The 144,179-nt window shown below is 42.1% G+C and overlaps 1 protein-coding gene and 1 long non-coding RNA gene across 2 annotated transcripts; one reads left to right on the top strand and one right to left on the bottom strand.

Moving 5' to 3' along the window:
• Nucleotides 1-34,922: 34,922 nt before the first annotated feature.
• SOX17 (SRY-box transcription factor 17) lies at nt 34,923-37,352 on the bottom strand. Its single transcript, XM_006742151.3, has 2 exons — nt 36,836-37,352; nt 34,923-36,210 (listed from the first exon to the last, which is right to left on the bottom strand). The coding sequence occupies exons 1-2, from the start codon at nt 37,140-37,142 to the stop codon at nt 35,297-35,299; spliced, it is 1,221 nt and encodes a 406-aa protein (XP_006742214.1). The 5' UTR covers nt 37,143-37,352; the 3' UTR covers nt 34,923-35,296.
• A 2,839-nt stretch (nt 37,353-40,191) lies between these two features.
• Nucleotides 40,192-110,298, top strand: LOC145720901 (uncharacterized). The gene is made up of 2 exons (XR_014144172.1): nt 40,192-40,825; nt 109,358-110,298. It is a non-coding gene; the product is annotated as an uncharacterized LOC145720901 (long non-coding RNA).
• Nucleotides 110,299-144,179: the final 33,881 nt, after the last annotated feature.

Here is a 144,179-nt window from a genome sequence, read left to right as displayed (position 1 = left end):
TCCCGCATCGGGCTCCCTGCTCAGCAGGGAGTCTTCTTCTCCCTCTGACCCTCCCCCCTCTCATGCTCTCTCTCTCTCATTCTCTCTCTCAAATAAATAAATAAAATCTTTAAAAAAAGAGAGAGAGAGAGAGAAGGGGTCAGTCAGAGCAACCCTCAGACCCAGTGTGGGAAGGTCCACTCCCAGGGTGTCATCTGATGCCTTCTATTTTTCGCTGTTATTTTATCTGGAATCCATAGCAACTACCAATTACCGCTGTCAAATTCCCAGAGAACTGGTACTTGACACCAAAACTTTTGCTTAGTTTTTTATCATTTTGGGGCCAAATGCCCCTCTGAAAACCTAAGAAATATTTAAATCTTCTCCCCCAGAAAATCTCACATACACAAAAATTTGGCATACAACTTATGAGATTCCATTTGCTCTCAGAAAGCCATACCTGGTTAAAAATTCCAGGGCTAAAAGCACCTCGATATCCAGTAATTCTGAGATTATATAAATCCCCAAATCCAAGCTCTCTCAGTCTATCCCTGAGGTTACAAAAGGAGACTATAAAATGCTTTTAGATAAAAGAATAAAAGCATGCTGCAGGAGAAGAAAAGGAAAGAAGATACAAGCTAAAGTTATGTGAGCACCTATAACTTCACTCAGTTCCCCGAAAGCATCTCCGTTTCTATGCCTTCCTAACAAAAGGCTTAGTTGGTAGGTATTTGAATGAGACTGCTGAGGGAGTCCCAAGATCATGGGAAATGATGAGGGCCAGGCTCTCCTCATTCTATTCTACCACACAGAAACAGAGCATAAGGCTTCTAATAAATTGGGCTTACTCCAGCACTCTCTCCAACTTAGAATTTTTTATGAAGCAACAACCTTAAATACTGACCTCTCTTAATCTTAGCCTGGTTAGAAGAAAGCAAGGCAGATAAACATATTCATAATTCATCTAGTGCAATAAATCTTAAGAAATTATTTAAATTGGGTTCATTAAATAGGAGAAAGCTAGCTTAGCATCTTTCCAAAATGATTTTTTTCCACATCAGTGCTTATTATCAGCCAACTCATTTCTAAAGAGTCCCCACATATGTAGCTTTGACTTTACAAAGAAAACATCTTCTCTTTCACATGAAAATAATTAAAATTTTTCAGCTCAGTGTCCCCCCTTGTCTAGCTCCACTGATATCAAAATGTTTGCAACAATAAAGTCTTTTAAAAACCAGGCCACTATACTGCTGTCATTTTATATCTTGTTGATCCCTCCCCAACCATCTATTCCCCCAAATATACTGGACTGATACTAGGCTGGTTACAATAAAATCAACTGGGAGCCAATCACCCAACCCAGAGATTCCAGTTCAGGAAACCATGCACAAGGCTCAAGAATCTATATTTTTGCTAAGCACCCCAAGGTGATTTATGCAGGATTCAGAACCGCTTCTCTAGTGCATTTGTGCATTTATACATCATTTCAGAGCAATCTTCTTTTTTTTTAATGTAGTGTTCCATGATTCATTGTTTGCGTATAACACCCAGTGCTCCATTCAATACGTGCCCTCTTTAATACCCATCACCAGGCTAACCCATTCCCTCAAGCCCCTCCCCTCTAGAACCCTCAGTTTGTTTCTCAGAGTCCATAGTCTCTCATGGTTCTTCTCCCCCTCCATTTCCCCCCCTTCATTTTTCCCTTCCTAATATCTTCTTCTTTTTTTTAACATACAATGTATTATTTGTTTCAGAGGTACAGGTCTGTGATTCATCATTCTTACACAGTTCACAGGGCTCACCATAGCACATACCCTCCCCAATGTCTATCACCCAGCCACCCCATCCCTCCCACACTCCACCACTCCAGCAACCCTCAGTTTGTTTCCTGAGATTAAGAATTCCTCATATCAGTGAGATCATATGATACATGTATTTCTCTGATTGACTTATTTCACTCAGCATAATACCCTCCAGTTCCAACCACATCATTGCAAATGGTAAGATTTCATTCCTTTTGATGGCTGCATGATATTCCATTGTATATGTATACCACATCTTCTTTATCCATTCATCTGTCGATGGACATCTTGGCTCTTTCCATAGTTTGGCTATTGTGGACATTGTTGCTATAAACATTGGGGTGCACGTACCCCTTCAGATCCCTACATTTGTATTTGGGGTAAATACCCAGTAGTGCAATTGCTGGGTCATATGGTAGCTCAGAGCAATCTTCTTAAACCCACATATTTTTCACATACTACCTTTATTCTCAACAGAAGCGTCCTTCCTACTTCATATGCATAACAGACACCAATAAGATTGAGCTCAAGTACCCCCATTGTCATCCCAACATATCACATCCTGGACATACCTCTCACTACCTTCTTTTCCTCCTAATCTACTCTGAGATATCAGGAAAAAATGTACATTTTCTCCCTTCTACTCACCAATGGCAGCACCTAAACTCTACTAGTTATATCCTCCTTATGAAAAAGTTCATTCTTGGGGCACCTGGGAGGCTCAGTCGTTAAGTGTCTGCCTTCAGCTCAGGTCATGATCCCAAGGGTCCTGGGATCGAGCCCCGCATCGGGCTCCCTGCTCAGCAGGAAGCCTGCTTCTCCCTCTCCCACTCCCCCTGCTTGTGTTACCTCTTTCGCTGTCTCTCTCTCTGTCAAATAAATAAATAAAATATTTTTTTAAAAAAAAGAAAAAGTTCATTCTATAATGACAGTTATATCATTTCTTTACATTTGACTTCAGAATACAAGAGCTGTTAGATGTAAGAGCACTAGAATAAAATCTAGATCAATTAAACAAAGATGCATCCTTCCCCAATCTTTTAGCCCCATTTTCCAGTGTTCATTCTTTCCACCATCTAGCAGGTACCTCTGAGTCAGTGAAGGGTCAAGTTCTTGGCTTCTCAGTTTCTAAATGTACTCTTTCAAATTTGTAACACAGGCAAAAGTCTTGAAAGCCAGACATTACAAGAGATTTAAGGGAGAAAATGTTTTATAACTGCTATTGTTGTTGCTTGCTGTGTGTTTGTATTAGAATTCCAGACTTCTGGCTGTAACTAGCAAGAACAAAGCCTAGGCAACTCAAGCACAGAATGTGCTTTTTTTTTCAAGTTTTATTAAATTCCAGTTAGTTAGCATACAGTGTAATATTAGTCTCAGGTGTAGAGTTTTGTGCTTCATCACTTACATAAAACACCCAGTGCTTATCAAAAGTGCTCTCCTTAATACCCATCACCTGTTTAACTCATCCCCCCACTCACCACCTATCCAGTAACCATCAGTTTGTTCTGTATAGTTAAGAGTCTGTTTCTTGGTTTACCTCTCTTTTTACCCCCGATGTTCATCTTTTTTTTTCTTAAATTCCACATATGAGTGAAATCATATGGCAATTGTCTTTCTCTGACTTATTTCACTTAGCATAATACTCTTTAGCTCCATTCACATTGTTGCAAATGGCAATATTACATCCTTTTTTATGGCTGAGAAATATTCCAGTGTGTGTGAGTGTGTGTGTGTGTGCATGCGTGTGTGTAGTACATCTTTATGCATTCATCAGTTGGTGGGCATTTGGGTTCTTTCCATAAATTTGACTATTGTTGATAATGCTGCTATAAACATCAAGGTGCATGTATCCCTTCAAATCAGTATTTTGGTATTCTTTGGGTAAATACTTAATTGTGTAATTGCTGGACCATAGGGTAGTTCTATTTTTAACTTTTTGAGGAATCTTCATACTGTTGTCCAGATTGGCTGTACCAGTTTGCGTTCCCACTAACAATGTAAGAGGGTTCCCCTTTCTCCACATCCTTGCCAACACCTGTTGTTTCCTGTGTTGTTAATTTTAGCCAGAGAAGGTGCTTTAGAGTTTGAAAGGATGCAGGGAGAAATGCAGCTTTTTTCCAAGTGAAAGGTGATTTTTAAAAATCTGACCAATGACAGAAATTTTTTAAAAGCTATGACTACAGTTTACTTCTTACTGCCCAACCACAACCTCATCAAAATTCTTATGAGGAAAAATTTTAAATACCAAAATAGGGCTGTGGATATATAAGTAAAAAAGACTTGACATCCAATTCACATTTGAATCATTAGGCTAGAAATGACAGTGAATTAATTTAGGAGAGTTAAAAAAAAAAAAAAGCTTCAGACAGGCCACAGAGGTTATAGCAGAGTGAATAAATATTCTTTTGCTATAGAGAAGGAATGGAAGTTACCTGATTGAGGGCTAGGGGATATGATAGACACCTGGGAGTTGGGACAGAAGGAACACAGACATCCTCTGGAGAGCAGAAAGGGAGGCCAGTGTTCCAACAGAAAGTTCACGAGGGATAGAAGGCCAGGAAGACACCAGCAGAGAATCTACCCCTTCCATGATGGAACATGACTTCCAGATCTCCCAGAGGAAGGGGAAGGAGGAAATCTCCAGCTGACAGTATTTACCCAACGGAGACTGGATTTTACACAAGAAGCCACTAAGTTAAGATGCCATCAGTGGAAGTGGGGACTGTGAGAGTTAGGTTCAGTCACAGAGAAATAAACACTACATTTCTACATACCTGAATATGAGCTGTATGAGCTGTGAAATAGTTTATCTGCTCCATAGACATAAAGAATCGTTGTAAGACTTAAAATGTTAACCAGTGTAATGACCATGAATTTATAGAAGAATTAAAGGGCTATTGAACATCAAACCAGTATTTCCAACCCTGAAAATTCATTTACCAAGAAGTTTGAAAGTTGATACTGGTATTTGATTTGGTAACCATAGGAGTGAAAAGAATTACTGAGGATGACCAAAGAGTCTGTTATATTCTACAACATTGTATCAAGCCATGTAAATATCATTTTCTAAGATTCAGAGAAATTTTAGGAAGAATCCATATTGAGATAAAATTGCTAAGTCTCTATATTTATCAAACTCAATGTATTGAGTTTGTCAAGAAGATTTAGACAATTTTTTTTTAAGATTTTATTTATTTATTTGAGACAGAGAGAATGAGAGACAGAGAGCATGAGAAGGAGGAAGGTCAGAGGGAGAAGCAGACTCCCTGCTGAGCAGGGAGCCCGATGCGGGACTCGATCCAGGGACTCCAGGATCATGACCTGAGCTGAAGGCAGTCGCTTAACCAACTGAGCCACCCAGGCGCCCGATTTAGACAATTTTTTAGAAGATTTTATTTATTTATTTGTGTGAGAGAGAGCATGGGCGGGGGCGGGCAGATGGAGAAACAGACTCATTGCTGAGCAAGGAGCCTGATGCAGGACTCGATCCCAAGACCCTGAGATCATGACCTGAGCCAAAGGTAGACGCTTAACTGACTGAACCACCCAGGCACCCAAGAAGATTTAGACAATTTTAACCAACAATAAGTATAAAAATCTTTCATTGGAGTGACCTCTATATCTTTGCAGTTACAAGTTCCTGCAGATACACAATAATGGCATAAGAATGATAAATTGAATAAAGGGAATTTTTGTAGTCGAACAGGGTTGGATTCTGATCTTTTTTTTTTTTAAGATTTTATTTATTTATTTGACAGAGAGAGACACAGAGAGAGAGGGAACACAAGCAGGGGGAGTGGAAGAGAGAGAAGCAGGCTTCCCGCCGAGCAGGGAGCCTGATGTGGGGCTCAATGCCAGGACCCTGGGACCATGACCTGAGCCGAAGGCAGATGCTTAACAAGTGAGCCACCAAGGCGCCCCTGGATTCTGATCTTGAATCCACTATTTATTACTTGAGCATAGCTTTCTTCACCTTTATAACTCATATAATAATATCTATCTCAAGTAATACAGTATTAATACATAAGATTTTTACATTCCAGATACCAAGCTATTTTACTTTTATTATCACATTTAAATCTCCTATCAATGCTGAGGCAGATATCATTATCCCCATTTATACAGATGAGGACATTGAAAAATGATAAAATATTGAGTACCTATAAGTGCCAAACACTGTATTAGATACTTTACATATACTTTTTCTATTCTTTATCAGTCTTCAGGGAAGGCAGCATAGTGTAGTTTTTAAATACATCAGATCTGGAATAGAACAGATTTCAAGTCCCAGCTTGACCACTTACTATGTGAGTTTTAAACTATACTATTAAAACTTCAGTATTAAAATATCACTATTTAAGCTTCACTATTAAAACTTAATCTCTCTTATTGGAATTATGCTTTTCAAGTAAATGTTTTGCTTTTGCTTATTTGCTTTGTTTTGTTTTGCCACTTGTCTTTGTCCCCTCAGGCTGTTATAACAAACTGCTATAGACCAGTGGCTTATAAACAACATAAATTTATTTCTCAGGGCACCTGGGTGGCTCAGTCAGGTGGCCATCTGCCTTCAGCTCAGGTCATGATCCCAGGGTCCTGGGATCGAACCCTGCCTCGGGCTCCCTGCTCAGCAGGGAGTCTGCTTCTCCCTCTCCCTCTGCCTGCTGCTCCCCCTGCTTGTGCTCTCTCTCTGTCAAATAAGTAAATAAAATATTTTTTAAAAATTCATTTCTCATATTTCTAGAGGTGGGTAAGTCCAAGAAAAAAGGCAGTAGTTTGGTTTCTGGTGAGAATCTGCTTCCTGGTTCATGGACTGACAGCCATCTTCTCATTGTGTCCTCACATGGTGGAAAGGGCAAGGGGCAAGGGAACTCTCTAGGGTCTTATTTATTTAGTTAGTTACTTTAAGGAGGCTCCACACCCAGCATGGAGCCCAACACGGGGCTCAAACCCACGACCCTGAGATCAAGACCCAAGCTGAGATCAAGGGTCAGACACTCAACCAAATAAGCCACCCAGGTGCCCTACTGGAATCTCTTTTATAAAGGCACTAATCTCATGCATGAAGGCTGTACCTTCATGACCTAGTCATCTCTTAAAAGCCCAACTTCCAAATACATTGGGGATTAGGTTCCAACATATGAATTTTGGGACAACACACTCAGTCTGCAGTACCACCTAACATCCATTCACTCTTCTTCTGGAGATCGTATCTGATTTCTCTCAGGAAGACCATCTTCTCCCCAATTATCAGTCCATGTCCTTCTACATGAGACTCAGACCTGACTAGAGAAACCATTTTCCAGCTCAGTGTTTGGTGTAGTGACCAGTATGTGTCCCAAACAAAGTCCATAAAATACATTAAAATTTTTCCTGGGGCCTCCAAGAGAGAAGCAAGTAGTCATTTCCCTGATCTTTAATCAGGTCATGTAGGTTTTGGAGCTTCTTTAGTGATTTGGACTCCATGTGAAATCTAAAAATGGATCCACCTCCAAGGATATGGACACTCTCCTCCAGAAAAGAAAGAAAAGAAAGAAAGAAAGAGAGAGAGAGAGAGAAAGAGAGAAAGAGAGAAAGAGAGAAAGAGAGAAAGAAAGAAAGAAAGAAAGAAAGAAAGAAAGAAAGAAAGAAAGAAAGAAAGAAAGAAAGAAAGAAAGAAAAGAAAAGAAAGGAAAGGAGAGAAAGAATTTGGTCCTGAAAACATTGAGCTCCTAGATCCAGCCATGCCTGAAACTCCTAAATATTGTAGACTCCATCTACAGAGTGAACATATATGAATATGTGTCTTTCAGAAGCCATAAACTAGAAAACCTGACTCTTGTTCTACAAGCATTCTTAGAAACTGTAAAGGTGTGGGCCAAATGCCCAGGGCCCTATCAAAGAAAGAAAGGCATGCACAGTTCTGTAACCCTCTTGTCTTGGTCTTCTCATGACATCATGGTAACATGTACAAAACTCATGAGGGGTCCCTTGAGTATATAGTGTATATACATTTTTCAGGAAGAGATAAATCTGCTGCAAGTTGGCAAAAGAAAAAAATTGGGACCCACGAGGGTCCCAGTTGCACCTGAGCTGCTCACCAAAGCAGACACTGGTTTTACCTGCTGATGTCTCTATGTCAGACAGGGAGGGGTGTGTTCCTCATATGCTCCTGCAGCCTGAGGAATGTACTGGTGTCTTCTGAAGGAAAACAATATCTAAATGTCTAAGTAGTGTCATGATGTTATACATAAATACTTGTACATGCAGCACTTCTAAAGAAGAAGAAAGAAATAGTGAAGGAAGAGGGTGAGGAAGAGGAGGAAAAGAAATGGATTTTCCTTCATTTTATATTCTTGAGAACTTACTGTCACCCTCATTAAATTATTCAAGACATAATCAAATTATATTTTCAAATGTATATTTGATTTGTGCCCCCTTCTGCCATAAACCTGATTATTAAAAGCACCATGTTCCATTTTTCTCTACTATCAAGGTGAACTAATGCTAGGAAATGCATATTCTTGCATTTTTTATCTGTGTATAACAGAGGAGAAAATTCTGTCTTAAACAGGATGTGTGCAGGATAAATTTTGTTTCTAAATTGCAATAACAAGAAGCTTTAAAGTAAATCAGACACTGTAAAGTAATTTTACAATGCCTTGGAAAGAGCCCAAGACTGTGGGTTCTTAAGTAGGTTCTCCCTGGTAAATGGTGCTGCCACCCCCTACATGCACAATAAGTCTATTCCCTTGATAATTCCAAGAAATAGCCACTGAAGTGCATTTTAGTCTGATAAGAAAAAGAGTGGAAATATGTTCAGGTCTTTGAATTGTTTTAACTTATTGTGGGGAAGTTCTTTTTTTTTTTTTTAAGATTTATTTATTTGAGAGAGAGCGGGAGGTTGTGGGGGGTGGTGAGGAGGGGGAGCCGAAGGAGAGGGAGGGAGACTCCATGCTGAGTGTGGAGCCCAACTCGGGGCTTGATTGCATGGTCTTTCTCCTCTAAGCTCACTTGTCCCAGAGACATGTTTAGGATCTACCCACTAGGGACCCATAATCACTGGGGTCCATTCCAGGATGAACGGTTACCACAATTATTGAGTCACCCTGCTCTTCAGCTCCCAAACCACCAAAATTCATTCTTCTCTCTTCTCAAAATCAGATTGCCTCTAAAGGTGGTGTGTAATGGAGGCAGATCGTAGAAACACAAAATGTCCATTTGTCCCCTTGGGGGGTGATGTGCCAATAAGTCATGTCACAAGAGAAAGAAGAAAGACTCTTAGGTGCTTCTCCTTTTCAACATTGTACAGAAAGTCCTAGCCAGTGTAGTAAGGCAAAGAAAAAGAAACGTAAGTCATACAAATTTGAAAAGAAGAAATAAAACTTTATTCACAGAGTACAGAGTTGTCTATGAACAAAATCTCAAATAGTCAACAACAACAACAAAAACTACTGGAACGAATTGTGCATTATCAAAATCACAAGACCCGTAGCTTAATTTTTTTAAAAGCAAATGTATTTCTGTAACTATCAACAAGCAATTGGAAATTGAAATTTAAAATATAATAATATTTTATTTATTCAGAAAACAAAATATTTAGGGATAAATCTAACAAATATGTGCAATATTGTGCTGAAAAATACAAAATACTGTTGAGAGAAATCAAAGACCTAAATAAATGGAGAGATATGTTCATGGATTGGAAAGGCTTAATATTGGTAGACTGTCAATTCTCCCCAAATTGATTACAGATTTAACTCAAGTTCAGTGAAATTGACAAACTGGATGCTACAATTTATATGGGAAAAAGCAAAAGACCTAGAGCAGCCAATACAATTTTTGATAAAATAGATCAAGTTGCAGGACTCATACTACCTAATTTCAACACTTACTATAATTCTACAGTATTTAATACAGTGTAGCATTGGTTCATTATAGATCATTTGAACATTATAGAAAGTCCAAAAATAGACCAACACATGTATAGTCAATTGATTTTTTTGACAAAGGTGCCAATATAATTAGATGGAGAAAAGATAGTTCTTTTTTTAAAAAAAAGATTTGTTTTATTCATTTGAGACAGAGCACAAGCAGGGGGAGCAGCAGAGGGAGAGGGAGAAGCAGGCTCCCCACCAAGCAGGGAGCCCAACTCAGGGCTCAATCCCAGGACCCTAGGATCAGAGCTGAAGGCAGACTCTAAACCAATTGAGCCACCCAGGTGCCCCAAAATGTATGTTCTTTAAAAGCCACCATTAAGAAATAAAAAGGCAATGGAGGCACCTGGCTGGATCAGTTGATCTCAGGGTCATGAGTTCAATTCACACATCGGGTGTGGAGCCTACAAGAAAGAAAGACAAAGAAAGAAAGAAAAGAAAGAAAAAGGAAGGAAGAAAGAAAAAGGAAGGAAGGAAGAGAGAAAGAAAGAAAAAGGCAAGGCATATACTAGGAGAAAATATGTACAATATAAATACCTAACAAAATACTTGTACCTAGAATATACAAAAATTACTCTCAACTCAATAATAAGAAAACAAACAACCCAACAAAAAGGATATAGAGATGTGAACGGATGCATAAAAAAGGATAATACTTGGATGGCAAATAAACATAGGAAAAATGTGCAACATTATTAGGCATCAGAGTACAAATTATATCAATAAAGATACCACTACATACCCATTAGAAAGGCTAAAATTTAAAACCATCATAATAACTGTTGACAAGGACTTAAACCAACTGGAACTGTTATTCATTAGTGGTAGGGAAGTACAATGGCACAAACATATTAGAAAATAGTTTCGCAGTTTCTTAAAATGTTAAACATATGTACTTTTAATATAATCCATATAATTCCACTCAGTATTAATCCAAAGAGACAAAAGCATATATTCACATAATTTGATCATGAATTAATGAATATGAGGTCTCTTCATAATAGTCAAATCTGCAAACAACCCCTGTGAATATCAACTGATAAATGGATAAACAAACTGTGGTACATCTGTAAAATGGAATACTAACTATTAAGCAATAAAATGAGAACAACTGACACATACAACACAGACGAATCTCAAAACCATTATGTTGAGCAAAGATGCCAACTTTAAAAAGTAAATTTAACATGATTCTGCATATATAAAACTCCAGAAAAAAATGAACTTAATCTACTTGACATAAAGCCGTATCAGTGGTTGCCTGGGCCCAAGGTTGGGAGGTAATTGCTGTGGAAGGGGCACCAGGAATCTTTTGGGGTAATAGAAACATTGATAGGTGATGGGAATGTGGATATATATGCTTGTCAAAACTCATCAAACTGTAAACTTAAAGTGGATGCACTTGTGGTATGTAAATTTATATCTTAATAAAGCTGAAAACAATTTAACCTCCACAAGTCTTGCTTGGAATTGGACAAAGCAATCATGAAACTCATATGGAATGTGAAGGGGACAAAAATAGCCAATATGATTTTGGAAAAGAACAAGATGGAGGAAACCGTCCACCAGAAATCAAGAGTTACTGTAAAGGAAGGCTAATTAAAACTGTAAGATAGTGGTACAAAAATAGATTAATGGAAAAAATAGAAACTGAAAAGGATCTACTAACAAGAAAATTTACATATTAAAAGTGCTGCCTTATAAATTAAAATGAGAAAGTGTAGACTATCCAAATAAATAATACCAGAGCAATTAGTTTTTGATACAGAGAAAATTAAACATCTATGTTGAGATATCAGATAAGCAGCTTGCTACGTAAGTTTGGATCTCAGACAAGAAGCCCAGATTAAGTATATATTTAATCCCATGCCTACATATTATATGCAAAACCATGGGATTTGAGTACCTGGGAGTAGTAGAAATTGCTCCCGGGAAGTCTTAGGTACAACTGAAGAAATAAGCAACAGAGTTCAACTTTCTCTGATGGAAATTCATGCTTCAAGCTTCACGCTGAGCTGGGAAATGATGTGAAGGCTGAAGTTCCTTTCCATAGGAGGAGGAAAGCCCTGAGACTAGTTGCAGTAAACCCAACATAGGGACAAACCACATTACAGTTCAGCTGAGCTCTCTTTTTCTCTCTGTATATTTGGAGCCCCTCAAACTCCATAAATAAAGATGAACATGAAATATTCATCTGCCACACAGTTGCTTACAGGGAAGAGAGACAGGTTTTAGAAATGTTGGAAAGGAAATTATGGGAGAAAAAAGAATTCACAATATATCAAAATAAATAATATGACTGGAAAGAGTTATCTAAACCCGAACAAGACAAAAAGAAGCATCATGGAAATGATGCAAACATATTGGAGTAGGAAGATAAAGGAGAAAATGGGGCATGAGATGTGATGAACGCAGGGAGAAAAAGGAATCAAAGGGATGGAATAATATTCCCTACAACAATGTCACAACTAATCCACTCAACAAATATCTACAGAGCACTTGATACATTCAGGCACTATTCTAGGTGCTAAGGTTTCAACAGCGAACAAAAAACAAAGCATGAATTCCAGAGCCAAACTGCCTGGGTTTGAATCCCAGCTCTGCTGTTTAGGCTATGAGATCATGAGTGAGCTCTGTTAACTGCTCTCTTCCTCCATGTGTGCATCTATAATATAGGAGCTCTCCAATGGAGTTGATGTTGGGACTACTCGCATATAGAAAGAAATGTAGTAGTGTTACTTATTATTTTTATTACTACCATTACTGTGTAAGTTAGATCATTGAAAATAAGCAGGCACCAAAAGATGATCACATGACAAACTGGATAAAATAAATTTAGACCAGTGATTTCCACTTGCAGGAAGCTGGAGTGGACAGGGGCATCTGGCGGGTTCAGTCAGTGGAGCATGCGACTCTTGATCTCAGGGTCATGGGTTCAAGCTCACATTGGGCTTAGAACTTACTTAAAAATTTTTAAAAATGAATTAAAATTAAGAGGAAGGAAGGAAGTTAGTTGGAGTGGACAAACTTCCATCCCTACTTAGTAGTAACAAAGCACCCCTCTCCTACTGGAGTGGTGTCAGAGGAGTCCTACTGGATAGTCGGGACTTTCACAATTGCCCAGTGGAAATAAGGCAATTTCCTCCACTACAATATCAGTGGGGTCCACATAGAGAGCCAGAACTCTCACCCCCAATCAGCAGCAATGGGTCTCCTCAACAGAAGCCCAATGGAAAACTTGGACCTATTTCTCCACTAAGCACTAATGAGAGGGCTTCTCTTTTTTCCTCCTGGAGCGGTACCAAAGAAGCCTAGCTAAAACAGAAGTTTTAAATAAAAACCAATCTCATACTATAATATGTAATATCCAGGTTTCAACTGAAAATCATTCATCATACCAAGAACTAGGAAGATCTTAAACTGAATGTTGGTACAAAAGCTAGTCCCTTCATACCGAGGGCAAGGAGAGAATGAAGAACAAACCACTCCAGGTACATAGCAGGGAACTTACATATAAGACTTATTTGGGGCAGGGGGTGGCGGTCTGCAAAAAGAGTAGATCTAGTACCTGCCCACCAGAATCTTAAAATGTTATATAGAGGCCTTTAATGGGTTCAGTCACATATTCAGTCCAGAAGGTCTCAACAACTCATTGCTCTCTCTCAAGGCTGCGTCCTTGCAAAAAGCTCCTACTGTGGGAATGTGAGCAGGGTGTAAGTTCCAAGGACAGGGGATGGGTGGGGGGGCCTCAGATTGCCCTGGTCCAGCTCAAGGGTGAACTGGCAGTCACATCCTATCAATTACCTCCTCCAAAACAGAATAAAGACAATCAATAGATGCCAACACCAAGATGACAGAGATACTAGAATTCTCTGACCAAGATTTTAAAACAATCATGATATAATACTTCAATGAGTAATTACATACATGCTTGAAACAAATGAAAAGGTGTAAAGCCTCAGAAAATAAGTAAAAAGCTGCATTAAAGAAATAAGAAGATATAAAGAAGGACCAAAAGGAAATTCTGAACTGAAAAATATAATAACAAAACAAATTCAGTGGATTTGGCTAAAAAATATAATAACAATACAAAACAAAAAAGGGTCAACGGCAGAATGGAAAGAATCCGTGACTGGAAAACAAAAAATAGAAATAGCCCAATCTGAATGAAAGAAAATAGACTAAAAAAATAAAATGAACAGAATCTCAGGGATCTGTGGGACTATAACTTAAGGTGAGCATTCACATAATCAGAGTCCCAGAAAGAGACAACAAGGCTAAAAAAGTACTTGAAGAAATAGCAACTGAAATTTCCCAAATTTGTCAAGAACATAAATCTATAGATTAAAGAAGCTGAGCAAATTCAAAACAGGATAAATTCAAAGATATTCAGGCTAAGACACACCAGAATTAAATGAAAAACTAAGACAAAGAAAAATTCTTGAAAGGAGAATTGAAACCAGAAAAAAAAATAATAATAACACTTTACTGACAGGGGAAAAAAGAAAACAAGAAATCAATGAAATTGAAACAGAAAAACAATAAAGAAAATCAATGAGCAAAAAGCAGGTTCTTTGCTAGATCAATAAAATTAAAAATATCTAGTGAGACTGATGAAGAAAGGCAGAAGACACAAATCACCAATATCAGAAATGGAATAGGAAGTATCACTACAGATCCTGTAGATATCAAAAGGATAATAAGGGAGGGGCACCTGGCTGGCTCAGTCAGTGGAGCAGGAGACTCTCCATCTCAGGGTTGTAAGTTCGAGCCCCATCCCATGTTGGGTGTAGAGATTACTTAAAAATTTAAAAAAAAAATTAAAGGATAACAAGGGAATACCATGAACAACTTCATACACATAAATTTGGTAACTTAAAATGGACCACTTCCTTGAAAAACACATACTACCACCCAATATGAAATACATGATTTGAATAGCCCTGAAATAGATGATTTGAATAGACCTATTTGAATACTAACTGTTGAAGAAACTGAATTTATAACTAAAAACTTCCCTCAAAAAAGAACTTGCCTGGGACGCCTGGGTGGCTCAGTCGGTTAAGCATCTGCCTTGGGCTCAGGTCATGATCAGGGTCCTAGGATCCAGTCCCACATTGAGCTCCTTGCTCAGCGGGGAGCCACCTTCTCCCTCTGCCTGCCCTCCCCCTGCTTGTGCTCTCTCTCTGTCTCTCTAACAAATGAATAAATAAAATCTTAAAAAAAAAAGAAGAAGAAGAAGAAGAAAAAGACCTTTCTTTGCACAGATGGTTTCACTAGAAAATTCTCTCAATCAATTAAAGAATTAACACCAATTCTATACAAGGTCTTCCAGGAAACAGAAGAGAAGGGAAGACTTTCCAATTCATTTTATGAAAGTTTTATTCATACCAAAATCAAAGACAGTACCAAAAAAATGTTTATTCAGATATTCAAATATAGCTCTCCAAATCTTTTGCCCATTTTGAAACTGGGTTGTCTGTTTATTGCTGAGTTGTAAGTATTCTGTATATATTCTAGACCCTAGACCCATATCAGATATACGATTTGCAAATATTTTGTCCCAGGTGGTTTGTTTCACTTTCTGGATGGTGTCTTTTGATGCACAAAAGTTTTTAATTTTGATAAAGTCCAATTTATCAATTTTTTCTTTGTTCCTTTGTACTTTTCATGTCATATCTAAGAAAACATTGCCTACTTTAAGGCCATACACATTTATACCTATACTTCCCTCAACGAGTTTTAGAGTTTTAGCCCTTACACTTCTATTCTATTGGTCTATAGGTCTATCTTTATGCCAGTACCAGATTATAGCCTTGTAGTGAGTTTTGAAAGTCAGGAAATGTAATTCCTCCAACTCTGTTATTCTTTTTCAGGAATGCTGGCATGTCCACATGAATTTTAGGATCAACTTGTTCACTTCTGCAAAAAAGACAGTTGGAATTCTGATAGTGATTGCACTAAATCTCTAGATCAATTTAGGCAATACTGGCTAGAAATGCATCATAAAAATACAAATTTTTCCAAAAGTGAGCTACAAATGCACTAGAATTCCAATTTGAATTCCAATTATTTTTAAACTGGAGAAAGGGATGTCCATGGTTACCCAATGCAGGCCTGAGAAGTACTCATGCAATGGGACCTGCTGTCTTGCTTTGTCTCTTATGAGTGGTGGTGAACAAGTATCTGTTATCTGATGTATACTATTATATTCTGTAATTTTGAATGTCTTACATATTAAATAATAAATCATTTTAAGTGAAATACATTGTAAAAAAATTTTTTTAAAAAACAGAGGTTAACAGGGATGCAATAAAGGAGCACTGAATTCTGGGCCCTGGTTTGACATCTGGCTTGGAATCAGCTCTGATGATTCCACCTAGACAGAGAGAAAGGGAATTCCAGGGGAAGTGGGAGGGCAGGGAGAGGGCAGCCAGGGCAGCCCAGGATACTCTCACCACCCCTATGGATGGATGAACTTCCCTGGGGCCAAGTGGACACCATGCAAAGTGGCCAGGTCTCCACCATCTTGCAGGTGTGTTGCAAAGAAAGCTGAGTTGAGGTACAGGCACTTGAGCCCAGAGCCTGTGTGATCACAGCCCAGGGCAAGGATTGAAAGGAAAAGCAGATATGGATGAGTCCAGCCACTGCTCATCCCCCATTCAAGGAAGGAGGCAGTGTGGAGGCTCTAAGGCACTTACATGTGGCCCATGAGAGAGCCAGACCCTGGCACATAGTGCCTTTGAAGGCAGTAAATGTTTTTCAGAGAAACACCGGAGAGATCAACAATGGCCAGGTAAATAAAGACATCTGTCTCTTTCCCTGTCCTTCCTCCACACCTCCACCACCACCAGCCCCCCCCACACACACACACAGCGGGAGCTGGCCTTAAAAAGGGAGGGGAGAGGGGCTATCTATAAGACAGGCAGTATCCCTCCTAGGGATAGTAGATAGGGTCTCTGCTTAAGCCTTCAGGGAGGAGAATGGAAGGCACAAGCTTTGAACTAAGATCGAGGCTTTACAGTGAATTGACTTTTTACATTCTTAGTTTTCAAAATAATTCAGATGAGTTACATTTTAACAACTAAAAGTAACTAGACAGTAATAAACTCTTCTCAAGAGTTCATTACAGGGCAAGATAGGGAGATTTAGGAGAGCATAGTTAAAGCCACACAAAACTGTTTTGTGTTTATGTCCCAATGAATTAAGACTGGCCAGTAAAGTGGTTACTCTCCAGGCTCAGGCTGCACTGTTAGGTACACACCTGGGTTGGTGGGGCAGAAGCTCTCCCCTTCGGGCCCACCCATGGAAAGACCAGGTCAAAGTAACTTAGATTTCTTCCTCATAGCATCATTCAGTTAGGTGCTGTAAAAATACTTCCAATCCTTGCAAAGAATCTGCAGGTAGCTATTATTACCCACATTTTGTAGATGAAGAAACAGACTTTCTGAGTGGCTGGCAAAGTCACAGGGCCAGTAAATGAGCTAATGGTCTCTCTGCAACACACAACCTTGTCTATCTGCCTGTGGGGCCCTTGGCCTGCCCACCACAGTATGCCAATTATGTTAGCCCTCCTGGGAGGCCCTCAGAAACCCTCTCCAAAACCCTGTGTCTGGTCTCTCCACTGTGTCCAGAGCACGAAGAACTTCGGTCTCCTTCACTACTTTCGGCGCTTCCCTATTGCCCACCTTCACAGATGGATTTTTCAAGTCCCACTTCTCCTGGAATGTTTCTTCCCACAGTTCACACTGATCTTCCTGCTTTCAAATCTCCAATAACCCAAGACCCTGAGTCCAGTACGTTTGATGTGATATTGCAACACTTCTCCAGGAACCCCTGAAGCTAAAAAACAGCCTCGAGCTCAGCCTGAGGGAGGAAGTGGGGCGGATCAGCTAGAAAGGATGTTGACCCCCACGGGTCAGACGAGAGGAGGGGCCCTCTGGTCAGAGGGAAGTGAGAACAGGGAGTGCCTGGAAGAGATTGTTCATGCTTTAAACCCGGGCCAAACTAAATGAGTAATGAGAGAGAGCCTGTGGAACCTCACTATATATAGCTAGGCCTAGAGACTCTCTCACTGGGAAAAGAGCCTGGCCCCCCTACATAGTCTTAGGGTCTACTGGTCCACAACAGGCCCAGTGGTACAGCCCAGGAGACTGCTGGGGGAAAGCCAGGAACTCAATCTTCTCCTTTTTTGATTCTTCCGAGTGGTGTCAGTGGAACAGGATGTAGGCCCCACTTGGGAAGAGGAAGGCCTCCCTTCCGTTGCAAACATGGACGTCTCAGCCGTTGGTAATGAACTCCTAAGTGAGAGCTGACTCCTGCCTCCACACAATCACCTGGTTGCAGGCGGTTATAGGTGCTCAGGCGTCCTTGGGTTGGTGGAACATGGCGTCTGTCTCTGAAGGTCTTTGGGAGGCTCTGTCTCCCTCCATAGGGGGTGCATCTCACAGTCTCCATAGCTGTATTTTTGGAGATAAACTTCTCTGGGAAAGGAGAGTTCTGGGAGGACTCCAGCACCCATGTCTTTATGTCCATACACAGCTTTCCTTCCCTCAAGGGAAATTCTGAGGAAGCCAGCCATCTTGTGGAGTTCTAGTTATACACCAGATACATTATACTATCTAGTACCCCTCTTGACAAATGGTGTTGTCCTGGTGACTGTTGGATAAGAAGTCTAGTCAGTATTGCTCAACATTAGGATAAAAGGAGCTCCCTAGGATCTGGGGGAAGGAAAGGTCAAGTGTGGGAAGTCAGGCACCCTTCCAGGCTGTGCAGAACCATAACTAATGCCGTGTAACTAGGGCTTTGCCTCAGGGTATCAATATTGAGGTGACTGAAGGGGGCAAAATTTTTTTTAAGAATGACTTTAGGGGCACCTGGGTGGCTCAGTCGTTAAGCGTCTGCCTTCAGCTCACGTCATGATCCAAGCATTCAGGGATGGAGCCCCACATCGGGCTCCCTGCTCAGCGGGGAGCCTGCTTCTCCCTCTCCAGCTCCCCCTGCTTGTGTTCCCTCTTTCGCTATCTCTCTCTGTCAAATAAATAAATAAAATCTTTAAAAATAAAATAAAATAAAAATAAATAAATAAATAAAATCTTTTAAAAAAAAAGATTTAAGTAGCGCCTGGTGATCAAGAGCAATTAATTCAAACTGGAAATTCTCAGAAGCCCAGTATTGCTAGTAACACTTATCTGTAAACTCTACCATTGATTACAAAGTTGACAAGAGTTGCCATCTTGCTTGGCCTTGAGCTGCTGTCACCACCAGTAAAATTTTTGAACTCCAGGTCTTTTACCCTAAACTGAAAACAATCTCCTGGTTTCCAGAAAGATGTACATAACTTCCTTCTATCACTAGGAATTTCTGCCACTTCTTCCTCTGTATTTTCCAGTCTGAGTGAGATTTTCCTGTTTCACTATTGCTCCATTTTGCATTTCAATGGCCTGACCTTTGCCTTCTGGTCTAACTCCCCCTCCTTTATATCCTGAATGACTTGATTAAATCCACTCACACTGGTGGGGTGTCTCATGAAATATGCACAGAGAAGATTCTAGTCTTCCTACCCTCCTCTCCTCCCACGGAGATGGGGGGGTGGTGTTCAATACCCACTGCTGAACACATCCCACTTCCCTGGCTGCACAACTCTAGTGATCTTCACCTTCGACCCCTTCAGCGGCCACACCTTGCACATTATCAGCCCCCTAACCCAAATCATCTCTGAAATCTCCCTCTGATGCATTCCCTGTTATTCTGGTTTCTCCCTCCCTTTTTTTCCAAACCTAACACAATCCAGAACTGATTTCCTCCATACCCATCTCCATTAAACTCCTGAGCCAAAATCTCACCAATGCTCCATGGCCCTGTTGTCTATCTTTCCACTGCTCTTAAAACTCCAGCTTTGAAAGAATTCTACAGTCCTATCTCTCTGTTTCTACATTGGAGCTGCTGACCATGCAACCCTGAAGATGGGAATCACTCTATGAAATCCACTCCCCCCCAACACCGGGCCTTTCAGACTGTACCAAGGGCCTTCCAGAGTGCACCAAGGGCCTTCCAGAGTGCATGGAGAACCTTCCACAGTGCCCCAAGGGCCTTCCAGAGTGCACTAAGAACCTTCTACAATGCACCAAAGACCTTCAGGCTGGAACTCCTCTTCTCAAGTCCCAGGCTCCACCTCTCCCACTCCCACCCCACCACCACCTTCTTGGGTTATCACTCACTCTAATTCTACAAAGAAAACAGAAGTAATCTCCTTTAGTTTCCTCATCTTCTCACCCCCACCTCCCTCAACCTTGACCCAGAAATACACCCCCATTGCCCAACCACCTTCCCCACTTGGCTCTCTCCTCCTTCAAGGCCTCAGGTAAGCATCAGCACTTCTCTGAGGACTTCTTGATCCATAGTTAGTGCTCAATAAATATTGGCCATTATTACTTTTATCCCATGTCTTTTCACAAAGAATCCATCACTCTGCTTTCTGCCAGAACATTTTTTGTACTGAACTTTATTACACTGATCACACATCAATGATTATTTATCTACATGCCTGTCCCTCATGTAAAACCACCAGCTGCTCAAGAACAGGGAAAATAATACAGTGTCTGGCATATAATAGACGTTCAATAAACATTTGATGAAATAAATACATAAGCAACTGACTTCTCAGATAGCTCTGTGATACCAATATGTTCCTCTATTTAATGGCTGCAATTAGAATCACTTCAAGAGATTTTCAGTTTTGAAATGCCCTGAGTACAGGCCAAACCAATGAAGTCAGAATCTCTTAGGAAGAGACCAGACCTTTGTTTTTAAAGACAGATTACAGGGATGCCTGGGTGGCTCAGTCGGGTAAGCGTCTGCCTTTGGCTCAGGTCATGATCCCAGGATCCTGGGATTGAGTCCCGCATAGGGATCCTTGCTCAGCGGGGAGCCTGCTTCTCCCACTGCCTGCCATTTCCCCTGCTTGTGCTCTCTCTTCTTTCTCTCTCTCTCTGACAAATAAATAAATTTTTAAAAATAAAAAATAAAGATTGATTGTAGTCCACAGCTTGCTTTGAGAATCACTGCTTTATGGGAGGTAGTGAGACTCAGAAGACCTAGCAGATATCTAATTCTATTCTGCTGTGTTACAGGACATGCCTGACTGTGATCTCGTAAGAGAGACAAGCAAACAAGAAATAAATTCATGGGACGCCTGGATGGCTCAGTTGGTTAAGCATCTGCCTTTGGCTCGGGTCATGATCCCAGTGTCCTGGGATCGAGTCCCGTATTGGGCTCCTTGCTCCTCAGGGAGCCTGCTTCTCCCTCTGCCTGCTGATCCCCCTGCTTGTGCTCGCTCGCTCTCTCTAACAAATAAATAATAAAATCTTTTAAAAAAAGAAATAAATTCATGAAACATTAAACAATTAGAAGTTGGGTGAGATCAGTGGAGGTACCCATTGGGTGGAGCAGTGGGCTTCTCCCAGCACCAACACAGGCTGTGCCAGCTCAAGTCCGTCAGATTTGGAGGGACACATACTCACTGTTCATCTCCCTGGTTCCTTCTCTCAACGAGCAGCATAATGTCCCAGTGCTATCACACCTGTGCTTCTAATTTGAACATTTACAGGACCTTGGAGAAAAGCAAGATAACCTCAGAGAGTTGGAAGGGCAGGCTGTGCGGGGATAAAGAGTTGGGCAGACATGGCCATCGGGCAAAAATGACCCAAAACTGTCCAGTCTAGTGGCCCTTTTGAAATAGCTTTATGGCGTTTGTTCCTGAACTTGGCATTTTTTTTGCTCAAGAACAGTCTCTAAGAAGTCAGTATGGATAAGGGATCTGGGGTCTGCCTTGTTCAGGAATTTGGTAGAAATATAGAATCTTGGCCCTACTCAATCAGAATTTGCATTTTAGCAAGATCCCCAGATGATTTGCATGCACATTCAAGTTTGAGAAACACTGTGCTAGACCAGAATCTGATGTAAAAGTGCCTGAAATTCGGCATTTCTAACAATCTCTCAGGCAATGTAAATGCTGCTGGTCCAAGCAAATACCCCACATTTGACATTTCCCTGTGACAACCAAAGGAATCAGCAATCACAGCCTGCTCTGTCCCTGGTTATCTGTTATGAATTCTTGTGTTTTGAGTGAGAAGAAAACCAACTCCAAGTGGTTTATTTTTTTTTAAGATTTTATTTATTTGACAAAGAGAGAGAGCAAACACAAGCAGGGGGAGCCAGAGAGGGAGAAGCAGACTCCCCGCTGAGCAAGGAGCCCAGGACCCTGGGATCATGACCTGAGCCGAAGGCAGACACTTAACTGACTGAGTCACCCAGGCGCCCCTCCAAGTGGTTTAAGCAGTAAATGACTTGCATTTGTTCACAAAATTGAAGAGTTCAGAGGTATGCACCCTCCCCCACCTCCAGGAGCCTTGATTTACAGGGACTTAGATACCATCACCTGGAATCCATGTTCTCTCCTGTCCCTCTCTGATCTACCTCGTCCCACAGTGGCATCATGCCTATTCTCCAGTCAGTGACCTCCAGGCTTTCTCCCCATCATGAGCAAAATTTCTGAGGCTGAGAATAACAGCAGCTAACATCCCTTCCTACCACCTTTTACCTGTCACACAAAAAGTATCATGATCAATTTTATTCAATCAAGTCTGAAGGGCTGTGGGGAACTCCCTTCTATGGAACCATTTATAGAAAAGCCTGGACTTTCTCTACCCCAGTAGATGGGCTCTCCACACCCCTCTCTGTGGCATCATCAACAGGCAGCCCTGTCCTCTAGTTTTGTGGTCAGCTTTGGCCAATGGAAGGCACTATCAGAAAGTCAGAAACAGGACAGGAACAGGATTTTTTTTTTCCCCAGGGACTATTTTCTGGTCACATTGACAGTGACTTCATTCCTCTTCCCAAGGCCACAGGCGTGGCTGGCAGGACCCTTAAAGCTACCATTATCCTGGGTTCCAGTGACTGCCTCTCCCCATTCCCAGTTATGACTGGACTGTGCTCTGAGCTACAACAAAATTTAGGATGCTTCCAGTCCCACTACAGATTCCCTTATACAGACTCTCTGTTCCTTGATCTTTCTTCATTCACCCATTTTAAGTACACCAGCTGTTTCCTGTGGGACCCTGACACAGACACATCTTATTTAATTTTGCAAAAGAATATAAAATCTCCATATACGCAGAATATTTTTAGAGCTTTATTTCCAAATTTACAAAGATGTTAATAGCCAAGAACTTTAGAAACAATGATTTGAAATGTAGAAGATATGCAATACATGTTAATTACATGTTTAGAACTAGCTGGAAGGAGATAACTTTAGAAGGAAAAAAGTGCTTTCTACTACTGCTCATTTTTTTCCCACTTTATAAAAAAATTTTTAGGGGTGCCTGGGTGGCTCAGTCGTTAAGCGTCTGCCTTGGGCAGGGGTCATGATCCCAGGGTCCTACTCAGCCGGGAGCCTGCTTTTCCCTCTCCCACTCCCCCTGTTTGTGTTCCCTCTCTAGCTGTCTCTCTCACTCTGTCAAATAAATAAAATATTTAAAAAAAATTTTTTTTAGGGGCGCCTGAGTGGCCCGGTAGTTAAGCATCTCCCTTGGCTCAGGTCGTGATCCCAGGGTCCTGAAATCGAGCCCCTCTGCTCAGCGGGGAACCTGCTTCTCGCTCTCCCTCTGCTGTGCTCTGCCTACTTGTGCGCTCTATCTCTCTCTCTGTCAAGTGAATAAATAAAATCTTTTAAAAATATATTATTTTATAAAACAAAAACTTAATTGTAAAAGCCTTATTGTTTCTTTAAATCAAACGTTAATGTGAAAATAAGTACATATATAGAAAATGGGAAAAGATGGATTTTATATATGTTTAAGCAGAGCACATTTTTGCGCATCCGTTGAGATGTTAACAATGTTAGGGGCGCCTGGGTGGCTCAGTCATTAAACGTCTGCCTTCGGCTCAGGTCATGATCCCGGAATCCTGGAATCGAGACCCCCAGGGGGCTCCCTGCTCAGCGGGAAGCCTGCTTCTCTCTCCCTCTGCTTGTGAGAGGGAGAAGCAGGCTTCCCGCTGAGTAAGGAGCCCGACGCAGGGCTTGATCCCAGGACCCCGGGATCATGACCTGAGCCGAAGGCAGACGCCTAACGACTGAGCCACCCAGGCGCCCCTAAATAAATAAAATCTTTAAAAAAAAAAAAATGTTAAACGTTGTTCTTACTAAAATGTTCATTCTGAGAAAGACAGGAAAGTTTCTATTTTGTGACAGTTGTAGCAATACACCATAAACTGGCAACGGAACTCAGAGGACAGAGGCGAGGATTCAGGCCCGGGCCCGCACCCGAGCTGTCCAGCAGGAGACAGTGGCGCGAATGGGAGGGCGGGTTCCGGTCGGAGGGCTGGCTCGGGTTTGCGCTCTCCCGTCAGGGCAGAGCCTGGGGAGGAGAGATGCCGGTGAGCGCATCACCCTGTAGTACGCTTGCAGGGCGCTGGGGGGCGCCCGGAGGCCCGACCCTGGCGGGCCCTGGGGTTCGGGGCCGAGCGGGGGTGCCTGTGGACTGCGAGTGGCTCCCAGGGCCCCGCGAAGTCGGAAGGGTGTAGGGGCCGCCGGACAGTCCTGGGGCAGCGGCACGGCAAAGAAGGCAGGATCCGGCTCCATGAGGTCCAGCGGGGACGTGTCCGGCGTGGGCAGCCGTCGGCTGGGGGCGCGCCCAGTCCCTGGTAGTCGCGCTAGTAGCCGCAGCGGCGGGCCCGCGGGGAAGCCCCGCTCCGGGAAGGACAAGCACATGGCCACGCGGCCGCCTGAGTTTAGGAGTCGGGGGTCGGGCGGGTGGGGAGAGCTAGTTCCGGTTACCGGGCTGGTCTTACAAAGGCCCAGAGCCGCGCCGCCTCCTCCAGGAAGGCCGCTCCTCCCGCCCAAGCCCTTGTCGAGGCGGATAGAGCTGCTTCCCAGCTCTCAGAGGGCGGACATCTCTCCAACCCGAGGGAAGCCCAAAAAGCGGCGCCCCACGGGCTTTTTCATCCAAACAACAAGAGTGTGATAGTGGAGGTTAATATCAACCATTATGCCAGAACATGAACACCAGGAAGTCCGTCAACCAACGATTACTGGGGCAGATTTCACCACTTCGACCAAATCAGCGTGCTGGGACGCAGTTTCAGTCTTGCGATGTTAGGGTCCTTGAAGGACAAAGCTTCCTGGAAGAGCCAACACCTGCCCCAATAAGGTAGGCAACTTAAGGACAGTTTCCAGAAATGAGTACCGCCAGCGGAATTTATGGACAATTTGGCTGAGATGGGACACGGAAAGAACTGCTCTTTTACGTAAAAGATGGCATTTGAGGCGTGCATTTTCTTCCCCTTTCCTTTTGAGTGAAACGTGCGCCCCCACTGAATCCCCTATATTTGAAGTGCAAGTATTCTCCGTTCACGTGCACACAGATTTTGCAAGTGTGAAATGGAGTCTGATGACTCTTAACTGTGCATGAAAGGATTAAGTCAACATACAAACTTACATTGGACTGGAGATAGGACAAGTGGGGCCGACCCCACTGAAGAGTGCAGAGAACCACCCACCAGGGAAATAGAGGTTTATCTTCTAGGAATACAGGAACGCCAAATATATACAGTTAACTGAAAAGGCAAGCTGCAGAATAGTAGGAAAAATGTGATCCCATTAGTGGGGGAGGGGGAAGGAGAAAAATCCTACATGTCTTTAGGATTGTAGATGCCGAGAAAACGTGCCCAAGGGAAATCAGGTTTTGTAAGCAGTCACTAGCTCTGAAGTTCGGACTGGGACAGGAATAATAGTTTTCCCTTGGTGTGGTACTTAAATTTTTATTTTAAAATGGGAGATTAAAATTTTTAATAAAAGCTATTTACGCAGAAGACAATTATTTTACATTGGTAAGATGATAATAAAGTCTGGCCATTTTATTCCTTCTGTTAAAAAAAACAAACAAACCCCTCCCTCAACTTCAAAAGACTGAAAGCGGAATGAGCTGGAACTCCTCACAACTAAAGGCCACCGTCCCGGCTTTTCTAACACAAATTTCAGCATCAAAGAAAAAAAAAAAAAAAAAGAGCTCAAGAGTGCAGTTTGCCTCGCTTGAAATTCTAAAGCTTTGCACATTTTTCTGAAAAGTGCTGTTGAATGCATTTCCAGCTCCAATTAATGACAAGCAGTTTTATCTGTATAAATCTCTCAATTTCTTACCTGAGAAATGAAGAAGGAAGGAATCGGCTCTCTTACAAGAGCATTCGAGTTTTCTTTTTTAGGGAGCCTTGCCTGATTAGATGATACCTTTAAAACCTTTCCCAAAAGCGCAAAATTTCGTGTTATCATTTACACCTGAAGACGGTAGAGTTTGCTCTTGACCCTCTGTTTAATTTCGTCTCCCGCCCCCAAGATAATTGTGCACCTGCCAGCCAATTGTTTCCCCAGACGTAAAACTACCTACACGAACAAAGGTAAAGCCACTGGCGCACCCACGCGGATTTTCCCGGAGCCCCCCCTGCAGAAGCCCACTCGTCCCACGTCCTTCTCGGTTATCCATGCCTGCGCCCCTGCTCTCCGTCTTCCCTGGCGTCCGGCGCAGCTCCTCCGCCTGCGGGGGTCCGGCCCAGCGCAAGCCCACGGCGCTCAGCCTTGGCCACACCTTGAAGACGCCGGAAGCGAGCCTGGCCCTAGGCTCGGCCCGCCGCCCCCGCCGGCGCCCCGCTGCTCACCGCCGCCTCACCCTTCGCCTTCCTGTCCCCGAGGGGGCTCAGCGACTCGGCCCAGGGACAGGTACCCAAACTGGCCATCACCGCGAACAGCGCGCTGCGGGTCTGGCTCTGGTCGCCACCGCTGCCCCCACAACCCTTAGCCTGACAAGCCGCCTCCCCCGACCGGAGGGAGGGGGTGGGAGCGAGGGTGGGAGAGGCCCCGCGGGCTGCTCCAGTCTGCTGGGCCCGCCGCCGTTCCTGGACAGTCCCAGCCCACCACGCAGCTAGCGTCCCTTGCCGGCCCAGTGACACTGCGGGCGCCCGGGGCCGCGGGCCCTCTCTGCACTGATGTGACACATAGAGAACCGCTGCTCCGGCCGCCCAGCTCCACACGTGCGGCGGCGAACTCAGGCGCGGAGCATCGCAACGCACAGCCACTCGCCGGGTAAAGCGCAGACCGCGGATATTGGGTTTAATTTTACACTAAGCAGAAAATAGCACGCCGAGACCCCAATCCCCTCCCCTAGTCAGAGGAAAGTCAGTCCCGGATGTCACGTCCAGATGACCTTCTGAAGTCTCCTCGCGGCAGGCAGGCTCCTGAACCAGTACAAAAGGGAAGCCCTTGTTCCAACCTTCGAATCGGATTTGTTTTAGGCCGAGTATACCCGCGCTGGGCGGGCACAAGGCCACAAAGCTAAGGGCTCAAAACGCCCCGAGGCAAAGCGCACGACGTCGCAGTCTTTCTGTCCTTGTTACCAGGGTGGCCTCGCTGGCGGTGCTCTCCTTGACCCACACTCCCGGCTTTTTTTTTTTTTTTAAAGCACCAAACCTGAGATCTTTTACCTTCTAAGTTAAAATCACTGCAGAGCCTTGCTAAAATGTTCCCCTGAATTAATGGCAGCCAGAGTGCCGATTCCTGGCGAGCGCAGCGCTGCCCCTGGGCTTCCAGTGCCTCTTCTGCTTGGAGACGCCCGCACAGGAGGGGAGCGCCGCAGCCTCCCCCGGACCCAGAAGGACAAGAGGCGGAGGGGTAGGGGTGGGGGTGGGGGTGGAAACCGACCTCGGAGTTAAGAGATGCCCCTCTATATGATTGTAGTTTTTGTTCGCGTAAAGCTTCAGGGACACTCTTCTCTTTCTCAGTGGATGTAAGAAGTGTGTGAATTTAAAATTACAACCAGGGTGGTAAGCAGTGCCTTTTGTCTGGATTCATTGAAATGCCATAAAAATGGATAGCTTTCCATATAACCCGTGCATCAGCATTCCATCTCTCTCCCCACCAAAAAAAGAAAAAGAGAAAAGAATCTTTACCAATGCCCACTTTTGCAGAAGAGAGGAGTATAGCTGGGAGGGAGCGTCAATATCCTCACCTTTCACAGTGGGGAGTAAAGAATTCCCCGCCTTTGTGAGAGTGTGTAATCCTAGTATTTAAAAGGCAATGGCAATCAATAGAAGAAATGGAAATAAGGGTATAATTACGATCGGTGGATAGAGGAAATGCTTAGCTATTAGAGTAGGAAGTTAGTGTCTAAAACTGATAAGCACCGAATGAGCTGAGCAGGCGTATTAATTGATTAACCTCCAGAGGAAGAGTTATTAACGTCTGTAGATAACGCTTAGTAGAACCTCCCTCCCCCAAAAGGATTGGCTGACTGTGGAACTGGGGCTAGGGAAGGATGGAATCTTTCTACAACTCTGTTTATGTTATTAGCCCATCTATAATGTTGCTCTTTTTGTAAGCAAGTGCATCATTAAAATTTTTAAATTATTTTTAAATGAATAAATAAAAACTACACTTTCTACACCCACAATCTCTTTACTGAAACTACAAACTTGTAGGTTTTTTTTCTTATTTCTCTCTCTTATAATCTCACTAAGCCTTTTTCAGTTTAATATTTTTGGTCTGTGTGTGTGCATCTGCAAGCCCTACTAATGTTTTCAAACGTCCAAATGGATTTATTAAAATAAACAGAAGAATCCACTACATAGGGAACAGCTACAAAATTGTTCATTCATGTCAAGGATGTCAGAATTTTCTTCTCTTCATCCCCTCTACCATAGCCCTGAGGAAAGAACTTCTGAGGACTGAGTGATTCACAAACCTGAGTATCAAGTTTCAGGGTTACTTGGAACTGCCGGAAGTGAGAATTTATTTCTCAATTTGCTGTCCTTCCCCATACCAGTCTGCTTATTCACCCTCAAGAATTCCAACTTTGTTCAGTCCTAAAAAAGAAAATACATGCAAAAATGATTCAGGACTTGACAAACTATGATTGGTTGGAAGAAGGCTGGCCTGAATGATGAATGTTAGCAGACTTGATATTGCATTCCGTGTGTCCCAATTACCCGTCCCTTGATAAAGACCTTGAGATTTTCATGTGAAATGGGAATTTATATGAATCAAGGTGACAATTATTCCTATTCTCATTTTATAATCAAATAGGCTGAGCTGTCCATAGTTCAGAGTAAAACATAGATGATCTGTGTTTCCAGCTAATATGGACAGTCTTAAAAGGCTGTAAAATTCTCAATCCACTAATCAAAGCACCAGGGGAGGCGAGTTCCTGTTGTCTTCTCTTTTCCAAAGGAATAATGAAATTAAATTCTTCAACTCTGCTGGGATAGATAGAGATACACAAAATCCAAAGTTAAAGAAGGGCAGAGAGAGGAGAGAGCATTTTCTGTGACACTAAAGCAATCCTTTTAGCACAATCTCATTTGGTCCCTACAATAATCCAGTGAGGAAAACCGGGCTATTATCATCATTCCTATTTTTTTTTCAGTTGAGCAGACTGGAGTGCAGAAAAAAATTAGTGACTTCTCCAAACTCACAAAGCTAAGTTACTGAAGCAGATGACCTTCTGACTCAAAAGGCAACGCCTTCTTTTAGAACACTGCCCTTCTCTACTCTTTGCTCCAATATCTTATTCTTTTGTGTTCTTAAATTTGATGTTCAAACACATTTTTCAGGAGAAAGGAGTTTAGCCACTGGTGACTATAGGAGAGAGGCAAAGCAGGAACTCCTAAATTCTTCATGAATCCCCAGTGGAAAATTAAGGTACAAACTAACAAACATGTACTCCGGCAATTTTCTGAGTACTTATGAGGTGCCTGGTCAGGTGATGCAAAGTGAAGACGGACAGTCTTTGCCCCAGGAGCTCTCCTGGTAGCCAGAAGAATCAGGCAGACCAGAAAACTGCTCAGCCTACTGCAAGCTTGCCACAATTCTTTTCCTTGCCTAACAAGAGATCAGGTTTAAGGGAGGGCACTGATTCCTGGCAAAGTGAGCATTGACCATGACCATGGAAAAGGCTGGGTCCACAACATATCTACTGATATTTGTGCTCATCTGCCTTTTTGAGCAACATCAGTTTGGGGACTATTTATTATGAGTTCAACTTTGGCAAAGTTTTTAAGACTTTGGTTAAAGTGGAAACAAGACTCTCCAAGCTAAAACATCTTTAGCAAGAATAAGATGTTTAAAAGTTGTTGGGGTTTTTTTTTATTATTATTAAGCCAAATTTTGTTTGGACCTGAGCTGTAGAGAAAGTTATATTAAAGAACATCATTGTTATCATAGCAACAACTTATTTAGCATTTGCTGTATATTAAGCAATTTTATACTGCGCTAAGAAATACTATTATACTATTTAAATACTGTTTTATACTGCCTTAAGAATTTTTAATATCCATAATCTTGAATAAAGCCAGTGGTCAGGTTTTTGTGTTTGTGCAAGGGGGACAGTGCAAATTGAACTGTTGAGTCACATAAAGGTGCCTAATAATTTAGAAGCAAGCACACAACTTTCTCATTAGAAGGAAGAGAGGGGTGAGTGTTACAGTGGAAAATTAAAGAGACACAGCTGGTTCCCAGGCCAGAGGCCCCGAAGAAATGCTTTGTCTGCCACAGGCTCATCATGTGGAGGAACAAGAATCAAACATCCCTCATCCTACTCCAGATGGGGATGGGTAGGGACATCAATACAACTTTTCTTCAGATGAGTATTCTGGACTCAGAAGGAAGCACCTTGTAAGCAGGAAGAATAAATTTATGCTGAAATAACGGGTGTAAAATCTCTCTCCCTGTCCAGTATTGTCAAAACAAATCAAAGGGGAATCGGGGGGAGGACGGGAATATTGAACATCTATTATATGACAGGCACAATTCTGAGTATTAAAAACAAAATGAAATGGGACATTTTAAAATGTTAGAGATCATACTCTGGTTTATCTTCAGATCGCATAAATCTTTCACCTTTTACTAAAATGTTAGAGATGATATATTTTGGTTCATAGCACCCCAGTCCATCTGTTCTGAATTCCTATTGCGTCTATGTGCTTTTCCTGATATCAGCCAGCTGGTAAAGAACAAGCCAATGTCTTTTGCGGTGTGATTCAAATGAAAGGTACAATAATCCTCAGAGATAAGAATAATAAGTGAAAGATATAGTTTCATTGTGATATCATCTATTAGCTGCTTGTATAAGTAACAAGTTTATTTGTAATTTATTACACCCACTGTGGTAGCTTTAATAGAGATGCAGTCAGTGTCTTTAAGAAAGAAAATATCCTCCTACTTTCTATCTGGGTCTCTCAAAGGTATGTAGACTCTTCTGTCATCAAGTCAGGATATCCCAGTCTATTCCTACCTCCTGACACACTTCTAAAGTACTCAGGGGCCAGGGTGGAGGGTGAGTGTTGGAGGCAAGCAATGTATCCTTTATGTATTTGCTTCCAAAATTAAGTAGTAAAAAGCGGAGACAAATTTTTCTTTACAAACCAGTTACTAGCTGGCACCTGTGGTCACTTCATTGAGTTGGCTGAGGAGAGAGGGCTGTATGCATTTGGGGATAACACAGAGTTGTCCAAGTTTTACATTCTGTCCTTCACTTTAAAACTATATTGGTGGGTGCCTCGGTGGCTCAGTTGGTTAAGCATCTGAATTCCGCTTAGGTAATGATCTCGCGGTCCTGGGATCCAGGATCAAGACCGGCTGTCATTGGGCTCCCTCCTCAGTGGGGAGTCTGCTTCTCCCTCTGCCCCTCCCCTTGGCTCATTCTCTCTCTCGTTCTCAAATAAATAAAAAATAAAATCTTTAAAAAAATAAATAAATCTATATTGGTGTCTCTGACAGGCCCCAGTGCTCTTTTCTTGGTTTTTCCACCAGTGCCCACATCCCTATAGTTAAAAATAAGAAAGGGTTATTTAAGGATAACATCTGTTTCAATAACCTGTTGCTGTGGTAACAAAGCTCCCCCAAAACTCAGTAGCTCATAAAAACCATTTTTTTAAATCTTTTAAAAAAATTCTAAATAAACAAAAATCTTTGCCACCTGTGCATTGGCTGAGCTCATATGGATATTTATTAATCTAGCCGCTCTTGATTTACAAGTGGATGGTGGCTGGGAGATGGAGTCAGCTGTCAGTAAGGGTGAGCTCTCTACCTTTGCAGGGAGTCACAGGGCCTCTCCTCTCCCTGCAGTCTCTCCAAAAGTGGTCTCATCACCCTGGTAATTGCTCAGTAGCTCAGAGCTCCCAGGAGTACAAGAAATAACCTGCTAGGCCATCTTAATGGTTTGTCCCCCAGCTGACACTGCATCACTTCTGGTCCATTCTCTTGGGTTACAGTAGCAAGTCCAACCCAGATAACACAAGGAATTTATACAAGGATATAAATACCCAAGATATGGTCCATGGGGGCCAACCCTGAGGACTCACTCCTGCCACCCCAACTGCACAAAGGCGAAAACCATACGTTCATCTTGACAGCGCATCAGGAGTTTCCTTTATACTTTGAGAAAGGGACGTACCACTCCCCATGTTCCTTGATTCACATGTCTCATGAAGGGAGAACTCAGTAAAATGAGAGAGTTCTTGACATGTCCCTTTGTGTTTTCCAATACAGGGAAACTGCTTGTTGCTTCGATGCTGCAGTGCCAAGCTTTCCAACAAAGCTTCACCATCACAGCTTCTAAATCTGAGGGTTTCAGATTCCCACACCCCTTGGATGGGTTGCCAGGGGTCATGAATTGCCTAAAATTATGTCTAAAATATTGTGTGTGTGTGTGTGCATGCACACGCGTGTGTGTGCGTGCACATGTGCACTCTTGGGGAGAGGCTTTCTGGCTTTCCTCAGACCATCATCTAAGGTGAATTCAAATTAGCAAGACCTCTAAGAGTGTTTATAATTTCAGGGGCGCAGCCTTGCATTTTTACCTCATGACTTACGTCTCCAGTAGGGGAAAAGCAATGTGTCTTTTATGTATTTGTTTCTACAGTAAAACAAAAAGCAGTCACTAGCTGCCACCTGAGACCACTTCATCGGAGTCTGCCTGAGGAAAGAGAAGGAATGGGCTGGATGCCTGTACCAAGAGGTACTGTGAGCACTAATTCTCCTTTGTTGGGGTTAAAGGCCCTGGAATTGCCTAAAATTTTTTAGCTCTTACTATTTTCCACCTGTACCTGGTGAATAGTTAAGAATGTAACTTAACAGGACTTTTGATTCTCTGCCCCCAACCCCACCTAGCACTCTACTTTTCCCCTTTCCTCTTTTCCCTATTTATCTTTTTATTTTGTAAGATGTAGCAGCCAAGGGTACAACTTAGTCTTCTTGAGCCACGTATGTGCCAAATGCCTAGTGTGATCTCAACCGGAGACATGGCCTTGAACCTGAGCAAGTGAGGCCCCTCTGCTCACTTTATCTGCTAGGAACTCGGGACATCCTGGGGAAAGAACTCAGACTGGAAGCAGAACCTGTCTAGGGACAGAGGAATAAAGAATGTGGAAAGGGTAGAGTAGTAGAGACAAGTAAACTGGATTAGGTGGTAGATATAAACCCAGGAGTGAACTTCAGAACTTCAAATTTTAAATGTAACCTCTGTTATGCCTAACAAAATAGACTTATCTTTCCTTACTGAAACTTTCTGTCCCAAACATTCCTAGCATCCAGGGACCCTCTCTGAAAAACACACCTTGCCATTTCCCCAGAGAATCCAGCCAAGCATTTCAGCTCAGATATCCCTCTTCAAGATAAATGCTTTAAGCTATTCTCCTACCCCTCCCTTTTCTCTATAGCATTTATCAATACAGAGAATTATAGTTTCTCACCACCAGCATGCCAGTTCTTCCAGTGCCCACAAATATACCCTGGCACGAAGGAAAACAGTGATTAAATGTTTTAAGAACTTGTAGGGGCGCCTGGCTGGCTCAGTCAGTGGAGCATGGAGCTCTTGATCTTGGGGTTGCAGGTTCAAGCCCCACATTGTGTGTAGAGATTACTTAAAAATCTTTTTTAATTTTTTTTTAAAGATTTTATTTATTTATTTGAGAGAATGAGAGACAGCCCGAGAGGGAAGAGGGTCAGAGGGAGAAGCAGACCCCCCGCTGAGCAGGGAGCCCGATGTGGGACTCGATCCCCCGACTCCAGGATCATGACCTGAGCCGAAGGCAGTCGCTTAACCAACTGAGCCACCCAGGCGCCCACTTAAAAATAAAATCTTTAAAAAAAAGTGTTAAGAACTTTTAACACCAAGCTTTCACCACGTATGTGGCAGGTGACGGCTCTGGTACCTCCTTTCCTCACTTGCAAAAGGGGGAAAAGCCCTCCTCAACTCACAGGCTTGATCAGGCTCAAACTTGGTACAGAATGACCTTGACCCAAACACCTGGCACTGGAAATGCCCGTTACAAGTCATCTGTATCCATTATGTCTCAATCTGCAAAATCTGATGGATAGGGCCACAGCACACAGCAGGGGTTAACCCCTCACTTTTACAGGCCTGTGACTCCCTTTCTTCCCTACAAGGGTAGAATATTCTGTGATACCCTAGGGCTGTAGCTTTAGTTGCACTTCTAAAGAACACTAGCTACAAATCGTCACTGGGACTCTCCAGAGCTTAAGAACTGCTCGTTTCAGAAAATGCAATGCACCAGGTATGCAGTCTATAGGAGAGCATCCTATTAAAATTACAGATGCTGAGTTTCATTCAAAGTTAAGGTCACAATGCACATTTTCTTTTGATTCATTCCTGTGACTCCTTCAAATGATTTTTAACCCTGCAACACTATTTCCCAAGGTGTAGACATGTGAGGACTGGCAAACTCAGTGTTGAGAGGGAGTGTACAGACTCTTGATGAAATGGAGACAAAGGAAAATCCAAACACCTCTTTAGACCGCTCTCAAGATTCAAACTAGAAAACCCAAATGCCTTGGATGTTCTCCTCCGGTGGGAGGGATATACTAAAATTGAAAATACTTAAGAGTGTTAAGATTAACCATTACTTTTTAGAAACTAAGATCACTGAAATGTACAACATAGGCTCATTCCACGAGGTTTTTGTACCTAGCAAAAAACAAAACCTTAGATATCCTAACGTCCATTTTTAGGTTTTATCCTTGAATTATTTAGTTCTACCAATATAAAAGAATGAGAAATCTGCAGCTATATATTAAATATCATTAAAATGATTCCAATGCTACCAATACTTAACATGCATCTTAAAAATTGGCTTTTGTAACAGAGGCACTAGTAGAGTGAAAAAGTAGGATTCCAGATTTTATTTTTTTAAAGATCGAGAAAACACACCCAGGACAGAATTGTTTTTGATCAATAAATTTTCAGAAAATGGAGTAAGTTATTCTGGGACACATTCAAAACTGGTAAGCTTGAACTGGGAAATGGGGTTTTGACAACACAACTGTGGGAAACAAGTATCTGAACAAATCTTAAAACACAACCTCACATTTTTCTCCCCCCAACTGTTCAAGTGGCAGACAAAATAAATTACCATAAATTATATGCCTAGGCAACTTAAAAACAAAACGAAACCACATGAGGCTGAGGATTTCCTTAGCCCCTCCGGGAAGTGTGTAACACTGTGCTTCTGGCCGGCAGGCTGGATCGGATCGGGGACCTGTCAAACGTCAGGATAGTTGCAGTAATATACCGCAGAGCTGGCGTCGGACACCACTGAGGAAATGGCCCCGTGGCTGTCTGGGAGATTCACACTAGAGTCATGTCCCTGGTAAGGGAGACCCATCTCGGGCTTGCACACAAAGTGTAGATACTGTTCAAATTCCGTGCGGTCCACCTCCCCGAGGAGCTCGGCGGGCTGGTTCGGGTCCGCGCCGTCCCGGCAGGGCAGGGCCTCGGGAGGGGGAGACGGCTGCCCCGGGCCGGGTGGGTGCTGCTGCGGCGGCATAGAGAAGCCGCGCCCGCCGCCCGCCGCCGGCGAGCTAATCGCGTTGTAGTACAGCTGCAGGGCGCTGGAGGGCGCCACGTGGCCCGGGATTGCAGGGCCCGCCTGCTCCAGGCTGAGCCGGGAGTGCATGGGGCCGACTGGCGGCTCCGGGGGCCCCGCGTAGTCCGAGGCCTGCGGATAGCTGTAGGGGCCGGCCGCCGGACAGTCCCCGGGCAGCGGCGCGGCGAAGAAGGCGGGATCCGGCTCCACGCCGTCCAGCGGGGACGTGTCCGGCGTGGGCAGCGGGTAGCCGTCGAGCGGGGGCGCGCCCAGGCCCTGGCAGTCGCGGTAGTGGCCGCCCATGTGCGGGGGCAGCAGCGGCGGGCCGGTCGGGAAGCCCTGCTCGGGGAAGGGCAGGCCCAGGCCGTCCATGGCCACGCGGCCGCCCTCGGGGCCCAGCGTGGCGGCCGGCGGCTCGGCGAGGCCGTGCAGGAAGCCGCCCTCCACCCGCTTCAGTCGCTTCACCTGCTTGCGCCTCCGCGGCCGGTACTTGTAGTTGGGGTGGTCCTGCATGTGCTGCACGCGCAGCCGCTCGGCCTCCTCCACGAAGGGCCGCTTCTCCGCCAGGGTCAGCGCTTTCCACGACTTGCCTGCATGGGCGTAGGAAGGTGGAGAGGGGCGCCGGGCTTACTTTCCGACCTCCCGCTCCCAGGCCCCAGGGCCCCCCCTGGCCCTACCTCTCCCCTCCGACTTTTAATTGAGCAACTAGAGGGAGGGAAGAGGTCAAGTCAAACAGTGAAAGGCTGCGACTCCAGAGGCCGAGCGGAGTCCAAACACTTGGGGAAGACAGGACATCTTGGGTCCTCTAAGGGCAACCCTCCCTTCTTTTAGCCTCCAAGAAGCGGCTTCCCAGCTCACCCATTCCCGGCCTTTCCGGAATTGAAAACGTCCCCTACTCGGGGAAGGAGTAGGGGAACGGGCAGGACCAAACCCGCCTGGCTCCCGGGATACCCTCGAGGTGGCCCAGACCGGCGGTGAAGCCGCCTCCCCAAAGCCGTTGTAGCCGCGGCCCCGGTCACCCGGGTTACCCGGGCACCGACGACCCAGACCATTTGGAGAGTCGGGAGAGGGCATGCGGAAGGGGAACCGAGGGCCACAGGGAAGGACCCTGGAGGCACCACACCACTGGCCTCGAGCGCAAGGCACGCACCCCTCTTAGGCTCAAGGAAGCGGCTCCGCGATTCGCACCGCCCTGGGTCGGGAGCTCGGACTCACCCAACATCTTGCTCAACTCGGCGTTGTGCAGGTCCGGGTTCTGCTGCGCCAGACGCTTGCGTTCGTCCTTAGCCCACACCATGAAGGCGTTCATCGGCCGCCGGATGCGAGACTCGCCCTTGGCTCGGCCCGCCGCCCCCGCCGGCGCCCCGCTGCTCGCCGCCGCCTCGCCCTTCACCTTCATGTCCCCGAGGGGGCTCAGCGACTCGGCCCAGGGGCAGGGGCCCAGCCCGGCCATCACCGCGGGCAGCGCGCTGCGGGTCTGGCTCTGGTCGTCACTGGCGTACCCCGCATCCGGGCTGCTCATGGCGCTCCAGCCCTGCCCCGCGCCCCACAACCCTCCGCCGACACACCGCCTCCCCCGACCCGGGGGAGGGGGTGGGAGCGAGGGACGGAGATGCCCCGTGGGCTGCCGAAGTCTCCCGGGCCTGACCCCGCTGCCGACGTTCCTGGCCAGTCCTAGCCCACCGCGCAACCAGCGTCCCCGCCGGCCCAGTGACACTGCGGGCGCCCCGGGCCGCGGGCCCTTTTCTGCACTGATGTGGCCAATGGAGTGGTGGGGGCGGGCCGGGCGAGCGTCTTTAGGCCCACGCCCAGCCAGCCGCCCGAGTCCCAAGTCTCACTTCAACCCCACGCCCGCCCTTTCCCCTCCCCCGGCCCCGCGCCCAAGGCTACACCTGCCCCCGGAAAAACTGGCTGAAGCCGGGCTCTGGCGGCACGTTCCCTCCGACCCGGCAAGGGGGACTCCTGAGAAACCTTCTGGAATGCTGACTGTACCGCTGGATAGAAGTACTTGGCCACGATAGTTCAGATGAACACACTAAGCATACTCTTTTTTTCCCCCTTAAATATGATACTTCTATAATTTGGGTTACTATGCAGCTATTTAAAAAGAATAAATCTATGTATCTATATACCGTATTCAGAAAGATTTTTATATTAAGTGGAAAGAGTCAGTTAACATTTGAGCATACACTTTATTATGGGAGCTAAGGATTTCAGTGTGGGGAGGCGACCTATCTTCAGGGAACCCCACGGGTGTCTTCTTGAAATGTGTTTTATTGAATGCAATAGATACTGTTGCTAATAAATTAAAAATGCATTCTCTCCCCAAGAACTCAACTTGCTTGTGGTACTACATTCAAAATGCTGTGTCCGAGGTAAATTCTAATTTCTAAAACAAGATTAAAAACGGAATGACATCCTGTAGCCAATATTCCGTCATCCTGAAGAATTTAAAACCTTTATTCATAACAATGAAGGAACCCTTGAAAATTTGTGCATGAAATGTATGATAAACATAAAAGGTTTCTCATACGTGTTCAGTAAAAGAGGCAAGACTTAGTTTTGATTTCTAAAATGTGGTAACACTAGCAGCAATATTTATCTTAAAGCCCATCTAATGGAGGAAAGAGCTATCCCGTTGCTCAGCAAAGTAACTGTAGCTCTTATGGGATTCTATACGTTTCTTTAGACTGAAATGAAAATCTGAGTGTATTCGACTTGTGTTTAAATCTGAAACCTTTTCAGTGGGATTTTTTAAACAAGCCCTCATATTGCACTTACATGGCACAGCCCTCAAATTTAGTAAGCTAGTTTATCCTTATAATTCTGTGAGGTAGACACTGTTACATATTACAGGATAGGAACCTGAGACACAGTGAGGTTAAGGAACTTTCCTGAGGTCACAGCACTGAGGAGTAGAATTCATCTCCAGTACTCTGCCCTGATTTTGAGCTCCTAATCACTAAACCAAGCTGTTGTACTTGTGTATTTGTATATTTGTGTTTTCTAAGGCAATTAACACAGCCATTTCTGCATAATTCCATAACTTTGCAAAGAAATTAATATATCACTGTCCAGAACAGATTTTCTTTGTTTACTGTGAAGGTGTGATGACAAGCTAAGGCTAACATCCGGGATCTGGGAGGTAAATTCTGCAGCATTTTTGTGAAATTAGAGTAACAAAGTATTCTATCAAGTCTGCTTATTGGTGGCATTCATAAAAACAAAGAAACACAACACCTTAGGAAACCTCTGGCCTACAGTTTCTCTGACATTGCTATTACCCCCCACCAAAAAAAAAAAAAACTCCTTCACACGGGTTTTAAGCCAAATTTACTTTGACTCTGTGAGAATCTGTGAAGCTTCGGCTGCCCTCCCTCACTGTTAGAAGCCAGTCTTCATACACAGGATAAATTAAGTGGTTCTAGTTCCTGGGTCTCTGAGGTTCAACCCAGAAAAAAATTTTAATCTGCTTAAGAAAATCATAGACAAGTGTTATTTTTAATGGGTGGTTTTGAAGGAGCTGATCTTAAACAAATTTAACTGTGTACCTTTCCTTTAAAGCTTTATTTTTTCTGAAATAAATATGGGCTTGAAAATTAAGCATAATTGCTTTGCAAATGGTTATATAAATAAGGAAACTATAGGAGAGAAAAAGTTCACCCCATAGCGCCTTGCTCCTTGTTTTCTTGGCGATCTTCTCTAATTTTTCTGGATAATAATCAATATCTTTGCAAAGATCTCGAAGCAGATTTTGTATTAGTGAAAAAGTTTTCATGAACAGGAGTTTCGTTAGACTAGAGATTGAAAACCAAACAAAAACACTGCCCGTTCCAGAATCCATTTTATCTGCCTATATTAATCTATTTGATTAGTTCTGTAAAAAAATAACATAGGGTACAGAAAATTCAATCCAAGTGTGAATCAAAAAAAAAATGTATATGCATGGGTTTACCCTTGTACACTTTCTTCGTCCTCGTTTTCTTCCTGGCCCACACCATTCCAGGGAGAGGTGCAGAGAGAACCTGATGGGGGAGACAACCTGGAGGACCGCCATTATTATTTGCACGTGTTCTTGGAGACAGACTACTAATTTTTGTTGGGTAAGATTACTGAGAACTCAGGTGAGAGCACAGCATCCACAGGATGGAGCGGGAGCTTCAGACTTTGCGTCCCTCCCCCCACTTCTTAGAACGCCTTCCCTGGCAGTTATAAAGGAGGAGTTTACTTATATTTGCCAGTTGGGAATTACGGTGCCTTCTTAAGACTAGTCCCTTTTACCTACCATTACCTAGATCTAATTTCTTCTGATCATTCACATGTCATGTATTTTGGGGGGAGGGTGTTGGGGGCTGCGGCGCCGCAGACCAGTCCGTGGTGTGTGTGGACCCTTCTATTTCGGTCTCTTTACTAAACGCGGTGTTGAAGTCGAGCTCTAGACGTTATCAGAGCCAGCCACAAATGCCACATGAAAAGCAGCAAACATCCGGAGTGGTTTCCTGCAAGCCTTGCTTTTCTCAACACGAGAGATTTACGCGGGGGATTCGGGCGGGGGTGGGGTGGGGGACGACAAACTAGTTTCGCGAGTCAGAGCCTCGTACACCCGCTCGGGTAGGCGGCCGGGTGCATTTGCACCGCACAGTCCAGGATCTCTGGGTTCCTGGCTACTAATTGCACTCACGGTCCCCAGGCCAGACTCGAGGCTCGAAAGGCTGGCGAGGAAGCGACTAGCGCAGCAAGAAGCTGTGCCCGCTGTCACTTGGGGCCTTTGGCCCGTGGGCGCAGAAATTAACCCGGGTAGGTGACGAGCTGTGGCTCAGACCCGGGGGAGTCGGAGACGCGCTTTTCCCGGGGCCCGAGTGAGCAGGCAAAGACTGGGTGATTTCCTGCAGGCTTTTGTGTTTTCGATGCTCGGGAAGCGGGAGCCGGACGAAGGACTTTCACGTTAGGGAAGGCCGTGGGCACCCAGACAGATCCGGGTTGGCTCTGGAGAGCAAGTCCTTGGGGGCGGGGAGGGGAGTGCGCGCCGCAAACCCAGGGAAAACGCCGAGGAGGCCCGCGGATGAATAGACAATGCTATCCTTGGAACAAAGCACAACAATAAGGCCTTTGCATTTATAAATCGCGCGCCGGCGGCGGCCTCCGGGAGCCCCGCGGGAGGCGGCGTACGGCGGCGGAGCGCGGGCGAGGCTCCGCACCTCCCAGGTAGGGCCGAGCAGCCGGACGCCGCCGATTCGCCTCGCTCGCCCCGGCGCCGACCGGGCGGCGGCGCCGCGCGTCTCGATACCTTGCGCGTCTCCTCCCTGTCCCTGGGCCAGTCCCCCGTGGGTCCGGGATGCGAGGTCGAAGGTCGCGGGTGGGATGGGAGAGGTGGGGAGGACGGAGTGGCCTGGAAGACTGGGCCACCCGCTCCGCCGCCCTTACCCGTCCCTCCCCAGAGTCGGAGCCCCACGGACCTGGCACCTTGCTCTCGGCCCTAACCCGTCGGCTGTGCGGGAGCCCAAAAAGAGCGACAGCGAGAGGGGCTTTGGGGCACCTGTTCTGCACGAGGATGGGAGGCGTGTGTTTTGCTTTCACGCCCTGTCGAACTCGGTCCGTCTGAATCTCTCCCCAATACGCGGACCCCTCGAGGCCGCCCGCGAACCGCGCCCTGGCAGCTGGCGACTCCTCGGTCGTAACCCTGTTCCCGCTTGGCTCCGCCTGGGGTTTGCACCGGCGAAGCAGGAAATGCGCTGTTCCCGGTCCACTTCCCTGCTCAGAAACTCGTCCGCGGGGGTGTTTCTTAGATCCCCCCCCACCCCCAGCCCCAGCTGTGGTCCTGGTAGAAGTGTGGGCTCCTTCCTTTTATTCTCTGGCAGAGAGAACCTCAGACTCCCGGGGGTTGGAGGGCAGGCGGCCTTTGGGGTGAAGGAGAAGGCAGCCCAGCTCCTTCTCCATTTTCCATGAGCACACTGTCCTGCTGTCCCCTTCATAGTTGCCTTGCGACTTGAAAGGGAATTTCAATAGCGGCATGGCTTCTATGCATCCGCTTCTGCTAACCTCCTGCTTCCACCCTCCTCACACCCTAGAAGAGGCCAGGGCTTTCCTTGTAAAGCTGTATCTTCAACTGACCTGTCTTATCAGCCCCAAGCCCACGGTGAGCAGAACACTTGGACTCCCACCCAAAGGCGAGCAGTCACGGCCCTTGCCTTGGAGGAATGCACAATGCAGTACCATTAGTCTTCCTCTCTGATTTATTCACTTCCAGCGGGGTGCTCTAGGCCTGTTCTCCTGTGATCATTTGTTCCTGGCTTGTAAAGGGGATGCCAACATCAGTAGGCCAAGTACTCTTGAGATTTTTTTTTTTTTTTCTAGTAGAGGTAAGAAGTTTCCTTTCCACCAGGAAAACTGACTTGCCAAGTTTCCCTAGTCAGCAGGGCTGGGTTTGGGCAGGTGGTTGGTGAGGGTGAGGTGTGTGTTCTGTGATCATGAGAGTGATCAAAGTTAATAGGTCATAGGACAGGGCACTCCTGACAGCACTCATTCTGTACTCTTCTGTGCAACCTCAGCCAGAAGCATATCCGATTTTGAAATAGGCACCTGAGTTGGCTTCCAAAGTTTCTAAGCAGGATAAAAAACATCAGGACTCCTTGCTGGTTTCCTTGGCAGTCAGTCTTTCGTAGACCTCTGTGGCCTGAATTTTCTTCTCCCATTTCTTTGACCTTTCCAAAAACATTGTCAGTACTTTTTAAGGCCTGGACTATTCTCTCTCACCCTCTCCTTCATCAGCTGGGTCTCCATCACAGAGCACCTGAAATCTCACTTCTTCTGAGGATGAACTCCAGTCCTGTTGCTTTTCTGAACCCATTCAGCATGGAAGTCCAGCCCAAGAATGTACATATTTGCATGTGGATATAAGGCATAAGCAAGTTTCTATCTTGGGGCATTTTGCATAGCCAAAACCTTGAGTATTTATTTCTTCATAATCGTAGAGAAAGCAGTTTCACATACATTCACTCACCTGATTCTCATGGCGGCCTTAGAGGTGTGAAGCCTTTGTTATAATCCCCATTTTTCAGACAAGGAGATTGAGATGGAACAATGATAGGGGACTTGCTCAAGGTCATATGACATGATGCTTGGACTGCCTGTTTGCCCTTGTTCTCAGTGGTGGGTCTTGGTCTGAATTTCCCATGTCATGTCTACAACCCATGAAGGGCCTGATGGTGTTTGTAGGGACTAACTAATGACAGTGGACAGGTAGAAATGGATTAGGATTCTTGCACAGAAGCTTCCGGTGCAGTCCCTAACCAGGTCGTGATCATTTCCTTAATATCAGGGATGCAGGGCTATAACAAGAAAGCATTTTCATTTGGAAGATCTACAGTTAGGTATTTTTATTAGATCACATAATCTAAGCCCTAGCGGACATCTCATTTATTTTGAATATTATTGAATGAGCAATATTTGAGTATTAAATTTGTGTGTTGTGAACACATTCTAATTCCACTGGAAAAATGAAAACAGCTCAAAGTTACATGGGAATAAAGTTCAAATACAAGGAAGTTGAGGTCTTCAAAGCTCTGCCCCTGTACATCCATTAGTTCAAACAGAAAGAGACTCAGTGAATAACATGAAACTCTTGGGGTCTTGTCACATGTTTAAGGTTTATGCTATTAGTCTCTAGACCTACTGCTGACCAAGTCTTTAAGGCATAACTACATATGCTCAGCAGCTAGGTAAAGTAAATTCTTTCCATTCTTATTGCTGTTTGGGAGAGCAATGGATGACAGATATCAATTCTATTTTATGAAGTGGAAAATTAAGGCACAGAGCCATTGGGTAATTTGCTTAATGTTTCCAAACCAGTCTAAAAGACAAGAGAATAATTTATTTCTTTAATCAACAAATAATTCTCTAGCACCCGTAAGTCTGAGGCTTAGTGCATCCTGGTACATTGGTTATGAGTACAAATTTGGGAGTTGAACTGCTTGGAATTGAATTCACATTCTACTGTTTATCAACTATGTATCCTTAGACATATTACTTATCCTGTAAGCCTCCTGTGTAAAGTGGAAGTTAATTATAGTAATAACCTCAGAGCTTTATGAGGATGAAATGAGTTAATTGTTCATAAACTGCTTAGAATAGGATCTAGCACATGGTAAGTGCTACACAGGTATTTAATAATAAAATAATAGTAATAAAACTGCCAGCATGTAAAGACACGTTGGATACATTTTAAAGAGCTACCATAGTACTGAAGGTAAATGCATTGTAACAACTAAAGAAATGTTTTCAAGAAAAAAATTAAGGGCATTTCATAATATTGTAGCATTATTATAACTAGTAATAACTAGCATTATCCTGTTTTCATCAAAATTGTCTGTTACATTGGCAGAAGCTTTTAGAGAGTTCTATAAACTATTGTGCATTTTCCAATTACATGTGAATATGAACATTTTAACTTTGGTGGTAAAAAATATCTTTGTTTTATGCATGTCAACTTTCTAAAATTGTGTTAAGACTGGCAAGGAAAAAAATACATAGAATCATAAGACATTCAGTATTCCATTAGAACATCTCTGAAATGCTAAGAGACACCTTGCAACCAGTACTTACCTGGGTAGGTCTAGATTCTTCTCCTAAAGTCACAGAGACAAAGTTCAATTTTGATAACTACGCCTGGTACACATATATTTAAAGGAAGTGTAACCCACCAACCTTGCCTGGATCTTTCAGTGTAGTATAATTAAAAGATCCTAAAGTCTAGTTGTGGTTGTTCAATAACTTGCCACTAGGTAAACTGTGAGTCTGTTAAATTCCTCATGCTCAGCTTTCTCAAAAAAAGAAGAGGATAATACCTCAAGTCTTCCCAGTTTTTCCAGATAAAGATAAGAACGAAAGTCACAAAGATTTTTACAAAGTAAAAGTGCTAAATGGAACTATGCTAGTGTGTGTGTGTGTGTGTGTGTCCATGAATGTCTGGGTATATATGCATTTAGAGAAGATTCTTTGTACATATATATATATATATATAGCAAATTGAGTATAATGGAACAAGGGATTGTGGAGAAGACTGACTACTTTGGGCTATAATGGAATACTGCTGTTTTTAGAGCAAAACGTTTTGTTTTGTCTTGTTTTTAAACTAATTACTATGCAGAAGGTCTCACCTTTGATCCAGGACAAAGCAGATGCTATTCTTATGAACTAAGACTATGGATTTACTGGATAGCCATTATTTTAGGAAAGCTAAGATTATTTCAGTAGTTAATTTAAAACTGGAATTTGGATGGGGCGCCTGGGTGGCTCAGTTGTTAAGCGTCTGCCTTCGGCTCAGGTCATGATCCCGGGGTCCTGGGATCGAGCCCCGCATCAGGCTCCCTGCTCCGCGGGAAGCCTGCTTCTCCCTCTCCCACTCCCACTGCTCGTGTTCCTGCTCTCGCTGTGTCTCTCTCTGTCAAATAAATAAAATCTTTAAAAAAAAAATAAAAATAAAACTGGAATTTGGAGACAAATAGACAACTCTTTCCTTTTGACATTTCCTTCTTACATAAAATTTCCCTGGAACTCACCTGACATTTACAGAATCCTAGGACAGAAAGGGACTGTATAACCTATACCTGCTTTTTTCCAAGTTCCATACAATTACCCTAGTGAGAATTTGGAAACATGGAAATGTTTTACACAGCAAATATCACATATTACACTAATATATGAAAGCATTTGTTACTTACACAGCTGTATACACACACACACATACACACACACACATATATACACTTATACAGCTATATAAACATGCAGGTATTTTTTAAAAATCATTTATTTTGAAACAACTTCAAACTTAGAAATTGCAAGAATATTATAAAGAACTGCGTCATCTTCACTGAGACACTTTGGTAATATTTTATCTCTTTTGCTCCATCTCTATCTAAATAAATAAAAACAATTCGCCACATTTACTTTATCTCACTCTCCCTCTCCAAAAAGGTGTCAATGTGTAGAACAGTATAAATATATAATACATATATTAGTTATCATTAACATATTAAAATTTACCATACATTATAGATACTGTATAAATATGTAATACATCAATGTATTATTTTAGATCTTATATATTAAAACATAGACATGTATGTGTGTATGTATGTCATTAGCCTTTTTCTGAACCAGTCGAGAGCAAGCTGTGACATGATTTCTCACTCATTCTAAATACTCCATGGGACATTTTCCCATATAACGACCAAATAACCAAACAAATCAGGAAATTAACATTACTACCATACATCTAACATTACTACACTCTAAGCCCCATGCCCAATTCAAATTTTGCAAACTGCTCCAACAAACTCTCTCTCTTTTTTCTGGTCCAACATTCAATCCAGGATCACACATCGCATTTAGTTATCATATCTCTTCAGACTTCCATCTGAAACAGTTCCTCAATTCCTAAGTCTTTCCTGTCTCTTATAACCTTTATAATTTTGAAGGAGGCCAGGCTTTCATTCAAAAGATGTTCCACAACTAAGTCTGTCTGATATGGGTTCATGCATTCTTGGCAAGAAAACTACCGAAATGGTAACATGCTCTTCTTGGGGCATGACAAAGGAGGCTAGATGTCAGCCCATATCATCACTGGTGAGTTAGCCTTGATCACCTGATGACACTGATATCTGCCCAGTTCCTCCACCTACACATCATCATTTTCCCCTATGCAACTGATAATTATTTTTTGTAGGGGGAATTCTGCCATTATACTAATATCCTACTCTTCATCAAACCTCCACCTACCTGCCTTAGCATCCATTTAGACGGATGACAAATGGTGGTTTTCTATCCCCATCGTTCCTTCTGTATTTATTCCTTCTAGTATATGGAAGTTTTTCCTTTTTTCCATTTATTTGTTTATTTATTTATATCAGGATGGACTCATGGATTCCTTCTTTATTCAATGGTTAGTCATCCTGAACTAATATTATTTGTTTGGGTGTTCAAGTTGTTGAAGATTTGGCCAGCAAAGATTTGGTGTCAAAGATCTGGGCACATTTCAAGCTGGCTCCTGTAGCCTTTTGTTATGTCCTTATCAATCTTTGACCATTTCCTTACTTTCTGGCATAACAGGATATTCCAAGATCATCTTGAACTTCTCCTGCCTCAGTCCTGATTTAGTCATTTCTCCAAGGAGTCAAGAGCATCTTTCAGTGGAGGATGGGATTTAGAAACCAGGATCTGGGTTCTCACTGATACTGGGATATCATTGCTTCTACATACATTCAGCAGACAGAGCTAGGAAACATGCATACATGTGTGCATGTACGCATGCGCATATATCTACAACTGTGTCTTTACCTACCTCTAAAATCTATTAAAACCATGAGTTAATTGAAGGTACCTCCAATTCCAATCCAACATCTCAGAGTTCTTGCTAGCCCACTCTTCTCATATTTGAAAATCCCTTTTCCTTGGTTCCCATTACCCTCGATATATCTGCATATTTGCTCACTGTAATCAGTCTTCCTACTGCTCCACCTGCCTGCTCTTGGCCCCTCTTTTCTTGGCTTCCAAGCACATAAATACCTCTGTGCACATCTCCACTAGAGCTCCACTTTTCCATGTTTAGAAGCAAGGGAAATAAATAATTACTTGTTTAAATTTATTTTAGGGGCGCCTGGGTGGCTCAGTCAGTTAAGCATCTGCCTTCAGCTCAGGTCATGATCCCGGGGTCCTGGGATAGATCCTGTGTCAGGATCCCTGCTCACTGGGGAGCCTGCTTCTCCTTCTCCTTCTGCCTCTCCTCCCACTTGTGCTCTCTCTCTCTCAAATAAATAAAATCTTTAAAAATTTTTTATTTTAAAATTATTCATAACAAGTATAAAATGTGACCATAAACTATAATATCAGTTTTCTTTACTATCTTTACTTGCTGGCAAATTCTTCAGGAATAAATTAAAAACAAAATTACAAGGCATTATTTTTGCTTGTTTTGAATGAGGTCACCCATAATTTTGGAACTACAGGATTGTACCTTTAAAACCAAAAAAATATGGGTGTCTGTCCGGCTCAGTCCAGAAAGCATGGGACTCTCGATCTTGGGATTCTAAATTCGAGCTCCACATTGAGTGTAGAGATTACTTAAAGATAAGATTTAAAATATATATATATTCCTTGGGCTTTCATTCAAAGCTAAAGCAAAACTACAGATTGGCTTCACCTAGTAGCATTTCTTTCACTAAAACTTATAAGGAAGTGGGGCGTCTGGGTGGCTCAGGCAGTTAGGCATCAAACTCTTGATTTTGGCCCAGGTCATGATCTCCGGGATCGTGGGATGAAGCCCCATGATGGGCTCTGCTCTCAGTAAGGAGTTGGCTTGAGATTCTCTCTTTCTCCCTTTCCCTGTGACCCTCCCCCTGCTCCCAGGCATGCACGAGCGCTTTCTCTCTCTCTCTCTAAAATAAGTAAATAAATCTTTTAAAAAAAAACCATAAGGAAGAAAGAGGAATAAGCATTAAATAATATTTTTCCAGAAGTGTTCATAGAATTTGTGGCTGCTTTGAGGAAATACTTCATAAATATATTGCCTCTCCCCTCTGTCAGCCACACCCACACAGACATTACTCTTTATGATCTTAAATGAAGAAAATAATGCATAACAGGGCAGATTTCATGACTTGCCCAAAGTGCAGAGGTTGACCAATCTCATTTACACGGCTTCTATGCATGATTGAATTCCCATGAGTCATTTCCATCTTCAGCATGAGAGAGGAAGTTCAGTGGAACTATATTAAAATGAAGACCAGCCACGGAGCCTCCAGATCAGTCTCAGCCTCTCCCTAACCTGCATCTTCCATGGCTGCTTTCTCTCACCATAGCTCAGGACTTGCCCTCCTGGCACTTTGCAACCCACAGTGAGCTGGTACAAGTTCAAATGCAACCGACAGCCCAGGGCACATAACACACTCTTCTCTGCTTGGCAAATCTTTTCTCCCTTTCCAAAACTAAAGGAGGAAAGTCTTGCTGGGCTATTTCTTCAGAAAACGTGATGATCAAACATCCCAGAGCTGGAAGGGGCAGCCTCTAGTTAAGCAAAGACCATGGGCATGAATGATTTGATATTAATCATATGTGTATGTATTAACTGGTTTGGTCATTGCATGTAGTGAGACTTCCAAAATATATCTAATATACCAATTGAGTTTTAGGACAGTTGTTCTAATTGAAGTTTCAATTCTTGAGCAGTTTAAGTCTTTAATAGTTGAAGGGCTTATGCTAATTTGATTTTGCTAATTATATTATATATAATTATATATGATTATATAATATTATAATAGCATATTTGTAAAGATGAGTAATGTAAATTCTTTTCAACACTCTTTGCTTGCATTTGATTTGGGTACATTTTAACAGTGAACATTTCCAGTGCTCAAGCATCACATATAATAACTAATTCCAGTTCAACCCTATGTAGGCATTCTACCCATTATGGTAGCCTATGTGGTCCCACCTAAACTAGCCCTTACCTATTTACTCCCACCTCTCACTACTCTCTGCCTCCATCGCTATACTCCAGCCAACCGGCCTCTCGATGTTCCTAAAATCAGCCACGTTTCTTCCTCCTCAGAGCCTACGTTCTCTTCCCTTTGCATGCAACCAAGGTCCCCAGTATTTTCCTATGGCAAGCTCCCTCATTTCATGACACCTGCTCTGAGACCATTCTACCTAAAATAGCCAATGTCCGCCACCTCCCCCTCAAACTTGTCACACTCTGTTCTCTCACCTGCTTTATAATTTTATTATTGGCAGTCATCATATTTTATATTTATTTGTCTACCATCTATCCCTTTCCCCATTAAAATGCTCGCTCCCTGAGATGTTATCTGTGTTGTGAATTGCTGGCTCCGCTGTGCCCAGGACAGTCGGTGATTGGCACATTATGGAAACTCAATAAGATTCGTTGAGTGAATGAAAGATTGCCTAAGACAGAATTCACTAGAGGATTTCCCTATGCCCTCAGTTGGACCAAAACTGGGGACACTTTGGACGGCTGGTTAGTCTCCTTACTATGCATTTTCACGTCTTGTCATTTCTTTAAAACACTCTTCCCCCTTAGAGCCTTTATTGCTTTTACTGAATCCTCCTTATGTCACTTTAAGAGGAATGTTCCCTATGGACATGTATTTCATTAACAGAGTATTATCTCACAAAGTAACTAAGAACTTTCAAAAGAAGGGTGATGGTTATAAGAGCCTCTAAATAATTTTGCCTGATTAGGTATCTTAATCCAGTTGCCAGTTAATTGTGTTTGTTTGTGATTAAGAATATGATTTTCACCTACCTCCGCCCCCCGCCCCAACCCAATCTCCCTGTGTTTGGAGAAAGCCAATCTTCCTGCCCACTTCATATCTACAGCTAACTCTTTGAAGGTGTTTGCTGAGGGGATGAGACCACAGCTATCACCTGGAGCCAGGAGCTGGGAAGAAGGAATCTCTACCAAGCCACCTGCAGGTTGACTAAGAAAGGCCCCTACGCCCATAGCAAACAACTGGGAGATCTGAGGACAGGAACCCCTTCCCCGCCCCCTCTCTCTATGCCCAGGCACTATTTCTAAGGAGAAAATGAGTCCTCCGTAGTTGAAATGCGGATCAAAATGAAATGTTCTTCCAGCCACCCCATCCCTCCCAACCCCCACCACTCCAGCAACCCTCAGTTTGTTTCCTGAGATTAAGCATTCCTCATATCAGTGAGATCATATGATACATGTCTTTCTCTGATTGACTTCGCTCTTGCACTCTCTCTCTCGAATAAATAAATAAAATCTTAAAAAAAAATGAAATGTTCTTTAAAGCACAGCTTCTCAAACCATCTGTGGGGAAGGATCAGGTTTTTCCTTTATTCCCAATCTGCCCCACACTGATCCTTTCAAAATACAATAAAATAAATCACTGGAAAAACAAAATAACAAAGACATGCAAGTTACACGCTTACATTTTTTGTCCTTTGTCCCTGTCTTCCAACTTCGGTAACTCTCAAACTGCTACCAAAGTTCCCGTCCTGCTTACTTGCAGATCTCTGCGGGCCCTTCAGGCCAGGTAGGAAAGGGTGCAGACCTCCTGAGAGCCTCTCCCGAAAGCCCGGGGCCTTAAAACAGCAACCCTTTTATTCTTTCTTGCAATTTTGTGTTCCTAGTCCTTCTTTAATTTTGTTTTTAAAGGAGCTATCAAACTGATTATAAAAGTGAAATTAGATAAAAACTTGTATCACTAATAAGCACCAAATCAACCACCCATTCCTGACACTGTTTACTATTGAACAACAAGGCTGTTTACACGTGAACGCGTTCAGCTTCTCTGATTTCTTGTAGGTGTAGGAGTGAAAGGCCTGGAAAGCAAACTCTAGCAAAGAGGAAAGGGGCAGTTGGGTCTTTTCAGTTAACCTAACCTTCTAATCGCCTGCTTCTGAGTCACAGACTTGAATTCTTTCTCCAGCTGCCAAATTTAAACCTGTGTTATTAACCATAGCTAGTCCTACACATCATCTATATAAATTATTATATATTTATATATGTAAGTATTTATATATACATGTATATATAAATATGTTATATTTATATTATATAAGTTTTTATATTTTAATATAAATTTTTATATTTATATAATTATATAAAATATATAAATTATTTTACAAATATAATAAATACACATATAATTTTTTTTCTGTTTTACCAATGAAGAAACTGATGTGAAGTTTTCTAATAGTCATTCTGGAGAATCTGGTACCAGAAGCCAAAACTAAAGGATGTAGTCCTTTACCTAAAGCATTTAGAGCTATAACCTCACAGGTCCCTAAGTGTGCCCCTCTTGTAGATGGCATGTAATAGCCCCATGACTTGTGAGGTGTCATGTGTCTTTCTAATAAGATCAGACTTAGGGTGTCTGGGGGGCTCAGTCAGTTAGGCATCCATCTCCTGATTTCAGCTCAGGTCTTAATCTCATGGGTTGTGGGATCGAGCCCCAAGTCGGGCTCCATGGTCAGTGGGGAGTCTGCTTCCCCCCCCGCCCCTCCCCCTATTTGTGCATTCTCTCTCTCTAAAATAAATAAGTAAATAAAAAAAATTTTAAAAAAGATCAGGCTTTTTGGGCAAACTCTCCACACCATCCCCCACTCATCCTAACTTCTAACTATGTAGTTCATTTGGAACTCTGGCTGCTGCAAAGCCCTCCATTTATAACATAGTTTGTTTGTTTGTTGTATCACTTCATATTATTACCATACTAAGGCCTTTGTTCAGAGGGTTTGAAATTGTTATTTGATGGAAAATTGCATTTGAACTATTTATCCAAAATTCTTTCCATCCTAAGTTGCAATTACCAGTAGTCCCAAAGATGCTTAAATTATCTAGTCATATTCCCTCCATTTTAAAATTCTTTATAAATAGCTTTCTTGAATTCAAATGATCTTATTAAAATAATCCTCAAACTATCTTATTTTACTATTTCATGTTTCGGTAGGTTTTCTCTAAGCCAGGCATCAGCAAATGTCTTCAAGACTTTTTAGAGCAAGACCTGTCTATAAGGAAAAGATCTAAAGTTGTGACACTATCAAAACTGCCACACCATAGAGTAATTCACAAAGGATAAAAATGATTTCTTTTGTAGATTTATTTTCAGATATAATGGACTTGCATAATACACTTAAAAATGGTATGTTGGTTCATTTTTTCATTTTTTTAAAGTTATATAACTCCAGTTAATTAACATATAGTGTAACATTAGTGTCCAGTGTATAATACAGTGATTCAGCAATTCCGTACAACACCTGGTGCTTATCACAAGTGCCCTCCTTAATCCGCATCACCTATTTCACCCATCCCCCACCCACCTCCGTTCTGGTATGTTGGTTCATTTTTTTTAAAGGGGGGTAATTGCTTTTAAAGCATATGAATGTGGAAAAGTGCTTTGTTGTTTTGCAAAATATAATAATATTTATACAGCACTTTGCAAAGTATTTTTATTTACATACTTCAAATTAATCTTCAAAATAACCCTACCCGTTAGATAGTCTAACTGCTTCCTTTTTTTTTTTTTTCCCCCACAAGAGGAAAATGAAGTTCAAAGAGATAAAATGACTCACCCAGAGTCACAAATCTAGGAAGGATTGGATCCTTTGATCCCACAGTTTAGGCTTTTTTACTGTTCCACACCCTTAACATGGCTTCCCATGTGTAAAGAGGCCAATTCTACCACCTTCTTGTTAGCCTGTGTGTTATTCTCCCAGAGCTGGAAGGACTTCAGCTGCCTTAGATTACTGTGAGCACTCCTGCCTGGTTTGAAGATTGAGGTCAACATGCTTTTCATTTAGTATTTTTGCAGTGATACTTTCTATCCATAGACTAATATGGTAACACAGTATCCTAAATTTAGCTTACCATCTTGGACTGCAAGGGTAGCATGCTCCAAACAGCGTCTCCCAGACTCCCGCCAGGGCTGGGGGAATCTGTGTTATAAACACCCCGTGGTCCTCTTCCTGAGGAGGAATGCTGCTTACATATTAAAAGTAATGAAGTGTTAATGATATGCAGTAGAATTGTTCCAACAAAGAGGAAAACCACAACACATGTTAGCTTAAATATATGGTACCTTGAGTACTATTATTCCTGAAAAACAAACAAGCAAAAAAGATACCTTAGGTTCTTAGGCCCTGATTATTTGTAAAATAATAAAACTTCAGAGGGGACAATCCTCTTCATCTGATCATTTTTTCCATAAAACAGATGTAGCCTGGCCATCTTTGAAGCCTTTTGCCAAATTATGACTCGAAGTTTTCTTCAGGGACATCCCCTTCTGTGATTCCCATAGAGTCTTCCTCCTAGAAAGAATTATTTATATCTTCCATAGCTATTTTTCAAAAATTTATTTATTTAAGTAATCTCTACACCCAACCTGGGGCTCAAACTCACAACTTCGAGATTAAAAGTCGCATGTTCTTCCAAGGAGCCCACCAGGCACCCTGCTATTCAAAATTATGCTGACAGAGTGCAGGCCACAGAATATTGCAGTTGGTTATTTTTGTTAAAACTGGCCAGCAGTCATATTCCTCTTTATGCCATTTTTACTTCCTTATACCACTTCGGGACACAAAGTAAGGTGCCTAATAAATACTAATTAATTATAATTGCAATTTGATAAGAATGGTGCAAAAGAAGTTGGTATCTTTTCAGCTTTCTTAAATCCTTTTTCTTGTGTGTTCAGTTCATTTCAGTTGCTAGAGGCTTAAGCTTTCATGTATTTCTGGGCACATGCAGAAAGAATCAATTGGCTTGTATCAAATACATATCTACCACTGAACTGAACTAACCCTGGAATTTCAAGTAATATTAAGAAGGTTCAAAATGGCAATCCAAATTATTTATAAGCAATCACAGAGCATTCATACATAGATGTGACACAATTTTTTTTAATGTATTCCTGCAGTAACAAGGACATTGAAACTCTTTAGACATTTGATTAACAAGAGATGAATCTAGATATGGGATAAATGGATTTCTGTACAAGCTCTATTTTAGTAACTCTTCTATGAGTTTGAAATTATTCCCAAATGAAAGAGTTTTCTTTTTGTAGTTAGACATTACACCTTGAAAACACGTTATACTGAGTGAAAGAAGCCAATCATAAAGGAGCACATATTGCATGACTCCATTTACATGAAATGTACAGAATAGGCAAATCCAGAGACAGAAAATAGATGATCAGTTGCTTAGGGCTGAGGGGTATGGAGGAACTGGGAGTATGGGGGTGATGTCTAGAAGGTATAGGGTTTCTTTGTGGGGTAATGGAAATGTTATAGACTTGATTGAGGTGATGACTGCACAGCTCTGAATTTACTAATAACCACAGACTGCTACCTGTTAAATGGGTGAATGATATAGTATGTCAATCATGCCACAATAAAGCTGTTATTTAAAAAATTAGAAATTAGAGACAATCTGGAAAAGACACAGATATTAAAAGTTTTGTTTGAAATTGAAAACTGGCTGGAAGATAATAATCACTTCAGGTAACACCAATCAGGATATTCCTTCTGTCTTCCCCCTCCCCCCAACAGGCACATTTCCACATTAGCAGTAAATGAATTATTTTCTCTCCCACAGTAGTTAATAGGAAAATGTTCTAGCACACAAACTGATTGATTTAGGATTAGTCATAGGATAATTTTAACACCTGACAGGTTTGATTTTAAACTTGGTTTATTATTTTGTCTTATTTTCAACTTGAATTCAGAGATACTTATGAAAGAGCTTTTGCTTACAGCATTATACAAATCTACCTCAGAATCTTAAATGAGGTGTTTTCTCTCTTTCCACCTTCCTACCAGGAATGGGTAAAATGAGTTTTCACCCTCTCTTTCTCAGATTAAATGGCAGTTAAATTATATGGCTAGAATATTGATGAACGTTAAAAAAAAAAAAAAAAGACAAGTTTACCTTAAGTTAATCAATTTAAAAATGGCACTTTAAAAAATTATTTAAAAATGACACTTGAGTAATAGTAAGATAGGAATTTTTTTTTAATTTGAGAGAGAGAGAGAGAGAACACGAGCAGGGGGAGGGGCAGAAGGAGAGGGAGAAGCAGACTCCTTGCTGATGAGCAGAGCCAGGCTCAGGGCTTGATCCTAGGACCCTGAGATCATTACCTGAGCCAAAGTCAGAGGCTTAACTGACTGAGTCACCCTTGTGCCCCAATGGGAAGAAAATTTTAACATACAACCCTTTTCCATTTCCCTAATATGTGTAAGTTGTGTATTTTTACCAGGTATTCTCTCACTTGTTCATTTGGGAGTTGATAAAAATATTCCAGAAAAAATTAGCTTAATGTTCAGTGGTATTAACTAAGGTTGGAGATTGCATGAACTTGAAAATATTTGTGTAGGAGAAAATTTTCATCCGTGATCAATATGTCATCTTCTTACATAAGAAGATAAATAATTTTACAAATGTATTTAAAAGGTACATGACCATGTTCTGTGCAAAAAATGCTTTTTTTAGTTTTCTGAGGACTCAAAATGACCAAATAGTTATTTCTCTCCAAACTGAGCTGTATACTAACCAGAGTGATTTCAAATTTAAGCATGAGTGGCAACATGCCTTGATGTGGAAATTGCTAGAGAGTTCTAGCCAGCAGCAAGACCACTGCCGTTTCGTTGCAAAGCATGGCATCACAGCTGTGGGTCAGGTCGGCCTCATCCTACCACCCTGAAGGTTAGCAAACGATTTTACCAGCTTCTGTTTAAACATCTTATTTGTCCTTCCAGCCTCAAAGAGAAATATTTTTCTAAAATTGATTGTAGTTAAGTTTTCTGTTTGGAAACATTTATTAGAACAGATAGTGAGCATTCTTCTAGTGTGCAATAAACCAAGGGCTTACTATTCAGTTTTGAAATCTCTTGGGGGGGTTTTCTGCCAAAACAAGTAGTGTATTGCAGTCAGAATGAAGAACTTTTACTCATTTTTGGTTCTCTTATCACCCCACACTTTGGGGGAATTTATTCATTTTTATTTTTGGCCAGGAAAAAAGGGAGGTTGCAGGCTTATAAAAGAATCAGACTTCCTGATAGCTAAATGGGTGATTTACCAGTACCCACTTTAACCAACTCATGATCTTCCTATAAAAATGGAATTCTCTACTGCTATAGAATAAGATAATTCCTAACCTAAACTGAAAAACATTTTGAATAAAATTTAAGATCCAAGGAAAAATATATTCCTTTTATGGTTCCCAAACAAAACAAACAAACCAACAAAAACATGAACAATGAAAAATTTGAGTTAGAAATTGTGTCTCTACCATCCTATATTATTCATATGTGCTCAGACACATGCAGTCTCTCCGTTTCCGATTCCACATAGTTAATTGGTGCAGGAGGGTTTAATAATTACTATTCTCTATACTGTTCTGATGACTTAGATTTTTTAACCTTATAGTTAATTTCAGAAGACATAACCTCTTAATAGTGTCAGATAACATTTAACTCAAATGAGGTGAACATCAGTAAAGCAAAATTCTGTTCTGTAATATCAACTACACTCAATAATTGTATGTTCTAGTTTATAGTCTCAATTTGAATTCTGACTCATCAGAGGCAGAGAAATTTTCTAGAAGGGCCAAGTCATTGAGTTTTACTTGTAGTCAGCTTTACTTGGGGACACGTATTCATTCCACAAATCGATCACAAAGTAGATCCACATTAGTAGAAGGTACCCCCCAAATAGCTAACAAAATGTCATCTTTTATCAAAAACCATTAATTCTATTTGAAATAAATGCATTTCTCTTAGGGAAAAGCTTGCAATTTTAGAATGTCACCATTTTGACCTACTTTTTACGCTGGAATTACTTTATTAAGTTAGATCAAACACGGACTCTTTGCCTCAACTAAATGGACACGCTAAACTGGCTCCAGAGTTGATTTGTGGAACTCATTATGGACTTCACAAAGTGTTCAAGGTTACTTTTCAATTTGTTTCAGCCAGAATCAATAAATCTCTTACCTGGTTTCTTTGCCGCACGTATTGTACTGGTTAATCATGTATATACTCGGCACAGCACGTTAGACCTGGAGAGAGCTTTCGGATGGAAGCCAGATTGTAACTACTGTGCTGTTGAAATGCGAAAACAAAGGAAAACGGCTCCTGTTTATTATTAAGGTGTGATGTGAACTAAGAGCCATAAATAATCTTGCTGGCCAGTTTCCAGGACCAGAGAAGGAAGGAGAAAGAGAGAGGAGAGGGAAAGACAGAGAGGGAGAGAGAGAAGAGGGAGGGAAGGAGAGGAAATTATCTTATGAAATGGCTTTGTTGAGGAACCTCAACATTTAGAAAATTCTTAATGGAGAGTCACAAGTGCCCAAGAAGAAAAGGAGAAATCGTTGTCTCTACAAATACAGAAGTAAGCTTTCTTATTTACATACACCTACACAGTATTTTAAGAGACAGCATGAAATGCTTTTCAGAGACTACATATTCAACTTTAAATTTATGTTGGTGAATCTAGAAGAACTCTGGCAGAGCTCATCTTTACTGTGGCCCCTTTCCTGTGCTATTCATTCTCTTCTCAGGATTACCTACTTATATGTAGAACTAAGATTCAGGATTCTAGCTAATCATGTATGGATGTGGTGTGTGTGCCAGAGAGGTGCCCAATCAACCTGGTTCTGCCCCAGCTGAGGTAGGACACAGTTCTGGGCATCGGAACACCCGAGCTCCATCTTGTCTTGGCTATGCCCCTAACTAGCTGTATGGCTTTGGGCTAATCATCTCGTTTCTTCCTCCATAAAATGAGAGGGTTACACAAGATGACTCTTGAGTGCCTCTCACTTTTCACATTCTAGGATTCTGTAATTCTCCATAGGGCAATGAGATTTCAAAACTCCTACCTCTCTGATGAAGTTGGGAAGTAAAATATTTCTAAACCTACACATTCTAGTATGCATAAAAATCACCCTGGGGTATGGTAGGTTTGAGGTAACTTCCAAGAATCTGCATTTTTGCCAAGCAGCAGAGGAAATTCTCATCTAGATGGTTCTTAAGACCTGGCTTGGTGAAGCCTTGCCTTAGGGAGTTCCTTAAGCTTTGAAGGAAGAAAAGCCTGTGAAAATCAAGACGTTTTAAATGAGTTTACCTAGGGGTCACTTTAACATTCTGAATGAAAATAACCTTGTGCACTTAGGAAATTAACATATATAAAAGACAATCTCAGGAAGAGGGGCTGTTGTCATAGCTGGGGGACAACTTCTAGATTTAAGCGCTGGTTCTTGTTATTTGTTGTAAAGAATGAATGGAGATAAAGAATTATAAGAACAATGTCTCTATTTTCGATTTTAGTGGAAATTACTGTAACAAACATTCAAGCTATAAAGCACTATAATAACCTCACATTTACTAAATACAAACTAATCATTTTGTATGCCTTAATACTATTAAGGGTGTTTGGCATTTCTCTTCCGAGCTTTACCCATTCCAAACTTTCATTTTAATCAGTCTCACAGATTAATAATGGTGAATCTCGTATTGACCAATCCATTCACTTTTTTTAAAAAAACAGCAGTTTTTGAAATGTTTTATATATCATATGATTCCTTACATACCTTTTAAAATGTACAATTCCACAGCTTTTAGTATCTTCACAGATCTCTGCAACCATAACCACAATCAATTTTAAAATGTTTTCGTCCCCCCAAAAAGAAACTTTTAGCAGTCTCCCCTCATTTTCCCTCAGACCTCTGTAGCCCTAGGAAATCACTAACCCAATTTCTGTCTCTATGGTTTTGCCTGCTTGGGATATTTCATATAAATGGAACCATATACTCTGTGGTCTTTTGTGGCTGGTTTCTCTTGCTTAGCAAGGTGTTTTTAAGGCCCATCCATGTTGGAGCATGTATCAATACTTCATTTATTTCTCTGGTCGATTAATATGACGTTGTATGGCTGTGCTACATTTTATTTACCCACTCATCAGTTGATAAACACATGGATTGTTTCTGCTTTGGGGCTATTATGAATAATGCTGCTATGAACATTTGTAAGCAAGTTTTTGTGCAGACTCATATTTTCAGTTCTCTCGGAATGGAATTGCTAGCCTATATAGTAACTTTATGTTTAACCATTTGAGGAACTGCCAAACTGTTTTCCAAAGTGGCTGCACCATTTTAAAATCTTACCAGCAATATATTAGAGTTCCAATTCCTCCAAATCCTCACCAATACATGTTATTAGCAGTCTTTTGTGATTAGGGCCATCTTAGTGAGTATGAACTAGTATCTTATTATGGTTTTGATTTGCATTTCTCTCATGACTGATGCTATTGAGGATCTTTTCCTGTGCTTACTGGTGATTTGCATATCTGCCTTGGAGAAATGTCTATTCCGACTCTTAAGCCCATTTTGAAATTGGGCTGTCTTTTTATTATGGAGTTGCAAGAATTCTTTTTATTGTCTAGCTACAAGTTCCTTATCAGATATATGATTTGCAAATGTTTCTCCCCGGTTGTCTTTTCACTCTCTTGATGGAGTCCTTGGAAGCACACAAGTTGTTAATTGTGATGTCTATTTTGTGTATTTTTTTGGTTGCTTGTGCTTTTGGTGTCACAAGTAAAAAATTTTGCGTAATCCAAGATCATGAAGATCTACGCCTATGTTTCCTTTTATGGATTTTATATGACTACCTCCTAAGTGAAGCTTATTTCACTTAGCATAATGCTCTCAAGGTTGATCCATGTTGTAACATGTGTCAGAATTACCTTCCTTTTTAAGGCTGAATACTATTGTATTGTATGTATGTACCACATTTTGTTTAGGTGTTTGATCCATTTCTTAGTTAATTATTGCTGTTCATGGTGTGAAGTAGAGTCCATCTTTATTCTTCTCATGTGGAAATCCAGTTGTCTTGGCACAATTTGTGGCCCATTTATTCTCAGCACAGATAAGTAATTGTATTTAAATAACTTTATTATTCAAACTCTTACGTGTCAGGGGGGAAAAATATCCAAAGACTGTTTTAAAAGATACAGGGCATAATCAGGGCACTTTGTATTGTGCGTGACGATAGCATTTCAGGACAGGTATAAAAAAACAAAATATGAAGATGTCACGTTATTGTTTCTTCCTCATACTCTAGATCTTTCTACTTTTTTCCTTTTACTATTGAAAATTTAACTGCACCACTACCGGTGCTGCTTTAAGGGAATTGTGAAACTGAATCATACAAACCATAAATTAAAAGAACTCACTTATTATTATCATCATCATCATAAATATTTAAATAGAACTGTTATCATAAAGTACGCATATCGACATTATAAATTAGGGAAAAAATCATCAAAATCATTTCTACTTCCGCTTGAGCGGGAATGTCAGTCACCAAGAATCAATGTATACTCGGCTACCAATAGGTGGCGCTAGACATTTAGTCAGGATTTCATTCCTTTTAACATTGACCATAATATACAGAACTATAAAGTCTCCCACTGGGAAAGAGACACTGTGTCTAGAGGTGACCTAAAATCTTTGGGAGAAAATGGACTTTTTTCCTCCTACTCACACTCAGATTGACAATAAGTGAAAGCAGCTTTCAATGAAACTGATACCAACAAGGACATGTTTACAGATTTGAGTCGCCCCAATATCCAATAAGTCCTTCTTACTGCTATTCAGATAGCACTTCAGGCCAAGGATGTAATCAAACCTTCTGGAATCTACCAGGAAAGAGTCAGGAAAACTTTGGAGGTGTTTGTCTTTATTTCTTGAAGACTTAAAAGAAAATTAATGTAGTAACAGCAGAGAGAGCTCTACATTTACATTTGACTCCAGGTTAGATAGTTACAGAACCAAACAAATGAGAGCAGGACAGAATTCAATCGTTTGTATGTTATTTCCTATATTATTACAACACTTATTAATTTGATCACTGGATTAAATGTTATACATATGTTTATGCCTATATAAACACACACATCCTATTGATTGTTGTTGCATTAATATTGAAAAACAGAAATAGTTTATTTTTTAAAGATTTTTTTATTTATTTGAGAGAGAGAGAGTGAGAGAAAGAGAGCACGAGAAGGGGGAGGGTCCGAGGGAGAAGCAGACTCCCTGCTGAGCAGGAGCCCAATGCGGGACTCGATCCTGGGACTCCGGGATCATGACGTGAGCCGAAGGCAGTCGCTTAACCGACTGAGCCACCCAGGCGCCCCAGAAATAGTTTAAAAACTGACTTTTTACATTAAAATGCTACACATTACAGCAATGTATATATTGGGCAGAGTGTTTTGGATCAACTGCATTTTTATTTGTGATGCCTTAGACCATTTAGGGCTTGTACTTTGTTTCAAACAAGTAAGCCCCATGCTGTCATTTAATCTAACCTACAGAACAGAAGTCTAATATGGAAGATAAAGCCACAAAGCAAACAACCCTGTACTCTACAACCCATCCCTACAGTATGTTCAACTCTTTTTGTAAAAGTCTTGGCTTTGGATAAACTTGCAATACTATGAGAATTGTCCCAGGGTCCTGAACTAAATGCTGAACATTTTTAGTTCTAGGACCTCGCCTTAGTTCTAGACCAGTCCAGCTTTTTTTTTTTTTTTTTAACCTTTTCCTGACTTTTCTGAAAGAGAGCAAGCTTTCTTTATCTACATCTCAGCATCCTTGATGAGGGTAAAGAATCCTGCATTTATTTTGTCTTTCCTGAAGTACAACTCACTACCAAGGTAGATGTCCTACCCCCCCAACACCCCACCCCACTCCCTACACACACCATTTGGAATATTCTCAGGCATAGCATCCTATAGTAGAAAATATCCATTATGTTGACTACCACTACATGGAAAATACATGGATAGAATCAGCAAAATATTTTCTAATAGTTCAGGTAATGCAATACATGAAGCTTCTTCACAATTTTTTTTCCTTCCAGTGATAAAAGCTAAACATTGAAAATTTCAAATGAATTAAATTCCAATCAAATACACTGAGATTTTCTTGGTTCACTTAAAATTGTATTGGCTCATTTTTAATCTACTTCCACTCATCTTTAGCAAGTTAGGTTTGTTCATTTATTTATCATTTATAAGAAACTATTGTCCTTCTGGGCAGGACTCCATTGGGCATCAAATATACTTACATTTTTATCATACCCCAGGAAACTACTTGAAGGTAGGAGAGCTTTTGGTACGCTGAATAAATTCACATGCTTATCTAGTGTTTTTCAAAGTAGGGTTCATAAGCCTTAGGAAACTTCAGGCATTCTTGGAGATCTATGGATTTTCTATGCACTATAATAGTTTCTGCTTTTGATTGGTTAAAATACATACGTGTGTGTGTGTGTGTATGTCTATATATCTGATATATATATATATATAATGAAGATAACCACCTTATAACCAATCACTGACACTCACTTTCAGTTTCAGTGCTCAGGCTGGATTTGTGTTTATATACAATGGCACCAAGCAATACTACTTTAAACATTAAGGATAAAAGAAACTGGGTGGGGCAGTGAGGTAGGGAGCCCTGTTAGTAATGCTTTTCTGCTGGTTCAAATCATATTCCCATAGGTCTTCAAATACAATTTACATGATGCTTTGTATTTTTTAAACATTTCCATTTTAAAATACGGCTGGTTTATAATACATTTTAAAAATAGTCCCATATTAAATAGTTGACATTTCTTTTTTTTTTTTTTAAAGATTTTATTTATTTATTTTAGAGAGAGAGAATGAGAGACAGAGAGCATGAGAGGGAGGAGGGTCACAGGGAGAAGCAGACTCCCTGCTGAGCAGGGAGCCCGATGCGGGACTCGATCCCGGGACTCCAGGATCATGACCTGAGCCGAAGGCAGTCGCTTAACCAACTGAGCCACCCAGGCGCCCAATAGTTGACATTTCTTAAAATTGCAATGTTTTTTGATGATCATTTCTATGCAAATTGTATTTCATGTACATAACAGGTGTGGTTAGCTAGCGTTTCTAGTACCTGAATCAGAAACTTCACTGTGGAAATGGCTAGGAGGGAGTATGTTACTAAAATCTGTGCCCAAAATGTATCCATTAATTAGAATAAAGTGTGCTACATAATTTTTTGTTGGTGAATGTTGTGGTGTTTAAGATAGGTAGTGATTAGGAGGATTACTTGGGCTTTTTGTTCTTCATGAAGAAATTACAGGATATTTTAATTCCTTTTTCAAAGTCTTGGAGCTTAGTAGAAAGAGGATATAATGCATATGCCATACAATAGTTAATAACCCAGAGAGGTCTGGGACAGCACCCTGCAAGCAAACACTAAAATTTCGGCACAAAATAATTTTGATTTTCAGTGGTTGGTTTGTGTATTTTGATTTTAGGATCTCAGATGAGGGACTGTGGGCCAGCAGAAGGATCCATCCTGCTCAGGTGGGCCTCACACCAGCATACAATTGCCCTTACCACAGCTATCATGCAGGTGTTCCTTGAACTGAGGACAGAGAGAGAGGGTTTCTCTGGGCATAAATTCCAAAGATGCAGGTTTTTTGGGTGCTAGCTACAGCAATCAAATCTGGCTAATTTAAGCAAAAAAGGGAATGGATTAGAGGAATATGGGTGACTAAAAAAGCCTGAAGGGTAAGCTGAACCTGAATCATCAGGAAGGACAAACAGTGAGAAGCAGAGGAAGCAGGGTTCATGTGGGAGAATTGGGTCTTATTACTCTAGTCAAGATGGAGAGTCTGGATGGAGGGTCAAGATAGAGAGTGCCAGCACCTGGATTGTAGGGGGCGATGGGGGCAATTTCCATTCCTGTCAATAATTCCTGTACCAAGACAGTATCCTGTAAGAAGCAACCCAGTTCCTGTGCTTTCCAGTCTCAACAAATAATGGATTATGAGCTCAGGGGGAAAGGGGCCAGTGAGAGAGCCGTAAGTATCATTTAGGTACCATAATGTTTAAAAGTCTAATTTCAGGGGTACCGAGGTGGCTCAGTTGGTTAAGCATCTGCATTCGGCTCAGGTCATTCATGATCCCAGGGTCCTTCTCCCTCTCTCTCTGCCACTCCCCTGCTTGTGCGCTCTCACTCTCTCTCAAGTAAATAAATCAAATCTCTTAAAAAAATAATAAAAAAATAAAAGTCTAATTTCAAATCTTGACCTGCGGTTTATTGTGTGCGACATCGGGCAAATTAGTCTTAGCCTCTTGTCTGTATTTATTTATTTTAAAGATTTACTTATCTATCTGAGAGAGAGCATGAGAGTAGGCACATGGTGGGAGGGGCAGAGGAGAGAATCTTTAAGCAGATTCCCTACTGGGTGCCGAGCCCAGCTCCGGGCTTGATTCCAAGGCCCTGAGATCATGACCTGAGCTGAAACCAAGAGCCAGATGCTCAACCAACCTAGCTACGCAGGCGCCCCTGAGCCTCTCATCTTGAAAACAGGTAACAGTGGTGCTCGCTCGATGTGGTTGTGGTGACATTCACTGTGATGATGGAGACAGAGCGCCTGGACCAAAGGCCCCTGCGGTGCTCACCAGCAGTGGTTTGTTTTTTTTTAAGATTTTATTTATTTGACAGAGAGAGACACGGCGAGAGAGGGAACACGAGCAGGGGGAGTGGGAGAGGGAGAAGCAGGCTCCCGGCCGAGCAGAGAGCCCGATGCGGGATTCGATCCCAGGACGCTGGGATCATGACCTGAGCCGAAGGCAGACGCTTAAGGCGCCCCAGTGATGGCACTTCTGTGCACCTGCACTGACCCTAATGTTCACCATGGCAGACTTCAAACTAAACTCTGACTAAAGAGAGTAAACCTTCCAGTCATTCTGTCGTATCCTTAGCTACCCTTTGGAGGGAGAGCAGTTCACAAAGGTAAACACAGCAACCTCTCGAATGAATAGCTCCACATCAAAGCCGCTCCCAGAGAGGTGGTCTGCAGCAGGCGCTGGTTAAAGTATCACTAAGAGGCTCTCTGAGGCCACAGTTTCATTCTTTCCTTCCTTCCTTCCTTTTTACCTTCCTTCCTTTCTTCCTTCTATTCCACTTCCAATGGCTTGGGTGGGCTCCCCATTGCTGGGAACGCTTGGGGCTTAGAAGTATGTTTCAGCTATGTTGCAAGATATTGCTAATTGATTCCCTTCCATTGAGTATTATTAGTTATTTCACTAAAATGAAATAACCTGGAAGAGGACATATATTTAAATACCTGCTCCTATATATTTTAAAAAAACAACTACACCGCAAGACAAAAAAAAGAAAAAGAAAAAACGCATGTTCTGAAAACATGCAAGTACATCAGGAGAGCAGTGATATAGGGAAATTCAATCCAGCCGTTTCTCAGCAGACTCTCTGCAGTCTTCCCTGATTTCTCAAGAGGCAATACAAGTCGGGAGTTGTAGAGGTCCAAATTTGATAAGTTTGGTGGATGAAAGAGTTTAGAGGAAGAAAGGAAGAAAAGGTGCTGAATCCTAAAGAACAGCCATTCGCTCTGCTTCCACATATCCCTATTGCCTGCCCCACATCAGAGGATGGACAGAAAATCCCGATTGCTTTCTCTCCTTGCCTGACTATGTCTGAATTTGCAGAGGTAAGAGTATGTTACGTTCTCAGTGCCGAGGGTAAAGTGGGGCAAGGGAGGAGGGCTTCCTGTCCCTGGAGGAGTGATAGCATGGAATGTGCCTGCTGGGCCTTGTCTGTGCATTAAAAACACGGAATGGAGATCCAAGGTGCAAATGTGCTAGAAAGTACCCCTGGAAGGGAGCAGGGTAGCACTTAAGGGACACTAGCAGCCTCTTTGTCATATTTACTGTGTTCAGTGGTAACGGCTATGGTTTTCATCCAAGAAGCCCTTAAGTGGAGGTGGCTATAGCGTCTGAGCATCTCAACTTCCTCCCCATAAGGAGAGGTTTTCTCTACTACTGCGGGATCTACTTTCTCTAAAATAAGCAATCAGATAATCCCCAGCCTACCCCAGCCAAATTGCGCTATTCAGCCCGCTGGATAAGAGATTAGTTAGAGCAGACCTCTCCTGAACAATCAAAGCCAATCTGAGGAATGTTTAAAGATTTAAGAGGTATAGACTGCCAGACTTTGGCATGGGTGGTGACAGGGCAGGTCACTAAAGGACTAAGTGAGGTCACTAAATCTAAGAGATGACAGGGCTCATTTCAAGCTGCTCTTGTGGTAGGTGCCGCGGGATGGGGGATGAGGGGAGGTGGGGCAGTGGATCGAGGCCACAGTCCTGATGTTTCTGGGGGAAAGGAGAGGAGCTGGCCTGTCCCACAGCAGAGACATGATTATGTTGGGTGCTAGTGAGGGCAGCCGAGCTGGGAACAGGGGAGTCTACAGAACCATGGCGGACATGCCCTGGCTTAGGAAGACCGGCTGGGTGGAGAGGGAGGCTGGTCACCAAGAGCACTGAGCACAGGGGCTGTTTAGCTCTCTGTTGATTTGTTCTAAGAGCAGCCCAGACAGGGACTGTCCTATACCAAGGTACTGATCACAGCCAGAAATGAATCAGAATCTGGAAATATGACCTGTCTCTTGCTGAAACTTGTCCAAGCCTCAAGAACATTTCTTTTTCTTCCAATGAGTCTACAGATTGCATCCCCTCTTAGCCCTGATAAATGCCTTTTGATTTAATTTTTGCACACTGTGTGTTATGGTCCCACCCAGCCTAGTTTTGTTCTCCATAATTCACACGTGTGTGGACTCACCTCAGGTTGCCTCAAATATCCTGGGAGAAAGGCCCGGGTTTGTTGTTGTTGTTCCCTCAGAACTCCCGGCCAGAATTGGTGAAATTCGACCTTTAGAAACATTCTTTGATGTTTATTATAATAGTGTCAGACTTTAATTGTATTTATGAAAGGAAAACCAATATGATTGTTATTGAGCAATTGCATAAAATAATTCCTGATGTGAAAAAGGGGAGTTTAGGGTTCTTTGCTTGCAAAAGGGATGGCCTCTTAGACTGTGAGAAAAATGCTTAAATCCCCCAAATCAATTTTGTATATATAGACCATTTTACCTTTTTTTTTTTTTTTTTAAGTATGCTCCACGTCCAGTGTGGAGCCCAACTCGGGACTTGAGCTCACGACCCTGAGCTGAGATCAAGAGTCCGACACTTAACTGACTGGGCCACCCAGATAACCCTACAGCATTTTACTTTTAACAACACACCAAGGGGTGCCTGTGTGGCTCAGTCGGTTAAGCGCCTGTCTTCTGCTCAGGTCATGATCCCAGGGTGCTGGGATGGAGCCCCCATGTCAGGCTCCCTGCTCAGTGGGGAGTCTGCTTTTCCCTCTCCCTCCGCCCCTCCCCACCTGCTCTCTCTCCCTTCATGCTCTCTCTCTCTCTTTCTCTCGAATAAATAGATAAAGTCTTAAAAAAAAAAAACCCACACACCAAAAATCCTTTCCTGCTTTGGAAAGATCTTTAATGACTTTGAGAAGGAAAATAATATAATCTACAACTTAAGAATTTAGAAAAATTAAGCTTCATCTAATGAAAAATGTTTTCTTATTTTTATTTATTTTTTAAAAGATTTTATTTATTTATTTGAGAGAGAGAGAGAGTGTATGAGACATGTGGGTGGGATCCCAGGACCCCGTGATCATGAATTGAGCCAAAGGCAGATGTTTAACTGACTGAGCCACCCAGGTGCCCCAAATAAGTTTTTAAATACGTAATTAAGCACATGAAGCAATTTCAGTGAACATGCAGGTCTTAATATACTTGAGTATTTTATTTATTTACTCTTCTGATGGATCTAGAACTTTCTTTCAATATGACTGGCTCATGGTAGAAATACATAAACTGGCTGACCTCCAACACGGCTTTCTAATGTAAACTATTTAAATATTTTGAACTATGTGTTTAAGCATAACAATATATAATCAAACTTCAAATTCTTAGTGGAACTCCTAACCAAAAATTTAGTAAGAAATCAAAGAGGAAAGGCTACCATGTACTATATCTACTTCCTTTCAAAAACAATTCCTAGATACTGCTAGAGACCAAAGTTTTGAATCAGAATGTTTCCATGTAGACACGGTGCACATCATACAATACACACTCTCTGAAACTCAGACCTGGAAGTTTGATGAATTGTATGGGCAAACTGATGGAGAGTTCCCTGGCAACAGGGCCCCAGGCATCTTCTAGCCAGTTGGTCCTATGAAAGAGATAAGCCATTTCAGCCAAACATATCTTTATCCAGCATTGGAATGCATCCAAAGGAAACATGAAAGACTTCTGACATCAGAAAACATCTGTTGACTTTGGAGCATCCATATCAATAACAGCAAAACACACAGCAGATGTGAGCCTGCTTTCTGGGGGTAGAAGGAATGTCAAGTATGAAAAAAAAAAATCAAGAGGAAATGGAGATAGAAAATTCCAAATTCTTCTACTTCTGCCATTAATTACGTTAATTTTTCTGTTTTAATGTGGCCTCAGAAACAATTCTAGGATGGTATTTTCAGTGTCCCATTCCCTTAAACCCAAATCTGGTTAGAGGTATTTTAAAAGATCAATAGTTACATGCCCTCAATCCCCAAATTTGGCCTGAAGCGGTCATAGTAGCCACTGATAATGCATGCTATTATGAGAAAGTAGTCAGTTTTCAAAATGTTTGGCAATACTTATCTAAATATATATTTTTAAGATATTTATTTATTTGAGAGAGAGAATGAGAGAGAGAGAGCATGAGAGGGGGGAGGGTCAGAGGGAGAAGCAGACTCCCTGCTGAGCAGGGAACCCAATGTGGAACTTGATCCTGGGACTCCAGGATCATGACCTGAGCTGAAGGCAGTTGCTTAACCAACTCAGCCACCCAGGGACCCCTATCTAAATATTTTTATGTATTAGTGGAAAAAGAAAGTGTTGAGATAAAGGTTCTTAAAAGGGCTCTTCATCTGAGTTCAATAGAGTCAGAAGAAATATAAGAAGATTTCTGGGGGAAAGAAGACCCATAAATTGTTATCCTTAATTGTTAGATGAACATAAAGTTAGTGTGCTACTTTTCAGAGTCCTCTTTCCCTGCCTGGTCGTGTTTCCTGAGGACGTGTCACAGTCTTCTCTTCCCTGCTCTATCTCATCTACTCCCATGAGTGCTGAGAACTCCCAACCCACCCAGACTCTTTCCTGAGCCCTGAATTGTTGTGTTCAACAGCATGCTAGACACTTCCATGTTCATTTTTCAAAAATGGAACCAATAGGGGCGCCTGGGTGGCTCAGTCGTTAAGCATCTGCCTTCGGCTCAGGTCATGATCCCAGCATCCTGGGATCGAGCCCCGCATCAGGCTCCCTGCTCCCCCCGCTTGTGTTCCCTCTCTCACTGGGTCTCTCTCTGTCAAATAAATAAATAAATAAATAAAATCTTAAAAAAAAAAAAATGGAACCAATGCACACAAAAAAAGGACTAGTGCTAATAAATGAGTTCAACAAGATCCCAGGATACAAGGTCAATTTTTAAAAACTCAGTTGTATTTCTATACAATAGTTATGAATAATCCTAAAGGGAAATTAAAAAAACTATTCCATTTCCAATATCATCAATGATAACAATACACTTAGGAATAAATTTAAAAAAAGAAGTGCAAGTACACTGAAAACTACAAAATATTATTGAGAGAAATCAATTAAATAGATATCTCATGTTCATTGGTGAAAGGTTTAATATTACTAAGATGGCAATACTCTCCAAATTGATCTACAAATTCAACACAATTCACTTCAAAATCCCAACTGATTCATTTGCACAAATTTACAAGTTGATTCTAAAATTCATATGGATAGGGATGCCTGGGTGGCTCAGCTGGTTAAGCGGCTGCCTTTGGTTCAGGTCATGATCCCAGGGTCCTGGGATCGAGTCCCACATCGGGCTCCTTGCTTGGTGGGGAGCCTGCTTGTCCTTCTGCTTGCCACTCCCCCTGCTTGTGGTCACTCTCTCTCTCCCTCTCTCTCTCTCTGATTTAAAAATAAATAAATAAATAAAATATTTAAAAAATAAAAAAAACATAAAGAAATAAAGTTCATATGGATATTCAAAGGATCCAGACAGCCAAAGCAATCTTGAAAAAAAGATAAACACAGTTGGAGGACTCAACACTTTCCAATTTCAAAACTTTCTAAAAAGCTACAGTAAATAAGACTGTGTGGTACAGACATGAAAATAGATGTATGGATAAATAGAATAAACTTGAGAATCCAGAAATGAACCCATATATTTATGGTTGGTTGATTTTGGACAAGATGCCAAGACAATTCCATAAAGGAAAGAATACTTTTTTCAACACATGATGCTGAATACCCACCTGCCAAAGAATGAAGTTGAACCTTTTCTTCACACCATATATAAAAACTAACTCAAAATGGATCAAAAATCTAAATGTAAGAGTTAAATCTATAAAATTTTTAGATAAAACATAGGCTTAAATCTTCATGATCTCGGATCATACGATGGTTTTTTAGATGTGGCACCAATATATGCCACAAAAGAAACATAGATGAATTGGACTACATGAAAATTAAAAACTTCTGTGCTTAAAAGGACACTATAAAGAAAGTAAAAAGGCAATCTACAGAATGGGAGAAAATATTTGCAAATCATATATCTGATAAGGGTCAGAATTCAGAATAAAGACCTCTTACAACTCAATAACAAAAAGACAACTCCATTTAAAATAGGCATATGTAGGTTTAAACGTGTTTGTATTCTGGGGCGCCTGGGTGGCTCAGTCAGTTAAGTGTCTGACTTCAGCTGGGGTCATAATCTCAGGGTCTTAAGATCCAAGCCTGCTACTGTGTCCGGGCTCCATGCTCAGCAGGGAGTGTTCTTGTCCCTCTCCCTCTCCTTCTGCCTCTCCCCCCACTCATGCTCTCTCTCTCTCTCTCGAATAAATAAAATCTTTAAGAAAATATGTTTGTATTCCCTGAGAATGTATTTATTTTATGTTAAAAGCAATTCATGTGTATTTCTAAATACTAGGCAGGAACCAACCTATGATTTTAAAATTTTCTTGGATAATTCATAGAGTGAATAATTCAAATACTGACAAATGAGGGTTGGCAGTATATTATGGCAACAATTTCATATATTTTAGAAAAAAAAATTAAAGCAAATTCCTGTTAACTTTTCCCTCCTTTTATTATAATTACCAGATCTTGGTATTCTGTTGTTACTGAAACCTATTTTTAGAATAAAATTTTGTTCTCTATCTAAAAAAAATAATAATAAAATGGGCATATGACCTGAATACACATTTCTCCAAAGAAGATATACAAATGCCAAAAAAGCACATGAAAATAAGCTCCATATCATTTGTTCTTAGTATGATACAAATCAAAACCACAATCAGATACCAGTTCACAACTACTAGAATGGTGATAATCAAAATGAAAGACAATACTAAGTGTTGGTGAGGATATGGAGAAGTTGGAGGCTTCATTTTACAGCAGCCACTTTGGAAAACAGTCTGGCAGTTCCTGAAAAAGTTAAACAGAGGGACGCCTGGGTGACTCAGTCGTTCAGCGTCTGCCTTCGGCTCCGGTCATCGTCCCAGGGTCCTGGGATCGAGCCCCACATCGGGCTCTCTGCTCAGCGGGGAACCTGCTTCTCTCCCTGCCTGCTTCTCCCTCTCCCACTCCCCCTGCTTGTGTTCCCTCTCTTGCTGTCTCTGTCTCTGTTAAATAAATAAAGTCTTTTAAAAAAAAAGTTAAACAGAGTTACCAGATAACCCAGCAAGTCTACTCTATGTAGGCATATACCCAAGAAAACTGAAAATATATATCTACACAAAAATTTGTATACCAATGTTCATAGTAGCTCTATTCACACTAGCCAAAAAAATGGAAACAACTCAGTGTCCATTAGCTAATGAATGATTAAGCAAACTGTGGTCTATCCACACCATGGAATATTATTCAGCCATAAAAAGTCATGAAGTACTGATAGATGCCACAATGTGGATGAACCTTGCAAACATGCTAGATGAAAGAAGTCAGACACAAAGACCATATATTATTTGCAATATCAAAAATAGACAAATCTATGGAGACAGAAAGTAGGTTAGTCATTGCCAGAGGCTGGGCATGGGACAACAGAGCGTGACCTGCTAATGGGATTGGGGTTTTTTGGATAGATGATAAAGTGTTCTGGAATTAGATCATGGTGATGGTTGGAAAACCTTGTGAATATACTAAAAGCCATGCATTGTATATTTTAAAAGGTTGAATATTACAGTATATAAATTATACCTCAGTTTTTAAAAAATCAAAAGAGAAGGAAAACTAACTTCCATAATTCCAAAACTCTTCCTTCCTGTATGTTTTTCTGTCTCAAGAAACTCTGAGTCATGTGGACATCTTTCTTCTCTTTAAACCACATTCCCTCCATCTTTATATCTTTCAAATATCTTGCATCTATCACTTCTTCTCCATCTCCACTCACACTATCATGACTCATAATGCCTTTGTTTCTCACCCAGTGACTGCAACTGGTCCCCATGCTTCCAATCCTGCCCTTGCCCAGTTCATTCCCTACGATTTAACCAAAGGGGATGATCTTTCTAATATACGTGATCACATTTTAAATTAAACCAAGATAATAATTTCTCTTTTATCTCCCTTTGAGGCTTTGATTTTCTATACATGTGAGTGTATATATATGATTCTGGAGACAAAACAATGAAAAGGCATGATCCCAGCTTAGGGAGCTTTAAAGAGGGGGTCTCCACAAAGTATGCAGGTGATGAAGATATAGCACGGTAGGAGCTGCAAAAGGCTCACGCTCAGGGAGCCTGGGGGAGTGAGCAGATGCCTCTCAGGATAGTGAAGTCTTAGCTGATTCTTGGAGAATGAATAGGAATTATTCAAGTAAAGAAAAAGAAAGGAAATTCCAGAAAAGGAGGTAACTCATGCAAGTCTGGAGGTAAGAAAAAGCATGGACTTTAGAGAATCCTCGAAAGACACGGAGAAGCCCATCACCAAGGATCTTATAAGGCCACCTCTGGTAGCCAAGTCTCTTGTGAAAATGAAAAATATCAACTCAGATGGATTTAAACAAAAAAGGGCCTGTGTAACTGAAAAGACTGGGGGTAAGTGGTTTGAGCAAGTGTGAATCCAAGCACTCCCACGTGTCCAAGGTCTGTGTGGCTCAGTGTGCTCTGTTGGTCCTTCTCTGTTGACGAGTCTACAGGCCAAGTGCAGATGGCCACCGGCAGCTCCAGGCTCAGATTCCCTGGGGTACTAACCCAGCAGAAGGAGCTCGCCCTGACCAGTAGCTCCAAAGATTTGATTTTTCACTGGGCTGATGGAGACAAACAGCCAAGCCTGAATCAATCACTGTGCCAGAGGGACCATATTCGCTTGTCTCTCAGCCCTGGAGCTAGTTTAATGAGAGGAGGTGGATCAAAGCAAAACTAGGGACAGTGTTGGGGGGGAGAGTTCCCCCAACTTAAGTCAGGCACAGTGAGCAGAGCTTGGAGGAATGGGTGACAGAGGGGATAAATAGCAGTGGCCCCTGAAACCATATGACAATACTCAGGTCCTTCCAGCGGGCAACGGGGCCACTGAACTGTGTGCGAGAGATGATCCCTAGTGGAGGTTTGGAGGAGAGCAGAGGACAAAGACACTGACTTGGAAGCAGTTGTGTTAATTCAGGTGACATTGTTGCTGAAATTAAGACTGTCTCTACAAGTAAGGAATACTTGATAGGGGCACCTGGGTGGCTCAGTCAGTTAAGCTGCCAACTCTTGGCTTCGCTCAGGTCATGATCTCAGGGTCATGAGATGGAGCCCCGTGTCCAGCTCCGCACTCACCGGGGAGTCTGCTAAAGATTCTTTCTCCATCCCCCCTCCCCTCTCACCCACTTTCTCTCTCTCTCTCTCTCAAATAAATAAATATTTAAAAAATAATACTTGAATGTGAACAATAAGGTGGCAGGACTTAGGAAAGTGGTTAAAAGTGGCAGCTGTGGGGTGGGGGGTCTCAGTGAGGAGGGGGGAGTTGAGCGTGACCCCGGGTGCAAAGCTTGGGCAACTAAAGAAATAGCGAGCACTGCCTAGGGGCCCAGGAGCAGAAACAGCTCTGGAGGAGGGGAGGGCACCTTCATTGCACATTGCGAGTGCAGTGGATATGTAGGTGCCTAGAGTCCCTGGTACGAAGCTCAGGGTGGGACCCAGGCTTGAGTGGCTCCAGCTGCACGTTCATTTGGGATGAGCCCTGCTAAGCAGACATGGAACGGTAAAGAAGACCTATTCCTGACTCTCAAGGAGCTTGTGAGTCACAAGGGATGAGGGCTACGTCCACAAATGGTAGGGAGCCCCGGAGCTAGGGGATGGGTGCCCACAGGAGACCCTGCTCCTGCCCTCGAGTTAACCCAAGAACCAGGGAAGGCTTTCATGATGAAACCTTGAGACTCAGTCAGAGACAAAATGCTTCAGGAGATGATGAGACCCAGAATAAATTAACTTCTAGGTAAGTCATAATGTTGTCTGGAAATCTGTGTTTTCCCTGTTCAATTGGCCTCGTCTGTATAAAAATAACTGATAGCTGGCTTCTCTCCCACGGGGCTGGGAACCAGGACCAGCCACACAGGGCTGAGGTGCAGCCCATGGGGTGACTGCAGTGAGGAATGTGGTTTGTGATATTGGGAAGTGTTGGCTTTCTGCACGAAGAACCAGCAATGGCTCTGATGTCTCTCCTCAAGCAATAGGCCTCTGAGCATCCCTGGGTGAGAGGGCTCCTCTGACCAAAGACCCTGAAAAGTGAGCCACCCCTGGAGCTCAGTGAAAGCCAACCCTACTTTCTCCTTTCAGTTTCCACAGAAAGAAGAGGGAAAAGATAGCAGAGTAAATTGGAGAGCTGGTCTCTGGTTGGCAGGAGAGCAGAGTCTACGCAGGCCAGGCCGCTGTGGGAAGCACGCTGGAAGGAGCCTCTTGTGGGGGGCGCTGTAAAAAGCCAAAGCACTTGATTTAACCCCAGAGCTCCCGTTAACCTTTGCTGTTCTCCATCTCCAAAGAGGTGCCAGGCAGGGATTTATGAGGTGCTCCTTAGCACGGCCTAAGGAGAAATAAAAAAACAACGTTTACTTCAGGACTGAAAACTCTCCGGAAAACCCGAGAAGTGCTGCCTGTCACCGTGAGGAAACGCAAAACAGGAGGCAACATGTTTGTGTTGGGCTAGATGGGAAATGGCTCTCTGTATTTCCATAGGTGATTATAACATCATCAAGGAAATGTGAGAAAGCCATTAGTGTTGCATGAATGCCCACTAATCTATCTGTTTTTAAGTTCAAATGGATTAAGCCACAGTTGCATGCATCATTTTTCAGAGTATGCATAAGTGACATTTGACTTTTGCTAATTCACTGTTCACTTAAATATGCATTACTCTTCAATACGCCATTTTTCAAAAGATTTTGTTTTTAAGTCATCTCTACACCCATCGTGGGCCTCGAACTCAGAACCCTGAGATCAAGAGGCATGCGCTCCACGGACTGAGCCAGCCAGGCACCCCTTTCATAAGCCATTTCTAATTTATCTCTAAAATTAAGACTAAACTAATAAATACACGGGATACTGATATTTCAAAGAAAAGAGCTCCGCCATGACTAATATTGTAATTCTACAAGTCAAAGTTCTTGTCATAATCCGTATGGTTTGTCAATATTTATTTGAATGGTCAACTGTACGGAGGATGTGTATTGACTTGCAGGCCAAGGGTGCTAGAAAAATAAGGAAGCACAGCGCTTCCTGTCTTCTGTGAGATCCGTGGAAGTGCTGTCTGTGGGGAGCTCTTGGCTGCTAAGCAAATTACTCTGTTCTATGTATAGCTTTGTTGATCTTCATGGTTCTCTAAAAGGCACACACCCAGGGTTTTGTTTCAAATGAATAACGTCAACAGACAAACTGTCTAATAAACCTGAAATGTTGGTGTGGGGATGGAGAGAAAGGAGAGATCTTTGGGTGATTTAGGTAGTTTTTCTTCTTGACCTTGGGGCCCTTCTGTCTCAAACTGATTTGAAGATTGGAATCTCCTTCTCACGTTCAACGAATGACCAGGTGGAATGCCGGCTGGAATGAGGTAATTACTACCTCAAGCTTTTGAGAGAACGGTGGTGTCTTACCCTTGAGGGACACTGTGGGTTAGATGAGCTGGTTCATTTACAGCCCTAAAACTATCATTGGCTTTATTCCTGCCTGGATCTCTTAGGGTCACTGAAAAACGCAACTTAGCAGCTGTGAGTCACCTCGCTGGGATCTTAATTGTGTGTAGGTTAGTAGAAGCCCACATGTCTTGGCAGATGAATGCCAGCAAATTGTTTGGGGCTCTTCTAAATAAGAAGGAATTCCAGCTAGCACTCTCCGTAACAGCTAGCAACCGTGGTTCGTTGTAAGTGCCTCAATCTTCACAGAAACGCTGTGGCAGAGGCCAGAGAGACCCAGCAACAGGCTCCAGGTCACACAGCAGTTAGCATATGGTGCGGCTGGAGGAGAAAGCCAGGCAGTGTGAGACCAGTCTTTGCTCTTGACTGCTTCTGGGTCGTACAGTCTATTCTCTGTGCACCGACGTGCTTCCTTCTTTCACCATTTGTAAATGTACACAAAAGATGGTTGAATAGCCTGTTCTAACATGGGGAGCCAACCCCAGTTCTCTTGAACTGGATGGGCTCATGGATCTGAAAATATGTCCAGGACTTTGGGAGATGCCAAAGTCTTTCCGATGGGCAGAGAAGCAGGTGACATGATGGGACAGGGGGTGTGCTTCATCTGGGAAACCTGCACTCCACCCCTGGCTCTTTTCCAGGCCAGCTGAGTGATCACGGAGGCGTCGCTGCCCCTGCTGGGCTCCGATTTCCTGGTGCGTCCAGTAAAGAGCCGGCCACGAGAATCCTCCACTCCCTTCAGGCTCAAACTCTCTATAATCCCGTAGCACAAGGTTTGAGGGATTTGACAACGTGTAAAGAAAGCAGGTGGCAGTTAAGGAAGGTTAATAACCTAAACACTAAGTTTGACAGAAGTATCCCATTTTCTGCCCACAAATCCCTCTCCTTCTGAGGGGCAGTCATTGGCCAAAACTGATCAAACTTTATTGGAGTGTTAGAACCTGCGAAACTACTTCTTTCTAAATGCTTAGTTAATAGTTTGGATTGGAAGAAGACTAAAAACAGAAATGGACACTCCTAGTTCTGACATGAGGATATAGACCTGCAGATTTCTCTACAGGCCTGAAGAATCGGTGGGAGAGTACTTTGAACACAAAGGTGATTATAATCATGTCTTTGCAAAACATTTCGTTTCTTGTATGTTCTGCTGACTTTAAAATGATTCGATGTGGTGTTATCTTCCAAAACCAGGCAAGTATTACTAGTGGGTCCAGGGAGAAGGCATATCTTATTTGTAAAACATTATCACGTAACACTTTCCTCAACCTTTGGATCTATTTCACTCACTAGGTAGTTTATTACAAAACAACTTCAAGCTCCAATTCTGGAGAAAGCCTTCATTTAAAAAAAACTGAGGGATTTGTAAGCTCAACCCTTATGTTCTGCTACAATTTAAAACTATGATTAAATGTAAAGCTGTATTGCTCTTTAACCAAAGCCATTACCAACAGTAGCCTTGATCTCTTACATGTTTTTTGAACAAGAGTTTTTTCTGATGTTTTACACCAAAGAGTGCTAAAGTTTGGCATAGGATCTTATTAGAATCCTATATAAATGCCTCAGATGGAAGAAATTAAATGTAACAACTGTGGTCCTAGAGACATCTCATCAGTACCTTAAACCAAACTCAGAATTATTGGAACTATTTCATGGAACAATTGGGGTGTCGGCTGGTTTTGTTCCTAGGAAGACGCATACATCCAGAAAAGACAGTTTCCTATTGTACTGTGGGGGCTCTGGCCTTTTGACCCAGAAGTGCCTTTCAGAGAAAGCCTGCATGGATCTGGAGTCAGGGTGGACACACACTTGAGAAACAATATAAAGAAGGCGGCATGAGCGTGGGCTCTGAGAAGAATCGCGAAGCCACATCCTGTCAGGGTTTCCTCTCATTCCTGTATTTCTTTTTCCCCGTAGCTCCTTATTGGCAGCAAATTGACTATTCTTCGGTACTGTTTTCTATACACTCTTTCCCACAATGCTTTCCCTTTTTATTTCTCTATCTCCCTCATCCGCCTCTCGGACCGTTTCCGCCAACTACCTCACCTGGTTTTCCTTCTCTTGCCCCATGAGTTCTTTCATCCCAGGATCTTTTTCCCTTGGAATCCTGATCCACATTGCTAATCTAGGAGGGGAGGCAAACAAAGGCACTGGAACAATCTTAGATCCCTCAGTGAGAAGGAAACTTCATTTCATCTGCATCACTCGATTTATGTATTTTGTGCTTCTTTTTCTCGAGGAGGAAGCAATTCCATGTTCCCATCTTGAAGAGGAACAGATTTCTCTGCTGTAGGTTCAGTGGGGAAACAAGGGAGCACTGTGTTGATGCACCCCCCACACCCAGCTAATCCAGTTGCCCCCTGTTGGTGAGCTGGAACAGGTGCTAGGCATGGAGGAGGCTCAGCCCCACACTCACAGTCTCATGGGGAAATAGACATGTAAACAAATATCCACAATACAGCGAGATGCGATAAGCACTGATTCAAATGGATTTCTGAGTTTGCAAGATAAAGTAAGCAAATGTGCCTTGGGCTGAGAGAGAGGGAAGATCCCAGAGAGGACATGACCTTTAAGAAGAAACCTGGAAAAAACAATGAAGAAAAAAGATACACAGGATAAGTTGTGCTGACAGAGAGGGTATGGACGCTCTGGACAGAGCGCACCGCCCAAGCAAAGGCATAGAGGCACCACAAAGCATGGCCAAGAAATAGGGTCTAGGTTGGGGGTAGCAAGAGACCCAGCTGGGGCGCCTGGGTGGCTCAGTTGGTTAAGCGACTGCCTTCGGCTCAGGTCATGATCCTGGAGTCCCGGGATCGAGTCCCGCATCGGGCTCCCTGCTTGGCGGGGAGTCTGCTTCTCCTTCTGACCCTCCTTCCTCTCATGCTCTCTGTCTCTCATTCTCTCTCTCTCAAATAAATAAATAAAATCTTTAAAAAAAAAAAAAAAGAGACCCAGCTGAAAAGGTCAGTAGGGCCAAATAATGAAGGACTTCATGTGCCATAGCCTGGTTAAGAAGCATCAAATTCTGTAGATGAGGAGAAAGCATGGGAGGTTTTTAAAAAGTGAAAGTGACAATGGACAGGTGTTGGACACTGTTGGAAAGATAACTCTGAAAGGCAAGGCCCGAGGTAGTTCAGGAAAGGGATGGTGTGAACGTGAATAAGGGGAGGAAAAGCAAGGAACAGATAGGAGAGCTGTTCTGGAGCTAGAACTGAATTTGTGGATGTATGGATTGTGTATGTTGGGGTGGGTGTCGGAAGAGAAGGACTCGATAACTTTATAAGTTTTGAATCATTGTTTTAAGGATTTCTAAACTTGTTTAATTTTTTAAAAAGATTTTATTTATTTATTTGAGATAGAACGAGAGAGAGCAAGCACGAGCTGGGGGGCGGGGCAGAGGGAGAGGGAGAAGCAGACTCCCCGAAGAGCAGAGAGCCCAATGCAGGGCTCAATCCCAGAACCCTGGGATCATGACCTGAGCCGAAGGCAGACACTTAACCGACTGAGCCCCTCAGGCGCCCCTCTGAACTTGTTTCAAATAAATAGATAATAATATTATTAACCGAAACAAAAGAGTGAGTTTGGGAAAGGGAAGTTCTTGAGGTTCGGTTGGATATGTTCACTTTGAGATGCTCGTGGGACATTAACACTCTTTTGGAAATAGGACCCACAAGCTCAGGAAAGCAATGCAGTTTTGGACATCATTGACTTATTGGCAACAACTGAAGCCAAAGATTTGAATGAGACACCCCTGGGGAACTACATAGAGCAACTGGAGAAATAAATTTGGTTGGAACCCTGAGAATCACCAATCCGTAAGGGCAAGGAGCAAGCAAAGGGGAGTAGGAAGGCAAAAAGGTAGAAAGAGATAATGAAAGGGTTGGTGTCTCAAACATCAAGGGGAGAAATATTTTTAGGAAGGGAGAGTACACAATGTCAGAGGCTTAAGGGTGGTCACATAAAATAAGAAACAAACGCTGAATTGGATTTTGAAAGGCAGAATTTGTGTGTAATCTTACCAAGGCAAGCTTTAGAAAAGTAGTAGAAGAGGAAAGCAACATTGCTGGAAAGTTGAGAGATGTGTGATTTGAGGAAGTCAGGGATGATGGGTATATAGAAGAGCATTTTCCAAGCTCTTTGGTGTTCAGAACACTTTACACTCCATGGTTATTGAGAATCACCAAAAGTTTTTGTATATGTGGATTAGATCTATTAGTAGTAACCATGGCAAAAATTAAAACAGAACTTTTCAAAGTAGTTATTAATCCATTGAAAACCAACAAATCTATTCTAGGTAACAAAAATAACATGGATTTGTGTGTGTGTGTGTGTAAAATACATATTCCCAAACATAGGAGCTTCTTTGGGTTTAATGAAAATGTTCTAAAAAGGATTGTGCTGATGAACACAACTGTGTGAATATACTCACAACCATTACATTTTACTCTATATCTTTTTTTTTTTTTAAAGATTTTATTTATTTATTCATGAGAGACAGAGACAGAGAGAGAGACAGAGGCAGAGGGAGAAGCAGGCTCCCCGCGGAGCAGGGAGCCTAATGCGGGACTCGATCCCAGGACCCTGGGATCATGACCTGAGCCGAAGGCAGACGCTTAACCGACTGAGCCACCCAGGCGTCCCACATTTTACACTCTAAATGGGTGAATTAATTGTATAGTATGTGAATTATATTTCAATAAAATGGTTAAAAAATGAAGAGTAAAAGCACAGGGTACTTAATATATATTTATGGGATGATTAAAGGACCAAGTGGTAAATACTTATTGAATACTTTAGTAAAACTAATTACTTAATCTCACTCTACTCTCAAACACACACACACACACACACACACACATAAATACAAACAAAAAAATTGAGCCTCTTCTCCTTGGGGTTAAGTGTGGACCATTGGAAAAAGAGATTTCCTACTTTTTCTTGTGTAAATAAAATTAACAGTATAGGATTTTATTACCCTTTCCCTATCTTTTTAAAAAATATGTTTGTTGAGGTATGATTTGCTTGTTCTGGGTATTTCATGTAAATGGAATCATACAATTTGTAGTCCTTTGTGAATGGCTTCTTTCCCTTACCCGTAATGTTTTCAAAGTTCCATCCATGTTTTAACATGTATCAGTATTTTATTTCTTTTTATTGCAGAATAATATTTCATTATTTGTATACCACATTTAATTTATTCATTCATCATTTGGTGGACATTTGGGTTGTTTCCCCTTTCTGGCTACTGCAATGCTACTATGAACATTGGTGTGCACGTTTTGTGTGGACATATGTGTTCATTTTTTTCATGGGTATATACCTAGGAGTAGAATTGCTGAATCATATGTTAACTCTGTGTTTAACTATTTGAGGAACTGCCAAACTGTATCTGAAATGGTGGCACCATTTTACATTTCCACCGTTAGTGTGTGAGGGTTTCAATTTCTCCACATTTTTGTCAACATCTATTATCTGTCTCTGGATTAGAGCTATGATGGTATCTCATTGTGGTTTTGATTGCCATTTCCCTCATGACTAATGATACTGAGTATCTTTTTATGTACTTGTTGGCCATTTGTATATCTTCTTTAAAGGAGTTTTTATTCAGATTCTTTATCCATATTTTAATTGGGCCATCTTTTTATTTTTTTTACTTTATTCTTTTACCATGGTATAGTATATGTAACATAAAATTTACCATTTTAACCATTTTTAGTATACAGTTCTGTGGCATTAAGTATATTTAAAGTGTTGTAGGACTAGGGCGCCTGGCTGGCTCAGTCAGTTGAGCATCCAGCTCTTGGTTTTGGCTCAGGTCGTGCTCTCAGGGTGATGGGATCGAGCCCCACATGGGGCTGTGTGCTCAGCGCTGAGACTGCTTGGGATTCTCTCTCCCTCTCCTTATGCCCCTTTGGCTCATGCTCTCTCTCTCTCTCTCTCAAATAAAAAATAAATAAATAAATAAAGTGTTGTAGGACTGTCACCACTATCCATCTCCGGGACTTTTTCATCTTCCCCAACTGAAACTCTGTATCCATTAAAAAATAACTTCTCATCCTCCCCTTCCTCCTGCTCCTGGAAACCACAATTCTACTGAATGCCTTCATGAATTTGAGTACTGTTGGTACTTTGTGTAAGTACTATAGGTACTTTGTGTAAATGTATAATACAGTAATAAGACAGTGTTTGTCTTTTTGTGACTGACTTATTTCACTTAGCATGATATCTTCAAGGTTCGTCCATGTTGAAATATCTGTCAGGATTTTCTTTTTAAGGCTGAATAATATCCTACCGTATGTATATAACACATTCGGTTCCTCCACTCACCCGTCGATGAACACTTGGGTAGCTTCCACCTTTTGGCTGTTGTGAATAATGCTGGAATGGACACCTTTGTACAAATATCTGTTTGAGTCCCTACTTTCAATTATTTTGGGAACATGCCCAGAAGTGGAATTGCTGGATCATGTTGCAATTCTTTAAGTTTTTGAAGAATCACTGTGCCGTTTTCCACAGTGGCTGCACCATTTTATATTCCTACCAACAGTGCACAAGGGTTCCAAATTCTCCACATCCTTCCCAACATTTGTTGTTTCCTGGTTTTGTTTTGTTTGTTACAATAGCCATCCTAATGAGTATAAATTGGTATCTCATAGTTTTGAATTGCATTTCCCTAATGATCAGTGATGTTGAGCATCTTTTCATGTGCTTACCAGACTTTTGTGTATCTTCTATGAAGAAATATCTATTCAAACCCTTTGCCCATTTTTAAAATTCTGTTATTTGGGAGTTTTGTTATTAAATTGTCTTTCTATTATTGAGGGGTGAGAGTTCTTTAAATATTCTAGAGTCAAGTCCCTTATTAGATATGTGATTTGCAAAAATTTTCTTTGGGTTGCTTTTTTTACATTCCTGATAGTATCCTTCAAGCTACAAAACTTTTCAATTTTGACAAAGTCCAATTTATCTTTTTTTTTATTCTTTGCTTGTGCTTTTGGTGCCATATATAGGAACTATTGCATAATCTAAGATCATAAAGATGTACACCTGTTTTCTTCTAAGTGCTTATAGTTTTAGCTCTTACATTTAAGTTTTTGATAAATCTTGCATTAATTTTTCTATAGGGCATGAGGTAAGGGTCCAATTTCATTCTTTGGCATGTGGATATCCAGTTGTCCCAGCACCATTTGTTGAAAATACTATACTTCCCCTACTGAATTGTCCTGGCACACATCAAAAATCAACTGACTATAAATGTGAGGGCATATTGCTAGAGTCTCAATGTGATTCCATTGATATATGTCTAGCCTTATATCAGTACTACACTGTCTTGATTACTGTTGTCCTGTAGTAAGTTTTGAAATTGGCAGGTATGAATGACCTTCCAACTTTGTTCTTCTTATCCAATATTGTTTGGGCTATTCTTGATCTCCTGAATTTCCATTGAATTTTAGGATCTGCTTGTAAATTTCTTCTAGTAAAGCCAGCTGGGACTTGATAAGAATTGAGTTGAGGGTGCCTGGGTGGCTCAGTTGGTTGGGCGACTGCCTTCAGCTCAGGTCATGATCCTGGAGTCCCGGGATCAAGTCCCGCATCGGGCTCCCTGCTCGGCAGGGAGTTTGCTTCTCCCTCTGACCCTCCGCCCTCTCATGCGTGCTCTCTCTCTCTCATTCTCTCTCTCAAATAAATAAATTAAATCTTTAAAAAAAAAAAGAATTGAGTTGAATCTGTAGAGCAATTTGGGGAGTATTGCTATTTTAACAATAGTAAGTCTTCCAATCCATGAACATGGGTTATTTTTCATTTTATTTAGAGCTTTTAAATTTCTCTCAACAAGGGGCGCCTGGGTGGCTCAGTCAGTTAAGCGTCTGCCTTCGGCTCAGGTCATGATCTCAGGGTCCTGGGATGGAGCCCCACATCGGGCTCTCTGCTCAACAGGAGGCTTGCTTCTCCCTCTCCCACACCCCCTGCTTGTGTTCCCTCTCTCGCTGTCTCTCTCTCTCTGTCAAATAAATAAACAAAATCTTTTTAAAAAAATTTTTTTCTCTCAACAATGTTTTGTAGTTTTCAGAATATAAGTTTTGCACTGCTTTCATTATTCCTGAATATTTTATTCTTTTTTTAAGTTTCTTTTTGTTTTAAAGGTTTATTTATTTGAGAGAGAGGAGGGGCAGAGGGAGAGAATCCCAAGCAGACTCCCCACTGAATGTGGAGCCCCACATAGGTCTCATCAATCCCAGGACCCTGAGATCGTGCCCCAAGCCAAAACCAAGAGTCAGACAGTTAACCAACTGAGCCACCCAGGTGCCCCTTAAGTTTCTTTATAAGTAAACTCTACCCCAAATGTGGTGCCTGAACTCACAACCCCAAGATCAGGAGTCACATGCTCTACTAACTGAGCCAGCCAGCTGCCCCAGCATTTTGTTCTTTTTCAAGGTTATTCCAAATGGAATCATTTTCTTAATTCCAATTTTAGTTCCATGCTTACTCTTAACCATAGTAAGCCAAATATCCAGGCTTCATTTCTTGATTAATAAGGAAAGCTTCAGATGAAGAAATCTCATTTCATTCTGAAATGTTTATGTCTGACCCAAGGACAATGTCAGATATTAGACCCTATCTGCTTTAAAGATCTCAGATGATAAGACTAGAACACATCTGGAGATGCTGTTAAGGTACATGCATCTAATAATCAGATTAAGAAGGAGCAGAAATTTGAATACACTAACATGATTGTACCGCCTCCCACAAGTGCAGCTAGAGTAGCTACAGAAATGAGTGAGGTCATGAGGTCACAGAGAGGGCAGAGCAGCCAATAACCTGTCCCACGGTGATACCCCTGTGACCTTGGGCAAGGACTTCACCTCTGTACCCCTCAGTTCTCTCGTCTTTAAGATGGAAATAATGATAGTTTATATGGCATTTGCAGAGCTGTCTCCAAACTGGGGTGCCCAGAGACAAACTACCGTTCATACAAAACAAAAATGTAAGAACTTCCATTTGTTTATTCATGTAACTCCTTTAATTTGTATTTTTGTTTATGATTTATAGGTGTACCTAACATAATTGTATGGTGGTATATTTGTAAACTTTATATTAAATTAGCAAACACAATTTGTCAGTTCATGCTCAAACCATTTTGTTTACTGATGGAGACTATTGGCTTAATTCATTGCTTAACACATAGCGAGTACTCAGTAAATGTTAGCTATCATCAAAATGATACTTACAGTTGTCATAATATCATTATGAGTAGGTCTAAAAGGATTAGTTATTCTTTCTTGGTTTACTTTCTTTCCACCATTGATGAGACTGTGGAACACACAAAAGTCAAAGAGCAAAATTATCAGATGATGATACATCAACTCAACCACATATAAATAATGCTTTTATTACCATTTAAAAGTATAGGCTAAAAGATTTTAGCTTGCATGTCCTTAGGGTGTAAACACTAAGCACCCTGAAAAAAATTTACTGTTGAGCTAAAGTTGTGCAAAATCAAGGTGGTTTTTTTTTTTTTTTCCTCTGATTTTTACATCTGCACTCATATGAAGCACAGGATCCTCGAATGGTGGGAATTCCAGACATCTCTTGGTTCTTCAAAGCAGCCAGGTCGGAGATTTGGGCGTCTAATCTGGGAATGTCCTTCTCCAGCTCAGCCAGCTTCCCTGCCATTCTTCACAAGGACTGTGTGTATGGCACCAGACTTACTTTCCCAGAAGTGCTTCTGGGACCTCAGTCTGCACAAAGGGGCTGTTAAATGTGTTTCCCTCCCTGCTGGCTCAGCTGACTCCTGGGCCTCAGGTCACATACAGCTCATAGTTCCTATCAACTTTTCCCAAAGGACCCCTGGGCTCCTGCAGGAGCCAGCACTTCCCTGGAACAGGAAGCTCTATTTACACTGTCTTGGAGCCTGGTGCTCATCCATAAAAGGGAAAAGAGTCCTTTAGGAAAAGGGCAGGGTGCTTGGAAACTCTTTAAAAGTGAAAGCGTTGCAACTGGTTTCTGTTGTTTTACACTGCTGGTTGATATAGTTTTGCAAAATATAAAAACACATGCTCTTTGGACTAGTTGACCAGTAAATCTGAAAGCTGACATGACAATAAACAAAATGGGGAGAATGTCATGTGAACCTTCCAGAGTGCACACCTTGAGCACTTATTTCTTTCATTAGCCTTCTAGAACATTAATTTTATACTGGCTCATACATGAATGATTCCATCATACTTTCAAGAAGGAAGAAGGGCTATCAAGACTTTGGAACATCGTGATGGTTAGGTCTGTGGATGGTGGCTACAATTTCCCATGCCTCTTCCATCTGCTAATAGACACACCTGACAAATGACATGAATGCCAAGTCGGCAAAAGATATGGATAGGCCAGGAAAAGAATGCAGTAGTAAGGGGTGGGAGCATAGTTTTAGGAATCAGAACTCTTGGAAAATGTCATCATAACGGTCAATAATTATTGAATCACAATTTAAATGATTAAAAATAATAGTTCATCATGTTTACTATTAATGGGTAATATGAACAATTGTCAGTTGTTGCAAAGCATTGAGTTAAGTGTTTTACACATATAAACTCATTTAATCTCAGGGTAAGCTTGTGAATCAGGTACTATCAGAATTCCCACAGATGATAGAAAGAGTCTAAGTAGAAAGAGATTGACCATGGCTAACATCATGGTCAATACTGAAGCCGGGACATAAACCCTGGCCGCCTAGTCTTGTAGACTGGTGCCCAAACATTATGCCCCACTGCCCCTTAAACTCTGTGCCTAATTGTGTTCTAAGCAGTTCAGATGCAGTAGCGCTTTTCATTAAAACAACTCTGATAAGGTGACAAGTTTCCTGAGCTGAAATATTCAATCATTCTTCATTTATTCAGCACCTGCTACCCCTAGGACCATACCTAGATTAAATACAGTAATTCTGATGTCACTGGGATGGAGACTGGCTGGAGGCCAGTGTCCTTGCTGTGAGCACCTGTAAAGTGCTGGTCAGAGGTCACCATCCAACCAGCCCTGTCTGCCTTTCCCCTATTATCACTTCCACCCCAGGTTTTTGGTGTCCCACATGACACAAGGTTCCCAGCATGTCAATGCTGCAAGAGGGTCCCCATGCTTCACCTGCTTCCACCTCCCAAAATGTGCTCCCCCATGTTTCAGGCACCAGTCACCTCTCAAACTCCAGTGTAGGCATTGCCTTTCCTGCCCACTGCAGAGAACGCTAACCCTCCTTCTTCCTATGTGCTCCCAGGGCCCCATCTGCCTCACTGCTTATAGCTTGGTGTATCACCAGTGTTTCTTTATGGCTGCCCACCTGTAGGCCCTTGAGAACAGGCCTTGTCCTGTGTGTCTTTATGAAGTCCCATGATTTAAGCAAGTGCCTCGCATAGAACATGCAGTCAGTAAGTGGGAAGTTGATTTGTTAAACTGATTAGATCATCCCAAACCTGCAAGATTCTGCCCTGAGGACTCACCTCAGGGAAACACCTCAGGAGACTGAGAAGTGGTTTTGGGTTTCAGTAAGCTGGTAATCACTGGTGACCCTACTATAAGCCATATTGAAGGGTGAGATTCGCAACAAGACAGCTTTAGACAACCACTGGATACATTTAATTACAAAGCAAAGCAAGGGATAGGCCAGTAGCTGAGGTCTACAAAGTACAAGGGTGGTTTCTGTTTCTTGCTTGTCTAGCTGTTGCTACTAGTGTTCGGATGCAGAGGCCTTTGTGTATTCGAGGGCAGAAGGGAATGTGTAAAGAGGACCGGGGGAAAGATGAGGTCAGTTCAGGTTGGGGAGAGAACCCTTAAATGAGTGCCTCTCTTCATCATCACATTTCTCAAAGAGTTGTCTTATAGCCGTCCTGTTGCTTTCTTCAACCTCTGGTCCCTTCTTATCTCACTTCAATATGGCCAAGGACCTGCACATTTCTGCAACCATAAACCACTGCTCAGTATCTTCAGGTCCAGAGCAGGATGGAAAAGTCTTTCTTCAAGGGGAAATGGCCCCTCGGTTTTACCGAGAGGAGAGGAAACCTAAGTCAGATGCCCACTGTGGTGTACATTTGGTGGCATGCAGTCGAGAAAGGTCTTGTCTGTTATTTCTATTTCTTCATGAAAATAGGAAGCAATATCAATGAGGGAGAGATGGGACGTAGTTGAGATTGAAGAAGATAGAAAATTTTTGAAAAGTTTTTCAAGAGAAGCATAGTGAGATTGCCAGCGAAAGGGAGGACCCATATGGTTGGTGCTCAGAGGTGTCCAGCAATCACCGTCTGCCCAGCTGGGGAACTTCCCTCCAGCGGCGCTCAGCTGCCTGGTGCAAGGCAAGCTAGTGAGTATGGTCAAGTTCATTCAGAATTGAATTCCCCAGGCATGTGCAGCCAAAGGGGGCCTCGGGAGGTGTGCGTGCTTGGCGGAAAGTGGTTGTATCATGGGTCCCGGAATCCAACTTGGATATGGGGAACGTTAAGAGAGGAGGGGCCCATGGATAGGGAAAAAGTGGGAGGTGTGCACGTCATCCACAGGCAGAAGGACACTTATGCTGGGAATCTTTGTGCAAGAAGCTGCAGTGACAGGTCTGTGACCAGCAAGGAGGATGTCCGATTTATGATTTGGGAGGTGGAGCAGTTTCAAGAGATAATGTGGTTCGGACTTCACATTCTGCCCCGTGAGAAGGGGAAGCCGTGGCCCAGCAGAGAATAAGGTCATTGGGTCAAGGAGGTCACAGGGTCAGATGTGTCCAGAGTGAAAGCAGACCTAAGGATGAAGAGGAAGAATCAGATTTAAGTCTTTAATGAACAGTGGTGTCTAGAACAAGCCTTAGTAAAGCTCTCTATCTTTCTAACTTGAAAAGCTCAATTGTTTAGTGAGAGGAGGTACAGGCTGACTTTGAAATACTTTGGTCATCAATTTACCATTTAAGGTGCATGTACTTTTAAACAATCCACTAAAAATGTATTATTTATTGGTGCCATGAAAAAACTTAGGAGAAATAGATCTTTAGAAAAACATCAGAGGGGCGCCTCAGTGGCTCAGTTGTTAAGCGTCTGCCTTCGGCTCAGGTCATGGTCCCCAGGGTCCTGGGATCGAGTCCTGCATCGGTCTTCCTGCTCACCAGGAAGCCTGCCTATCCCTCTCCCACTCCCCCTGCTTGTGTTCCTGCTCTTGCTGTGTTTCTCTCTGTCAAATAAATAAATAAAATCTTTAAAATAAAAAATTAAATAAATAAATAAAATAATTTTTTTAAAAAGGCATCTGACTCTTGATTTCTGCTCAGGATGTGATCTCAGGGTCAAGAGATCGAGCCCCACGTCCTGCTCCATGCTCAGCGCAGAGTCTGCTTGGGATTCTCTCCCCACTTCTCCCTCTGCCCCTCCCCGCCAAAAAAGGAAAAAAGTAAAATATCAGAGAAGTTGGTAGCAGTTTTGGTAAAACAAAGGGCATTCACTTCCCAATCTCACCAGGATCCCACTTGGTCCCCAGCATCTTACGAAGACTGAACAACCTAGAGGGATCGATGGCCTTAACATTTTCATTTACATTTCTCTTGCCGCAACCCTGAAGCAAATGTGGGGTCCACTGCCCCACGTGGCCCAGAGTTCATAAATCTGTCCAGAAGAGAGTTGCCCTGTCTGTGGCGGAGCTAGCAGACAGTGGGGAAACACTTCATTGTGGAGTTCACCTCCTTTTGACGAGGTGGCACAAGTGGGGTTTGTAAAGTCTTGAGGCAGCCTTTTAGAGTTTGAAGCAGAATGAGGCCTCCTGCTCCTCCTGAGCCTTCTTTCTCCTCCAGCCTTCTGTCTCTATCTTGCTGTGTCCCCTAAGAACAACTAACATGTGCTGAGGACTTGGCAATGCTCCAGGCACTGTTCTGAGTGCTTTACCTGCCTCATTTTATCTAATCCACATAACAAAGCACCACTCTGTGAGGTTCTATTATTATCATCCTTGCTCTTAGATGAAGAATCCGAGACACAGGTTGTTCAGTAATTTTCCAGGGCCGTGAGGCTAGCAGGAGCTTCAGGTGGCATTTGTGGTCAAAGATGGCACTTCCTGCCTCCCCGGGTAAGTGGCGCCGCCATCCTCCCTGGGGTGCCCAGGTCCCACCCTCACCTTCTCTCCTGCTCATCTCTCCTCACCCCAGCCGCTCTCCACTGTGCTGTCCACCTCCTCCGACATCGCCGCTTGACTCTCCTTGTGACCAGCGCCCTAGTCCAGGCTCTGGCCAGTGTCACTGAGGCTCCGGTTTGTCCTCTTCTCGGTACATTCTGGGCTCACAGGAGAGGTTTCAACTTCTTAGCACACATGCCAGGCTGAGCCCTCCTCACTTTCCCAGCTTTTATTCTCACCTCTTGTCTCCCTTCCACCCCCTCCACGCTCCATACTGAATTATTTTATACCGCCCCAAAGATGGCAAGGACTCTGTCCCCTCCAAGCCTTTGCCTCAGTCCTCTTGGCCTCGAACAACTTCTCCACCTTCCCGACCATGCCACCCCCTTGCCTTGTTGTACAAAATTCCCTTCATCTTTCAGGACTCAATTGCTAGACCCCGCTCAGAAGTGCTCCCCGCCAAGGCCCCCACAGTCCCCAGCACACTGAAGGGTACCTCCCTGTCTCCTCCCCGACCGTCAGCCCTGAGGCCAAGGCCACATCCTGTTCACCTCAGTGTTCCTAGGGCTAGCGGAAGTCTGTGCGCATGGGAACCATCTGCTCAGTAACTGTTGTCCACATAAGTAGTGAAAATGGAAGCAGTATGAGACCAAATGACCCCCAAAGTGTTCCTTTGTTCTGTATTTGGAGGATAAAGGAAGAACTCATTGGCACCCAATATGGAGGTGCCCATCATGTCTACAGATTGTTTACATAAGTTCTAGACCCAGTAACTTTAAATAAAGCTCCCCACTGAAGCGTTGGCTGCATAAGAGCTGGGTGTTTGTCCTATCTGCAGGTAAGGGACTTGGTACTCAATATATGTTTGTTTCATAAAACAAATATATAAAAGATCTCTAATCCTTACAACTCTACAAGGTCAATATCATTCTCCCCATTGTACAGTCAAAAAAAACACTGAAGTTCAAAGAGGTGAGTAATGCATCCAAGGCTGTAAGAGGGTTAGTAGCAAAATCAGGATTCATCTCCTGGCTTCCACAGTTAGGCTTTTTCCACTATCCTGAGTTGCCTCTCAAAACCTTCTTAGGCACAAGAATTGGTCACGCCGATGAAAGGGAGATGAATAAAATTATAAAAGAAATAAAGCACATGGGGCAGAATTTTCCTGTTTAAAATGAGAAAACCCACCACTTATAAAACTAGGTTTGAATGCAACCCAAACTTGGAGTCACAAAGAAAAATTGCTGGTGGACGTAGCACCTGGAAAAGAGTAAGCTTCGGGAGCACAGGGAGATGAGATCTCTGGCCCGGCTGGATCAGGTCCATGGGGACCCACCCTGCGTATGAAGGCAGCACATAAGAACAGACTACTCTCTCCCGAGCATGCTGTGTCTTGAAGGACTGAGCGGCTGATTGCAACTGCCCCGTTTCTTGGCCAGCATCAAAGAGCACCAGATTGAAGGCACTTTTTATCTCCTAGTCCAATGAAGGTTAGAGGTTAGAGGTGGAAGAAAGTTTTTTATTTTATATTGTATCACTTTAGGATCAGGCAACTCCCAAAAAGATTTCCTGTGTGATGAAATACATCTTTTTCTCCCCTCTATACTCGAAACAGTTGCAACATCTTAGTAAAAATTACTCAGCTAGTTCTTACCATACCCCGTGAAGACAATATGTATTTTTAGTTTGTCTCAACAGCAAGGAAATACATTCAACAAATGGAAAATGATTTCATGAAGGCCATCCAGTGAGTCAGGCATAGGACCAGTTTGGACAGATTAAGCATCTGGGTCTCAGTCACTAAACTTCAAGGTCCTGCTGAAAATCGGAGACAAAGAAAAGCAGTTTTAGGATACCTTGTGCAAATAATTTTAATGCCATGTTTTGTTGTATGTGGATGTCTGTTTACCAGCCATAGGACTACAGCAGTGGAAAAGCTCTACTCGTTCTCTTGTAAGGATGTCACGGGATAGTAGGTGTAAAGCACTGAGCACCACACAGGACATCGTAGCTGCTCAATAAAAAATGCCCTCCTGGGGTGCCTGTGTGGCTCAGTCGGTTGGGCATCCAACTCTTGATTTCAGCTAAGGTCTTGATCTTGGGGTGGGGAGTTCGAGGCCCGCGTTGGGCTCCATGCCCAGCATGGAGTCTACTTTAAAAAATAAGTAAATAAAAAAAATTTTTTTAAATGCCCTCCTTCTGCTGCCCTGCACACCAGTCTCTCCGCTGTGAAATCTCCTCAGCGAGGATGGACTCACCTCTATCACAGTTCCTCCCTGTCTTTCTTCATTATCAACCTGATGTTTTCCTTAGTTCAGCTTTTATGCAGAAACTCAATGTGCTGTGCCTCTGAGCTGGTGCTTTGGCTTGCATAGATGTCTGTATGTTTCTCCTTCCTATTTGCATGTGTAGGAATCTAGTTCTGCCTATGGGTCTTAGTTATTAATTCATTCAGAAAAAAAGAAAAAAAAAACTACCTTTTGCCACCAGAGTGAGGGAAAAGTCTGGTGAATTGAGGAGGCCAAATTTCTCCAACTCTGCCCAAACTGCCAGGCGCCTCCCACACTGCTAGAAAGGTTGACTAGGATTAAATACGTCACTGACATTGCAGTGGTTCTAACCCTTTTCATTTCTTTCTTTTTTTTTTTTTTAAGATTTATATATTTGAGAGCGAGCACACGAGGGTGGGAAGGGTGAGGTGGGAGGGGCAGAAGGAGAGGAAGAGGGGAAGCAGACTCCCTGCTGAGCACAGAGCCAGTGGAGGGGCTCAGTCTCCAGATCCTGAGGTCATGACCTGAGCCGAAACCAAGAGCCACCCAGGTGCCCCACATTTCTTTTTTTAAAGCCTATTTTATAGCCCACACATCTCTCTGGGTCGGCCTGTTAGAGGTGATGTTGTGACAATGGTAATATGTAAGATGTTTCCATTCTAATAATAAAGCTATTTCCCAAGTTATTTGATGGTTCATCTCTTTATTTAATTTATTTATTATTGAAGCATAGTTGACATATTGTATTAGTTTTAGGTGTACAACATAGTGACTGGACAATTCTATACATTACTCAGTGCTCATCATGATGAAGTAGTCCCCATCTGTCACTAAACAACATTATTACAATATTATTGACTATATTCCCCACGCGGTACTTTTCATCTCTGTGACTTATTTATTTTATTACTGGAAGTCCGTATCTCTTCATTCCCTTCACCTGTTTTGCCCATCCCCCCACCCCCTCCCTTCTGGTGGCCTACGGACCAGTTCTTTAAAATGTAGTTCTTTATGCCGTGTTATTTAGAAATAAGATTGTATCTGTGCCCTGTTTTAAAGTTTAGTAGTTATCTTGCTTATAACAGAAGATATTACATAATCACTAAAAGAAGAAAATCTAGTTCTTCAGTTCAGAATCCCTGAATTTTAATATAACCTGAATACGATGTTTTCTTGTTTCAGTGGGTCAAATAAGGGGTGATTAGATTCTCACTTCTGAACAGCAGAGTAAAAAAATTCTATGGTACTTGAAGAAATAGACATATTTCTTACTTTCGAAAGCCAAATTCTAGTGTTTGAGAAAGAAATAGATTGTGAATTTCCCTATTTAATTTTAATGTAGTTTCATAAACAAATATAAACATCGTAATTACTTTTAAAGCCACATAGAATTAGGAGTTTACATTCCAGGCCCAATGTCATAAAATACTCTCCTAAAACAGAACCATGTGTGCTGCTAATATAACCAGCCAAGGCTTCCTGAAGAGGCGAGCCTGGCAGACCCTGGTCTAAGCGCTCCCAGGGCTTAATGCTCCGCAGCCTCACAGCCAAGCCTCAGGTGGGCACAGAGTAGTGAACTGCTCTCCCGCTGGGCTGACCACACTGGGCTGCACAGGCAGGTGCACTGCAGTGAACCCAGCAGGCCCCTGGACCACAGCCCTCACCCTCCCCCACAGTCCCTGGCCTTGCTCAGGCTTACCTGCTTGGTCTTCCCAAGAGGGACAGGAATGACAGGAAGCTCCTTGCCTGTGGCCCACCTTGACCGCACTGGCTCCTTGTTCTCCTACCTCTTCGATGAGAGTTCTCAGTGTCAGCTTTAGTCACTGACCCCACCTCTGCCCACTCCTCAGACATTCCTTGCTCCTAAGAGTGCAGTCCTGGGCCAGCTTCTCGTTCAGTGGCCTATTTCTGAGTGATCTCATTCGCCACCAGAGTTTTCCTTCCTGCCCATAGCTCATGCCTCACCATTTTTGTTTTCTCTCTCAGAGCCTTCTTAGTGGCTCTAGACCATCTGTCCTATGGCCAGACACAACACAGACACATCAAAGCCAACACATCCAAACCAGACCCAACATCTCCCCCTGTGGACCCGCTTCTCCCCAGGTTGGGTGGTGGCAGCTCATCCACCCCTTGAAAAAACAACTGGGGACAGGTGCTACACATCACCCTTGTGGCTGCCCCACAAACAGGGAATGTCCAGCTCTGATCATTGGGCCATCAGGATTGACTGCTTGAGGACCACCTGACTTCTGACACACTTCCCTTCTGCTGCACGCGCCTCCCAGTCCTCACCCCTCCTCACCACAGGATACTCTTCCCAAAAGTCATCTTGATCATGTTCTCTCTCTGCTTAACGCATTGCAAGGACCATTGATAGCCTTAGGATGAAGTCCAACTGCTGACTCCAGTAGATACTCCATGATCATGTATCCATGATTATCCTCCTGCCTTAGGTGCTTCCACTTAGCCACTCCCTGTTCTCACCTCCCACCTTCCTGGATGACCTCCATTCCCTCAACTTACTCCCTCCCTTTACCTCTGAGACTCTCGCGTGCTGTTCCCTTGCCCCCCTGCACGGGCTGGGCATGTTCTCTTCCAGCAAAGTTTCTGTAATCCCCATTTCCCAAACCCAAGGGTGGGTGAGGTGCCTTTCTGGAACCCACCACTCTGTGCTTACCTAGGTCACAACTACGATCATACTGCATTAATCTACTTGGTTGTCATTCTCCTCCATTAGACCATGGTAAAAATCAGATTTGAATCCTAATCTGCTTGGTTCCTATTTTTGTTCTGTCTCCCTGGTACCTGCCTCTCACCAAAGCATTTGCTCATTTCCTGGAAGCCACGTGAATCTGGGTCAATTCCTTTGCTCTTGTATCTGAGAAAATACATGCTCATCCCAGGGTATCTACAGAGTAAACAGTAGGTGCCAATAAAACCATGCACACCCAGCTCACTGTTCTGTTTCCACTGGCTTGATTTTAGCTTCCTGAACATGAGCAAAATGTAGTGGGTTCATTTGTTTATAGTGTACTCTCAAATAGTGTAAGGTGATTATAAAAAGAGTACATATTTATTAAAAAATCTGACATATACAGGGATGCCTGCCTGGTTGGCTCAGTCAGTTGGGCATCTGCCTTCGGCTCAGGTCATGATCCCGGGGTCCTGGGTTCGAGCCCCGCATCAGGCTTGCTCAGCAGGGGAGCCTGCTTCTCTCTCTGCCTGCCACTCCCCTGCTTGTGCTCTCTCACTCTCTCTCTTTCTCTCTGACAAATAACTAAATAGAATCTTTAAAAAAATCTGACAAATACGAAGGAGAAAGCAAAAATCACCCATAACTCTAATTAAATTTTAAAAATGTTTTGTGATTAGGCCACACAAAGTTATCTATTATTCAAATTGTGACTTATTAAAATTTTTGTTGTGTTTGTAAATATAGTTATGAGTAGTCTATTCAATATTTTTGCCTGTCCATCCAACTTGATAACTTTTCTGTTGATTCGCAATCCAAAGTTAAAGAAAAGGTGGATTTAGGGGCTTTCCAGGCTTTGTGGATAGTTTCTTATGTAACAAAAGGAAAGATGCTCACTTTGTTGGATGTGAGGACACCATCAGAGAATAACTTACTTGCAGACATTTGGGGGATTGGCGAAGGGGAACTTCTGACTCCACCTACTGCTGGCTTCTGTGTTTCAAGATTTTCTTGCAACCTAGACTAAAAGAATGTATAGTAAATGCCCACAAATCAGAGAATGGCCTCCAAATACAAGTCAGACATACTAGGAATAAGAAAATTATGTTTTTATCTATTATTACTTATTTTAGCTTTAAAAGGAGAAAAAAAAACTTGGTTTATTTCTTTGTAAATGTTCATGTTTATTGTACACTTTTGTCTAATTAAACTATGAGTTTTTTTGTATAGAGATCAGAAAATGTAAGTGTGAGAGATTTGTAAGTGATTTCTTTCAGATAAATAAGAAAATAAAGTATGCATACTAACTCTTTGATAATGGTGTAATGATACTTCTAATTAAGAGTTGCCTAGGCATTTATTTATAGAAACTCTTTTGTCAGGTTAATACTGGGACACTGCACTCATTTTGTCAGAGTCCCAAAGAGAGAAGTTAAATGACTTCTCCAAGGGTGAACAGATCAAGAATTAGAAACCTCAACACTTTTTTTTTTGAGTTTTATTTATTTATTTGACAGAGAGAGATAGCGAGAGCAGGAACACAAGCAGGGGAGGTGGAAGAGGGAGAAGCAAGCTTCCCGCCTGAGCAGGGAGCCCGACATGGGTCTCGATCCCAGGACCCTACGATCATGACCTGAACTGAAGGCAGACGTTTAACGACTGAGCCACCCAGGCGCCCCAGAAAGCTCAACACTTTTTTTAAGAACTTTTTTAATATATATATATTTTTAAAGATTTTATTTATTTATTTGACAGAGAGAGACACAGCGAGAGAGGGAACACAAGCAGGGGGAGTGGGAGAGGGAGAAACAGCCTCCCCGTGGAGCAGGGAGCCCAATGCAGGGCTCGATCCCAGTACCCTGGGATCATGACCTGAGTCAAAGGCAGTCGCTTAACAACTGAGCCGCCCAGGCGCCCCTAACATTTTATTTTTAAGTAATCTCTACACCTAACATGGGGCTTGGACTCAGAACCCTGAGGTCAAGAGTCAAATGCTCTGGGTGCCTGGGTGGCTCAGTCAATTAAGCGTCTGCCTTCAGCTCAGATCATGATCCCAGGGTCCTGGGATCGACTCCCACATCGGACTCCCTGCAGGTAGTCTGCTTCTCCCTCTGACTCTCCCCGCTCTCATGCTCTCTCTCTGTAATAAATAAATAAAATCTTTAAAAAAAAAAAAAAGAGTCATATGCTCTACCCACTGAGCCAGCCAGGCGCCCCAAACCTCAACATTTTTTAAAACCTTTTTTATTTGATTAAAAAAAAAGCACAGAACATGAAAGTTACCATCTCAACTATTTTTAAGTCTGCAGGTCAGTAGTGTTAAGTATATTCATATTGTTGTGCAACAAATCTCCAGAACTTTCTCATCTTAGAAAACTGAAACTCTGTACCCATTAAACACCAACTCCTCATTTCCCTTCCCCACAGCCCCTGGCCAACACTACTCTGCTCTTTGTTTCTTGGCATTTAACAACTTGGATACCTCATATGAGTGGAATGATACAGTGTATGTCCTTCCCTGACTGGCTTATTTTGCTTAGCATACCGTCCTTGAGGTTCATCCATGTTTCAGCATGTGATGTAAGTTGGTTTTTTTTTAATTTTTAAAGGCAGCATAATATTCCATTATAAGGATATGCCAAATTTTGGCAGGAAGGACCAAGAACAATTAGAAAGGGCTTCCTGCAAGAGATGCTACCTGAACAGAGTCACAAAAGTGGGCATTAGTAGACTAAGGGCAAACTCAAGGCACTTTTCCAGACAATCTGGATGTGAAATATGAACATTTCCTAAACCAATAGTTTCCAAGCTTTTTCTTGGTGGGTAGGCTAAAGACTAATGTATAAAACAGATTATATATGCAGTTTCTCCTAATGGGGAGAAGAAAGGCAGAAACCTTGGTTTCCCTCTTCTGCCTCACTCCTGTCATTGACCAAGGACCTGTTCACCCTCACGATCACACCAGGGTAGTGGGTACTGAATAGAAGGGGGCACGGGGCGGGGGGGGGGCTCCCTTGGTTCTGCAAAGCCATGTTTCTCGAGCAGCACGCTGGTTACGCAGGTGTGTTCAATCTGATAAAATTCATCAAGCTGCGGGACGCCTGGGTGGCTCAGTCGGTTGGGCGGCTGCCTTCGGCCCGGGTCGTGATCCCGGGGTCCTGGAATCGAGTCCCACATCGGGCTCCTTGCTCAGCAGGGAACCTGCTTCTCCCTCTCTCTCCCTCTGCTTGTGCTCTCTCTGTCAAATAAATACAATCTTAAAAAAAAAAAAAAAAATTCATCAAGCTGCACCTTGAAGACATTATGATCAATGAAATAAGCTAGGCACAAAAAAATAGTATATGACTTATACCTATAGTAGTCAAATTCAGAGAGACAGAAAGTAGAATGTTGGCTGTGTAGGACTAGGGGGAGGGGAGATGGGAAGTTAGTGTTGAATGGGTATGGGGTTTCATCTGGGGAAGAGGAAAAGCTTCTGGAGGTGGACAGTGGTGGTGGTTGCCCAACAATGTGACTGCACTTAAGGCCACTGAACTGTAGACCTAAAGATGGTTAAAATGGTAAATTTTGTGCCATTATACTTTCATTACAATTTTCTTGAGAGAGAAAAATTAACCCAGCTACATATTTATGATTTGTATGCTTCCCTACATATAAAATTTTTTTAACCTAATCAAATCATAGTTTTAATTGTTACTCTCTGGAAACTTTTGAAGCATGGTGTTTTTCCATTAGTTGACTGGCAAATATTCCCATCTCACGAAGGACTTAAGGATAGTTCCTGCTTTTTCATCTCCTCTCCCAAATAAAAAAACCCGGGATTTGACAACCTTGGTGACTCCCTTACTGCTATTTCCTGAAATTTGTCGGTGGCTATTTATGCTTCTCTTTAGATTTCCCCTCTTCCCAAATGGTCTGGCTGGCAGGCATGCCCTCCAGTAATGAGGAGACTGAGTGCTCACCCGGGTTTCCTCCCGGTGAGGGGACCCTGGGGTTAGACTGTCATCTAATGGTGTCCAGGGCCAAGCTTTCAAAGATTCTGTGATTATCAGGAAACCTTCTTCAGCTGAATGATTTTTTTTTAACTTCCTTGTCAGCAGAAATAATTCTCTTAAAATAAATTGTTCACTTTGGGCATGGAAATCAAGGGGAAAATGTTAGAAGATATTTATTTAAGATATTACTGGTGATTTATCATTATGATTTACTTAAGAAAACATTCATGAGCCGCTTCTTGAAAAGAAAGATCACTTGCTCTTAAACAACGTGAGTTTTGGTGAAGGTTCATAATTACGTAACAAGTACACTAACTATAGAGAATTATTTATTTAGATAAAACTTAGATTTGCTACAATCATGTTCTGAAACAGCACTATCCAAACCAGTTTTAATTTGGGGGCACTGTGTGTGTGCGTGTGTGTTCTGAATTCTCTTTGTTGATAAAAAATAGGGAAAATTAATCGTAGATTGTTTAAAGCCCTATTTACTTAAATGTTGACTTGGCCATTTCTTAACTGTATGTCAAAAAATAGCCAGGAAATTAAAAACCCAGACTGTTTAAAAATGGACTCCCTTTGTAGTGCGCATTTGGTAAAACAGTATTTTTGTGGCTTTTATCTTAGACTTAATTTTTATGATGTTTAAAAATATTTGCCATGCTGACAAAGTAGCATATGTGCTTTCTGATTTTAATATTAAAATAAATCCACAGACTATTACTGTGTCACTATGGATGTCCTGAAACCATAAAAACTATTCAGGCTTACAAACCACCTACGAAAGCTACATTTTTATATGGTATATAAAATTACTCTTTATTTTTAAGTTGAATGATCATGCATTGAGAAGACCTACACTGTTTATCTCTCTAACTGAATGTACTTAAGTGATCTCTAAAAAGTTTAAAGGTTTAGCCAAACAATATTTTGTGTACATTATTTTCCTCTGGCTTTATCGGATGTGCCGATATATTAACAATAATATAAACATAGTCCTATCTAACATTTACTGAGCATTTCCTTTTTTCCAGGCACTATTCCTGCACTATACACATCTTCACATTGGCCCTGTTGAATAGTACTATTTCTTAAATTTTTATTATTGAGGTATAATTGACATGAGATGGTTCTATCTGAAGCAAAAAGCTAATGTATGATAAAGATAAAATGCTAAATAGACGTCTCCTAAATTTCATAATAGCTATGTAAGAGGCAGATAACACCAGCAGAGGTTGAACACCTGCGGGGCCCGTGAAGGAGGACATCTTTGTCCTTTCCTGCATGGCATGACGGTTCCATGTCTGGCCAACAGCACATCCGCACGCATTTAGATGCAAAGCCTATGAAACCACAGGACCATCACTGGCTTGGAGACGGGGTCAGCACCTCTCCCCTCCACACCCTACAGCCCTCTTTTGAGGAGCTTTTATGGGCAAGATTCCACCAACTACGTAGAGAGCCCTGAGCTCCACCCAGAGAGATAAAAGAGTATGGCCAAAAAATCTGGTACAAACTGGAGTCTACCCAATCTTCAGTGAAAAATAACTTTGAAGCTGAACTTTAATCTTTCACCACTTCAGTGAAGTAGAATTTAGACAGAACATCTCAGGATTTCCTGACTTTACCTTTTACTCTGAAGGAGACTGCTCCATGGTACTGCTAAACGGATCAACTATCTTTAATTAAACCCTTGAACTGTCTTGGCTTTTGAAAATTTGCTGGAGGGAAATATCCAAAGTTTAGTTCATTTTCAGAGACTAACCTAATATCACTATGTTTATCTGTGGAAGATTCTAGCAAATAGCTAAAGCCAGGATGAGTGGGGTAATGTCTACCTCTTAGGTTTTTGGTGAGGGGTAAATGATATAATGAATATATTTGAAAAGCTGAACACAGTGCTACCATAAACCTCTATAAGAGAACCTGTCTGTTAAAATACACTTTAAAAGAGCATGTTTTAAACATTTATGAAGCTTTTCCCATGAGAAAGTTCTTCACTTTATTATTAGTTTTTTGTTTGCTCATTTTAATCTGTAGGTTCTATGTATGCATATTAAAACTACAGATCAGGGACGCCCGGGTGGCTCAGTCAATTAAGCGTCTGCCTTCGGCTCAGGTCATGATCCCAGGGTCCTGGGATCGAGCCCCACATCAGGCTCCTTGCCCAGCAGGGAGCCTGCTTCTCCCTCTCCCTCTGCTCCCCCTGCTTGTGCTCGCTCTCTCTCTGACAAATAAATAAAAATCTTTAAAAAAAATAAATAAAATAAATCTACAGATCAACATTCATACAAGGACTCAGCTGAAAACACTACTGGAATTCTAGAGCCCTCACAATTCAAATTGAAACTTCTTCTTCATTTCCTTTTTTTTTTTTTTTGAAAAGATTTATTTATTTATTCTGGAGAGAGAGAGAGTGCACAGGGAGAGGGGCAGAGGGAGAGAGAGAATCCCAAGCAGACTCCCCACTGAGCTCAGAGCCCAATGCAGGACTTGATTTCACAACACTGAGATCATGACCTGAGCCGAAGTCAAGAATCGGATGCTTAACAGACTGAGCCCCCCCAGACACCCCATTCCTCGTCTCCTTTTGAATCAAACTCTAGTAAGGAAAAAACAAACCTTTATTTGCCATGAAAATTTTCCTATTTGCATAAATATTATGTTATATTGAGTTATACTTAAATATAACTTATTATATAGTTGGGTTACTGAAGGAATTGGAATTATTAGCAACAAGACTAAACAAAGACTGGGGACTAGGAATGGGAGTGGAATCTATTTTGCTCTTACAGGGCTTCCAGGGGCTAAAGAATCTGCAAACAACTCATACTAGTAAATTCTAGAACTCTATGCTAATCAACAGCAAAAGTTCATATTGCAGTTTTACAATATGCTCCACACTAAATATAGTCTAGTCTACATAGTCAGTGATATAACACAGCCTATGCAGAGGAAACGTACAGTCTGCTTATTATACAAACATTCTAGTTTTCATACGGTTCTACTTATATGAGGATCTCCAGAGCTGTCAACACACAAAGGCATATTATTGCCACGATTTCTTAACTCTGTGTTAATAATAAAACAGCACCAGCAGCTTTTCTGTCCCTCACAGGCCACCATAGTTCGACAGTCAGTAAAGACCACATTTTATTTTATTTTATTTTATTTTATTTTTAAAGATTTTATTTATTTGACAGAGAGAGACACAGCGAGAGAGGGAACACAGCAGGGGGAGTAGAAGAGGGAGAAGCAGGCTTCCCACTGTGCAGGGAGCACGATGCGGGGCCCGATCCCAGGACCCTGGGATCATGACCTGAGCCGAAGGCAGACGCTTAATGACTGAGCCATCCAGGTGCCCCAAGACCACATTTTAAAACAGTGGCAAGATTCAATTTCATATTCACCTAAATACCTACAATTTAAATGTCAAACAATGCCAACTGTTATCAAATTGAGATCTTTAATACACTGTTTATAAGAAAGAAAAACATTTGGCAATATCTAATAAACCTTAAGGCAGGCATTCAGACCCCAGGTACTATGCTTCTAGGTATTTACCCAACAAACACTAAAAAACATGCCTCAGGAGACATAGACAAAAACATTCAAGGTGGCATTTTTTGTCATAGCAAAGTGCTGGAAATGGCCCCAAATATCCACTGACAAGAGAATGAATCAACGACTTAGTACACAATACTCGGACCACTTTGAGTACCATACAAAGGTTGGAATTGGTTAAAATTTATGTGCTAGTGTTTCCTGTTTCTAATTGGATAATTCTGTTTTATCCAAGTTTATTAACTTAAAAGTTTCAGAATATTATGTACAACAAGAAACACCAAACACCATCAAGAACATGAAAACTCAGCCCACAGATGGGAGAAAATATTTGCAAATCACTTATTTTAGAAAGGACTTATATCTAAAATATATAAAGAATTCTTATACTTAAATCATAAAAAGACAAGTAATTCAGTTTTTAAAATGGGCAAAGGATCTGAACAAATATTTCTCAAAAAAAGATACACAAATAGCCAACAAGCACATGAAAAGATGTCATAGCTAAATGTCAACATTCTTAGTCATTAGGAAAATGCAAATCAAAACCAGTTCACACCACCCATTAGGATGGCCTTAATCAAAAAGTCAGACAATAACAAGGGTTGACAAGGATATGGAGTCACTGAAACCCTCACACACTGCTGGTGGGAATGTCAAATGATGCAGCTTCTCTGGGAAATAGTCTGGCAGCTCCTCAAAAGACTGAGTATAGAGTTACAATATGACCCAACAATTCTGCTCTAGGTACATACCAACCCCCCAAATTGAAATGTGTTCACACAAAAACTTGTACAGAAGTGTTCATTATTTTTTTTTTAAGATTTTATTTATTTATTTGAGAGAGAGAGAAAACACATGAGCAAGGGGGGTTGCAGAGGGAGAAACAGACTCCCCGCTGAGCAGGGAGCCCAATGCGGGGCTCAATCCTGGGACTCCAGGATCCTGACCTGAGCCGAAGGCAGATGCTTAACCAACTGAGCCACCGAGGCGCCCCCAGAAATGTTCATTAGCAGCATTATTCATAATAGCCAAAAAGTGGAAACAACCCAGATATCCATTGATAAATAAATAAATAATAAATAAATAAATAATAAATAGTGATACATCCATAGAACAGAATAGCAGACAAGAGAAAGGAATGACATACCAATACCTGATACAACATGGATGAATTATAAAGATATGTTAAATGAAAGAAGTCAGAAACAAAAGGTCACATATTATATAATGCCATTTATATGAAATGACTGCCATAGGCAAATCCATAGAGCTAGAAAGCAGATTGATGGTTGCTTGGTCTGGGAGGTTGGGGGGTGGTGGGGAGAAAGAGGTGTGGCTGCTAACTGGTGCAGGGTTTTTCGGAGGTGGGTAATGAAAGTGTTCTAAAACTAATTGTGGTGCAGTTCTGTGGAGACATTAAAAATGAATCAACTGGGCGCCTGGGTGGCTCAGTTGGTTGGGCGACTGCCTTCGGCTCAGGTCATGATCCCGGAGTCCTGGGATCGAGTCCCGCATCGGGCTCCCGGCTTGGCGGGGAGCCTGCTTCTCCCTCTGACCCTATCCCCTCTCATGCTGTATCTCTCTCTCTCTCTCTCAAATAAATAAATAAATAAAATCTTTAAAAAAAAAAAATGAATCCACTGTACTCTTGAAATAGATGAATTGTATGGTATGTGAACTACAACTCAAGAAAACTTATCCAAAAGATTAGGTGCATTATAACACCATGTATATTCAAATTTTAAAATATGCAAAGCAGTAGTACATATTGTACATACAAACATGTTTGCAAACATGCAGGCAAGGGTATCCAAAACATTGAAAAACTCATACTGACTCATCAAGAAGAGATACCAGCCTTTACACAGCCGTGAGTAATCGATCCTGCACGCAGGGGGAAGGTAAACACCAGAGTTCAGACAACAATCATCCCCGTGCAGAGAGAGGAGGAGGTCAGAGAGGAAACCGAGTGATCCTCACTCTTTCTTTAAAAGAAAACTGTGGGAGCACCTGGGTGGCTCGGATGGTTAAGTGACCGACTCCTGGGTCCAGCTCAGGTCACGATCTCCTGGGTTGTGAGATCGAGCCCCAAGTTAGGCTCCACGCTGAGCGGGGAGTCTGCTGGACATTGTCTCCCTCTGCCCCCCAACCCTGCTCCCCATGCCTTCACACGCGTGCTCTTTCTCTCCCTCTCAAATGAATAAATAAATCTTTTTAAAAATATATAAATAAACTCTGAAGTCAGTATCACGAAATGTTCAGATGTCATCAAAGGTGGTTGGTGAGTACATGAACGTTTATTGTATGATTCCCTGTATTTTTCTAGATGCTTGAAACATTTCATAGCTTAAAAAATTCTACATTTCTAGGCGCATCTCATTAAAGACCATGATGCATGCCTCCCAGCAGCACTGTTCATTGTTGGTTGTTAAACATACCCAGAACTCTGCCGAGTCCTGGCCAAAAAAACCTGCCCGTTTCCACAAAAGCAAGGACCAGAGAGAAGGATCGTCATGCATAAATGAGGAAGAAAATCTCTCTGGCACATGACTCGGAGCTATTGGTGTCCAGGTCGACTGCAACAGGGTTTCGCTGCAATAGCAGAGTTATCAGTAAGCACAAAGCAGAGGGCACTGCCCCCCCACCCCACCCCCCGCCAAAAGCCAGCCTGGGCCAACGCTCCTTAAGTAGCCCAGCCCATAGCAAAGTCCACGACCTGCCAAAAACTTCCTGACCTGGAAGCAGAAGGTTTAAGAGCATTTCTGGTAACAGTTGTATTAAACTCCTGATTTCTGGGAGCAGGTTGCTAAAAGTTCTCAAATTTCTGGCATAGGTTGCCATTTGAAAGACCTCGTCACATATTTAGTAACCTCACTGCAGTATTCCAAAGCCAAGAGGACCAAACAAATTTAGAAAAAGAAAAGAAAAAAAAAGTTTTCCTCGTCCTTTTCGACACATGGGTAGTACCAGGGTTTAATGGCTTTTTAAATTTTTATAATTTCATCCAAGGGCTGTGTCATAACCACTCAGAGCAAATTCAGCCGAAATATGTGGAAGGTAATTACTAGATATCAAAAGGAAGTTCTTCCCATCGCATTCACCCAGATTTTGCTCTTCTGTTGCAGTCCCCTCGCTGTCCTCGTCCAAGAAGAGCCCAGGGATTCAAAAACGTAAAGGAGAATGAGATGATGGGCCACCACGAATAAATTGTGTTGTCCGTGGTGTTAATATTACTTTCAGGACTTTTCTCCTCCTATACTTCCCCTGCTATAAGAAGTTCCAGGCGTCTGCCTACATTACATACATGTTTGGAGAGTTAATCCCTTTCCCCATGTGACTCATGATCCTGCAAGTCCTTCCAGAGGGGATAAAAATACAATGGATTACAGCACTGCAGTGTCGGCAATTCCCAAGGAAGAAGTGGCTTTAGACATTTATATACTGAGCTTGGCGACCGAGTGCCAGTGAGTGTGTCCGAAAGCTGTTGGAAATCGGACAATTTGTGCTGCGGTGCAAGGACAGGAAGCATTGCGAGTTTCTGCAGCCGTGGTTGGCTTGAGATAATACCATTGTATAACCAGGCACAGCGACCGCTCCCACTGCTGAGAGCCCGGGCCTGGCGTCTGGCTCCTTGGCTGCGGGCCAGGCTGAGGTCCTGCCGTCTGAAGGCAGGGTGTGTGTCCCCTCCCGGGCGGTCCACACACACAGTGCCGGCCACACCTCACCTTCCAGAGGAAATCTGGCCAGAAAGCCAGACTTCATGACTTCTCCTTTATGAGCCTTACCCACCCCCAGTCCTTGCTGGGGGGGGGGGGGTTGTTTTCCACTTGGGTGCAGTGATGGTATTCACTGTGCACTCAGATGGGGATTTAAAGTCGCAGGCAGTAAATGAGCTGATGACAGGATTATTGGAAAGATACTGTATCTGGCTATGCCTAGCGGCCTCGGTGCTCAGCCCTGGGCCCGGCCTTCAGAGAGGCCCCTGCCCTCATCACTTAGACACACGGCCCTTCCCACAGAGCTCTTCCATTAGGCAGGAGCACTTACCAAGGACTATTTTAGACGTATTTAGCAGCAATATTGTTTGATTTTAACTGGACATTGTTCTAAATACACAAAAGAGTTCAAGGATGTGGCGCTGGGTTTTGTTCTCTACCCCCCCTTCCCCCCTCCCCAAACTGTCAGGTTTCTCTGGGAAAATGGGATGAAAATGTTTGGGGACATTTCCACAATAAAACACTCTAAAATATTTTTTTAAGATTTCCTTTCTAGTCATGTCAAGATTATAACTCAAATCTGCAAGAGTCAGGAAATTCCAAATTTATGTTGACACTTTCCCCTTAGAACCCTCACCAGATGATAAACAGTGTAAAAATTCTGTTCCAATTCAAATGTTCCAAATATGACATGGGGTTGCTATGTTCTTGTCATGAAAAGGTACTTCAGGGCGACAAAGAATAGGCCTTTTAAGAAGCAAAGAGAAGCTTTCGGGCAAATAATTTTTCCAATTTCTTAATATAGAAGGTGAAGTAATCATTTCAGATGGGTCAGCTCCTCGATTGCATTTTTGCCAACGGAAAGGAATTTAACTTCGTAATGGAAGCCAAGGAGACCGTGGTGGAATTTGTTCATGAAATCAGTGGTCCTCGAGGTGGGAATTTAAGTACTTGGTGTGGATGGGAGGGCTCTTCTGGGCGACTCCGGTGGGTGCACTCCCAAAGGCCCCACAGGCCCCAAGGGGAAGCTCCCCGGCAGCCGCCACGCTCCTCAGCGGGACAGGCTCAGCCCCGAACCCAGTGTGGCCCGCCACCAGCTGTGGGATGCGAGTAAATTATTGGGCACGTCTCAGATCTGGTTTCCCCATCTGTAAAATGCGGGAGGATCACAGCATCTACCTCATGGGTTGTCTGAGATTAGACGAGGTCATGCATGCTAGCTAGCATAAGACAGGGCCTCTAAAAACTTTCCTACAGTGAAAATAACAGCCATTTAGATAACAGTATTCGTGGTGTGAAGGAAAATAAGCATTATCGGCAGGAGTGTCAGGAGCGCATGCTTGGATACGCGTTAGGAGCAGAAAGAACTTGATGAGAAGAAAAATCTCAGGGACAGAGTTTCTAAAATATTAGAAACAGACATTTCTAGGGCCACCGAAATAACTAATTACACTGACAGAGGAACACAGTGACAAAAGCCAAATAGCAACGCGCTCCGTCCAGGGCCGGAAAGACCCAGGGGGCTGCAGGTAAGAAAACAAAAAGAAACAGCGCGTGGTGTCCGTCTGAGTCCTAATCAAAACCCGAAACACCGCGGGAGATGGGCCTTCTAGGATACGTGGAAAGTAGCAGGGGAAAGATCCGTGGGTTCTAGAAAACGGCGGGGAAGACCGCAGGAGAAGGCGAGCACATGCGCAGGGGGAGACCGGCTCCTGCCCCTCTTCACCCTCCTTGGCAAAGACTGTGATCCCTTGGCCGCAGGCGGGGGCTGGGGACCAGCGACGACATCAAGAGCGCTGACACCACGCGTCTGCCCCTGATGCAGTTAGGTGGCCCAGGGAAATCGGGTCGCTTTTGCAGACCACGTTATAATAAGGCAAGCTTGGAGGACTGGAAAAGGCAATTGCGTTGTCTCTGGTGTTAAAATAAGAAAAACAAAAACAAAAACCGGGTTCTGGCTCTTAAGTGGCTAGATCAGCTTCATTTTCATATCTGTAAGGACATTACATTTAAAAGTCATCTATCAGTATGGACCCAAGAAGACTGTGGGAAGAGGAAACCATTCCAGACCAATTTCATTTCCGTCCACGATAGACAGTGAGGCCCTGTAATAAAGGCAGAACAATGGATGTGAAATCTGAGGAAGCGTGCGCCACCAGCTGCTCGCAGGCGGGGGCGGGCAGGCTGTGTGGGAGCCCGGAGCCCGCCGCCCCGGCTACCTCCGCCCCGGCCGCCTCGGCCCCGGCCCGGGCCTTTCGACTCGCCACCTGCCACCTGGGGCAGCTTCGGCCCTGCGCTCCCTCACCTAGTGCTGTTTGCTTTTAGATTTCCAGCCCGCATCTGTTGTTCTCTGGGTTTAGGTGGCAGTAAAGATTCGGTGGAGAGAAGAGCATAGGATCTGGAGTCAGAACAATAATGGATGGATGGCCATGTCATTTACTGGTTGGGGGGACTTGGGCAGATCCCTGAGCCCCTCTGAGATAGCCTCTCTTACGCAGTGGGGGTCAAAGGACCACCGTTGCACAATTACTGTGAGGATCACAAATCAAGGACTGCCATAATTCATGGTTCAGTCAATGTTGTATGTATTCCTAATTTCTGATCTCACATCTTTTCAGGCTCTGGGCTTTATCTGGATCCTAGACCCTTACTGAAAGGTATGTTTATGCTTGGAAAATCGGTCTAATAATTCACTTCATCTAGGTGTTTGATTCTCTCCACAGGACCCCGCCATTCCTGGATTTTAGTTTGGATCAGGAAAGCAAACCATGTTGCAGAGGCCCCGGAATGTCAGTTAGCAAAAGGAAACACATCTTTCATTCAGCCAGCCACCCCCTGCAACGACCTTTCTTCCCTTTCTCTCTACCTTCTTCATCTCCTCTCTCTCTCTTTTCTCCCCCTTTTCCCCTTTTTTTCTTTCCTAGGCTTTGATCTTGACAATGAGAAGATTCACAGAGTCTACAGATCTGTACCTGAGACCACGATTATTTTCAAGACTGATTGTTCAAATGACAACAGTATTTCAACAACGACCCGAGTCCCAAAGAGTTCAAGCCTCTCTCCCTTTCTGCTCCTGTTGCCACCACGGCAGCAAAAGAGAAGCCCAGCGCCTGTGCCCCTTGGCGTCTGACCCCAGGCTGACTTGGCCACACTGCCATTTGCCTCCTTCATGCTGATACACCTGGATGTCTGCAGAGCTGGTAAATATTTGCCCACACAGGAGAGAGCAAATGGCGGTTTCTGCACAAGGGAGGTGATGAGGCAGCTCGTCCCCCTGGGTCAATAGTGCGAAACCAACAATGGCAATGTGCAATGGTGACACGCTATCTGTTAGCTTCAGAGACGGGAGCTACCGATGGCCGTGACCTCCAGACTCCACGGCTGCAACCTTCCAAGCAGCAAGAGCAGAGGTCTGTTCTCTGCCCTGGATGTCAGCTCTTCACTGCACTCTGTTGCTCTCCACCCCCTGGCACAGCTGAACTTCAAGACATTTCAACTTTCCCCAGAGGGTTTAGAAATTAATTGTGTCCATTGCGGGGCGCCTGGCTGGTTCAGTCCATAGAGCATGCAACTTTTGATCCCTGGGCTGTGAGTTCGAGCCCCACTTTGGGTGTAGAGATTACCTAAAAATAAAATCTTTAAAAATAATAATAAAATAAATGTGCCAGTTGCTTTCTCATTATTCTGTCTGCTGGTTACCTCCATCTCATGACTCTGCTAGAAGAGAAAGGAGCCGGGGTAGAAGAGAGGCTCACATGGGGTTATAAGGAAGCAAACACACCAAGGAAGAAGCAGGACAGGACTGCTGGCAAATGCCAGGAGTGTACAACACAAAGTTTAGGAAACTGCCCCAAAATTATATGTCTAAGATGGGGGGTGGGGACGGGGGTACTTTGCTACTGAAGAACAGAGAAACCAGTCCAGCCTCCTTGATTAACTACTTAGATTTCTGTGCGTCTATCCCTTTCAGTTTGGTAAACAGAGTCTCAAAATATAAATGCAATTGACAGATTGAACTTTCAGCGCATCGAAGAGGATTACTCACCCTTTCAGGCATATGAAGCTTTTCAGGATATTACCAATGTTAGTTTATAGTAAATGACTTCTGACAGATTGGGGTAAAAGGTATACAAGAGTTCTTTTTGTACTAAGACATTTTCTCTAAGTTTGCCATTATTTTGCCATAAAAAATTTAAAATAACAACAACAACAACAACAAAGTCTACACTTCCAAAGAAGCCTATCTATGGATTCTGAAAAACTACCAGCACAGCTAGATAGCGAGTCATAACACAGGTGAATAATCAGCATGATGCAGAAGTGACACCTTTGTCCTTTGAACATTCATTCAGTGAATAATTATGGAGCTCCACTGGGAGCCAGGTGTTTCTCTGGTGCTGGGGATGTGGCTATGAGTAAGAGAGAAAGGGAGAAACAAACGCAAGTCTGCAAGACCCACAGTGGGATACACTCTGAGTTCAGTTGGGGATTTGTGCAACACCAAGTGAGCAGAGGGGAGGCAAGGAAACTCTATAGGCACCTGGGCTCTGGGAAGCACTGCCGTCAGAGTAAGTCCTTTTGGTGGAAAGAATGAGCTGTGGGAAGATCCAGAGTGAGCATCCAGCCTAGGAGGACAGTACATGCACTTACTAGGCAGGGACCAGCTTAGGGACTAGATGAATAGCCAGAAGGCTAGTTGATTAATTAATGCATTGGTTAATTAATGAAAGAGTCCTAAAAAATATATCCAGTTAGATCCCATCATTAAATAAACATTCACAGGGAGTTTGTACATGGGGAGAGATCATTCAATGTCTTCTAAAACCTCATTCTCTATTTCCTGCTTCAGCGTCCCCAAGGAGGTCTTCCTTGTTGGGCTTCCAGTCGTTGGGTTGTGTAAGGAACCACCCAATTCTCATCCATAGTGAAGATCAAACAAGAATTAAATGAGCAAACAATAAATACGGTATTGATTTAACCCAACCACATGAGGTTAATTCTGACAGTGTCTTTTACTGGTTGGTGACATGGTTTCATGGAATGAACTTAAATTTCATCATACCCTCATTGGGCAAGCAGAGTTCACTTGCCCAAGTGTTGTTAATTAGTGATCTAGAATTGCCAGACAGGTAGGAGGAGCCAACCTTCAGCAGAATTTAGGAGCAGTAGGGTACAAAGTGACCATATCTTGATTGACACTGTCTTCAAAGGTCTACTAATCCCAGTATCTATGTGAATTGTTCTATGACACAAGTCGAGTTACCAACTGGGCTTGATGTTGATGGAAAATACTCTAGAACAAATAGCACTGAGATTTCTTGCTTATCACTCTAAGATTAGCATTTGCCGATAGGCCCCTTAAAACCACCCTATTTCTTTCATGACGGAGTTAAATCGACACTGGAGGAGTAGGGAGAAGGGAACGTTGCCTCTGTGAATCACGTGTCTGTGGACTTCCGTTGTTCCTGGGTTAGGCTAAGTTTGACTGTCACAGTCTAAAATTGGGACCCACAGAATCAGTCTTTCTATATGGACTTTTCAAAAAGCGAGTTACATTTTATTAATGATTAAAATATTCAGGAAAGTTCAATGTAGACATGAAATACATTTTTAGGGAAATTGAACAAATGAGCACTTGCTTCTCAGCAAATCTGTGATTCTTACTCCCACCAAAGCTGTGAGAGGACCACCTTAGTCCACATCTGAGCCTTGACAAAAAGAGGTGCCTTGTGTTTATAATGAATTCTACTCTCCTATTGTAGACATGATAATTGCCAATCATATTTTCTGCACACCAGGGTTCTAACTGGGGAGTAGAGAATACAGTGAGCATCGCCCTGCTAACGTTGGGGCAGGTATGGCTTCTTCCCTGGCTTCCACTTTAGAACAAGGGAGGACAAGAAGAGAAGACTCCTCACGGAGACAATAAGGAAGCTGGGCTGATTTGGGAGACAGCTTTGCAAGGTTCTAGAAGGGCAGAGAACTAAAAGCTACTGTCCCGAGACCAGACAAACCTGCTTCTCTTTCTCCCTCCTCACAGGAAAAGGGACAAGGAAGAGAGCAGAGAAGGGGAGTAGGGAGAAAGAAAGAGAGGTGTTCTTGGCCTCAATCACGGGGCATATGCCATGCCATGCTGCAGCAGAACATGCCTATGAAGCATGAAGGGTCACTTTTATGATTAAGTGAAACGCTGCCAATTTCTTCCTTCTTTGTGGTTTATCAGACATGTTGGCTAGTCATATGTTCATAGTTCTAAACCTAGAGAGAACTTAGGAAATCCACATGAAAATAACTTCTCTGACTGGATCTGTGAGAATATAAATGAGTAGGGCATGATGGGGGACAAGAAGAGGAAAGGAGAATATGGGCATAGTTCAAATAAGAAATGCATGCCTGCTTTAAGACAATAATTTAAAACTGGAAAAGAGAATATATATGAAATAGTCACAAAGGATTACCAGAATTTCATGTTCATGTTCAAAGGCCAGTCATTGAGTTAACAATGAGAGTGATGAGGGAAGTGAAGGCCGTTTTGGAAAACTTCCCTTTCCCAGGTGATGGTTCAGAGTTGCCCTCCTGAATTTTGTCAGCCGTTCTGTGAGCGTGGGTAAGTGATGACTTCTTTCTTGCATTCTTTCTCTTAGCATCGTGAAACTCCCTGACCCTCTCTGCTCTGGTTTAATAGTGAGATCCATGGCATTGCTGCAACTTGAGGAGAGAAAAAGGAGTCCCTCGGGGTCTGCACATTCTTTGTCTCAGAGGAAATTAATTTGGGTGTTCTTTAGTCAATGCCTAAAAACATTAAGATTCCTGTAACAGATGATGTCTTAGCAGTGTAGGCAACAAATGAAAGGCCCAGGAAGCATAAGCTTTTTGCCTAAAAAAGCAAACTGACTTAACCACAAACAATCCATCTCTCCCAATCAGAAACTGGGGAAGATAAGAGTTCTGCTTCACCTACATCCATGCATGGACCTGGGAGTAAAAGTTTTCCATCTTAAACTCCAAGGACAGGTGTAAACAGAGGCTCAGTTCTTCCTAGGAGGCTGATTACAAAGAACTAATCAGAAGCCTTTCATCTCTGACCCTTTACCTTTAGGTCTATTTTGGGGCATGGAGGTGACAGGGCTTGCGTCCTTTGTGCCCAAGGAAGTGACAGGCAGCTTGCTGATCAATATCCCCCTTTGGTAGTGTCTTCAGAATTTAGAAAAGGGGCCAGAAAATGAAGCAGAAATCAATACTCAGGTCTGGTGAGAAGGAGGTTGTTGTCACATTAATTTCATTTCTAAAAAAGTAAAAACAACAAAGGCAAACTGCTTCCCTTTGCATTCATTGGGAAATGAGTGCACTTTCTAAAGAATTTCAGTCAAAAGAGTCTAAAGAGGCAAAACTCTAAAGAATTTTAGTCAATTTCATATCCAAATGAGATGTTGTCGAGTTTCTGAGATCTGATGCTCTCTGTGCTGTTCATGGGGGAGGCAGTCCTTGATTTTCCAAGCATCACTAGTTGGACAATAACTTGTAGCAGAAAAACATAAAAGGTTAGAATTTCTGACAACAAACCTAAGGCTTTAGGAATGAGTAGTTCAATAGATAAATGGGAAGTTTGGGAGAATCAACAAAGCAATTAAGAGAATGGAGGGATTGATTTATGGGGAAGATCATTCCTTTGATGTTTAGCTCGGCTAATCAATGCTTCTTTTTTTTTTTTTTCCTTTTGACAAGGATTAGGGGACAGGAGATGAGTAAAGGATTAAGATTAGTAATCTACAAATACCTGAAATAAATAATTTTATGGGAGGAGAGGAATGCCTTTCAAATTGGCCAACATAATTGAATAGATCTAAGAAATTAATTCAAAAGGTATCTGTACCACAATCTTTTGTCCCCCCAGGTCAGCTCCCTTTTATTACTTCGTATATTGAATATACACTCGCTGGCTCTTTGTTAGCTTAAAATAGAAAAAAAAATTACAATTTAAATTCTTAATAGAAGGATGTTTGAAATATGCAAACAATTGCCCTTAAGAAACAATAAAAACTCACCCCATGAGATATTTAAAATTACAACACATATGTTGTATCAGATAGAGATGAAAGAAGTGAGTTTGTCTCTTATTTCTTAGGGGACATGTTTTACCAAATTTGAAATATTTTCCTATTGAACTTAGAAATTTAATAAAATCACTCTTCTAATATGTACAAGATTAAGATTCTGAGGGTGTGATTCTGACAACACAATATCTCCTTAGCTCTTATTTGATTTCAAAAAAGTAAAAGGTCTGCATTGCTCCTCCTATAGATCTGAGCATAGCTGATATGTTCTCTTCCTTCTGGGGTTGCTCAAGTGATGTCTCTTCAGGGGGCCACCCCCGACAGAACTATGTCAAGCAGCACACACCGTTCCTATAACACTTATTGATTTTTCTAGAGTATTTATTGCTCTGTCGAATCATATTACTTATTCTTTATCTTACGCATTTATTATTTGTCTTCTCCATTAGTTAGGACACTTCATGAATGAGTGACTGCTCTGTCTGTGGCAGGGACTCCGGCATTTGGGACAGTAGCCAGCTCAGGGTAAGCACCTGATATGTATTTGTTGGAAGGAAAGAAGGGGGAAGGAAGGAAGGAAGGAAGTGAGGGAGAGAGGAAGGAAGGAAGGAAAGGAAAGGAAAGGAAAGGAAAGGAAAGGAAAGGAAAGGAAAGGAAAGGAAAGGAAAGGAAAGGAAAGAAAAGGAAAAGAAAGGGAGAGAGGGAGGGAGGGAGGGAGGAAGGAAGGAAGGAAGGAAGGAAGGAAGGAAGGAAGGAAGGAAGAAAAGGAAGGGAGGAGATGAGGAAAGAAAAAGATGGAAGGAAGAATAATACACTATGTCATCACCACAGGGTTCTAGAAAGAAGCAGAAATGCATACTATGAGTTACTGAAAAGCAGAGGCAATGTCTTTTTATTTCCAGGGCACTCTGTGTGCCTAGCACATAGCTAGGCATTCAGAGCTATTTAAGAGAGAGCAGAAACTTAGCAAATGAGTTAAAGTTTACAATCCAGTTGAGAATAATCAAAAAAGTGATATTGTAATAATAACTATACGGTGTGGTCCTCTTTTAAGTTCTATGCAAATATTAGTCCCACTTACAGTTGTGCAACTGAAAGCACAATCCCCAGGGGAGCTATTTGTCCCAAGACATAAGCTGGGTGAGTGGCAGAGCTAGGGTCTGAGGACAGGCTCTCTACCTCCACCATCTGCTCTTATGACCTTGTGTGATCTAGTCACCCATGGGGTGGGAATCCCCCTGGGAGACAAGGAGGCTCACAGAGTGGGGGGTGAAGAATAGTCCAGAGAGCAAGGGGTGCATGGCACAGTCATGAGGAGGGTATGGGACAGGTGGGGGGAAAGAGTTCTCAGACCATGCTCCAGCTTTCTAGGGAGGCCCTGTCCTTTGGAGCCTTTCCTGACGTTCTGCTGCTCTGTGTGCCCAAAATACAGTGCGCATCCAAAGAATGTCTCCTGTTCTGATAAGTAGGGTGACTCTGGGGACCACCATGGAAAGCAGGGAGATGAGGTAAAAGAATGTGGGGCCCATGTTCCTGAGGGGCAAGGATTAGGGAGATGGAGGAGGAGGAGCAATTATTAGGAAATTTAGGTAAATTATTCAGATGGTACACAGGATGGATTGGAAAGAGAAGAATGTTAAGACAAACCATGAAACTAAGGAAATCTGCGTCAAGTAGAGTAATGGGGTAATAATAAAATAGTAATTAATAAGATTAATAAACTATTAGACATTGACAGATGAATGGATAAAAAATATGACATATACATACAATAGAAAATTATTCAGCCTTAAAAAGGAAGGGAATTCAAACACAGGCTACAACATGGATGAACCCAGAAGGCATGATGCTGAGTGAAATACACCAGGCAGACCCACAAAAGGACAAATACTGTACAATCTGGTTTATGTGAGGTGCCTGGAGTAGTTCAATTCACAAAACAGAAAGTGGAATAGAGGTTACCAGGATCTAGAGGGAGTGGGGAGGAAGGGGAAGTTACTGGGTTTTTTAATAAATAAACTATTAGACACAGGACAGAAAAAAGTGAGAGATAGAAGATGGTTCTGCGTTTTGGACTTGAATAAACACAGGAGGGCAGAAAAGACAGGTCCGGAGGGTAGCTGAGATGCACAGTTTGTCGGGACACATGGATTTGAAGGTGCCCGTGAATATTCCAGTTGAATCTCTGGCAGGGACTTCGTCTCCATTCTCCTAGAAATAACAGGCTATTAAGATGTTGTCCGGGTTGTAGCCTTAGGGATGTATCTTTAAGGCTGCTTTGAAGGAATTCATACACAGAAGAATTTACTGGTGCTTCCTAAGTGCTGGGCACTTCCCTGGCTCTTTCCCTCTGTGGGGACTCTCCTTCCTGGGGCTGAGTTCTCTCATCCTGCAGCACACGGCCTGGGTGTCAGACTGCGCACATGCACCAGAGCACGGCTCACCCTGCCCTTCGCCGAAGCACCACGCGAGCCGGCAGGACCATGCCCTTGGCACCGCCCTCAGCAACCATGATAAAATGGGTGGCTGCCTCGTTACTTCTTCGGGCTCACGGAGAGATTTCCAGATGCCTTATCTAGGCCCTGACTCACCCCCACATTTGCCAGCAGATCCTGAAGGCCCACAATGTGAGGAAATAAGCAATACACAATTGGGGAGGTCTTTTGTATGGCAAGCGAGCTTCACTTTTCCTGGCTCTAAATAGCACCTATGTTATGGCAACATGACGTGCAGGGTCACTGCTATTTTCAGTTCTTCAATGCTAACCTTCTACAGTTTTATGTTAAACTGAATGTCAAGGGAGGTATCCTTTAATGAACATTATGGCTTCATCTACGAAGTGATTGAAAACACCCGTTCCCCTCAATAACTCTGAAAAACTACCTCCCACCTTTGCCTATTGATGCCTTGCCATACAAAAACTTTTATCCTAAATTTAAATAGTTGCAAAGAACGTGACTTCCAGTGTATTGGAAATATCTAAATTTGTAATTAAAACGTCTCACAGTCAAATGCGTCCAGTGCCATCGTCATTTGTTAACTACCATCATCTGTTTAAAATACTAGAGCAAGATTTTCAGAAAGTCAGAAATATGCTATCAATCCATTTTCTCCTCAAAAGCTGTATTTCTGCTCCACATTCCTTTCAGAATTTTATCCTAACGCAACATATTTATATGCTTGAGAATTTATTTTACTGATCACCCACCATATGTCCCTAAAAAAACTACACACAAAATGAAGACCTAATATATTTAATATTTCTTGTGACCTGATGACTCTAAATGCCAAAAAAATTTATCCAGGGAGCGCCTGGATGGCTCAGGCAGTGAAGTGTCTGCCTGCGGCTCAGGTCATGATCTTGGGGTCCTGGGATCAAGCCCCACGTGGGGCTCCTTGCTCAGCGGGGAACCTGCTTCTTCCTCTCCCTCTCCCCTTCCACTGCTTGTGCTCACTCGCATTCTCTCTCTCAAATAAATAAAATCTTAAAAAAAAATAAATGCCAAAAAATTTATCCTGGATGGAATGATCAATACAATTTTTGCTAAGATATAATTGAGCAAAACAATACATTTCCCAATTTTGATAAATAATTATTAAATATGAAGGTACAATTTTGTTGGATGTATCTCTTCATGAAATGCAAAGGTGAAGATGTTAGCTTGGTTAAATAAGACAATATTTCAACTTTTTTTTTTTTTATGCCTAGGAGCTTACTGTACCTCAAGATAATGTATCACAGTGGAATGGTCTTCCATTGTCAACGGGGTGGGGATTCATATGAAAGCAGAGGTTGGAAAAGACACCAAGCACCTTTAGGTCAGAGCAAATATTCAAGTTGAGGGTAGAAAATTGACTCTTTGGGACCATCCAAGCCAAGCACCTCCTGGACACTCTTCATATATCTGAAGGGAAACATGGACCCTAGTGAAAAGACTGCTCTTCTAGAAAATCAGGTCAGAGCATTGGAAAGAAATGCAGAATTATATCGTGCATTCTCTCTACTTTCTGCTGTAGACTAAGACCATCTCAAACAGATAACAATTCATTGCACTTCTGAGGATGGTTAGCATATGAGATTCTGTAAATGCCCCAAATAATGTCATTCTTTTATTCAACTAATAGTTGCTGAGGAGGCACGTGGGTGGCTCAGTCGTTAAGCATCTGCCTTTGGCTCGGGTCATGATCCCAGGGTCCTGGGATCAAGTCCCATATCGGGCTCCCTGCTTATCGGGGAGTCTGCTTTTCCCTCTCCCTCTTCACTCCCCCTGCTCGTGCTCTCTCTCGCTCACATTCTCTCTCTCTCCCTGTGTCTCAAATAACTAAATAAAATCTTTTTAAAAAAAATAGTTGTTGAGGACCTATTGTGTCAGGCGCTGTACTACTAGGCACTTTGGGGACTGAGTCGGTAGAACCTGGAATGGTGAGCTAGGGCGCAATGAAGGATGTGGAGGGACGCATGGGGTCTGAGATGATCCTAATAGCTCAGCTCAGGGCCCTAAAGCAAAGCCAGACAATAAGCCAGGCCAACCTCCCAAGAGAGGTGGTGGCAGTTTGGTCTCTGATCTGTGGGACTGCGATTGTTGGGGGCATCTCAGGGAGAGGTAACTGAATATATGGGTTTGATGATTCATTGGAAGATGCAACCAATCACAGTTCTTTTTTTTTTTAATTGAAATTCAAAGAACACTCATTGAGCATGTATTTTATACCATGCACTGTGCAAGTTTCAAGGGCTTCAAAGATGAAGGGACATAATCCTTCTCAAAAGCTCACAGACTAGTGGGCAAGGCAAATATATAAGAGAGGGGGAAGAAATAAATCCCCAAAGAACAGGTTTGGGTTTGGCTCTTAATGCTGGCCCTGGCTTGGATCAACCAATTTACTAGAATCATAGAGCTGATAAAGCAGTACAGTATATCTAATTTGATCCTCTAATTTTACAGATAAATTTTGAGGTGTTGTCTCCCAGTGCTGATCTGCAGGCACTGCTGATACCCCGAGGACTTCTCTTTACATGTACTCACATTTCTCAGCCCAGAACTCCACTAGAACCATGGAGAAACACTGAAGGTCCTTCTAGAGGCATGCTGCCCAAATATGGAAGTTCACCTCTCACCCCGTACATAGAGAGGTTTGTGGAGACCCTCCTGCTTACCATCCACCAATGCAGGTAGAACCTAGGATATTTCCTGGAAAAGTATTTTAAAGTCACTTCAAATATTCCCTGAACCTGGCAATGGGGTCTCTAATAAGAGAATATTCTTCATTTAAGTGTCTGCTATACTCTTTCCAACAAGAGACGTGGAAATTTCATCTCGAACACATCTATCTTTAAAGGGAGGTAATGAACAAATGTCCTAATCAAAGACAAAGCTCAAATGGTCAAAAGTGCTCTAGCTGCTCATTTTCACCTGGCCTGCTTTCCCGGGGCTCTCCAGCACCACACTGCCCACCACCACTAGGAGGTGGGTTATTGTACTCTCCAGTTCATGCTTTCCCTCCCTTACACACAAGGGCTCCGTGGGACCCTGCAACTACTTCTCCATCAGATACTCTTCCCTGATTCCCTGCAAGGACCTTGCTGGCACCCCACACCAAATGTGGATGGGTTGCAAGGACATGGACACGGGGTTCCCTCTAGAATGGTTTTGTTATACACGGAAGATCCGTCAGAGATTCAGCTCAAATAGAATACTTCCTTCTATTCTCCACAGGGTTGTCCTGTTCTGGAAACCTAAGACTGGCCACAGAGCCTGGACTTCCTCCTCTGACAAATGGGTCTCCTCGTAACACATTGTTTTGGATTCCTGAGGGGACTATTTTATGCCTTTTCAATTTTTTGCATTTGTTTAAAAACAAATTTAATTAAAAAAAAAAAAATAAACCTGAGTGCACCTGAGTGCATGCTTCTTTCATCTATACTGAAATAAAATAGCTTTGTTTTGCTTTTTTCTGAACTTTATATTCTCTTCCTAAGGACCCGATTGCAGATCAAGAGTCCTACATTGGCTGACTGATCTCCTCCAATAGATGCAGTCATCAAAAAGAGGCTTTAGAAAGCCAGATGCTCCCAGGAACACCTGGAATATTGGGGTCAGCTTTCCCAACAGCTGAAGAGAAAGGTACTCTCCCAATTTCAACTCAGGCAACCAATGGAACTAAAATGGTATCAGTACTATTTCAGCCTCAAGGACTGACCTGAGTTCAAGTCAAATGACCAGGAAATTACTTACATTATTGTATTATGCAAACTAGAAGCATAATGGTCTTTCTCTTAGAGATTCTAGAAGCAAACTTTAGCCAAGAAGTATGCCTCATTTCTCTAACCAGCAAGGTAGCTCTGAGATTTAGCCCAACTCATTCTAATATTTTCAGTGTTTCCCAGAGGTGAATTTAGCTGAAGTTAGTGAAGTCAAGTTTTAGGATCTCCACAAAAGTGGCCCCTTCCAAGACCTTGGGTAGGGTCTTACTGTGTTCAGTTGGCCCTTTTTTTTTTTTTAATTTTGAACTGTCTCCCCTCCATCACATTTCATCAGATTTTGTTGGAGTGGCCTTACACATTGTACATCTGGCTATGGGGCAGCTTATATTACATACAATAATATATAACTTAATAGACATAATTAATAAACTATGTGGGGTTTTTTTTGGATTTGGTGATCTTTTTCTGATGCATTGCTAACCTTTTTTAAATTTGTAATTTGTGGTGCTTCTTTTCTCATTCAAAATAAACATTTTTTAAAGATTTTATTTATTTATTTGAGAGAGAAAGAGCAGGATCAGGGTGAGAGGCAGAGGGAGAAGCAGACTCTCCGCTGAGCAGGGAGCCTGACGCGGTGCTTGATCCTGGGACCCCAGGATCATGACCCGAGCCAAAGGCAGATGCCCAGCTAACTGAGCCACCCAGACGCCCCCAAAATAAACATTTATACATAACACCCCACAGAGTACCAAAATACTAAAAGTACAGATTTAATAATATTGATTGAAATACTCAGTAGTACTTTATTGTAATTATTGTTGTTTTTAAAACTCTCTGAGAGATTAAATACAGAAATATTTCACTTTTTCCATATTTTGGCTATCCCATTGTTATGTTAACAGGTTTGATTGTTTAGTTTACAGTTAGATAGCATTTGTCTCCTCTTGTCTTTAATAAGCCATCTTTCTAATTAAAATATTTAAGTATTGGGGCTCCTGGGTGGCTCAGTCGTTAAGCGTCTGCCTTCAGCTCAGGTCATGATCCCAGGGTCCTGGGATCGAGGCCCACATCGGGCTCCCAGCTCTGCAGGAAGCCTGCTTCTCCCTCTCCCACTCCCCCTGCTTGTGTTCCCTCTCTTGCTGTGTCTCTCTCTGTCAAATAAATAAAATAAAATAAACCCAAATATTTAAGTATTTCCTTTAATATTTTTATTAATGGCTATTTGCTTATCTAATCTAGACATAATATCTAAAATGCCTAACCAAAAATTATATTCATCAAAACAAAAATATTTCTGTTCATTATTAATATCACAGCTCATAATACACTTTTATGATTTCTATAATTTAAGTTTAAGCCACTTGCTTCATAAATACAAGTTTTACTGATGGAAAAAGGTATTTTCCCTTTTTTTTTTAAAGATTTTATTCATTTGACAGAGAGAGACACAGCAAGAAAGGGAACACAAGCAGGGGGAGTGGGAGAGGGAGAAGCAGGCTCCCCACTGAACAGGGAGCCCCACAGACACGGGCGGGGCTCGATCCCAGGACCTTGGGATCATGACCTGAACCGGAGGCAGATACTTAACGACTGAGCCACTGAGGCGCCCCAGTTTTCCCTTTAAACACACAAATTAAGATGTCAGCCCTGGAGGAATACTGTGTACTCAAACTATCTCAGAAAGATAACAAACTAATTTTCTCTAAAGATCATCTATTAGTCAGGACTTTTCAGATGGCAAGTGAGAAAAATCCAACTGGAAGTGATTTAAGGAAAAACGAAGCTTTGTGGTCATGGGTGGGAAGTGCCAGGAGGGGGACCTGCCAGGGGACCCAGGCCTGGACTCCACATCACATCCCTGCTTGCTGCCCTCTGCAATGGCTCTGTTCTCAAAAAGGCACTCCCCCCATGGTGCCAGGACCCCTTGAAACAATTCCAAGATTATGACCCACAACTCCAAACCCAGCTGAAAAAGTGAGTGTGCCTTTCTCTCAATAGCCCCAACAGAAGTTGAGTCTCCTTAGCTTTGATGAGCCTACCCCCATACCCAGTACTGGGGCCAGAAAGAGGCACTATGCCAACGGGCCAGCACTGAGATAGGATCCTGCTTTACTAAAGACAGGGAAATAACCCATGAGCAAAAAAACAATTGTTCAGTATGATTATGAGGTGTGAAAGAGTCCCTCTGGTGTAAAACTTAGAAAGTGGTTCTGAAGGTCTCATCTCTGAGACATTGTGTGTGTATGGGGGGAGGGATGCGGGCTGTGTATGTGTATGTGCAGGGAGGGTGTGTGTGTGGCCTGAGTGTGTGGTGTGTGTATGTGGTATGTGTGAGTGTGGTGCCTACATGGAAAACAAAATGTCCACAGTAAAACATCCATGGTGCTCAATGGAATAGAGAGTCCTTCCAGGGCTGTCTGTAATTCATTACTGGCAAATAACTTCAAGCGAGGTCATGGTTAAATGTTGAAGCATTACAAATTAGGTTAGAAAAAGCCACCTGCCAAAGCAAACAGTATGGGTGGGAGTAGAGAGAGAGAAATATAGATGGCAGGGTCCAAAGTGGGCATGCTGACATTTCATGCGGTTCACTAACTCTACTTTTGTGGCCTTCATAAATTTCACTCAAAATTACTGTCAATGAAACTAATGAAATCACAGGTTGTTCAACAAAAGAAGTATCAATCTGTAATTTTCCATTGGGTCAGTGAGACCTGAACTTATGGGAGGCATGCTTCATGTTATCAAGGCTGGGCGTTGACTTTGCTTCAAGTACCTTTCAGGAATTTCATAAAAATTCTATGTCTTGATCTTTTTCAACAAGTTCAGGTAACTTTTGGATCTGGGAATTCTGCTTTAAAGACCAAATAACAAGCACAAACACAAACAAACAAACAAAATAAAAAAACAAAAAATGACTTTTGTGTCTAGTAAATCAGTTTCAATCTCTACTTTTCCAGAGTAAGATCTTCCTCCAGCTTTTTTAATTTCCTACTTTCATTGTTCTAAGTAGAAAGAGAAAATGGAGAAAACAATGTCTCTTTGAAACATATCACTTCCAAAATTCAAGAAGAAAAATAGACATTGTAGGGATGTTATTATATGTTTCTTTCCTGAATGCCAATGCCTATGTGAAGAAGTTTTAAGAAAATTTCTATTGGTATACCATAACCATTTTCCACAATATTACCTAAGTTAGAAAAGAAGGTTTTGTTTTACTTATGTAAAAATATTCATATGTATTATATAAAATATAATAATGATCAAGTCCTACATTAAAGAAAAGCATCACGTGCTTGTTCCAGACCAAAGGACAATAGCAAAAATGAGACTGAATTTACACTGGAAATTGAAATTTTTATTTCTTTTGCCAGGTTTCCAATTTACTGCTTTTTAAAAAGACTTATTTATTTATTTGAGAGAGAGAGCGCACAAACACACAAGCAGGAGGAGGGGCTGAGGGAGAGAGGGAGGATGAGAATCTCAAGTAGACTCTCTGCCAAGCACAGAGCCCAACGCAGGGCTCGATCCCATGACCCTGAGATCATGACCTGAGCCGAAATTAAGAGTCAGATGCTTGACCAACTGAGGCACCCAGGCGCCCTTCCGAGTTACTGCTTAGAGGTATAATTCAGGTTATTATTACCTCTAATTCTCCAGGTGGAGATGTCTGTTCTCTATTAATTATTTTAAGGAATAGAAAACTAACAATGATCCTAAGAAAGGGAAAATTAATGTTCTCTTCTCACTATTAAAAATTTTTTAGTTTTATTTCCATTGGACTTTATTTTAAGGTGTCTTTCCCTGGATCAATTCCCTTGTGTCTTGCCTCCATGAATACTTCTTCCCATCCAAATCCAGGTTCTTTTCCAGGATCATCATAAATTTTTGTCTTGGCTTCCAAATCATTGTTGTTGAGCAATATCCCATCTATCTGGCTTCCCTAGAGTGTCATCTTTTCTGTCTTTAGACCATCTTGACTTCTTCCACCAGTGAAGGGATATATAATGATACAGGCCTACCTCAAGAAACGGGATGAAATATTTTGTCTCAAAGTGAAGTGCCCCCAGGGGCGCCTGGGTGGCCCAGTCGTTAAGCATCTGTCTTTGGCTCAGGTCGTGATCCCCGGGTCCTGGGATGGAGCCCCATGTCGGGCTCCCTGCTCAGGCGGGAAGCCTGCTTCTCCCTCTTCCACTCCCCCTGCTTGTGTTCCTGCTCTCACTATCTCTCTCTCTGTCAAATAAATAAATAAAATCTTTAAAAAAAAAGTGAAATGCCCATGTTTAGCTTCAGCATCACCAATGGCTAAGCCCCTCTCCTACTACCACTCTTCCTAAAATGATATTAAAGTCCCACAGATTGGAGCACAAAAGCCATAGTCCAACTTGGCTGCCAGTAAGAACCTAAACAAAATTCCAGAGGCAATAACAGAATTTCCCTCTCCAGAGAGTGAAAGACACAGGCCAGCATGGAGTATTTCCTGATAAGGACTTTCCTGAAGATATAGTCCTGGGGCTGGCTATACCTGACACTAATTTTTTGGTGATATCTGATTTTTTGAAAATCTGGGGGAAAAGAGGAGGGGAAGAGTAAGTGGAGAAAAAGCTAAGGGCTACCTTTTGCCAAAAATTCTAAGAATATTTAGTATCTCTCTAAAGGTCCTTTGACATTGCCAAGCATTAATGAGAATAGCATGAAACTCAGCAGTACAAGTCCTTACTGATGTCCTACTGTCATTGTGAAAAGCAGTATTGAAAACTGAGCATGGGTTAGTACTTTTTGACCAGTTTTGTGGCCACATTCAGCAACCACAAAGTACTATTAGTTTTGTTCATCCACTTCCTGGAGTACTTGAAGAGCAGCGATACTTGAAAGAGGAATGAATGTTTCCAAGGCTATTCTAAAGGTGGTTAAATTGAGGTCCAGGAAACTAAAGGACCCCAAGGACCCAGCCAGCCTGTGCTGTTACTTAGCATAGAATTTAGGTTTCCTGAGTTCCAGGTCTTCCTCCGCTAGACCCCACCTTCTCGCTGGGTACTCCACTTGTCATCCAACTTACTTCTGCCCCATCTTCCCACCATTCAAAACAAGGCAAATAGTTTCTTTCAAGGTAGCTTGTTTCCAGGACCTACTCTGATCTTATATCAAATTCTCATCTTCCAGATCAGATCAAAACTAGATCTTTGAAATACCTGTGTGTATGGGTATAGTTGTAGAATGAAGGAACATTTCGAAAATGGAAATAAAATATGTACTACTTGAAGGTGGCATTCTTCAATAATCAACATTTTCTTAAGAAGAAAAACTCTTTCAAAAATAGTAACAGGGGTGCCTGGGTGGCTCAGTTGGTTAAGCCTCTGACTCTTGATTTCAGCTCAGGTCTTGATCTCAGTGTTGTGAATTCAAGCCCCATGTTGGGCTCCATGCAGTGTAGAGCCTATTAAAAAGAAAAAAAAAAGTAACAAAAGTTGCATTTGTTAGCTTTTACATAAGCAGCACTATGTTAGTACTCCACAATGATTACCTCGAGTAGGCCCCATAACAACCCCATGAACTAAGTATTGTGATCCTCGGTTTGTACTTAAGTAGACTGACAACCAGATAAGTCACATCACTTGCCTAAATTTACACAGCTGCCAGATGCAAAGCTAGAATTCAAGAATTCAAGGTGACTGTGATTCAATTAAAAGCTCAGTTTAGAACCACCATAACCTCCTGATTACCATTATTTCTTTAACAATTATCACACATTTAGAAGTCAGAAGATTTGCCAAAAGGGTTGATGAGGATGTGGAGAATTTGGACCCTTTGTGCTCTGCTGGTGGGAATATAAACTGGTGCAGTTGCTTTGGAAAACAATTAGGTGATTTCTGAAAAAGTTAAACAGAATTATCACATTATCCAGCAAATCCACTCTTAGGTATATTCCCTAAAGAACTGAAAGCAGGGTCTTGAAGAGACACTTGTACATCAGTGTTCATAGCAGCATTATTCACAATAACTCAAAGATAGAAGCAACTCAAGTATCCATTGATGGATCAGTGGATAAGCAGACTGTGGTATGTACATGCAACGGAATGTTATTCGGCCTTAGGTAGGCATGAAATTCTGACACAGACTACTACATGGATGGACCGTGAAGACGTTATGCTAAGTGAAATAAGGTGGTCAAAAAAGGACAAACACGGTACGATTCCACTTAGATAAGGTACCTAGAGCAGAGAGACAGAAAGTGAAACAGTGGTTGCCAGGCTCAGGGGAGGAGTGGGAGTTCGTTTTTAAGGGGTAGAAGAGGTTCAGCTTGGGCAGATGAAGCAGGTCTGGTGATGGACGGTGGTGATGGGTGCACAGCAATATGAATGTGCTTGCCACTAACCTGTACACCTCACCATGGTTGAAATGCTACATTTTATTTTGCCACAGTTGGAAAAAAAACAACAACAAATTTGCCAAAATCATAGCAACTTGTCATAGAGCGTTCTGTCTCTTCTCACTCAAGTCCTGCTTTTGTATTTTCAGGGCTGTTTTAGTACGAAGAGTTGATAATCACAGACTTTATCTGCTAATCACACCGACCCTCACTTTCATTGTGATCTGGTTCAGGAAACCATGTACCAATTTAGTTAGTAGGTCTCCCCTGAAGAGCTTCTTCATAGAGTAATATAATGCCTCCACACTTGGGCAGTTTAATAGCATATAAGTTGATAAATGCCCACACTCTAAGGCAGACAAAAAGTAACAAAAGCCAACATTAGGGCATGCTGGCCATTCGGCAGAAACCGTACTAAGCCCTTTACGTACATTAGTGCCTTTAATCCTCAACATACTTTTAGGAGCTAGGTTGTACTATTATCTCCATTTCATACTCAGGGCACACCTAAGAAAGTTTAAGTAAGGGGCTTAAGATCGCAGAGCAAGGAATCATTGGAGCCAAATGAGAATGGAGAGCAAAGGTAAGACATGTTCAGGTGGTGGGAAAAGTCTTCCTCAACGAGATGAATTTTGAGGGATGAGTATAAACTCCAAGAAGGAATGACAGGAAACAAGAAAACGTGTATGTTTAACACACTTAAATAAAACCTCACCTAATTGTGAGCTGTGGGAAAACCATTTTGTATGATACTGCTGCCAGGAAACTATGAACAGGAACAGAGATAAAACTTCAACTTCAGAAATAATGAAGTTGAGGAGCGCCTGGGTGGCTCAGTTGGTTAAGGGTCTGCCTTCAGCTCAGGTCATGATCCCAGGATTCTGGGATCGAGCCCTGCAGCAGGATCCTTGCTCAGCGGGGAGCCTGCTTCTCCCTCTCCCTCTGCTGCTCCCCCTGCTTGTACGCTCTCTCTCTGTGTCAAATAAATAAAATCTTTAAAAAAAAAAAAAGAAAGAATGAAGTGGAGTACTCATTCTAATTCTAAAAATCTAAAGCCTCTGACTCATGAACTGAGATCAGTTGCATTTTTTTCATATTTTAAAAATAATGAAATAAACACAGAGAAATATAGACAGAATAACATAAGAAACACTCTTGCATCCATTACCGAGATTGGGCAATTCTCTCATTTGTTTTGATTATCAATAAATGTATGTCTCTATCTATAGATACTTCATATATAGCATGTAGTCAGTCCCCTCCGACAAAATATGGGGCTCCAGTTCAATTGCATCAGACCATGTAAATGACAAACAAAAGAGGTGAATTTAGAGTCCCAAAAATAAGATCGAGAATTTGAAGAAAAGATCCTACCACTCAGAAGAGTATGGAGGGAGAAGATGGAAAAGTGATCAAGTGTTCCATGAATTTTGGGAAAAGCTGATCATCAAAGGAGGCAAGGTTAATTTACGAAGGTATACCTAACATTAGATGTCTAATATTCCAGAAAACAGAATTTAATGTACACAAAATTCCTCTCTGATGTCACTTTGTTAGAGATACTGACTCATGTCACACTAGAACTCTGTAACTAGCCCATAAAGAAGGAAATAAGTGCAGTGTCTGCCAAATGAGATTTTCTTGCTACCAAGCTACTAGTTAATGAGAATGGTTGTAGAATATTTGCAGATTAGTGACACTTTGAGGCTCTAATAACTTGTAACTGTTTATGATTCACTGAATTTTTAAAAATTTTTATTCTTAAGCTTTTATTTAAATTCCAGTTAGTTAACATACAGTGTTATATTAGTTTCAGGTGTACAGTATAGTGATCCAGCACTTCCATACATCACCCGGTGCTCATCACAACAAGTGCCCTCCTTAAACCCCATCACCTATTTCACCCATCCCCCTACCCACCTCCCCTCTGGTAACCATCAGTTTTTTTCTAGAGTTAAGAGTCTGTTTCTTGGTTTGTCTCTCTCTCTCTCTCTCTCCTTCTTATTCTTTGCTTGTATGGTTTGTTTCTTAAATTCCACACTGGAGTAAAATCATATGATATTTGTCTTTCTCTGACTTCTTTTGCTTAGCATTCTACTCTCTAGCTCCATCCATATCATTGCAAATGGCAAGATTTCACTCTTATTTATTTATTTTAAGTACAATCTACCCCCCAATGTGGGGCTTGAACTCATTACCCCGAGATCAAGAGTCACATGCTCCACCGACTGAGCCAGCCAGGTGCCCCTACATACCACATCTTCTTTATCCATTCACCAATCAATGGACACTAGGGCTGCTTCCAATTCTTCACTATTGTAAACAACGCTGCTATACACATAGAGGTGCATGTATGCCTTTGAATTACTGTTTTTGTATTCTTTGGTTAAACACCCAGTGGTGCAATTGCCAGATCTTAGGATAATTCTATTTTTAACTTTTTGAGGAAACTCCATACTATTTTCCACAGAGACTGCACCAGTTTGCATTCCCACCAACAGTGCAAACGAAGGTTCCCCATTCTCCACATCCTTGGCAACATCTGTTGTTTCTTATGTTGTTGATTTCAGCCATTCTGACAGGTGTGAGGTGATGTCTCACTGTAGTTTTGATTTCATTTCCCTGATCGTAAGTGATGATGAACATCTTTTCATGTGTCTGTAGGCCATCTATACGTCTTCTCTGGAGAAATGTCTGTTCAGGTCTTCTGCCCATCTTTTAATTGGATTATTTGTTTTTTGGGTATTGAATTGTATCAGTTCTTTATATATTTTGGATACTAACCTTTTATCCTATCTGTCATTTGCAAATATCTTCTCCCATTTCGTAGGTTGCCTTTTGGTTTTGTTGATTGTTTCCTCCACTGTGCAGAAGCTTTTTATTTTGATATAGTCCCAACAGTTTATTTTTGCTTTTGTTTCCTTTGCCTCAGGAGACCTATCTAGAAAGATGTTGCTACAGCTGATATCAAAGAAGTTACTGCCTGTGTTCTCTTTTAGGTCACATTTCATTCTGTTGCATGTTGCTGTCCAGTTTTCCCAACATCATTTGCTGAAGAGATTATTGTTTCCATTTTCTTTCCTGCTTTGTCAACGATTAATTGACCATATAGTTGTGGGTTCATTTCTGGGTTTTCTATTTTTATTTTTTTAGATTTTATTTATTTATTTATTTATTTATTTATTTATTTGACAGAGAGGGGGAGGGAGAGAGCACGAACCAGGGGGAGGGGCAGAGGGAGAGGGAGAAGCAGACTCCCCGCTGAGCAGGGAGCCCAGACGCTGGGCTCCAACCAGGAACCCTGTGATCATGACCTGAGCCGAAGGAAGACCCTCAACCAACTGAGCCATCCAGGTGCCCCCTGAGTTTTCTATTCTGTTCTCTTGATCTATGTGTCTATTTTTGTGCCAGTACTATACTGTTTTTTGTTTTTGTTTTTTTTTTAAAGATTTTATTTATTTATTTGAGAGAGAGAGAATGAGAGAGAGCATGAGAGGGAGGAGGGTCAAAGGGAGAAGCAGACCCCCTGCCGAGCAGGGAGCCTGATGCGGGACTCGATCCCAGGACTCCAGGATCATGACCTGAGCCGAAGGCAGTCGCCCAACCAACTGAGCCACCCAGGCGCCCCAGTACTATACTGTTTTGATGATTATATCTTTGTAATATAACTTGAAGTCTGAAATTATGAGGTCTCCAGCTTTGCTTTTCTTTTTCAAGATTTCTCTGGCTATTTGGAGTCTTTTGTGGTTCCATACAAATTTTAGGATTGTTTTTGTTCTAGTTCTGTGAAAAATGCTGTTGGTATTTTGATTGGGGTTACATTAAATGTGTAGATTGCTTTGGGTGGCATAAGCATTTTAACAATATTTGTCCTTCTAATCCATGAGCATGGATTGTCTTTCCATTTCCTTGTGTCATCTTGAATTTCTTTCATCAGCGTTTTATAGTTTTCAGAGTACACCTCTTTAGTTAGGTTTATTCTCAGGTATCTCATTATTTTGGGTACAATTGCAAATGGGATTGTCTGCTTAATTTCTCTTTCTGCTGCTTCATTATTGGTGTGTTGAAATGCAACAGATTTCTGTAGATTGATTTTTTATCCTGTGACTTTACTGAATTTGCTTATCAGTTCTAGCAGTTTTTCATGATTCACTGAAATTGAAATTTGAGTTTCCTGTGAGAGTATTTGTTAGAAAAAGTTTTTGAAGTTACCAAAGGAAAGGTGTAGCCTGCTTAAAAGTGGAATTAATAAGCAAGGAGAGCTCCTAAAAAAAAATCATCATACATAAATATTGCTATTAAGCCATCAATGTGATAATCACTAGTGGTTCTCTGTCTTCTTATTATTGGGTAATAATAATAAATATATTCCTATAAATCTGTATCTATCTCTATATCTACATCTTTGCATTTATTAAGCAAAATAATCAAACATATTTCTACTTGCCCTTTTCTATTAGCAGAGATAGTCCATGAACAGAAAAGGAATAAAATTAGGTTTCTTTAAAATATTCTACATGTCAAATTTTTTACTTTCCCTACAACTAAGGAAAATTTTAATATAGTCAATAAAATCTGTACATATTTTCACTATATTATTACATATATATTTTGTCCACATACACATTTCTCTAGTAACTTCTTTTTAAGATTTTATTTTTAAGTAATGTCTACACACAATGTGGGGCTCAAACTCACAACCCCGAGATCAAGAGTCACATGCTCCATGAGCCAGCCAGGTGCCACAAACATTTCTCTAATAATTTTTTAAAATATCTATATATCTATCCATATCTATAACTATAAAGTGTTTATTTTGCTAAATCTCTTCATAAAGGTCCATGCAGGGAATTCAATCAGATCAATCCCTTGTGGATGGTCAATAAAGAAGATATCATAATAATGATATTTATGAACTGACTGCCTCAATCACTAGTTGATTGAAATTGTTTTAGTTTGCTTCTTAGACAGACAGAATCTTAGCTTTTAAAAAAGGAGAGAGTAAGTGGAATAATGAAAATGTTCTAGAACGGGATGGTGATGACTGTTGCACAACCTCGTGAGTTTACTAAGTGCCACTTTGAAATAGTCGAAATGATGAATTTTTATATTGTGCATTTTACCACAATAAAAAATGGGGGTATCTTATTTTACAGAGGACACTTCTGTTCAGCCTGATAGTTCCTATTCTTTTTCTTTTTTTTTCTGGTAGAGGGATCTGGTCTGAGGTGAATAACACCTAATTTAAAGCCTAATTATAGAGCATAGTTTAGAATATCATTCAAGAGGAACGGGAAACATGGTAATGTACCGGAAGACTGGAAGCAATTTGCCATCTGTCTGTTTGTGGAAATTTGGCAAACAAATATTCACTTTTTTTAATAACATCGAGCTCCCACCAGGCCAGCAAGTCAAAAAAGGAGACAAGATACTCTCTGGCTTACACTCCAGACATACATCTCCCCAGGCAAGCTGGCCCTCCCTCCGGGCAGCGGTGGGCTTTCTAGACGACACATAAACAAGTATCTTTGACAGAAAGACCAAGTGGCTCCAGGTCCTGACGATAGCGCACAGTAACAAAGCAGGGAAGTCAAGACCCCGGTCTATTTACAAAGCCTACGTGCTAGAAAGGACAGAGATAAAGCCGTTCCCAGGAGGAGCGACATCAGTGCAGGCACCGATGCCCTCCTTTCTCCTGCTTCTGAGAGGCTAGCCAGCCACGCAGACTCAGTGCTGAGAAGCCAACAGAAAAGGGGCAGAGCACTGCGTAGCCTTGACCGCAGGGCAGGAGAGCTTCCGGCCCATCCAGCCCCAAGCATTCCTTATGTATGCACCTGTTAAAATACAGTAACCTTAGACTCCATCAAGCAGGCAAAGAAGAGGATGCTGCTGTGTCCAGGTTGACCCTGGAGAACCGTCTGGTAGCCTGATGCTCCTTCCACCTTAAAAGAGCTCCATTCTCAAAACGGCATTTCTGCACAGTTTTATGAGAAAGGACTTGGGAAACCAGCCTGGGGAAGACCGGAGGCCCCATAGTTTATCCTCCTCATCCTGCACCCAATTCCCCAAGGCTGTGCTTCCTGTATACACATGTCTGATGAATAACCCCAGTTCTCCCCAGTCCAGAGTCTCATCTGGGAGACAGAGTAGAGGTAGACTTATCAGCACCCACATCCCTAACACACACACACATTCACACACACAGACTCACACACACGCACTTTCCCTTCAGTTACTAACCGCTTAATGCCTGCTCTTGTGTTACATATGAAACCGTGAATGGAACAAGGTCCCTGCTTTTAAGGTTCAAGGTTTCACATGGAAGAGAGGCAAGCAAGGAGGCATATAAATGGTCATGTGATTTGAGGCGCTATGATCTGGAAGTGCACAGACGCCCAGTGAGCGGGGGAGAGCCATCCTGAGCTCAGCATGCCTGGCAGGGGCGGGTGTGAGAAGGCACCAGGCATCCCTCTGCGTGTGTTTACACACGAGGACGCAAGTCCTCTCAGCCACATGGGCCATCGCTTCCCAAGCAGGACCAACCAATGACTGAAAACTAATAAGGAGCTAGAAACTGGAAACACTCACATCTGTTGAGACAAAGAACCAGTGTGAGTGATTATTTTTTTGAAGAATGATTTTAAATATTAAAAGTGAAATGTCTGTGTGTTCTGTAAGCCAAATTCTGGACCCACAAGTAGAAGTCCAGAAGTGGTCAATTTGTCTCTTTTTATTTACACGAAAACAAACATCCAGCTTCCCTGAATTGCAGAATCTAGCTATGGAAAGAAGAGGAAGATGAAGGGGAGGGGAGGGGAAGCCTGGAGGGCTACGAGGAGGAGAAGGAGGAAGGGCAGGGAGAGGAAGAGGAAGGGAGGGGAGGGAGAAGGACCCAGCTACCCACCAACAGGATCTCTCTCCATTAGTCAAAATTCTTCTCTGCAAAGGGAACGAACATGTAGTGAGCCCCAACTTTGGGGTCAGACCACACTACTCACATCAATGATCAGTTGACTTCCCAATTCTGTGGGAGTAGATTTTATCCAAATTTTATAGGTAAGGAAAATAGGGGCTCAGAAAGCGAATGATTTGCCCAAGTTGACATAGCTAATGAGTGACAGAAGCAGCATGCTGTTGCTTGTTAGTGTGATGCAATGTTCTAGAAAACAAGCTAAGCTGGATTATTTTAAAATGGAATTGGAGTTCTTGGGAAATGGTTTTCTAGCCTGTACTAAGCTCCGACTCCCCAAAATGTAAGCACCGGCTAAGTTTGTTGAATGCAGATAAGCATGAATATCTGAGACCCAGAATCCTGCTTCTCCAGAAGTGGAATGGATGCTTCCTGTGGGGTATATCTGTGCTTTTGGTATAATCTTGTCAGCCCTTGACTTTGAAATAATATTTTCAAAGAGGCCTAGTATTTCAATGTCCAGTACTAGAGAGTACTCTGTGAGTACGGGGGTTCATTTAGGATCCTGGTGATACCTTCTCTAAGAAAAAGAAAGTCCCCTGACTCACTCCATGGAGATTCACTCACCCTTTCCTCACTCAAGCCCCCACCCACCCCACTCCCATGTGCCCCTCCTATTACAAGCCAAGTGAATTTGAGTCTCACCTATAATCCCTCCCTTCTCTTCTCTCTTCTCTACCACTTACTTTCCCTACTCTTTTCCACCTTTTCTGCTAGTTTTACATGTCCATTCTGCCAACACACCCTTTCTTCCCTTTCTTTCAATCCCATCTAGACTGGCAAAACCCCTTGGAACTGCATCAGAACTCAGAGAGACAGGACTTCTATCCCAGCTCAACTCCTCACCAGCCAGACACCCGCGAGAATGCACTTAAACTTCTCAGAGCCTTCAAATCATCATCTACTAAGAGGATATTGCATCTTTGCTATGTTCCTCCTACTACACTGGGCTCTTCTTTTTCTTGGCCCTTCTTTCTTTATTTTTTCTATCATTTTATGTTATGAATTTATGTAAGCTGCTCAAATACTTTTTTGATGAGGTAATAAGAAATATACAAAATAAGTCTTTAAGAGTTACAAAGATTTAATCAGATAAATCCGTAATTATCTTAGCCTGGAAAATGTTAGCTCATTTTCAAAAATAGTTCTCTTCCAGGGGGCGCCTGGGTGGCTCAGTTGGTTAAGCAACTGCCTTTGGCTCAGGTCATGATCCTGGAGTCCGGGGATCGAGTCCCACATCGGGCTCCCTGCTCGGCAGGGAGTCTGCTTCTCCCTCTGACCCTCCTCCCTCTCATGCTCTCTGTCTCTCATTCTCTCTCTCAAATAAATAAATAAAATCTTTTTTTTTTTTTTTTAAAGATTTTATTTATTGGGCGCCTGGGTGGCTCAGTTGGTTAAGCGACTGCCTTCGGCTCAGGTCATGATCCTGGAGTCCCTGGATCGAGTCCCGCATCGGGCTCCCTGCTCGGCAGGGAGTCTGCTTCTCCCTCTGACCCTCCCCCCTCTCATGTGCGCTCTCTCTCTCTCTCTCAAATAAATAAATAAAATCTTAAAAAAAAAATAGTTCTCTTCCAGAAGGAACACTTGTACACTGTTGATGGGGATGTAAATTGGTGCAGCCACTACGGAAAACGGCATGGAAGTTCTCCAAAAAATTCAAAATAGAACTACCCTCTGATCCAGCAATCCCAATTCTGGATATTTATCCCAAGGAAATGAAATCAGGTTCCAAATAGTTATATGTCCCCCATGTTCATCACAGCATTATTGACAATAATCAAAATATGGAAAAAACCTAAATGTCTGTCAATGGATGGATGGTAAAGAAAATGCGGTAATAGCTACAATGGAATATTACTCAGTCATAAAGAAGAAGGATCTCCTGCCGTTTACCACAACATGGATGAACCTGGAGGGCATTACACTAAGTGAAATAAGCCAGACACAGAAAGACAAATACTGTATGATCTACAAATGTTGAACTTGTATGTGGACTCTAAAAATGTTTAACTCAGAGAAACAGATTCAAACAGTGGTTACCAAGGGGTGGGGGTGGGGGTTCTTGGGTCAGGGGTTATGCACAGATGTTGGTCAAAGGGTACAAACTTTCATTTATAAGGAAAATAAGTTCTAGGAAGCTAACGTACAACATGGTGACTAGAGTTACTAATACTGTATTGTATCCTGAAATTTATTAAAAGAGTAGATCTTAAGTGTTTTCTCCACACACACAAATGAAATGATAACTAGGTGAGGTGAGGAGTATGTTAATTAACTTGACTGTGGTAACCATTTCATAATGTAAATGTGTATTAAACCATCACATTGTACAGGCTAAAAAACTCACACTGTACAATCTAAATATATACATTTACTTGTCAGTCATACCTCAATAAGGCTAGGAAAAAATCAATTCTTTCCCAGCTGTCATAAAATATTGTCATAAAATATTGGTTAGTTATTTCACAAGGTTATTGTGAGAATTAAAAAAAAAAAATACCATGTAGGAGCGCCTGGGTGGCTCAGTCATTAAGCGCCTGCCTTCGGCTCAGAAGGCAGGTCGTGATCCCAGGGTCCTGGGATGGAGCCCCACATCGGACTCCCTGCTCCATGGTAAGCCTGCTTCTTCCTCTCCCACTCCCCCTGCTTGTGTTCCTGATCTCACTATCTGTCTCTCTGTCAAGTAAATAAATAAAATCTTTAAAAAAAAAAATACCATGTAGTTACAAATACTGTTGTAAGCACTTTACAGATATTAACTCATTTGACCCTGCAAATGACATCCTAAGAACCTTTTGAAGTATCACTATTCTCATCCCCATTTTTATGGGTCTCCCAACACTGAGCCACACAGTTAGGAACCAGCTCAAAGTCTCAGAGCTAGTGCTCATGCTGACAGGCTGACTCTTCAGTCTGGGATTTTGATTCCAACACTGAAAGTTCCCTACTTGGCAATTTAAGGGGGAAAGAATTAGCTCCATCGATACCACCACTCCTACTCTAATTAAAATTAGGCATTTTGGCTTGCCCAGTCCAAGGTACAGTCAGAAATGTTCCATAGCTCTGCCCTGAGGAAGTGTGGCTACGTGTTTTGATTGAACTTTTCCTCCTTATCTCCAAGAGCGTTAGTCAGAATCCATGGACTAAAGCAGTGATGATTGTGGATGAGCTCGTTTCCTAGGGATTGAGTCTGATGGCTCGAGGAGTAGCCAAGGAACCCCAGCGTGGGGAGTTGGAAGCCAACTGGTCATCCATCCACAGGAAACCTTCCAGACTCTGGGTCCACACTGTTACGTACACAGAAACAGGTGCTGCTGTGCTTTCTTTCTTTCTTTCTTTTTTCTTTCCTTCTTCATAAAAAAAGACTATGATGTGGAATTCCTGGGTCCTGGGCAGAGGATACCTGTTCCTCCCACCCCATCTCTAGCCCAGTCAAGTCCTAGCCCCATAGTGGGAAGGATCATCCATTTCAGATAGAAAGCCACTAGGAATGTTGGCTAACACCATCCCATTATCAAGGCCTCCAGCCCCAGAACTGACCCTCCTCACCCACAGAGGAGCTTGACTATGATTTCCCTCATGGGCTCTCCCGCCAGAGTCTTGGCCAGAGGACTAACTCACAGAGGAGTAAACAGTGGCCCTTTGTAGCATTTAGAAATAATCAACATTCAAAGGAAAGGGAGAGTCTATACACACCTTGTGTTACTGTCAGGGTAATTTGAAATTTGGGGGTCTAGCCAGGTTATCCTGAAGAATTTTTTTTTTAATTTGGTTTTTAACTTTAGGATTCCCATGGTTACTAAAGTCTGCTTGCAAGTCAGCTTCCTTGTGACTTTAGAGGCAAGATAAAAATGATTTGTAATTAGCATCCTCAGGCCTCATAAGCATGTGTCTGGGCGAAAGCAATTGACCTGCCTAAGAGGGGTAAGCATTGTTATCTTACCATGCTGTTAAATTGTTTGGCAAACCCTCTCTCCTTAGATTGGTAGGTTGTACACGGATAGTTTTGCTTAGCTCCCCACAAATTATCACAGACTCCAGAAGAACCGGATCTTTATTTAAAAATATGTATTATACTTCTAACGGTCTGGTCCTGGCCCTGACAGTGATGATAAAGATGGAGTCAGGCTTTGACACTTACTTCAGCTTCTTGCATCAAGATCTAAGGCAGTCGCTGAAAACTGAGTTCCCACTGCGCAATATTGAGAGTAGATGCTAAATAAATACTTGTTGATAATGAAAAGGATGAAGAGAAAGAAGAGGAAGAAGAAGAAAAGGAGCAGAATGGGAGAAAGGAGGAGGAAAAGGAGCATGATCACTGTATTTTTCAAAACATAAATTGAAAGTACTAAAATTATTCACCAGACTCTTTGGATGGGAAGAGGTCTTTCGAGCAAGACAGTTTTCTAAAAAACGTCATAGACCCTTCAGGATTAAAAGGAATCCTAAAAGTACCTTTAAGTTCAGGATATCTAAAAATGAATGTAAAATATGAATTTTATGATTAAAATATACAACATAATTATATGATTACACAGTTATTGCATAAGATCATCAGAATGAGTTTTTATAAATATTGAATAGAAATAGAACACGATATTGTCATCCTAGAATGTTAAAAATCCGTGAAATAATTCTTTTGGTGATGTTCACCCAAAATTATAATCTTAGAAATCTAAGATTATGAGACTATAAGTTCTAGGAAGACAGCTATTTAATGTTCACTTTGGCAACCTTTTCCCATGAATATAAATGTTTTTTTCAAACATCTTATAAAGAAAAGACAAGAACGCTAACAAGTCTCGTAAAACCAGAATAAACTTCTGATGGCTATCTTATTTTTACTATTTTTTTAGAGGCATGCAGCTACAGATATCTGGGTGATTACATACCCGCTAATGTATTTCCCCTTCATGTTTATTTTGGAAAGATGGCAGGTTATTTTGAAAGAAAGGAAGAAAAAACAGAGCACAGAGGAAACAGAGTTGCCTTGTATCTCATAGGGCAACGGATTACTAAAAGTACCAGACTTCACGGAAGAGAACACAAATTCATCTCTTTTACACATTTTCTTAAGTTTCAAAGTAGCCCAAGGAGGTATAGAACCCTAGGCCAAAAAACAATAAAGAAACACTAATTTTGGAATTTTCCCTGGAGCACAAAGCAATAGTGGGGGTGGGGCGACAATTGCTCCTGAGCATTAGCTGTCAGACAAAACTTTCTTCCCATACTTTCCAGACTCAGTGAGTTTTATAGCTGATTATAGCACTCATCAATGAGATAGATTAGATATCAGTACAAAAATGTATATATAGTAAAAGTATTACAAGTCAACGTTTACCTTTTAGCTAATATTCCTGCCTAGTAACTGGGTTTATTTGCAACATTCAGCCACTCTTACTAGGCACTTACTGAGTGCCACCAAACCCAGGGATACATGAGTTTGTATACCAGGGATACAAAAGTGAATGTGGCAGAACCCCTGCCCCCACAGTGCAGCCCCGCCTGCCCACGTGGCCTTGGACGTGACCTGGAAAGTCATGATAAACAGCATTCGGGAATTGATGCACGCAGTAGAGCATCAACTCTTCTACAATTCCTGGAGGGAATTTCCAGAACAAGTAGTTTTTCTCTTCTAGAAAAGAAGATCGATTTTACATTGATTTACCTCTGAAAAAAAAAATATCCTTCCTCCAACAAGGAAAAATTTCTACTGTACAACATTATTTTAATTGTGTCTCTGCAGGAAGGAACAAGTCCAGAATGATCAAGACGTTGGTTGTCATCAGTGACCTCTTCCAAGATACCTTGAACTCTCTTTTGTTGATTGGACCTTCTGAAAGTACGCGGGGAGTCAAACTCTTCTGGCTTACACCCATTTTAAACATCATTTAATCGCATGATGCGACAATTCGTTATCAGATGACCCTGTGCTCATACACAAACACAGCCACTATCAGGCACAGACAGGCCATAATCTGGCAAAATCTGGATGAAACAGAAATAAACACAATGTGTAGTGCATATTAATAAACTCGGGCATTCTGGCTCACACGAACATTACAAACACCCTCAAAAGGAAAATGCTGTGAGGCTGGGTTTCCTTATATGAACCTTACCATCAATATAAACAAGGAGAGAGAAAAGGGAAAGAGGTGAATCTTTTGAAATAGTGTATCTCTTCTTCAATCTTGGAAATAACAACTCATCTCTGAAGAGCTAATAATTTCTGTAATGCATCATTTTCTCAAAGGGAGGGACTAAGGTACACCAAAGCTCCTGCCCTCCTGCCTGGGAACTTACTTGTTTAAAGGTGATTGGATAATGCATTAGGATGGAGATTCTCCAAAGCCAATTTGCAACTAAGGGCCAGTCTCAGGACACAGTTCTCACTGATCCAAGGCAAAATAAAAAACAAGGGCACTGGAATAAATTTTTCACAAAGCTAGTTTTAAAAAAGTACATTTATCTCTTTTTAAATGCACAGGGTGTAAACTTCAAAGAGTGTAAAAACGTATTCAGTGGAAAGGAGACTCCTTTCCTGGTCCTCTAGGTCAGACTCCATTATTACTGGTTTCTCATGTATCATGAATAATGTATGAGCAGATTTTTATATACACACATATATATGTTACATATTCCCATAGTTTTGTATAATTATGATCTTTCTTTGTGATTGCTGATAATAAATGAGCTTTGAGGGGAAAAAATGCTCTCACTTGGCAAAATAAAGTCAGCCACCCTGTTTCTACTTGTGCACATTACATCCCATTACCCAAACCCACTCCACAACTCAGCATGTTTTGGTTTTTTTAAATTTTACTAGTTCATGAAATCTAAAAACCTGAGAACCAGTGAATTAGAGTATTTGGCTCTTTCAGCACAAAAAGTTGGACTTGAGAGTCCAAGAACCAGAAAATAAACAATGACAAAATAATTTTCAGACCATTATATTAATTTTAACTTTTAATATATACTATATATATAATTATTAAGTATTAATTTGCTACTCCAAAAGTTTAGTTTTCTATCAAAGAGTAAACTGATACTAATAGAATTTGACTCCATGTCATCCAAGGTAGTTTCATTAGGCATCTCCATAAACTCCATAAGAAGCTATTAAAAAAAAAAAAAAAAGGTCAGTTATCAGTAAACAGAAAAGCTAACACTCACCAGATGCAGCAAAATTAAGAGGCACTATAAACTCAGTAAATAAATTTGAAAAATTTATTTTGAAATAACTAAAATACATTTTAAAGCAAAAAATACAAAAAACCTCAAAAAGTTGGTTGGAAACAGTCGAAAATTGTTTTAGTTCAGGTGTGTGAGGTCAAGTTAAAGCATAATGAAGAAATTTAACTTTCAAACATTTTACAGTTTTGACACCTTTTTGGCATAAGCAGTATTTTCACATCTCTGCAGTTTATAAAAATTCCATATTTATATAATCTGCTCAAGAGTATCTAAATTTGAAGCAATTGTCCAAAAAATAATTATTTCATCAAATTTAATTTGCTGGTAAAGACTGAAACAAAAGGCTATTCTAAAGGTTTTCTTCACCACTCCAATCCATCAACTTAATGTCCTGTTTCCTTGAACTCGAGGATGAAACTCTCCATCAGTCTCTGAAGCAGGTACTTCAGAGCCACCAGGTACTGGGAGCTACCAAGTGCATGGCCTGCCCTCCACCCCTAATTTCTTGGTACCTCCAGAGCTGGCATCTCTTGGACATGGTAACCCTAGGCCCCTTTTCTGGGCCTTTTCTGGTTGGATTTGTACCTTCTAGGGACACTCATCTGCTACCGTCCCTGCTGCCTTTTTCTTCTCCAGCTCTACAATGGAGTCAGTCTCAAATTGCTCTTCCCCAGCATTCTCTGAGTGCCCACCCACACTCTGCCACCTCCAGCCATGCTCACCTCCCTCCCACCGCATGCAAATTACCACCATGATGCCTAACCAATCTGAGAACCTCCACAAGCCCTGTCCCCACTTCTAACCACCCAGTCACCCTTGGTGACTTCAAATTTGCCATTTGCTTTGAAGACCAGTGCCTACTCTCTCCAGCTGCTGGCCCTCAAAGGCAGCATTGACCTTTCCCTTCCAGCCACGCTGCTCTCCATCAGTACCCACACCACAACTCCTGCTTCATGGTCCTCTGTTCTGTAATCCAAAAAATCAGGCACTGAGCTGAGACCTAGAGAAGAGAGTCAGAAAAGGTCAAGCTGCTACCTGTTGAGCAAAAGAACATTTATGCTTTTCTTCAGGAAAAGTCTCTCTATGTTATGGAGTGATTTCAGTAGGAGCAGAGGGGAACCTTGTGGTTGTGATAGTCTTTCAAAAGCAAACCCCTTAAAAAGCTGAGAAGAGCCAAGAAAGCAACCACAGGAGTGATTAAGAAACAAGCTGAACTCTTCATTTGTTTCCACCTGTAGCCTCTCTCCGGAATGGTTATAGATCATCATGGAGTCACTTTAGGACGTGGACGCAACAGCAAGAAGGATGTCCCTGGTTTCTCAGAAATTCCAAGGAAACTTTCATGGCCTGTGTTGAGTAATGATTTTTTTCTGTATCCTTTCACCTGGTAGAAAAGCATCTTCTATAGCACAAGAAGAAAAGAGAAAAGAAAAAAACTTAAAGATACCTACCATTAATAATAGCTACCATTTATCATTAGCCTAAAAGGAACTCAGTTATAACTAAACAATTTACATGGCTCACAACATGCCATGAGAGAGAGTATCATTCCCATTTTACAAATGAAGAAAGGTGCAGAGAGGTTAAATAATTTCCCTAGGGTCACACAGCTAACCAAGAAATAGAGCTAGGGTTCAAACCAAGGTCTACCTGGGGCCAAATCCAGTGCTTTTTTGCTCTATACTTCTCCAATCCCCAAAAGGAGGATTCTAGAAAACATGTCATCTGTCCTTACTAAAATAATTCTAGGTCTTTAAAACTATAAAGTTATTAGCTGATGCTGCAGAATTGGGTAGTATATGTAGATACATATTTAGAGAGGTTTCCTGATTTGTTCACAATGTTACGTATTTAATCTTATAAAATATCAATGGATAAAAGTCACTAAATTGTGATGAGGCACCTGGCTAACTCAGTAGGTGGAATGTGAGACTCTTGATCTCGGGGCTGTGTTTGAGTACCACATTGGGTTGTAGAGATTACTTAAAAATAAAATTTTCAGGGGTGCCTGGGTGGCTCAGTCCATTAGGCCTCTGACTCTCGATCTCAGCTCAGGTCTTGATCTCAGGGTCGTGAGATTGGGCCCCGTGTTGGGCTCTAGGCTGGGTGTGGAGCTAAATAAATAAATAAATAAATAAATTCTTTCCCCGCCTAAAGTCACTAAATTGTCAAGAAAACTGGACATTTAGGAATGAAGTACCATTTTGTTGCCTAACTACAAATGTGGTCATCCCCATCCACTCCCAGACCCCACAAACTAAATTACTAAAGCAGCCTCTCTCAGGGTGTTCGACCTTTCTCCAGAGGTAAAGAGTATGCTCACCAGTCACTGTAGATTTTAAAAGTTTTTATTAACTAAGTCCCTAACATGCACTGTCTAATCTAACCCTCCACAGTGCCCCTCAGATCCAGGTGTCATGTTTTTCCTTATACAGATGATGAAGCTGAAGGTAAGAGAGGTTCCAGAACCAGCCCAAGGACACACCACTAGCAAATGGGTTCAAACTCATCTCTGTCTAATTTCAGAACCTCTGTTCTTAACCTTTAGGCTCTTCCTTTCTGGTCGTTCATGATTATCATGTTAGCATTGTTTCGTCTGCACAAATATCTCTATGTCAAGTCCATGATAAATTACTAGAGACTTGGCTTCTTGTGTAGCATGGTTAAAACACCAGCCTTGAGGGGCCCTTGGCTGGTTCATTCGGTAGAGCATGCAACTCTTGATCTCGGTGTTGTGAGTTTGAGTTTCATG

Source organism: Leptonychotes weddellii, chromosome 4 (assembly GCF_054177405.1).
Source record: "Leptonychotes weddellii isolate Sample4059 chromosome 4, ASM5417740v2, whole genome shotgun sequence".
In the NCBI taxonomy this organism is placed as follows: domain Eukaryota; kingdom Metazoa; phylum Chordata; class Mammalia; order Carnivora; family Phocidae; genus Leptonychotes; species Leptonychotes weddellii.
The sequence above is the reverse complement of the archived record's forward strand: the minus strand, read 5'-3'. Positions and strand labels throughout refer to the sequence as shown.

Bases quoted from the DNA above. Each gene is read 5' to 3' on its own strand.
- SOX17 (XM_006742151.3), bottom strand. From the start codon at position 37,142: ATGAGCAGCCCGGATGCGGGGTACGCCAGTGACGACCAGAGCCAGACC. The intron at 36,211-36,835 runs GTGAGTCCGAGC...ACGCCCATGCAG, and splicing joins CGAGTTGAGCAAGATGTTGG to GCAAGTCGTGGAAAGCGCTG.